Source organism: Coenobita brevimanus, chromosome 9, assembly GCF_032717465.1.
Source record: "Coenobita brevimanus isolate Jiangsu-jjx chromosome 9, ASM3271746v2, whole genome shotgun sequence".
Classification (NCBI taxonomy): Eukaryota; Metazoa; Arthropoda; class Malacostraca; order Decapoda; family Coenobitidae; genus Coenobita; species Coenobita brevimanus.
This window is the reverse complement of record NC_136962.1, coordinates 2,738,443-2,864,478: the sequence shown is the minus strand read 5'-3', so window position 1 is coordinate 2,864,478 and position 126,036 is coordinate 2,738,443. Positions and strand designations below refer to the sequence as shown.

Sequence of the window (126,036 nt, the reverse complement as noted above, 5' to 3'; positions counted from 1 at the left end):
TCCCGTATATAGTTATTGAAGTTTTCCACTCTGCCAAGTATCGGGTCTCTATACACTGTGGGTAACTTTAGTCTGCCATATATTTCTTGGGCCTCCACTATGTCACTTATCACTGTGCACTTCTATCTTGACTGTTCACGGCACTAGCGTTATTAGAGTCACTGTGTACCCGTATTTTCCTGGGAATCACCTGTTGCGTGTCCGGGGGCGTGAGAGAAGGGGCCCTACAGGAAGCCCTTCTGTAGGGGGCAATGCACTGCCCTTGGGGGCGTCACTGCCCCAGTCGTAGTCTGTCATTGGGGTGCAAGGAGGCCCTCACAATGTCTGGGGGCCTCGACCTGAGAGGCGGCCCTGCGCACTGGGGCCTCGTCCAGTGGTGTACAGGGAGGCCCTCTGGTCTGTGGGCCTTGACCTGAGAGGTGGCCCTTAGGACTAGGGCCAAACAGCTGCAAGGAGGCGGGCCTGGCGTCTCTGGCTCAGAGGAGAGGGAAGGCCCAGGTTGCCTGGGCCTGGGGGCTACTGGCCAGATCTGGGAGTCCAGGGACTGTGGCCACCTGCAGGAGAAAACGCCATCAAGGGGTGAACTGTGGCGCCTCCTCTTGGGTGTCCATCAGGGACAGGGACCTCCCAGAGGTAGGTGGTGGGGCTTGGACTGGGCCACGCCATCACTCCCGATAGCACCTCCGAGGAACCGCTCCTGGTGGGAAACAAAGGACCGTCCCACGCAGCCAAGAGGAAAGGGGGTCGACCGCGCAAGGGACCTCCTGCTTCGGGAAGGCCTTCGGAGTCTGAATGAGGGACGTACGGTGGCCACTTCCTCCCCGTCACGTATGGTGGCCGTGATGCCGATTCCACTACTCCTCTCTCACCCAGTCGGAGGCGCGTTCAATAACTAACGCCCCAGAGTGCCATCCCCAGAGGTGGCTGTGAACTGAGGGGCAATAGAGGTGGCCACTCCCTCACCCTTCACGTACAATTGGCCATGATGGCAGTGTCACAGGGGGAAAATAACTGAAGGGCGAACAGTGACCGCTCTTTCCCCAGTACGTACAGGTAGCAGTACCACGGTGTTGCCCTGGGACTGACTCTGAGATCAGTCCCACCCCGAACCTGGTGAAGGCACCCGCCTGCCGGGTCGTTGCCTCTTTCCGCTCACTAGGTGTTGAGACAGTTGCGGGGAAGAGGGACTCTGGTTTTGGGGGTGTCCTGATGACCCTCTTGTCCTGGGTCACTAACCCCGCCGTGGTGTCCTCCTGGGGTGGTGATGTGGTGGTGGCTTGGTGGTGGGGTGGGGGGTGGCAGGGTGAGTGGTCCACAGCGGTGGCAGGTGACCCCTGAGAAGATTCTCCTTAGTAAAATATCCAAACGTCCCTTGCTACCAGGGAAATAATGAAGAGAAAGTGTTAATAATACCCTCCCTCTTGTATTACCATAAACGTGGCGAGACTCTTAGTGCCTTCCACCCTCCCTTAATAAATCTCCTCTCAGCAGTCAGTGCGTATGTATAAGCCCTGGACTAGTAATACTAATCAATTATCAAAATCCCCCTTGCTACCAGAAAATACACCAAGTCAAAATCTGTAACATCAATTTCCCACCTAATATTACTACTATAACTATAATCAGACCCTCTGCGCATCTCCCCTCGCTCCCCCCCCTGTGCGAGACCCACTTCTACTCTCCCACGTGCACCGCAACCCTGAATTCCAAGTAAACCTGTACACTAAATCTAGAGTGTTAGTATCAGTGTCTGTTAAGCTAGTATCCTGTGAGATACTGGATTATCTAGTTAAGGTTTGTCATCCACCATATAAGTCGTGCTGTACTATCTGCTGTTTTTGTCCTGTGTCTGACTACTTAGTAATATACGTGTAAAGGTTATTGCCTGGAGTTTTTTGTGTCCTAGCTCTCTTTATTGTCCCTAAGCTCCGGTCTCAGGGGAGAGGACCCCGCTAGACGTTAGGTGTTCTAGGACCGAGGAGTCGGGCCTTTTTCACCCTGGCATTACACTCTGACCTCTCGTGTTACTTTCATGGCCACTAATTGCCTCTAAAATACCTGCTGCCGCCGGACCACCCACCCTGCCACCCCCCACCCCACCTACCAAGCCACTACCCCACACCACCACCCCTGGAGGACACTACCACAGCCAGGGGCTATTGACCCGGAACAAGAGGGTCACCGGGGCACCCCCTGTCCTGAGTCCCTCTTCCCCGCATCTGTCCCAACACCAGGTAAGCAGGAAGAGACAACGACCCTGCGAGCGGGACAGCCTTCACCTGGTTCAGGGTGGGACTGATCCAGAGTCAGTCCCAAGCAACACCAGCCCAGTACAGCCACTGTACGGCCTGGGGAAGGAGCAGCCACTGTACACCCTTCAGCTGTGCTCCCCCGTGTGACTCCACCATCACGGCCACTGTACGTGAGGGGGAAGGAGCGGCCACTGTACACCCTTCGGTCACAGCCACCTCTGGGGACAGCCTCGGGGTGTTAGTTATTGAACGCGCCACGACTGGCAGAGACAGGAGTAGTGGAGCCGCGATCCACGGCCACTGTGCGTGATGGGGAGGGAGCAGCCACTGTACGCCCCTCATCCACTACCTCCTCCTTCTATGGGAATAACACCGTGCTCACAGCCACTGTACGTGACAGGGAAGGAGCGGCCACTGTACGCCCCTTCAGTTACTTCCCAAAGTGCAGACAGGCCCATGGCTACGGCCACTGTATGTGCCAGGGAGGGCGTGGCCACTGTGCACCCCTCACCTGCCTCTTCCTCCTTCAGGAGCAGCACCGCCAGCACAGCCACTGCATTGCGGGGGAAGGAGCGGCCACTGTATGCCCTTCAGCTGCGGGCCCTAGAGGTCACAGAACTGCCAACACGGTGCTGTACATATGGGGAAGGAGCAGCCACTGTATACCTTTCATTCGTGACTCCGACGGTCCTCCAGAAGCAGGAGGTCCCTTGCACGGCCGACCCTTTACCTCTCAGCTGCGTGGGACGCCCTTTGTTGTCTCCTTCCAGGAGTGGTTCCCCGGAGGTGCTGCCGGAGTGGGGGCGTGGCCCGATCCCAGTCCTACCACCTACCACTTGGAGGTCCCTGTCCCTGACGGACGTCCTGACGGAGAAGGTGCCGCAGGTCACCCCTGATGGCGCCCCACCCTGCAGGCGGCCACAGCCCCCAGATCCCCAGGCCTGACCAGCAGGCTTCAGGCCAGGGCAACTCGGGCTCCCCTCTCCCCGGAGTCCAGGCGACAGGCCCGCCTCCTGCAGCTGTTCAGCCCCTGAGTCTTGAGGGCCACCTCCCAGGTCGAGGCCCCACCCCAGACCGGAGGGCCTCCCTGCACCCCACCGACGAGGCTCCAGTACGGGAGCCTTCTCCCAGGTCGAGGGCCCCCCAGACCGGAGGGCCTCCCTATACACCCCCGACGACGAAGGCCTGGGCGGTGACGCCCCTATGGGCAGTGCGTACCCCCTACAGGAAGGCTCCCCAATAAGACCTCCTCTCACGCTTGAGCGCCTCATCAAGGTTAAACCCAGGAAACAAGGGTATATGATGATGCCGACGCCTCTTGTGACGCGAACCATGAGACAGGAGTGTGTGGTAACAAGTAACAAAGTGAGGGCCAGAACAATATAGAAAGTGACTAAGTTATAAGTGACACGCTGAGAAACGATACCCCGGCAGTGTGGAAAATACTAATAAATACAGATAGAGTAACGCCAGAAACAGTGAGTCAAGACCAGTGGTGTGCGAGAAAACCAAATACCTGCGAACACGTGTTACCGCGACTAAGCGACTTTCCCGAGTGTCGCGGCTCACACCCTGAACACTTATAGTAATATTCACTCCCCTGACCCTTGGCCAATGCTTTCCATCCCTAGTGCAGCAGAGCTTAGTATATAAAATACCAATTCTGCCTATAAACAGAATACGGGTATCGTTATTATTCATTATTTATTATTCATGTGTAAGTGAAGAATACTACATCCTGAGTGTAACCGTGTACATTTATATTGAAGGCAAACTCTGTGTCTCTGTCCAAAACATATCCAGTGTCTCTCTGTTCTATATTGTAACGGTGTATGAATTAAGACAATAGATGTGTTAAGGTGTACTGCCTGGTTTTTATGTCCTGTTCCTTTGTGGGTGCTTTACTTCCGGTCCGGAAAGAGGACCCCGCTCAGTCGCAGGCATTTTTAGGACGAGAGGTCAGACTAAAAACACCCAGGATAACAGCCTCTTTGATTAATTCCTGGACCCTTTTCTTTTATTCAGTGTACCTAGCGTGTAACCTTTATCCTCAATTTCTTTAGCATTCCTCTTTTCCCTGTTTAATGCCTTCCTTTTCTTGATTTCTTCTCTCATTGTCTTATTTATCCAGGGTGATTCCTTTTCTTTTTTCCCATTTATCTTTCTCCTATATGTTCTTGTTAGAATACTCTCAGCCTTCTCTTTCATTGATTTCTCCATATTTTCTATACTACTCCTGCACCTTCTCTCCAACTCCTCTACATACACGCTCATAGCTTCCTCGCATCTGTTAAAAGTACATCACATGACAAGCAAATGTAGGCCAGATACAAACTCGCCACTCACGCTGCGGTATATTTCATTTAACACGGTAGGTCATCATGAAATTTAACTTCACCGTTGGACTTTTCTACTGGACAGAGCTTGCTGGTTACCAAGGTGTATGGAGATACTTATTGTATAAATGGATTGCGATTTAGGTGTGATAAGCCGAATAAACTTAGTGTCGAATGTAAATAAGGTCACATGGTGATAGAGACTTAAAGGGCTTGGCAACAAAACACGTCAACATTGAGCCAGTTGCCGGGTATTAAAAATAACTCATTTATTATATTTATTTAATGGCGCAGTAATATATGCTTCTTCAACCATACAGCCACTTTTTCACCAATAAACTTATTCTCTTGCGTAGATTAAATAAAATTGAAACTTCCTGCGTAATTCAGAAGGGAGTAATGAATAGACTTCTAGAGCCTTGCGTGCGTAAACATAGTGGTTGCCAGTCTAGCGAAATTGACTTCTATCTAGCGTAAGTATTGATGTTATGATATGCTAACTTCAGGTCTACATATTATCAATATTTAGCAGCATTACACAAAGACTGTCAGGAGCTAGATATATTCAGAGTTCGCCAAGACAGAACAAAAAATAATAAGTATTACATTCAGTGATGCACCACATCATTATCGGAGCTTAATGTATCTAGCGACAGCCTAAACCCGATTATGCTGTAAATATATTTATCAATAACTATCGATAATCCAGATATATAACCATTATTATCAAATTATTTCTCATATGATGAGTATATAAGGGTAGTCTAGAGCTTCATTTAGCTGTTCTGGCATTATATCAATACTGACACCGATATTTTCAAGCCTTAATCAGTGTCTGGTGTTACAGAACATTTTTTCAATGTTTACCAATGACTAACAAAGTGTAGCAGGATATTCTAGTTTTTTCTAGGTTCTTTATATCTGTCGTTAACCTAGGGCCTTGTGATCTAGCAACCCTTGTAGGCATAATATTACTTTAAATATTTGTACTTAAAGACATTTTTAGATATAGTACCAAAATGTTGCAATTACTTTCTACTAAATTCTTGAGTTTTTTCGTTGCCAGCACCTCTGTAGTACAAACCTGGCATAAATTTAGCGCTTTCGATAGCCACCTTTGGTAATAATGCAAATTCTTCACTAAACATGGCCACCACCGATCCGCATCAGCTGGGATACCATTTTTCAAGTGGTGATTTAGCCCTTTTATTGGAGTCTGTGAAAGAAGAGAGATTCAGGGCGCTTATTTGTGACTTTGGCCGGGAAATTGGTGATCCTGACAATAGAAAACAGTTCGAAGGAGAGGTGAAAGAGGTGGAAAACGAGAGGTGTTGAGATGGATTTCCTAGGTCCCGAGCCCCGGTTTTGCCCGGAGTGTAGAGAAATAGGGACAAAATGACGTGATTTTTGTGACTATTTGATCCAGCCAGGTGATCCAGAGGTTGAAGTTTTATTTAAAGCCCATGAGAGGGGTAAAAAGTCTAGTAGGCGTCATGGACAGTAAGAATTTGTGCATGACGGTGATAAGGGGTAAATATCTCAAAGTTAATCCCTTCCAAGATCCTATCATGAAATATTGCGTGATGATGTGTTCAGAAAGGGGTAAAGGTCGTACAGGAGATAAAAAGTGCATGGTGGAAGGAAAACAAGGTATTATTGTAGTGTCAGACAGTTTTGCATCTTGGTTCGCTTTTACGTTAGTTTGGAAAGTATTAGGTATATTTGTCAGGTTAGATGAGATTGAGGGATGGAGAAGTATAGGAGGGAGGGGGCTGTGAGCTGGAAGCAGGGCAGTGAAATGGCGGGGGACAGAGCAAATCGGAGGTGATTTATTTGTGGCCACTCCTTACGGGATTAAGGTGTCTGGCAATAGATAGATCAGTTAAGTTTGTTCTGGTAGTCTGTGGTAGTGTAGAAGATTAGGTGACTTATTTTAGGTACTTAAAATATCAGAATAACATGGACTGTCCAAAACTGCAAATTTACCAAAAAATGATAGACTGGATGGTATTTACAAGCTGCCAATGTGCGGTTCAGAGATATTACCACCATAAATGCATAGTATGATACCCAACTCTAAGGTAAGCATTCCACTGCAGCAGGTTAGGTTAGGTTAGGGTCCAGAAAATGTACTGCACAACCTGGGAGGTGTACTGGCAACTTGTAAAAATTTACCGTAAAAATATTAGAATTACACGGACTGTCTGAAACTGCGAGTTTACCAAAAAAAGATAGTGGTTACACAGTATGGTAAATTGTCACAAACTCTCTTCAAACCCCCTGTCATGCAAAACTAAGCCAGGTTGATGGAAGAATGTGAAGGGTGTGATTGATGAGTTAGGCACTGGAGGGAATTTGCAAATTATTACAAGTTGCCAATAGCCTACACCCCCAGGTTGTGCAGTATATTTTTCTGGACCTACCCTACCCTACCTTACGCCACCCTACCCTACCCCAACCTAACCTACCATACCCTATCCTACTCCTACCCTGCTGCAATGGAATGCTTACCCTAGAGTTAGGTATCATACATTGCGTTTATTGTGGTAATAACCCTGAACCACATATTGGCAACATGTAAAATAATACCAGGAATTCTGCATGATGGAGGCCTTGAGAGAGAACAAATGGGGGTTAATATAGGTCAGAAATATGGACAAAATACATGGAGAGCTCTCATTAACGATCTATGAAAATCTTATGATGTGTTATCTTTAGTCTGTCTGTCTATTGCCAGATGCCTTAATCCCGTAAGGTGTGGCCACAAACAAATTGCCTCCATGTTGCCCTATCTCCCACCATTTCACTCCCCTGCTCCTATCTCACACCCCCATCTCTCATATACCTCTCCATTCCATCTCATCCTTGGCCTCCACCTCACTCACACTCTCCTTGTCAGTCTCTCGCTCTCCATCCTCGCTACATGGCAAGTTATCTTTTGTATTGTATAATTTTGAATAGTTTTTAAAGATTCCAATGTGCTTGCAGGTAAAAAAATACACTTTAAGGAGTAGAAGCACCTTTGCCAAATTAGTTTTCCTTCCTTCTGATAGTCTGTTATGTTTTTCTGATAATTTCTGGGGTGGTAAAGTAACTATTTATCTATTGCCAGATGCCTTAATCCCAGAAGGGGTGGCCACAAACAAATCGCCTCCATGTCGCCCCATCCCCAGCCATTTCATTGCGCTGCTCCCAGCTCACACCCCCATCTGTCATATACCTCTCCATTCCATCCCTCCATCTCATCGTTGTTAAATCTGTTTCCACGTTGTTTTTAGCTGCTCTGCTTTTTCAACTCTTGATTGTCAGTGTAATGGCAGAAAGGACTGTCCTAACCTAACTGTTAAACTAATCCTAACGTAACTTACCTTAACTGTACCTGGGCTAATAATTTAATCTAACCTAGTTTAACCTAACCCAGCCTGACCTGATCTAGCATCTAGGAGGCTGGGAAGTGAAATCTATCTTTGAGTACGTTAAGATTCTTTCTTCTTCTGAGTACGTTAAGATTCTTCTCTTCTGAGTACGTTAAGATTCTTCTCATATGCTGGAAACAAATAATCGTAGGTGTGGCTTAAGGACGTGATTATAATAATGGGGAACATTTTTGAGAGAGGGGATGTGAGCTGGGAGCAGGGCAGTGAAATGGCAGGGGACAGGGTGACATGGAGGTGATTTGTGTGTGGTCACCCCTTATGGGATTAAGGCATCTGGCAATAGACAGTTTATTTACCACCCTAGAAATGATCAGAAAAATATAACAGACTATCAGAAGGAAGAAGAACTACTTTGGTAAGGTGCATCTACTGCTTCAAGTGTATGTTTTACCTTCAAGCACATTGGAACCTTTAAAAACTATTCAGAATTATACAATAGAAAAGATAATTGGCCATGTGGAAGAGGATGGAGAGCAAGAGACTGATGAGGAGAGTGTACCGGTATGTAAGTGAGGTGGAGGCCAAGGATGAGATGGAGCTGATGGAGTGGAGAGGTTCCGTATATGAGATTGGAGGGTGTGAGCTGGGAGCAGGGCAGTGAAATGGCAGGGGACAGGGTGACATGGAGGGAATTTGTTTGTGGCCACCCCTTACAGGATTCAGGCGTTTGGCAATAGATAGGTAGATAGATAGACACATTTTTGAGCAGGAAGAGGTAATTTGCCACCCTGAAAATAGTCAGAAAAATACCAATATAGAAAACAAATTAGAGGAATATAAATTGAATTAGTGAGGTCTTCCTGCCACTTAAAGTAAAGCTGTACATTTACCTTCTTGCATTCATAATTTTATAATTCTGGTGCTAGATGAATGTGACTATCATCCACTCACTTGATGTAATGCTGCCTACTTCCTCCTTCACCATTGTCATTCTGTTTCTGCGTCTGTCCTCCTCTTTTCCTGTTTCTCAGCAACATCCACTCACTTGATGTAGTGCTGCCTACTTCTTCCTTCACCTTTATCATTCTGTATCTGTCCTCTTCTCATCCTGTTTCTCATCATCATCCACTCACTTGATGTAGCACTACCTACTTCTTCCTTCACCTATATCATTCTGTTTCTCTTTTGTCTGTTCTTCATTCATCCTGTTTCTCATCATCATCCACTCACTTGATGTAGTGCGGCCTACTTCTTCCTTCACCTTTATCATTCTTTTTCTGTGTCTGTCCTCCTCTCTTCCTATTTCTCACCATCATCCACTCACTTGATGTAGTGCGGCCTACTTCTTCCTTCACCTTTATCATTCTTTTTCTGTGTCTGTCCTCCTGTCTTCCTATTTCTCACCATCATCCACTCACTTGATGTAGTGCGGCCTACTTCTTCCTTCACCTTTATCATTCTTTTTCTGTGTCTGTCCTCCTCTCTTCCTATTTCTCACCATCATCCACTCACTTGATGTAGTGCGGCCTACTTCTTCCTTCACCTTTATCATTCTTTTGCTGTGTCTGTCCTTCTCTCTTCCTATTTCTCACCTTCATCCCCTCACTTGATGTGGTGTTGCCTACGGTACTTCTTCCTTCACCTTTATCATTCTTTTTCTGTGTCTGTCCTCCTGTCTTCCTATTTCTCACCATCATCCACTCACTTGATGTAGTGCTGCCTTCTTCTTCCTTCACATTTATCATTCTTTTTCTGTGTCTGTCCTCCTCTCTTCCTATTTCTCTTTTTATTACTATTCTTTCCTTTTCAGGTGGCTTTACATTGAGTGACAAGCTGAATGGTTTCCTGTAAGCCAGGCAACCATTTACAGCATTGGGTGGTAACCATATAATCAGTCCATCCATACATGTTCCCTATGTGTCAGCAAGTGGGTTGGTGGAGGGTTAGTGCCCCTTTCTATAAAACAATTAAATACAAATGGTCACCCCTTACCCAATAATGGTGTCTGGCCATAGATACTTTAGATAGACATAAAACAGCTAACTCAAAGACAAACGGCTGCCCCTTATTGGATTATGACATCTGGCTTTAGATAGATAGATAGACATAAACAACTAACTCAAAGACTAACGGCCACCTTTTACGGGATTGTGTCGTCAGGCTGTAGATAGATAGAACCCTGTCATGCACAAAACAGTCACTCATAGTGCTAAGGAGAGTCTGAAAGATATATTTAATTTACAGGAAAGTGAATGGAGGAGGTTAAAGATAAAAAGTATATATATTTGAATGCCCATTGACTCGCTGTGATAAAATGTGTCTGTGAGATGCAAGTTTTTGAAGCAAGTCAGGCAAAACTTTTTGATACAATTTAGAAAGAGAAAGTGAGGAGAAAATTTTTGAAGCAAGAAACATTTTGAAGTGAGTGAGAAAGAGAGTTTTTGGAGTGAGAAAGAAACATTTTGAAGTGAATGAGGAAGAGAAAGTCTTGGAGTGAGAAAGAAACATTTTGAAGTGAGCAGGAAGGATAAACTTTTTGAAGTGTATGAGAAAGAGAATGTCTTGGAGTGAGAAAGAAACATTTTGATGTGAGCAAGAAAGATAAATTTTTTGAAGTGAATGAGAAAGAGAAATGTTTTGAAGCTAAAAAGAGAAACAATTAGAAGTGACAGACAAACATTTTGAACAAGAAAGTTTTTGAAGTAAATGAGAATAAAAAGCATTTCAAAGCAAGTGACAAAACTTTTCAAGTCAAGTGAGAAAAAGAAGCCATTTGAAGTACCAGTGCTGATAGCTAAGTAAAGAGGAGTGGCTTTTTTAAACAAGTGACAAAATGAGTTTCCAACAACTTGATGAAAGGACTAGTGGTAAAGACAGAAGTAATGTAAGTAAAAATGTATATAAAGATAAAAGTATTGTAAATAACGAGAAAATGGCTACTGTAAATAAAGAGAAGATTGTAAGTAAAAAGAACAGTGAACATTTAAGTAAAGTTGATAGTAAAGAGATAAAGGGTGTCCATAAAGGAAAGGGTTGTGTAAGTAAAGACAAAAGTGAGGATATAAGGGAAAATAATGACAGAGTAAGTGACAAAGAAATTGGAACACCAGTGACTGAAAATGGAATGCCAGTCAGAGAAAATGGAGCACTGATCAGCGAAAATGGAATGCCGGTCAGAGAAAACGGAATGCCAGTCAAACCAGCATACAAAATGAAACATGTTAATAAATTGGACCTTCAGGATTATGCGCTCCAATTATCTTCCCAATACAGGAGGGCATGGCAGCCACAGGAGCTCAAAGTCGAGGTGGAGCTGCCTGGGGTGACTCGCGCATCTCAGGTTGATGCAAATATATGGCAACAGTCAGTCATAGTATCAACACTCTCAGGCCCAGAGTATAAATTGGAGTTACCACTACCTTACCCGGTGAACGAGGAAACGAGCGTGGCCAAATTTGATGTCAGTACGGGGAAACTGACACTGACCTTAACTGTTATTGCCACGGTTGATCACGACAACTGCCCTGCTGTTGACGACCACTCTCCGTCCTCCGATTCTGGGATCGAGTGTGATTATCGGACCACCAGTGATGGGGATAACTCCTCCGAGGCTTCTGTTTCATCACAGGAGGACGTGCTGCCACTACGAGAAGGGGCCACGGAGATACAGGACTGTGTTTTTGAGCCAGATGATGTTGATACCCGTCCCAACCCCCCATCAAGCAGAATAAGAAGAGTTTGAAGGCACCCATAGAATCCCAGGAGAAAACGTTACTGCTACAAGAAGGTGCAGAAGAGGAAGATGATTGTGTATTTGAGACAGATGCTGAGATTCCACCTCGGCAAAGAGAAGCAGAGTCGATGGAGGAAGAGGGAGAGAATGTGTGTGACGCAGAATTGGAGAAGGCTACACTGCCACCACAAGATGATGCCACTCTCATCCCAAGCTACACTATGAGGCAAAGTAAAAAGAGCTTGATTTTGAGCATCCACTGTGGCAATGTCCTACCGAGCAGTGTCAAAATCACCCAGCCTAGCGACCAGTTGGCCAGTATTGTTTTGTCCAGCATGGGAAGTGGCCAGACACTTCTAAAATATTGTCTGGACGTACTGACAAACCCCAACCAAATCGCACAGCAAGGGGTTTCCTACGTGCTTGAGGAGCGGCAAGTTCTGGTGACCATAAAGAAGGTTTTGGCCAGCCCGTGGGATAGTGTCCAAGTTGGCCATAATGGTTGTATGGCCACTGTGGACCTGACAACAGAAAATTCCATGGAGGGAGAAGAGAAATTGGAGGTGAGGTTTTATTTATTTATTTGTTTGCAACTGTCATCCACTCACTTGATGTAGTGCTGCTTACTTCTTCATCTTTATCATTCCCTTTCTGTGTCTGTCCTCTCTTCATATTTCTCACCATCGTCCTCCTCTCTTCCAATTTCACACCATCATTCACTCACTTGATGTAATGCTGCCTACTTTATCCTTCATCGTTATCATTCTTTTTCTGTCTGTCCTCTTCTCTTCCCTATTTCTCACCATCATCCACCCACTTGATGTAGTGCTGCCTACTTCTTCCTTCACCTTTTTAAATTCTTTTTCTGTGTCTGTCCTCCTCTCTTCCTATATCTCACTGTCATCCACTCACTTGATGTATTGCTGTGTACTTCTTCCTCCATCTTTATAATTCTGTGTCTGTCTTCCTATCTTCCTATTTCTCACCATCGTCCACTCACTTGATGTAGTGCTGCTTACTTCTTCCTCCTCTTTTATCATTCAGTGTCTGTCCTCTTCTGTTCCTATTACTCCCATCTTTCCTGTCGCTTTTTGTTACTCTTCTTTCTTTTTTAGGTGGCTTTACATTGAGTGATAAGGCTAATGGTTTCCTTTAAGCTAGGAAACCATGTACAAAGCTGGGTGGTACCGTACCCATATAACCAACCCATATATACGTGTTCCCCTACATGTCAACAAGTGGGTTGGTGGAGGGTTATTGACCCTCCCTGTAAAACAACTACAGTATGTAGCCTAATTCAAAGACAAATAGCCACCCCTTATGAGATTAAGCTATGACGTCTAGCTAGTGATAGATAGATAGACATGAAACAACTATTGGGTAGCTATCTCAGAGACAAACGGCCACCCCTTACTGGATTGTGGTGTTTAGCTATAGATAGTCTTGATAGACAGATAAATAGAATTGTTTATATATTATTGTTATTACTGTATACCGGTACCTGGTATTTTGTATTACAGTACTATATTATTTATTATTATTATTAGCTATATTATTTTGGTGATGAAATTGGTGGTAGGTGGGGGTGCCCATCATCCACTTAATCAGTTTAGTGATGCCTTACGATCTCTACACTGAGTGACAAGCCAAATGGTTTCCTGTACTCAGGAAACCATTTGCTACGCTGGGTGGTAACCATATAACCAGGGTTTCTGGCAGGGTTAAGTGTCCCCCAGATTCCCCTTTCCAAATCACTTAATCATGGCAGTCGTTTCAGAGAGCCTTGGAGGGCCCAGTACCTGCCCAGGGCCCCAGCCAAATGGGCATATTTGCATGGCCATGTGGAATGTGAGAGGTGTGAATGAGGAGGGCAAGAGGGTTGAAGTGGTGAATGTGTTCAAGAGTGCGAAATATGCCGTGATGGCGTTGTGTGAAATGAAGATGAAAGGGTGTGAAGTGGAGGAGTGGGAGGGTGTGAAATGTGTAAGATCGGGCATGAATGGGCGAGGAAGATACAAGTAAGGAATTGCTTTGTTGATGAATGAGGTGTGGCAGAATGGAATGAGAGACTACAAATGTGTCAGCACGAGGTCTGTTTATGTCAAGTTCAAGTTTGAGAAAGTGAAAGTGGCAGTGATTGTAGCATAGGCCTATGCACTGTGTGATGACAGGAGTGAGGGAGAGAAAGAAAGATTTCTGGATGAGGTGGATGAAGCAGTGGGAGAAAAGCCCAGGAGCTGTAAAGTGATCGTAATAGGCAGTATGAATGGAAATGTAGGCACTGGTCCTGAGGATAACATAATGGGTTGTTATGGAGTACAAGGACAAAACGATGATGGGAAGTGACTGAAGGATATGTGTCAGGAAAGAAGGTTGCACATTTGTAACTCATATTTTCAAACACAAAGATAGCTACCGGTACACATAAATATATGGTACATGGTACCGTACCGGGTATAGAGGGAATGGGGATCATGTTGAAAGAAGCCTGATTGATTACGTGCTCGTAGAGAGGTCGATGATGGGAATGGTTGCTGATACAAGGGCCGTGAGAGGACGATGTGGAGGTCTGTCAGATGTATGCAAGATCATGCTGGGAGGAGTGAGGTGGACCAGGAGAGAGAGGAGCAGTCAGGGAAAAAGCCTGAAAGTCGAGAAGCTGAGGATAAAAAAAATGGCAGATAAATACAGGACCAAAGTAGAGAAGGAATCAGAATCAGTGAATTGGAATTAAATGGATCTGGACAGCCTGTGGAATGCATATAGGGATTGCTTAATTAGGATTGCTAAAATGGTGTGTGGTGTGGCAAGAGTGACAACAAAGAAGAAAGGTACGGCATAGTGGGATGAGGAGGTTAAGAAAGCAGTGGAGGAAAAGAGGAAGGAGTGGCTAGAGTGGTTACAGGATAGAGGTTCAATTGAAATAAGAACTGAATACTGTATATTGAGAGCATGAAGCACATCAAGAGACTAGTGAAAAGGAAAAAGAAGGAGGTAAATGAGAATCTGTGAAGAAAAGTGTGAGATATTCTGTGATGGCATTGTGTGAAACGAAGATAAAAGGTTGCGAAGTGGAGGAGTGGGAGTGTGTGAAATGCTTAAGGTTGGGCATGAATGGGCGAGGAAGATGCAAGGTGTCCTCCATCAGCTTCCAAAAATGCTGGACAAACATATCGACAGCATCAACACCAGTGCTTGGTGTCTCCCCAATGATGGCCTTGTTAATACCTTGGTGCCTCCTGAACCCCACACCCAGCCATCACTACACTTGAAATCTTTTGACTCCAAGGTGTGTAGCAAATCTTTGTGCTGTGTGTTGGATGTCCACTGCCACTCTCAAGGACACCTGCATGTACCACTCATATGCAGCTTCGTTGAGTTTCTCATTAGGTAGCTTCATGCTCCTGAATACATCCTTACCCTTCCTCCTACTTTCCATTTTTTTCATTACCTCTTTGTTTTGTCATTAGCCTTCAAGATGCCTTGAAGGATCAACTTCCTAAGGCCGTATTTGTGCGTGAGGTCACCCCAGCTTGTGACTTTCTTATGAGCCTTTATTGCCTCCATCCTTTCCACGCTGGTAATAATCTTCCACTTTGCTTTCTCAGAAGAGGAGGTGCTGGGAAACTATGAGTAGCCATTTTTCACAGTCACTATGGGAAGACACCACACTGTAGAGATGCAACACATGTGGTAAAAGACACAGCAAAACTGAAGCCAACCACGTGCAGTGTGGTGTGTCCCCAGCCTCTGGTCCTGCCCAGGTGTACCAGAAGTAACCCAAAATAGCCCAACTCACCACTGCTTCCCTCTCACATGCCACCAACCCAGTCAGAGTGGATGGGAAGAAGTGCTGCCAACATTGGTAACTGATTTCTGAGTCACCCCGCACATGGGGATGGATCCGATAGGCCTGCGTGATACACCGTTTCGTTTTGTTTCGTTTTTAAAGGCCCCAAAATGCTTGCATGTGTTGGCCTTGGTCACCTAATGGCGGCTCTCCACGCTGCACGATCCATTGCAGCCTCCCTGTTCAGTCCCTTAACCCTGAGGTCACAATGACCTCGTCCCATGTCTTTCTCGGTCTACCCCTCATAACCCCACCCCCAGTATTAACACTTCTCACCTTCCTCACCAAATTATCATCCCCCATCCTCCCCACATGTCCAAACCATCTTAATCTACCTCTCCTCATCACAACACCAATACACTCCAGTCCCATCCTACCTCTCAACTCTTCCATCGTAAACCCAGCCCCTCGAGGCCTTGGATGCAGGGACGCACCGCACATCCACCTAATCATTGTCATTTCTGTATGTCTGAGCCGGCGAATATCTTCCTCCTTCACTGCCCAGGTCTCACTACCATACAGCATTACATTCCTAACACATGCTGCATACAAAGACCCCTTAGCACGTAGGGAGAGTCTTCTAAATGTCAGAAGCGGCAAGAGCTTCCTGAACTTCTTCCATCCACTTCTCACCCTAGCCACAGAGCTAGCTCCAGCCCTACCTCCAGCACACAACATGTCTCTCAAATAACAAAACTCTTCCACACACTCGAGAGATTCACCAGCAAGTTCAATCCTTTCACGTCTGACAATCTCCACCTGCTCACCCCGACACACCGTACACATAAAATCAGCATTATCTCGCAGTCTACCTCTGATACCACTACATCTCTTATGCACCCATTTATCACACACACCGCACAAGATGGAATTACTTCCCACGCCCTTGTGGCAAACTGCACTTGGCCACTCTCCCTCGTCTTTGACAGTACCGCCACCAACCCTAGATATCATCACTTTTGTTTTATCTGCATTTACCCTTAAACCCTTTTGCCCCATACCATCTCTCCACTTCCTAAACCTTTCCTCCGCCTCCCTTTCATTCTCTGCAATCAACACCAAATCATCAGCATACAACAACTCCCACGGGAGTCCGTTTCTAAAGTCACGTGAAAGGGCTTCAAGTACCATGATAAACAACATAGAACTCAAAACTGACCCCTGATGCACAGCAACATTCACGGAAAACTCATCACTCAAATCTCCATTCACTCTCACCTGGGTGTGAGCACCCACATACATGGCCATAACCACCCTAACCAGCCACTCCTCCAAGCAAGCTTTCTCATTGCCCACTTCACCACCTCTCTAGGGACTCTGTCAAAGGCCTTTTCCAAATCAACAAAAACAAAATAAAGATCCCTTCTCCTACCAATATATTTTTCCTGAAGCTGTCAAACAATGAATATGGCATCAGTGGTCCCCCTACCTGGCATAAACCCAAACTGCATCTCATCAATATTCACTCTTTCTCTAATCATACCTTCTAAAACTCTCTCCATTACCTTCATTATCTGATCTAAAAGCTTTATACCTCTATAATTTCCTCTTTCCAGGGCATCACCCTTCCCTTTATACACATTTACAATTACACTCCTCAGCCAATCATCTGGGACAACACACTCATAAATAATCCTATTTATCAGGTCAGTGACAAACCTCACCCCTATATCTCCTGAGGCCTTCAACATTTTGGCAGTCAATCCAGACACACCTGCTGCCTTCCCCACCCTCATCCTGCCTATTGCCTCACTCACAGTAGCAGTATCAATCAAAGCCCAAGGGCCAGACACTGGATCTGCTGGCTCCAAACCTTCCCTGTCCCAGTCAAACTCCTCATTCAACAACCTGTGATAATGCTCTCTCCATGCATCTTTAATATCCTCACTGTTCACCACTACCCTTCCTTCATCATTCTTCACACGCTGCTCACCTATGATATCCCGATTATCCCTCTTCACCTGACCTGCCACCCTAAATATATTTTTCCATTCCCTATGATTTAGGTTATCAAATAATTGTCTCTGTGACTCAGACTTTGCCCTGTATACCTCTCTCCTAGCCTTACGCTTGGCAGCCAAATATTCCTCTTTGCTACCACCCTTCTTCCATTCCCGGAAAAGCCTTCTTTTCTCCTTAATTGCAGCTTCTACACCCTCATCCCACCACCAAGTTACTTTATGTCTTGGTGGTCCTCTTGTCCAGCCGCATGTTACATCAGTAACTCAAGAAATTGTTCTTGAGGGCTCTGTACTGTTCATTAACGCCTCTGTCTACAGCTCCCTGTTCAGCCACCACTCTCCTCAACTTGCTATAGAAGGCATCCCTTACTACTTGGTTTTTCAGCTTCCATATTTTCCTCCTAGGTACATTAGTCCTCTTTTTCAACACTTGTTCTTTAAGCACTATATCACAAATCAATAGTTCGTGCTGCTGCACACACTCCTCACTTGCTATAACTTTAACATCCCTCACTAACCTCCTATCGGCCCTCCTAACCAGAAAATAATCTATCTGACTGCTATTTCCCCCAGACTCATACGTAATTAACCTACTGTCTCTTTTCCTAAAATATGTGTTGCACACAATCATGTCCGTTGCCTCCCCAAACTCGAGTATCCTTTCCCCTTCTGCATTCCTTAGACTATACGCATATCCCCCATGCACTCCTTCATAACCTTGTGCTGCTTCACCTACATGACTGTTTAAGTCCCCTCCCAAAATCACTATCTCATCATCCCGCATACCACCCACTACATGTATTAAATCATCCCAAAATCTATCTTTCTCTGATTCAGCTAATCCTGCCTGTGGAGCATATGCCGATATAATCGCAGCTGTCTTTCTTCCCAACAGAATTTTCGCTACCAATATCCTATCACTTACTCTCAAAACATTCATAACACATTCCACCCATTTCTCCGCAACCATCACACAAACACCTCCATATCCGTCTGTCCCCCCCTGCCAAAACAACTTATAGCAACAGTCCTTCCCAACAATCTTTCTGGCTGATACACCCCTGTACCGGACTTCCTGCAAACACGCCACATCCACCCACCTCCTACTGAATGCCTCAACGACTTCCCCTGCTCTTCCCCTCAAACTTCCCACATTCCATGAACCCACCTTCATCCCTCTGGGTGATTTACTGTCCTCAGGCTTGCTTTGAAACTTATTTTGTTTTGTCATCTTCAGTATTAATAAAGGGGGACAGACACAGCACAGGTCCCACTCACTGCACAGTCCCAGGTCCAGGCAATGGATCTGGGACCCCTAGCCCACCAGCTTACCAGTGGCTGTGGTAGTGGCCTCGGGGCACCCTGCCAGGACAGCTGCAGGGACACACTCCAAGCGCGTCTTGGCACTGCAACTATCCCGCCATTATACACCCACTGATAGGGCAGCCTCCTGGGTCGCTACTCCCAGGTTCGGACCCCTCTCTATTGGGTGGAAGCGGCAGCCTGGGAACCGCAATGCCCTGTACCCTCTAGCACAGGCCCGAGCCCCATCTCGCCCTGGACCCACGATCTGTGCTGGCGGAACCCCCACCACGCCTTCCCCCAGAAGTCCGCACTAGGTAGCGGGGGCAAAGTTTTCTGGCCGCATGCCCTTGCTGGCCCCAACCCCTGTAACGTAGTGGGATACGTTGTGTGAAATGTAAAGTGCATGTGGTGTAGTGCATAGATAGTTAGAGGAAATGTTTGGGAGAGTATGCTGGTCTACTCTCCATGTTCCTGTCACACTGAAAAGGTCAGCAAAGGGGGATGGTTAGATAGCTAGTGAAACAGGAGCTCCAGCTCTCCCTATCACCAGCATTCCCATTCCCCTCGGAAGTACTACCCTGTTCGCCCCATGCTACGGCCTCCTCCTACGTTTTTTTTTTTTTTTTTTTTTTTTTAATGAAAGAAAGAAGCAACCAGAGGCCAGGAGTTTGCAAGATTGTTCCCTCCAAGAAAAGCAAAAAAACAAGATAACAGAGACCCAAATTCAAGATCCGTTCATTTTGAGATGGCTGGACACACTTCATTTGAAAGACTGGAGATAATAGGCAGTAGGAAATACAGACAGAGTGAGGCAGTTCCGGAGTTGACCTGTCGCATGCATGAAGGACTGGGAGTAATGGTAAACTTTTGCATTAGAGAGTTGGACAAGAGGGATGAGAGTTTGTTTCTAGACAGGTGCTATGTGCCCATTGTAGAGGTGGAGGGATGCAAGCAGACAGTTCAGAGAGGCAGTAACCATTGAAGCAGCGATAGAAAAGAGATAAAGAGGCAACAGTGCAGTGAAGAGACAGAGGTTGAAGGGAGCCAGTAAGAGAAGGAGAGTTCATTTTAAAAAGTGTCCATTGGGCCCAGAGCCACCAGTAAGATCTGTGTTATTTTTCCCACAACATTTAACGGATGGTGTCTGGTATGTCTCACGGTTTGTCCAGGGCCTTTGGTAGTGTCCCCTATAGAGGTATGCTTAGGTGAGGGTCTTCTGCATTATTATTATTATGTGGCTTGTCACTCACTGTAGAGCCACCCATAGGCAGAAGGAAGAGGAAAGAGTGAAGGAAAGAAAGACAAAAGAGGAAGGAAGTAAGAGAAGAAAGAGCAGACACACAAAGCAGCACTACATCAAGTGAGTGGATGGTGAGTGCCCCCACTTACCACCCTGGACACCAGGAAGCCATTTACTATGCTGGGTGGTAACTATATAACCACATTATAGCACATGGTGGTTTAGTGGGTAATTAAGGCACTCCAATTGGATTGAGCTGGTGCAGATTTATATCCAAGGGGTGGTTGGGGTTTATTGCTCATGTAATGCCACTCAGGGATGAGTGAGGCTGGTCACTCTCATCTTCAATGTCAGCACCAACTTGCCTAGCCCTGGCCTCCTACGCTTCTCATGGGGCAGTGTACGATTAGATGATGAATGAATGAATGAATGAATTGCCTCAACCAATTATTAGATGGGAAAAGAGGTATGGATGATGATGATGGTTATTATTATTATTATTATTGTTGTTATATTTTTACTGGTTTAATTATTATAGTACATCACTCCATTCTTATGTGAGAAGAGGGGTGTGGACAAATATTGTTATATTGTTATTCATTTTCATTTTTGAAGGCTCCAACATGCTTGCATGCATCGGCCTTGGTCACCTAATGGTGGCTGTCCGTGCTGCTCGATCTCTGGCAACCTCCCTGTTTAGTCCCTTAACCCTGAGGTCACACTTAATGACCTTGTCCCAGGTCTTTTTCAGTCTGTCTTTCACTACCTTACCCCCAACATTAACACCTCTCACTTTTTATTTACCCAGTTGTGATATACAGGAAATGAGCTACGCTCGTGGGGTCCTGTCTCTTTTTCTCGTTAAGTCAAATTTTGCTTTGAACTCGTTTAAGTTTTTAGACTGGACGATCTCTTTGTCCAGGCTGTTCCACAGGTCTGTGCATCTATATGGAAAGCTATATTTCTTGATATACTTTAAACAACTTGGCTTTTTCAGTTTCATTCTGTGTTCTCTTGTTACTCTCCCATCCCATACAAACAGATCATTTTTATCAATTTTATCTAGTCCCATCATGGCCCTCAACACTGCAATCATGTCGCCCCTCTCTCTCCTTTCTTCTAGGGAAGGCAGGACCAGCTTTTCTGGCCTCTTTCCGTAAGACAGATCTGCCAGGCTGGGGACCATCTTGGTTGCTGTTCTTTGTATTCTCTCGATCTTATTCATATCTTTCTTCTTGTGTGGCGACCACACTATTGGTGCATATACCAACCTGGGGCGGATCATGGCCACTATCAAGTTTTTCATCATTTCCTCATCCATGTACTGTACAGTAATCCCTGTACTTTCTGGACGCCCACTATCCGGACTCCCCACTTACCGGACATTTTGGGCCCGGGCCTTTGGAACCCCAAAATGGCCTAAAAATGTAAAAAGGAAAAAAAAAAATTCAATCGTACTTTGAAATTGGCGCGCAGTGCTGACCAGCTGTGTTTACGCTCGTTGCTTGCCTCCCCCATCCCTCCCGGCTTCCGCAGTTACCACCTAACTGCCATCCTGGCTAGATGCTCTTTCAATGGATGCCGCACGTGCTCGTTTTTGTGAATAAACAGTGAATAAATTGCAGTACCTCACCATTAGACCACATGGGAATTTACAGTGTTTTGCAGTGTTATGAAATTAGAATTCAGAATGGAAAGATTAAGTACAGAGTGTAAACTGGTGGTTGAAACTGGCGTGGTGCAATCAAGAACAGTATGTGCAGTGTTAAACAATTGTAACTCATAGTGCAAAGGATTAAGTGCAGCACAACAACGGAATACTGTATGTGCTTCAGGAGCATTTTCACCACTGCCAGACCCTTAGAGGAGGTGTGTTAACCTTGGTAACGAACGGCCATGGACGTGTTGTAAGTACCCAATACTCTGCTAAATATTTTCCATACTCATTTCTCATTCCTCATTCTCTGGTTCCTTTTCATTTATTTCATACTTGCTGTCCCTTATATGTGTGATTAGGGTCTTAACCCGTTAACTGCGCATGGCGGTTTTTTGGAGGTGTCCGTGGTGCACTGACATAGGGGTAAAAATGAAATTTCCCAGAGGCCAAATTTTGTCTCAGGAATTGAGAGAACACATGCCAAAGTATATAATAACGAAATATTAGCTCAATATTTACATTGGTAAAGCCATGGGTGAACATCGAAGTGTCTGATTCCCTATTGGAATTATGGTTTTCGTTTTCTTTTTCGGTTTCAGTTTCAGTTTTGAAGGCTCATGCATGTTTGCATGTGTCGGCCTTAGTCACCATGGCACTGTATTCAAAATTCACCCGCGCAGTCATGGATGTATTCAGCAGTCACACACGGAACAGCCCAGGCTGTATAGAGCAGTTAACGGGTTAAACTAGGTGCTATTCATGTCTGGTAGAGAGTTATGCAGGTGGTTTTCTGAGTTAGGCTGGGTTAGGGTCCATAAGTACCAGTGCAGGATGCAGGGGCCCAGTATCCGGATGGACCCACTTTCCGGACATGCCTTTGGCTCTATTACATCGGATAGTGGAGGGATTACTGTACTGTAATGGAATGCCACTCGTATGTTAGTCAAGAGATTGTATGTCTCTCTAACTATCTTGTTAATGTGTTTTTCCGGTGACAAACTATCCTGGACCAGCACTCCCAAATCTTTCTCTTCTCTCACTTTTTTGATTGGTTCATTACCCATCATGTAATGCAGTGATGGCCTCTTGGTACTCTTATTCATTTCCAATATTTTACATTTTTTTTGCGTTAAATTTCATTTCCCACATCTGGCTACAATCTTAGATCCTATTCAGGTCATCCTGCAGCATTTTACAGTCTTCCTCGACTTCTACTCTCCTCAAGATCTTTCCATCATCAACAGACAGACTTGCATAGCTGTTCATTCCATCTACCATATCATTTACGTAAATCAGGAACATTACTGGCGTTAGCACCGAGCCCTGTGGGACCCCACTTGTTACCTCCCTCCATCTGGACATCTTGTCCTTTATTACTGTCCTCCTTTGTTTGTCTCTCAAGAAGTCTCTCATCCACTCCAGGACGTTTCCCTTCAGTCCTCCCATGTGCTCCAATTTCCACATTAGTCGCTTATGGTTTACCTTGGCGAAAGCCTTCTCCAAATCTAGAAACACACAATCCACCCAGCTGTCTCTCTCCTGTAACACATCAATCACTCCTGAGTAAAAGCTCAACAAGTTGGAAACACATGACCTTCCACTTCTGAATCCAAACTGGCTCTCAGCCAGTATGTTCATCACCGCCAGATATTTTATCCATCTGTCTTTCAGGATTCTCTCGCATAATTTTGCAGCTACACTGGTCAGGGACTATCTGTCTATCTATCTATTGCCAGACGCCTCAATCCCGTCTGGGGTGGCCACAAACAAATCGCCTCCACGTCACCCTGTTCCCCGCCATCTCACTGCCCTGCTTCCACCTCACACCCCCCTCTCTCATATACCTCTCCACCCCATCCCCCCATCTCATCCTCGGCCTCCCCCTCCCTCTTCCCCCCTCCACCTCACTCATATACACTCTCTTCGTCAGTCTTCCACCCTCCATCCTTTCCACATTGCCAAACCACCTCAGTGTGTTCCTCATAATGCTTCCTATCACATCCACATCCACACCATAACGCTCCTTTATATCCTTATTCATCAGCCTGTCTCTCCTTGTGACTCCACAGGCTCCTCTTAAATAACTCATTTCCACTGCTCTCACTCTTGACTTGTGTCCTTCCAACAACGTCCAAGCTTCACTTCCATACATTAGAGTTGGTATCACAATACTGTCATGTAGTAACTTTTTCACTTCCATGCTCACTTCCCTGTTTCTTATCACTGCTTTCAAGTAACCAGCAACCTTTCTTCCCTGCTGTACCCTTTCAAGCACTTCACCCTCCAAACCTCCATCCTTACTCATCACACTACCCAAGTACTTAAACGTACTCACATTTTCCAATTCCTCACCATCCAACCGCATTGTACATTCACTGACTTCACCTCTCTCAAAGACCATCACTTTACTCTTCCCTACATTCACCTTTAGATTCCGTTTCTTACACACTCTCCCAAACTCATCCATCAAGCCTTGCAGTTCCCCTTTGTCTTCACTCAACAACACAGTATCATCTGCAAACAACAGTACAGGAAGTTTCCAAACACTATCCTCTCTCACCAGGGCCACTCCAACATCCACCACCCTACCTTGTACCTCTTTTATTACCCCATCCATGTACAGATTGAACAACCATGGAGACATGACACATCCCTGTTTCAGCCCAACCTTCAAAGAGAAAAATTCACTTAGTTCACCATCCACACACACTGCAGCCTTAGCACCATCGTACATACTCTTCACAGCATTCAACAACTTCCCATCTACTCCATATGTTCTTAACCCTTTCCCGCACGGTAAGTTTCAGTAAGTTTTCTTGTGCAGGAATTTTCACTACGAAGCCACCCGGCCGGGGAGCGCGCGCGCGGCAAATTTGAGCGAATGAAACACATTCTTGCCTTATTTTCGCCACTCAAAAATCCATGTATTCCCATGAAACCTATCTCCAGGTATGCATGGATGTTTGTTCTATCTGATAAACATGACCAAAACACAGGAAAACACCAGCAAAAAAAGTTATTAGCCCTGGAAGCATGGTCGAGTAAACTTTTTTCACTTCCCAACATCGCCGTTTGAAGGTTTTCCATCATACAGGAAAATGATCTAATAAGTTTTTATAGAGAATTTCATCAGCTTTCTAACGAAACCAATCCGGTTGAGATACGATGTATACTTTTCGAGAAAATGGCCAAAAACTGAGAGCCATTTTTGGAAAAATTTCACTGACCTCTGAGAGCAAAGTTTTCCCAGGCACCTTATGTTTTTATTACATAGTAATATGCCCCAATTATCCAGCTTTCCCACTTTGATGGGAAAACCCCATACGCCTCATAGTTCTCGAGTAAATCGAAAAAAAGTACTAAGCACTCCGTGCGTGATTGACTTTCGTGATGCGCGCAAGGCATACGCAATGTTCCCGTCTACGTAACAACGAATTCTTATCAGAAATATTACATATTTATGTATTGTACATATGTAGAATTTCCTGCTCTTCATCATGGTTCAAACATGAAATCGATACGTCCAATAGTTTCCGAGTAATTGGCAGAGAAACAGAGAGTATTACTACGAGCATTTTTCAATGGTAACAGCCGGGAAGAGACACTCATTTCCACCGCCTTTTCTCGCACAAAACGTAACATAATGCTAACATTTTGGTATTGATCATACGTAGAATTTAGTGGTATAGATCATGGTTGTTACAGAAAATCGATGTCTAATAGTTTTCGAGTAATTGGCCGACAAAGTGAGGTTAGTACTCCGAGCGCTTGTCACTGATAACAAACGCGAGGAAAAAGAAAAAACCCTCACCTTTTACCCCCCAAAACGCTACCAAAGGCTTACATTCGGGTATTGATTATACGTAGAATTTAGTGGTATTGATGATGGTTGTAACAGAAAATTGATAAGTCTAATAGTTTTCGAGTAATTGGCCGACAAAGTGGGGTTATTACTCAGAGCGAATGTCACTGATAACAAATGCGAGGAAAAACATTTCCCTCGCCTTTTACCCCTCAAAACGCTACCAAAGGCTTACATTCTGGTATTGATTATACGTAGAATTTAGTGGTATTGATGGTGGTTGTAACAGAAAATTGATAAGTCTAATAGTTTTCGAGTAATTGGTCGACAAAGTGAGGTTATTACTCCGAGCGAATGTCACTGATAACAAACGCAAGGGGAAAAAACATTTCCCTCGCCTTTTACCCCCCAAAACACTACCAAAGGCTTACATTCTGGTATTGATTACACGTAGAATTTAGTGGTATTGATGACGGTTGTAACAGAAAATCGATGTCTAATAGTTTTCGAGTAACTGGCCGACAAAATGATGTTATTACTCCGAGCGCTTGTCACACAACAACCGCTAGGAACAAAAACATTTCTCTCGCCTTTTACCCCCCAAAACGCTACCAAAGGCTTACATTCTGGTGTTGATCTTACGTAGAATTTAGTGGTATTGATGATGGTTGTAACAGGAAATCGGTAAGTCTAATAGTTTTCGAGTAATTGGCCGACAAAGTGAGGTTACTCTTCCGATCGCTACCAACTTTTACACACACTGTTTTTTCCTTGCACACCTGCCTGAAGACTATGCTACTAACTTTTTTTTCCCCCTATCTATACAGACTGTTACATCTTCCATGGATGTTTTTCTATTGTTATAACCTACTACACATAAACATAACTCTTCTATAGTTACTGCTGTGGAGATTTACTTTCTTTCATATGTGTAATCTGTAGGAGAAAATGGTTATTTGTCTGAAAGTGTGAGAGGTAATGGTAATAGATTATTACATATATCAACAAAACTTTGCAAAACTCACTTCCTCCAGGGGTGTTGATCCAGTTAGACCAGGAATTTGAAGATGAGGAGTTATGTAGTGTGTGTGTGTGAGTCAGCTTCTCCCTGAGAGTATGAGGCAACGCTATTTTTAGCACACACCACACTCGTTCACGGAAACTCGCAGCTTGTTTGACATATTTCATACAATTCCATACGCATTTACACTATCAGAATCACAATAATTCCAGCCCTAAAACACCGGTAATTCTCCCTTCCCAACTTCAGGTTTGCCCCTTCACAACACTCTGTTTCATGCCACACGTAACGCTTGCTGGCTCCATAATTTCACCAAGCCATCCACAGTATGTTTCACACAATATATATTTATGCCTTGGCTTCATTTATATACGTATTTCCACTCACGCCATACGGCCTACGGGGGGGTGGAGTGGCGAAACCCCGCTACACTGACCATGCGTCTGGCTCCAAGGCCCAACGATTGCTAACGGCCAGAATTGCTTTTCAATACATATATGTATGTTCCATCGACAATATCACGTCACTATATGTTCACATACAATGTATTATCTCACTGAGTCAATAGGGCCTTTGCCTTGGGTGAGAGGGGGAGAATTATGGACGATTTAAAGGGAACCACGAGCTGTCAAACACCACTGCCTGACTGCTCAACAAACACTGAGGTTGGAGGGAGCGGGCTGAGGTAGATAAGGCAAAGCAGCGTTGCCAATGACTTACCTCTAGAGAGCTTGGGCGACCCTATGACGCGCCCAAAAATCACACAAATCGGCCTATAAGTTTTTTTCTGACGAATATTTTTGTGCCTAAACCACGCGATTCGCGTGACTGTGCAAGACCTAGTGCAAGGCGACGTCACGCGAATCGCATGACTGTGTCTGGGAGGGTTAATACTTTCCACAATCCTTGTCTATCCACCCTGTCATATGCTTTCTCCAAATCCATGAAAACCGCATACAACTTCTTTCCCGTCTCTAGAAACTTTTCCACTAAAGATCTAAGAATGAATATCTGATCTACACAACCTCTTCCCTTCCTAAAGCCTCCCTGTTCTTCTCCAACTAATTCCTCTGTTCTTTCCCTAACTCTGTCTATAAGCATCCTACCATACACTTTTCCTATTATACTAAGAAGACAAATGCCCCTATGATTACCACACACTTCTTTTTCCCCTTTTCCTTTGTACAAGGGAATAATTATACCTGACTTCCAATCCTCTGGGACTGTACCTTCCTCCCAGGCCAATCTGCACATCTTCCACACCCATTCTACTACTATCTCTCCCCCATGCTTCAGCATTTCACCACACACTCCATCAATTCCTGGGGTTCTTCCCTGCTTCCTCCCTTATAAATTGGTACCACATTGGCCCTCTTCCATTCCCCAGGCACTTTCCCTTCTTCCAGAGAACACACAATTAAATCGTAAATCTTATCCACCAACTCCGTTCTTTCTTTACCCCTGCACAATTATTGACTCTATACAGGGGTTTTATCCACCCCTGTGTGGAGTACAACTCTCATGTGTGGGGAGGCTCCCCACATACAGCTTTTCTCAATAGGGTGGAGTCAGAGGCTTTTCGTTTCATTAACTCTCCTCCTCTTACTGACTCCCTTCAACCTCTGTCTCTTTGCCGCACTGTTGCATCTTTATCTCTTATTATCACTACTTCAGTTGTCACTGCTCCTCTGAACTGTCTGCTTGCATTCCTCCACTTCTACGACGGGCGCATAGCACCCGTCTAGCAGTTAGGCCTAACTCTCATCCCTTTTCTGTGCAACTCTCTAATGCAAGAGTTAACCATTACTCCCAGTCCTTCATTTATACAACAGGTCAGCTCTGGAACTGTCTCCCTCTGTCTGTATTTCCTACTTCCAATGATCTCCATGGTTTCAAACGTAGTGTGCCCAGGCATCTCGAAATGATCGGATCTTGAATTTGGCTTTCTCTTGTATTTTGTTTTTCTCTTGGAAGAAAATTTTGCAGGCCTGCAGCCTTTGGTTCCTTCTTCCTCACATAAAAAAAAAAAAAAAAAAAAGTTGTTCTCTGCATTCTTTCAGTACCCAGGCAGAGATTCCATCTGGTCCTGGGGCTTTCCTTACATCTTGAGTTTCCAGTAATTTATACACTTCCTGCACCTCCACTTTTATATCTTTCATCACTGGAACATTTCTAATCACTCCCTCCCCTTCCACAAGCTCCTTTTCTTTAGTGAAAACTGACTGGAAACGTTTGTTCATTATTTCAGCTTGCATTGCTGCATCCTTAAAGACCTCTCCATCTACTTTCAGCTTGGTGATTCCTTCCTTTTGTTTCAGTTTGCCATTGACAAATCTATAAAACAGTTTGGGTTCATCCTTGCATTTGTCAATTATACCTTTTTCAAAATTCCTTTCTTCTTCCCTATGTATTCTTGTGTATTCGTTTCCTGTTCTTTTATATTCTTCCTTTGTTCTGTCATTACCTCTCTTTCTCCAATTGTTCCACGCCTTATCTCTCTCTTTTTTGGCTATCATACACCTTCTATTAAACCACTCCTTTTTCCTGTTTTCTTTCCCTCTTACTCTTGGTACAAATTTTTCCACTCCCAAATTATAGAGGTCTAGAAAGATATCCCACTTCCTCTGTATCTCCCTTGTTTCTCTGAATTTTCTCCAATCCGCATTTTCAAAAAAGTTTCTCAAGCCTGTAAAATTTGCTTTGCCAAAGTTGTATCTTCCCTGTCTATGAAGCTCGTCTCTTGGCTCGACGTTTCCTATTAACATCTGGAACTCAATGACCACGTGATCACTTTTTCCCAAAGGACAGAGATATTCCAATGATTCTATTACATCGGGTTCTTTGGTGAACAGTAAATCTAACCTTGCTGGTGTGTCCTCACCTCGAAACCGTGTCTCTTCTTTGACCCATTGCGTCATCACATTATTCATTATTATATTTAATAACATAGTGCCCCACGAATCCTCGCCGCCTCCCGAGTACCATTCCTCCCAGTTCACCTCTTTACAATTAAAGTCACCCACCAAAATTATATTATTGCTTTTCTCAATTATTTTTTGCAAGTAGCTAGCCATATCTGACAACATCTCATGGTATTCGTCATCCTTCCATGCTCTCGTTTTTGGGGGAACATACACTACCGCCATATCTCCTTAACATTCTCTCCAGTTTCTAATTTCATATATATCACTTCAGCCCTGCCTTCTCCCATTTCCACAGTATCTACATTTATGTTGTTCTTCACTGCTATCATCACTCCTCCTCCCTTTTTTTCTTTCCTGTCTTTTCTCCACAGTTTGTATTTACCATCTCCCAAATGAACATCAATATCTTCTCTTAATTTGGTCTCTACAAGACACATGACATCAGGTTCATGTTCTCTCAAGAAATCATTAATTTCGATCCTTGTCGATATGAAACCATCAACATTAGTATATATCACCTTCAAATTATTTTTGACATTGTTAGTACCCTCTTCTCTCCTACTCTCTGTCCGTACGACTTCTTCAACTTCTGATCTTTCACAACCATCCCCCCTAGTTTCCTTCACTTCTATTTCCTTAAATACCATTTCCTTACTTTCATATCCAATACTCTCCAAAAAAAAGTATTACGTTCTTCCTCTGTCCTCTTATCATTTTTTTCCTTTACTTCTTCCTTTAATGATTTTAAAACTTCTCTTTCTTCTTCATTCAGATCTTTTCTTATTATAATATTTTCCATCCCCGCCTTTTTGCTTAATTTCCAGGTCACTTTAAGTATCTCATTTATTACACTTTCTGATGTAAACTTGACTCTCATTGATCTTGTTTCCCCTTTCTTATAAGACCCTATCCTCCTTACTTCCTCAGTTTCTTTTACCCACTTGTCTCCTTCGGGGTCAATCTTGCCTAATATTCCTCTCACCATGTTCGTGTCTCTCTCGAGTCTTGCGAACCTAACCTTTTCTTCCTCTTCCCTGTTTCCAAATACTACCACACATCTGTTCCTTTCTACAGTTTCTCTCACTATTTTCTCTTTTTTCTTCAGTATTTTCACTACATTTTCTTCCATTTCTTTCTTGTTCATTTCCCTTTCTTCCTGGATGATCTCTCTTAAGCTGACCACTTCTTTCTGTTCTTCTTCTACGTGTGCCCACTTTGCCTTATGTTCTTCTAGTACATTACTCACCTTCTCCGTTTTATTAGTACTCTCTTCAAGTTTCCTCCTCAATTCAACATTTTCCCTCTTCAAATTCCTAATCTCTTCATTGGCTGTTTCGTTGGACTGGATTAGACTCTGTATGGTGGTTTCCGTATTTCCTGATACATCCTTTATCACTAGATTCTCTACTTTTTTTTCGAGTTCACTAATCCTCATAATTAATGTTTTCACCAGGTCCATGACATTAGTATTAGCATCAAAACCTTGAAATTCCATTCCCTCATTGTTTACATTCTCGGCCATGTTTAATGTAAAGTACCTAAACAGCTGTTACCGAATAAGCCACAAACATTCATGTATACTATTGCCAACAAATCTTTACATTTCTGGTAGTCTACTAACTTTCATTATTTTAAATTTAAAGAAAGACCCTAGGAGACAGGACAGACAAAATTCCTGAAACTACTCAAGGTTAGGAGCGATGCCTGGGACGACCGCTCTCTCCGGCTGTGTGTGTGTGTGTATGTGTGTTCCTTCCAAAAAAAATGATACAAAATAACAAAGGGCCTAAGTTGTGGCAGGTGGGGGTGCCCGTCATCCACCCACTTAGTGCAGTGGTACTCTGTTTTTTAGGGTAGCTGTACATCGAGTGGCAAGGCAAATGATTTCGTGTAAACCAGGAAATCATTTACAAAGCTGGATGGTAACCTTATAACCAACTAACACTTGTTCCCTACGTGACAGCAGGTGGGTTGGCGGAGGGTTAGTACCCCTCCCGGGAAAACAACTAACTAAAAATATGAGCAAAAGCCTCGGATCAGGATAGACCAAAAGATGACGATTAAGGACCGAACAAAGGACACGATACGGATGGTGACGTGGAATGTAAGGGGTGCAAATGATGAGGTGAAAGAGAGAGAGATTGTTCAGGTGCTTGAGGGTGCGAAAGTGGATGTATGTGGAGTAACTGAAAATAAATGGAGAGGTGAGAGTATGAGAGAATGGGAGTATGGATGGGGAATATTTGCAGGAGTAGGTGAGAATGGGAGGGCAAAAGAAGGAGTGTGTATTGTTGTGAGCAACAGATGGAAGGAGAATATAAGAGAGTATGGATCAGTTGGCTCAAGGATTGTGTGGGTAAGATTGAAAGTTGGAATACAAATGTGGGCGATTGTGTGCGTGTTTGCGCCAACACAAGATCGTGCAAGCAGAGTGAAAGAAGAGTTCTGGACAAATGTGGAAGTGTGCATGGAAGAGTTTGAAAGGAATGAGAGAGTGTTTTTGATTGATGATATGAATGGTAAAGTAGGGAACGTGAAGGTGGATGGAGTAGTTGGTGAGTGGGGTGTGCCTGCTGAGATAGATGAGAATGGCAGTGCATTAGTGGACATTTGTGCTGGAAGGGGGTTGGTGATAGCCAATACCCTCTTCAGTAACAAAATGATCCACAGGTATACATGGTGATTGATGAGAAGGGTGGATGGTGAACTGAATGAAAGGAAGGCAATGATTGATTATGTGTGTGTGGATGAAAGGATGCGAAGGTGTGTAATGGATGCAAGAGCATATAGAGGTTGGGGGAGTGGACTTTCTGACCACCACCAAGTGGTGGTCAAAACTATGGTCCAAGTAAAATGGAGAAATAGAAGAAGGAAAGGACGGGAGGAAGGAGTAGGTGCAAGGAGAGTGGAAAGGTTACAAGAGGATGAGAAAAAGGCAGAATATAAGGGAGAAGTGGAGGAGTGATTGGGTAAATATGGATTGGAGCAGATGGGGGACGTGGAAGGTGTGTGCAAGATATTTACGGAAGAAATCTGTGCAGCATGTGAGGTGGTGTGTGGGGTGAAGAGAAGGCGGAAGGGGGTGCAAGGAACAGCATGGTGGAATGAAGAGGTGAGACAGGCTGTGGCACAAAAGAAGAAAGCATATAATGAATGGATGAGAAATAGGGGTGTGTAAGAATTTGAGAGATGGAAGAGAGAGTTACATGTTGAGAAGAAGAGACAGGTGAAAAGAGAGAGTAAGAGGAGGGTGGATGAGGAATTTGGAAGGAATTTGAGGGTAACGTGGAAGGACTGTAAGAAAATATTCTGGAAAGAGGTAGAGTTAGACAAAGTGGCAGTGATGTTATTGGAGAGTGAAAGATAGAAACGGTAGATTACTAGTGGAGAAGGGAGAAAAAGTGAGCAGATGGAGAGAACACTGTAATGAAGCGTTGAACACAGAGAATGAAAGTAATGCGAGTATAAGTGGCTAGGGAAGGGCTGGGAGAAGGAGGGATGTGAGAAGACAGGAAGGAATCAGTTGGATGGAAGTTGTAGAAGCAATGAAGAAAGTCAAAATGGGGAAAGCCCCAGGAATTGGTGGAGTGTGTGAAGAAATGCTGAACCATGGGGGAGAGATAGTAGTAGAATGGATGTGGAAGGTGTGCAGGTTGACCTGGGAGGAAGGTAGAGTCCCGGAGGATTGGAAGTCAGGTGTAATTATTCCCTTGTACAAATGAAAATGGGAAAAAGAAGTACGTGGTAATCATAGGGGCATTTGTCTTCTTAGTGTAATAGGAAAAGTATATGATAGGATACTTATTCACAGAGGGAAATAATAGAGGAATTGGTTGGAGAAGAACAGGGAGGTTTTAGGAAGGGAAGAGGTTGTGTAGATCAGATATTCATTCTTAGATCTTTAGTGGAAAAGTTTCTAGAGAAGGGAAAGAAGTTGTATGCGGATTTCATGGATTTGGAGGAAGCATACGACAGGGTGGATAGACGAGGATTGTGGAAGGTATTAAGAATATATGGAGTAGATGGCAAGTTGTTGAGTGTGGTGAAAAGTATGTGGGAGGAGACTAAGGCTGCACTGTGTGTAGATAGTGAGTGAACTGGGTGAATTTTTCTATTTGAAGATTGGGCTGAAGCAGGGATGTGTCATGTCTCCATGGTTGTTCAATCTGTACATGGATGGGGTTATAAAAGAGATACAAGGTAGGGCAGTGGATGTTGGAGTGGCCCTAATGAGAGAGGGCGGTGTTTGGAAACTCCCTGTACTGTTGTTTGCAGATGATACTGTGTTGTTAAGTGAAGATGAAGGGGAGCTGCAAGGCTTGGTGGATGGGTTTGGGAGAGTGTGTAAGAAACGGAATCTAAAGGTGAATGTAGGGAAGAGTAAAGTGATGGTCTTTGAGAGAAGGGAGGTCACTGAATGTACAGTGAGGTTGGATGATGAGGAAATGGAAAATGTGAGTATGTTTAAGTACTTGGGTAGTGTGATGAGTAAAGATGGAAGTTTGGAAGGTGAAGTGCTTGATAGGGTACAACAAGGAAGAAAGGTTGCTGGTTCCTTGAAATCAGTGGTAAGAAACAGGGAAGTGAGCAAGGAAGTGAAAAAGTTACTACATGACAGTATTGCGATACCAACTCTAACATAAGGAAGTGAAGCTTGGACATTGTTGGAGGGACATGAGTCAAGAGTGAGAGCAGTGGAAATGAGTTATTTGAGAGGAGCATGTGGAGTCACATGGAGAGACAGACTGACAAATGAGGATGTGAAGGAGCATTGTGGTGTGGATGTGGATGTGATATAAATAATAAAAAAATAATTTGGTTTTACGCCAGGTATCCCCGAAGGGCTAAGGCGTTGCCTCTGGGTAGAGGACTTTTGGATTGGAGCATGTAGCATTTTATGACCGGATGCCCTTCCTGATGTCTACCAATGACCCTTGGGTGGATTCGATCCTCCGACCCTTTGGCCAGAGTGAAGCGCTCTAACCCACTGAGCCACGGCTGCAGTGGTTTGAGAGTGCGAGACTGACGAGGAGAGTGTATGTGAGTGAGGTGGAGGGGGAGAGAGGGAGGGGAAGGCCAAGGATGAGATGGAGGGATGGAGTGGAGAGGTATATGAGGGAGGGGAGTGTGAGCTGGGAGCAGGGCAGTGAAATGGCGGGGGACATGGCGACGTGGAGATGATTTGTTTGTGGCCACCCTGTATGGGATTAAGTTGTCTGGCAATAGATAGACAGATTGCCTATGTCAAAATCTTTTCCTGTTAGTATTTCCTCCTACTGTAACCTCCAGTCTGAACGCAGCGTGTCCAGGCATCTCAAAATGAACGGATCTTGAATTTCTCTCTCTCTCTCTCTCTCTCTCTCTCTCTCTCTCTCTCTCTCTCTCTCAGTATTTATTGCATGTTTTTTTTTTTTCACCCATCTGATTTATTTCTGACACACACACACACACACGCAGCCGGAGAGAGAGGTCGTCCCAGGCATCGCTCCTAACCTTGAGTAGTTTCAGGAATTTTGTCTGTCCTGTCTCCTAGGGTCTTTCTTTAAATTTAAAATAATGAAAGTTGGTAGACTACCAAAAATGTAAAGATTTGTTGGCAATAGTATACATGAATGTTTGTGGCTTATTCGGTAACAGCTGTTTAGGTACTTTACATTAAACATGGCCGAGAATGTAAACAATGAGGGAATGGAATTTCAAGGTTTTGATGCTAATACTAATGTCATGGACCTGGTGAAAACATTAATTATGAGGATTAGTGAACTCGAAAAAAAAGTAGAGAATCTAGTGATAAAGGATGTATCAGGAAATACGGAAACCACCATACAGAGTCTAATCCAGTCCAACGAAACAGCCAATGAAGAGATTAAGAATTTGAAGAGGGAGAATGTTGAACTGAGGAGGAAACTTGAAGAGAGTACTAATAAAACGGAGAAGGTGAGTAATGTACTAGAAGAACATAAGGCAAAGTGGGCACACGTAGAAGAAGAACAGAAAGAAGTGGTCAGCTTAAGAGAGATCATCCAGGAAGAAAGGGAAATGAACAAGAAAGAAATGGAAGAAAATGTAGTGAAAATACTGAAGAAAAAAGAGAAAATAGTGAGAGAAACTGTAGAAAGGAACAGATGTGTGGTAGTATTTGGAAACAGGGAAGAGGAAGAAAAGGTTAGGTTCGCAAGACTCGAGAAAGACACGAACATGGTGAGAGGAATATTAGGCAAGATTGACCCCGAAGGAGACAAGTGGGTAAAAGAAATTGAGGAAGTAAGGAGGATAGGGTCTTATAAGAAAGGGGAAACAAGATCAATGAGAGTCAAGTTTACATCAGAAAGTGTAATAAATGAGATACTTAAAGTGACCTGGAAATTAAGCAAAAAGGCGGGGATGGAAAATATTATAATAAGAAAAGATCTGAATGAAGAAGAAAGAGAAGTTTTAAAATCATTAAAGGAAGAAGTAAAGGAAAAAAATGATAAGAGGACAGAGGAAGAACGTAATACTTTTTTTTGGAGAGTATTGGATATGAAAGTAAGGAAATGGTATTTAAGGAAATAGAAGTGAAGGAAACTAGGGGGGATGGTTGTGAAAGATCAGAAGTTGAAGAAGTGGTACGGACAGAGAGTAGGAGAGAAGAGGGTATTAATAATGTCAAAAATAATTTGAAGGTGATATATACTAATGTTGATGGTTTCATATCGACAAGGATCGAAATTAATGATTTCTTGAGAGAACATGAACCTGATGTCATGTGTCTTGTAGAGATCAAATTAAGAGAAGATATTGATGTTCATTTGGGAGATGGTAAATACAAACTGTGGAGAAAAGACAGGAAAGAAAAAAAGGGAGGAGGAGTGATGATAGCAGTGAAGAACAACATAAATGTAGATACTGTGGAAATGGGAGAAGGCAGGGCTGAAGTGATATATATGAAATTAGAAACTGGAGAGAATGTTAAGAGAGATATGGCGGTAGTGTATGTTCCCCCAAAGACGAGAGCATGGAAGGATGATGAATACCATGAGATGTTGTCAGATATGGCTAGCTACTTGCAAAAAATAATTGAGAAAAGCAATAATATAATTTTGGTGGGTGACTTTAATTGTAAAGAGGTGAACTGGGAGGAATGGTACTCGGGAGGCGGCGAGGATTCGTGGGGTACTATGTTATTAAATATAATAATGAATAATGTGATGACACAGTGGGTCAAAGAAGAGACACGGTTTCGAGGTGAGGACACACCAGCAAGGTTAGATTTACTGTTCACCAAAGAACCCGATGTAATAGAATCATTGGAATATCTCTGTCCTTTGGGAAAAAGTGATCACGTGGTCATTGAGTTCCAGATGTTAATAGGAAACGTCGAGCCAAGAGACGAGCTTCATTGACAGGGAAGATACAACTTTGGCAAAGCAAATTTTACAGGATTGAGAAACTTTTGAAAATGCGGATTGGAGAAAATTCAGAGAAACAAGAGAGATACAGAGGAAGTGGGATATCTTTCTAGACCTCTATAATTTGGGAGTGGAAAAATTTGTACCAAGAGTAAGAGGGAAAGAAAACAGGAAAAAGGAGTGGTTTAATAGAAGGTGTATGATAGCCAAAAAAGAGAGAGATAAGGCGTGGAACAATTGGAGAAAGAGAGGTAACGACAGAACAAAGGAAGAATATAAAAGAACAAGAAACGAATACACAAGAATACGTAGGGAAGAAGAAAGGAATTTTGAAAAAGGTATAATTGACAAATGCAAGGATGAACCCAAACTGTTTTATAGATTTGTTAATGGCAAACTGAAACAAAAGGAAGGAATCACCAAGCTGAAAGTAGATGGAGAGGTCTTTAAGGATGCGGCAATGCAAGCAGAAATAATGAACAAACGTTTCCAGTCAGTTTTCACTAAAGAAAAGGAGCTTGTGGAAGGGGAGGGAGTGGTTAGAAATGTTCCGGTGATGAAAGATATAAAAGTGGAGGTGCAGGAAGTGTATAAATTACTGGAAACTCAAGATGTAAGGAAAGCCCCGGACCTGATGGAATTTCTAATTGGGTACTGAAGGAATGCAGAGAACAACTGGCGGATAAAATTCACAGCTTAATTGTATGCTCACTGGAAGAGGGGAAAGTGCCAAAAGAATGGAAGAGGGCAAATGTGGTACCAATTTACAAGGGAGGAAACAGGGAAGAACCCCTGAATTATAGACCAGTGTCTCTAACCAGCATGGTCGCAAAATTGTGTGAGAGAATCCTGAAAGACAGATGGATAAAATATCTGGAAGAGATGAATATTTTGGCTGAATGTCAGTTTGGATTCAGAAGTGGAAGGTCATGTGTTTCAAACTTGTTGAGCTTTTACTCAAGAGCGATTGATGTGGTACAGGAGAGAGATGGTTGGGTGGATTGTGTGTACTTAGACTTAGAGAAGGCCTTTGACAAGGTACCTCATAAGAGACTAATGTGGAAACTAGAATATATAGGAGGACTAAAGGGGAAACTTCTGGAATGGATGAGAGACTTTTTGAGAGACAGACAAATGAGGACAGTAATAAAGGAAAAGATGTCTGGATGGAGGGAAGTAACAAGTGGAGTCCCTCAAGGCTCAGTGTTGGCGCCAGTAATGTTCCTGATTTACGTAAATGATATGGTAGATGGAGTGAACAGTTATGCGAGTCTGTTTGCTGGTGATGTAAAGATCTTGAGGAAGATAGAGGTTGAGGAGGATTGTAAAATACTGCAGGAGGATTTGGATAGGATACACAATTGGAGCCGGACGTGGGAAATGAAATTTAATGTAAAGAAATGTAAAATATTGGAAATGGGTAAAAGTACCAGGAGACCATCACTGAATTATTTTTTGGGTAATGAATTAATCACAAAAAGGAGAGAAGAGAAAGATTTGGGAGTGCTGGTCCAAGATAGTTTGTCACCAGAAAAGCACATTAACAAGATAGTTGGAGAGACTTATAAGCTCTTGACTAACATAAGAGTAGCATTTCATTATATGGATGAGGAAATGATGAAAAAATTGATAGTGGCCATGATCCGCCCCAGGTTAGAATATGCAGCGGTAGTGTGGTGCCCACACAAAAAGAAAGATATAAACAAGATTGAGAGAATACAAAGAACAGCAACCAAGATGGTCCCCAGTCTGATAGACCTGTCATACAGAGAGAGGCTGGAAAAACTGGATTTGCCTTCGTTAGAGGAAAGGAGAAAGAGGGGAGACATGATTGCGGTGTTCAGGACCATGGTGGGAGTAGATAAAATTGACAAAGAAGATCTGTTTGTATGGGATAAGAGAGCAACAAGAGGACATGGAATGAAATTGAAAAAGTCAAGCTGCTTGAAGGATATCAAGAAATATAGCTTTCCTTACAGAAGTATAGACTTATGGAATTGCCTGGACAAAGAGATCGTTCAGTCTAAAAACTTAAACGAGTTTAAAGTTAAATTCGACTTACTGAGAAACAGCGACGGAAACCCACGAGCATAGTACATTCCGTGTATATCACAATTAGGTATATTCTTAAATATTTGAAATGACTTAGACAAAGAGGTGGTGCATGAGAAAAACATTCATGTGTGTAAAGGTAGACTTGATAAATGTGGATATGGAGACAGGACAACACGAGCATTGCTCAATTCCTGTATACTACAAATAGGTAAATACAAATAGGTAAATACACACACACACACACACACACACACACACACACACACACACACTTCCCTCTTTATCTATGTGTGTAATAAACATTCATTTAAACCACACTTTCTTCTCAGGAATGTGTTGCAAAGCCAGAAAACAAAGACGAGGAAAAAGAAGACAAGGAGAAAGAAACAGAGGAGGAAGAAGATGAAGAAAAGACTGAAGAAGAGGAGAGGAAGAAAGAAAATGAGGAGGAGGGAAGGAAGGAAGAGACCAAGGCAAGAAAACTAGACTTGCCCAGACCGACGCGCATGAATCGTACCGTGAGCATGTGTGAGAGTGGGACCAACTTCAGGCTGAAAGGACCAACATGTTCCTGGCCCCGGGGCATCCTGAAACACCGAGCCAGGTGAGAGAGAGAGAGAGAGAGAGAGAGAGGGAGGGGTACATTATCGTAATCAGCAGTGAGGGAAAAAGGGAAGGAAGGAGGATTGTGAGGTGCATTGTCCTAATCCACAGTGCGAAAGAGAGAGAGAGAGAGAAACTTAGAGAGGGAGGGAGGGAGGATTGTGGGGTACATTATCCTAATCCATAGTGAGAGAGGGAGAGAGAGAGAGAGAGAGAGAGAGAGGGTGGGGGATTGTGTGGTAAATTATCTTATCAACAATGAGAGGGAGGGAGAAAGGGAGAAAGAAAGAGGAGGTAGGGAGGGGGAGAGAGAGGGGGGGAATGTGGGGTACATTGTCTTAACCCTTTGAGTTTCCGATGTCGCAATTTTGCATCATCATAAATCCAGCTGTTGAGATTCTGATGACTCGAATTTGAGTCATACAAAACATTTTTTTTCTTTTTCTTTTTTTTCATGTTTTCCATCTCCTATGTTGGTTTGTTCTTCATACACTATTCTGTTTATCCTTTTCCAATTGTACAGTGATGAATACATCAGATGTGCATAATAAATAGGTTTTTACCATGAACAATCTTGGTATTAACAGCATGGATACTTGCCAGCATGACAGCAAGGGCATTCGCTTTTGTCTGTGATAACTAACATAAATTGCCATAACCTATATATCAATAGAATGGGAACTTACTGTACATTGACATGGTGCCATCATGTTTCATGTAACTCTATTACTTTTTTTTCACAAATTTTTTTCTACGTTAGGGTGTGCGATTTTTCCATTTCAGCTGACTTCTACTCGTCCTGTTGGCCTTTTAGCTATCATATTTACCTTTTTCAGCCATATGCAGTTGGACAAGAGGCCTATTAAGACATAAAGTAACTTGATGGTGGGATGAAGGTGTAGAAGCTGCAGTTAAGGAGAAAAGAAGGCTTTTCCGAGAGTGGAAGAAGGGTGGTGGTAACAAGGAGGAATACTTGGCTGCTAAGTGTGGGGCTAGGAAAGAGGTATACAGGGCAAAGTCTGAGTCACAGAGACTTTTACTTGATAACCTAAATCATGGAGAAAGGAAAAATATGATATTTAAGGTGGTAAATCAAATGAAGAGGGATAATCAGGATATTATAGGTGAGCAGTGTGTGAAGAATGATGAAGGAAGGGTAGTGGTGAACAGTGAGGATATTAAAGACGCATGGAGAGGGCATTATAGCCAGTTGTTGAATGAGGAGTTTGACTGGGACAGGGAAGGTTTGGAGCCAGCAGATCCAGTGTCTGGCCCTTGGCCTGATTGATGCTACTACTGTGAGTGAGGCAATAGGCAGGATGAAGGTGGGGAAGGCAGCAGGTGTGTTTGGGCTGACTGCCGAAATGTTCAAGACCTTAGGAGATATAGGGGTGAGGTTAGTCACTGACCTGATAAATATAATTACAGTAGGCTCGCACAGTGCACGAGAGATTGGGCGGTCCATGACCTCGCATACTGGAAATACATAATCTTATGGGAATAATTACATATGGGCGGTACCCCCTCATACCTGGACATTTTTGGCCCTTAGAGACATAATAAAGGTCGTATGTTTCAGACAATGTACTAAAGCTATAGCTACAGTAACAAAAATATGGGTAGTCACCTTAACAACATTAGACAACAGGCCTGATGACCTTAAATAACAGGGGTTCCAAGGCGCGGCAACACTTACAGCACCGCACTCCCAACCACACCTCCCACGCACCAACACTTCCCTCCACAGACCCCTCTTGAGCACCTTCCCCAGGAGCGTCAAAGTCACTCACTTCGGCCATAAACCCTTCAAAGGCCAATGCTGACACTTCTGACATTGCATCTTCATCCTCAACAGTATAATGCCCGGGAATTTCTGCGTATCAACATGACGACACGTGACGCGCTGTGTGAGGAGTGGTCGCGCACTAGTAGAAAATGGCATTTTTGAGCCACTCCTTGCCTCTGCCTCGTGTTCTGTTCGGTAAACTCGCGCATTCAAGGGATTTTGGTTATGATTTTTGGTCACTCGCGCACAGTGCGAATCGCGCACTGTGATGACGCGCACTGTGCGAACCTATCTATCTATCTATAAACCTAGGCTGCTTCCCCCAAGGAAAGGGAGGTAGCCGAGACAGGACGACACACTCCTCATTTACTCATCCATTCAAACACATTCATTCGCATCTTAGCCCCAAAGGAGAGAACGGACAGATCCTCACCGCACCACACCACACAAGGGTCAACTGCGCAATGCAGTCAGTGACATCTGCAGCAGGGCCCGACAGCAGAGCTGGTTTACCCCTGCCACATCATAACAGACTCATCCCCTTACCCGCACCTGACATGAAATAGCTGATCAGACCAAATGCAGGAGAATATCCCCTCAGGACTGCATCATCACTTATTCATTCACAATTTCTCTCCATTTATTTCTGTCACGCACAGCCACTCTTCCTTACTCAACAGACATCCCTCTCGCATCCAGTGCTTTCTTCACACTGTCCATCCATCCTATTCGTGGTCTTCCTCTCAGCCTTACACCTCTCACATCAGATCTAGTTATCTTTTTCACCAGTCGCTCATTATCCATTCTCTCCATATGCCCAAACCATCGCAACACCCTCTGCTCAACTCTACCAGCCATCTCCCGAACAACTCCAGTTCTCCTTCGCACTTCATCATTCCGCACTCAATCCATACGCGTCACTCCACACATACCATACTCCTCAGATACCTCATCTCCATTACATTCAAACTTTTCCTCTCTGCTACACCCATATTCCATGTTTCAGCCCCATATAATGCAGTCGGTACCACAGCACCCTCATACAGCCTTCTCTTTACATCCATTCTAAGCGAACGACATCTAAACACTTTTTTCATTCCTCCCAGCACCTTTCCTACTTCATTTATTCTAAACTTCACTTCTGCATCTATTCTTCCATCCACAGCAACATGTGACCCTAGATATTTAAAACACTCTACCTCCTCAAGCAACTCACCGTTCAAAACTATATTCATCCCCCTACCATCTACCAACCTCATACATTTCATCACTTTACTCTTATTCTCATTTACTTTCAATTTCCTCCTTTCACACACCCTTCCAGACTCCTCTACCAACTGTCTCAATCTCTCCTCTGAATCAGCCACCAGTGCAGTATCATCTGCAAACAGCAGCTGCTTCAGGTTCCACTCTCCACCATCAACATTCACCAGACTCAGACCTCCACCTAAAACTCTTGCATTCACCACCCTTACAACACCATCCATGTAAATATTAAACAACCAAGGCGACATCACACATCCCTGTTGCAGCCCTACTCTTACAGGAAACCAATCACTCACAGCATTTCCCACTCTTACACACGCTCTACTATTTACATAAAAACTTTTCACCCCTTTTAGTAACTTACCATCAAGTCCATACAATCTTAAACAGTCCACAAAGCCCCCCCTATCAATTCTATCATACACTTTCTCTAAATCCATAAATGCCCAAAACACATTCTTGCCTTTCGCTAAATACTTTTCACACACTTGTCTCACTGCAAACACCTGATCCACGCATCCCCTCCCTCTCCTAAAGCCACACTGCTCATCACCAATCACTCCCTCTGTACCATCTCTAACTCTCGTAATTAACACTCTACCATACACCTTACCTACAACGCTCAACAGACTTATACCCCTGAAGCTAGTACATTCATACTTATCACCCTTGCCTGTATACAACGGGACCACACAAGCACTTGCCCAGTCAACTGGCACCATACCTTTCACAAAGCACACATTCTACAATCTTACTAACCAGTCAACAATAGTCACTCCACCACCCTTCAGGCATTCCACAGCACACCCATCCATACCTGCAGCTTTCCCTGTTTTCATCTCCTTTACTGCCTTCTCCACTTCCTCCTTTGTGATCATTCAACTCTCCCAACACATTTATTCTTTGCACCCTTCCATCCGCCACAATCTCAGCCACCCTTTCCTCCTCTACATATAACAATCTTTCAAAATACTCTGCCCATCTCTTCCTTACTGCATCCATCTCAATTAACATCCTTCCATCCTCTGCTTTTACTCGTTCTTCCTTCCCAGACTCTCCCTTTCACACCCTTTTCACCTCCTCCCAAAACATTTTTTTATTCTGTTGAAAATTCTCTGTCAGCCGCCTACCCCACCACTCATCTGCTGCCACTTTAGCATCATGCACAGCCCTACTCGCCCTATTCCTCTTTTCCTTATACCTCTCATGTGACATCTCATCCTTCCTCTGCAGCCACATCTTTCACTGCGTTCCACTCATCTTTCAATTTCTCCTGATACTCTATCTTTTTCTCTCTTTTATCCAACTCACTCACTTTCAAAACCTCCCTGCCACACCTAACCCTCCTAGCTCTCACCCATCTCTTACCTACTCTTAACTTTCCCTCCACTAGGTAGTGGTCAGACATACCTCCACCCTCCCCTCTCAGAACTCTCACATCCAACAATCTTCCTATTACATTCCTAGACACAACCACATAGTCCATCAAAGCTCTATCAACAACCCTTCCACCCTCCTGTCTCACCCATGTATACTTATAAATATCTTTCTTCTCAAACAGCGTATTTCCAATCACCATCTCTCGCTTAACACACATCGCTGTCATTCGCTCCCCATTTTCATTTCTTCCAGGCACACCATGCATACCAACTACACCTTCAACTGCTACATTTCCCACTCTAGCATTCACACCTTCAACTGCTACATTTCCCACTCTAGCATTCAGATCTCCCATCATTACCACATTCACACTCGCTCCAAAACTCTGCAGACACTCATCAACATCATTCCAGAAAGACTCCCTCTCTTCTTCATCCCTTTCACTACCAGGCCCATATGCACTCACAAACACCCACAACACGTTCAAATTTCGCTTTCACCCACATCAGTCTCGATGACACCTCCTTCCATTCAATCACACACTGCTGTACTTCCGGACTCTCTAACAAGGCCACATCTTCTCTTGCCCTTCCTCTATCAACACCTGACAATCTTCCATTCACACTTCCAAACATAGACTCACCCTTCCCTTTCATCTTCGTTTCCCTCAAAGCTAACACATCCAACTTTCTTCTCACAAACATTCTCCCAATCTCCTCCCTTTTAGCCTCAATCGTACTACATCCACGCACATTCATAGACCCAATCTTCAGGGTACGGGGATAACTCAATCCCCCATCCCTTTCTCTGGCCTGTCTCTTTTTAGGAACTAAAAAACAGAGGAGGGGGTCCCTAGTTCCCTCACCCTGTCCCTTTTAGTCGCCTTTTACGACATGCAGGGAATACGGTGGCAGTATTCTTCCTAACACAACCTGGCCGCAGAGTAGTAGTACCACACCATAGTGCAGCCAGATTGTGTCCCCCCCGCCACAGGGGAATTGTGCGAACCTACTGTATTTATAAGTGTGTTGTCCCAGATGATTGGCTGAAGAGTGTAACTGTAAATGTGTATAAAGGGAACGGTGATGTCCTGTAAAGAGGAAATTATAGAGGTATAAAGCTTTTAGATCAGATAATGAAGGTAATGGTTAGAGAAAGAGTGAATAATGATAAGATGCAGGTATGATTAGAGAAAGAGTGAATAATATAAGATGCAGTTTGGGTTTATGCCAGGTAGGGGGACCACTGATGCCATATTCATTGTTCGACAGCTTCAGGAAAAATATATTGGTAAGAAAAGGGATCTGTATTTTGTTTTTGTTGATTTGGAAAAGGTCTTTGACAGAGTCCCTAGAGAGGTGGTGAAGTGGGCAGTGAGAAAGCTTGGCTTGGAAAAGTGGCTGGTTAGGGTGGTTATGGCTATGTATGTGGGTGCTTACCCAGGAAAGAGTGAATGATGATTTGAGTGATGAGTTTTCTGTGAATGTTGGTGTGCATCAAGGATCAGTTTTGAGTCCCATGTTGTTTATCATGGTACTTGAAGCCCTCTCACGTGGCTTCAGAAACGGACTCCCGTGGGAGATGTTGTATGCTGATGATTTGGTGTTGATTGCAGAGATTGAAAGGGAGGCAGAGGATAGATTTAGGAAGTGGAGAGATGGTATGGGGCACAAGGGCTTAAGAGTAAAGGGCACAAGGGCTTCAAGGTAAATGCAGATAAAACAAAAGTGATGATATCTAGGGTTGGTGGCAGTACTGTCAGAGACGAGAGAGAGTGGCCATGTGCAGTTTGCCACAAGGGCGTGGGAAGTAATTCCATCTTGTGCGGTGTTTGTGATAAATGGGTGCATAAGAGATGTAGTAGTATCAGAGGTAGACTGCAAGATAATGCTGATTTTATGTGTACAGCGTGTCGGGGAGAGCAGATGGAGATTGTCAGGCGTGAAAGGATTGAACTTGCTGGTGAATCTCTTGAGTGTGTGGAAGAGTTTTGTTATTTGGGAGACATGTTGTGTGCTGGAGATGTGGCTGGAGCTAGCTCTGTGGCTAGGGTGAGAAGTGGATGGAAGAAGTTCAGGGAGCTCTTGCCTCTTCTGACATTTAGAGGACTCTCCCTACGTGCTAAGGGATCTTTGTATGCAGCATGTGTTAGGAGTGTCATGCTGTATGGTAGTGAGACCTGGGCAGTAAAGGAGGAGGATATTTGCGGGCTCAGACGTACAGAAATGACAATGATTAGGTGGATGTGTAGTGCGTCCCTGCGTGCAAGGTCTGGGGGGGCTGGGTTTACGATGGAAGAGTTGAGAGGTAGGATGGGACTGCAGTGTATTGGTGTTGTGATCAGAAGAGGTAGATTGAGATGGTTTGGGCATTTGGAGAGGATGGGGGATGATAATTGGGTGAGGAAGGTGAGAAATGTTAATATTGGGGGTTGGGCTATGAGGGGTAGACCGAGAAAGATGTGGGACGAGGTCATTAAGTGTGATCTCAGGGTTAAGGGACTGAACAGGGAGGCTGCAATAGATCGTGCATCATGGAGAGACGCCATTCGGTAACCAAGGCCAACGCATGCAAACATGTTGGAGCCTTTAAAAACGAAATGAAATGAACCATACTACGATAAAGAGCAGGTATTCAGCTTTAAAATGGTACCACATTCATTAGTCTGTTTATCTATCTATTGCCAGACGCCTCAATCCCATTTGGGATGGCCACAAACAAATCGCCTCCACGTCGCCCTGTCCCCTGCCATTTCACTGCCCTGCTCCCAACTCATACCCCCCTCTCTCATATACAGTAGAACCTCTTTGGTCCGGACCCCTTTAATCCGGATTTCTGTTAATTCGGACAAATTTTAAAAATAATAAGCTCCAAAAATATGTTGAAAGTAATTCTAAAATAATTTTTAGTATCGGCGCGGAAAGCGATTGCCATTCGTTTAGTCTCGGATCACGCTAGGTCACAACATGGGCGCCTGTTTAAACACACGCTAGCATTCGTTCCATCAACTAGTTCACCAACCATTTATATTTTTACGCTGTATTTCAAAAGTTAATCCTCCTTACCATGCCCCTTAATGCAAGTGTAGCTTCTGCAATGAATAAAAGTGTTAAAAGGAGGAGTTTACTTACACAAAAATGGGTCAGAATATTCTGCAGTGTTTAGTGATTACTGTAGGTTATTTTTTGTACTTAAATGTGCTTTACTTGTACATCAAACATTAGCTTCTTGCCCATATGGGCGTTATCAATATTCCAAAGATGATAATGTATTTTTTGCCTACATAAGTTTTGTTTTTATTCCAAATATTACAGTTAATTAATTAATTTATTTTTTTGCCTACATGGGCCTTAGTCACTTACTACAATTTAAAATGTAGGCTAGTTTCTTGTCATGGCCCTACCTGTAAATTGTGCAATACAAAACTATCGTACATGATTAGTTTGGTTATTTTAGTATCCTTTCATCTTTTGCAGTTACGTAGGGTTGACATATGCCACATATGTTAATAATTAACAATCATACCATATGTAGATAGTTTTTGGTATGAACTGGAGATTACCCTGATGGTCTGGACAATCTGCTAATTCGGACAACCCTTCCCCCCATATAGTCCGAATGAGAGAGGTTCTACTGTACCTCTCCACCCCATCCCTCCATCTCATCCTCGGCCTCCCCCTCCCTCTTCCCCCCTCCACCTCACTCACATACACTCTCTTCGTCAGTCTTTCACCCTCCATCCTCTCCACATGGCCAAACCACCTCAGTGTGTTCCTCATAATGCTTCCTATCACATCCACATCCACACCACAACGCTTCTTTATATCCTCATTCGTCAGCCTGTCTCTCCATGTGACTCCACAGGCTCCTGTTAAATAACTCATTTCCACTGCTCTCACTCTTGACTTGTGTCCTTCCAACAACGTCCAAGCTTCACTTCCATACATCATTTGGTATCACAATACTGTCATGTAGTAACTTTTTCACTTCCATGCTCACTTCCCTGTTTCTTATCACTGCTTTCAGAGAACCAGCAACCTTTCTTCCCTGCTTCCATGCTCACTTCCCTGTTTCTTATCACTGCTTTCAAAGAACCAGCAACCTTTCTTCCCTGCTGTACCCTTTCAAGCACTTCACCCTCCAAACCTCCATCCTTACTCATCACACTACCCAAGTACTTAAACATACTCACATTTTCCAATTCCTCACCATCCAACCTCGCTGTACGTTCACTGACGTCGCCTTTCTCAAAGACCATCACTTTATTCTTCCCTACATTCACCTTTAGATTCCGTTTCTTACACACTCTCCCAAACTCATCCACCAAACCTTGCAGCTCCCCTTCGTCTTCATTCAACAACACAGTATCATCTGCAAACAACAGTACAGGGAGTTGCCAAACGCTATCCTCTTTCACCAGGGCCACTCCAACATCAACTACCCTACCTTGTACCTCTTTTATTACCCCATCCATGTACAGATTGAACAACCATGGAGACATGACACATCCCTGTTTCAACCCAACCCCCAAAGAGAAAAATTCACTTAGTTCACCATCCACACGCACTGCAGCCTTAGCACCATCATACATAGTCTTCACAGCATTCAACAACTTCCCATCTACTCCATATATTCTTAATACTTTCCACAATCCTTGTCTAACCACCCTGTCATATGCTTTCTCCAAATCCATGAAAGCCGCATACAACTTCTTTCCCTTCTCTAGAAACTTTTCCACTAAAGATCGAAGAATGAATATCTGATCTACACAACCTCTTCCCTTCCACAAGCCTCCCTGTTCTTCTCCAACTAATTCCTCTGTTCTTTCTCTAACTCTGTCAATAAGTATCCTACCATACACTTTTCCTATTATACTAAGAAGACAAATGCCCCTATGATTACCACACACTTCTTTTTCCCCTTTTCCTTTGTACAAGGGAATAATTATACCTGACTTCCGATCCTTCTGGACTGTACCTTCCTCCCAGGCCAATCTGCACATCTTCCACATCCATTCTACTACTATCTCTCCCCCATACTTCAGAGTTTCACTACACACTCCGTCGATTCCTGGGGCTTTCCCCAATTTAACTTTCTTTATTGCTTCCACAACTTCTATCCTATTGATTTCTTCCTGTCTTCTCACCTCCCTCCTTCTCCCAGCCATTCCCCAGCCACTCATACTCACATTACATTCATTAGTCTACCATAAAAAGTTAGTGTGCAGTAGCCGATCAAGTACAAATATCGCTGCATGACGGCGCGCTCTGTGTGCGCCCAGGTGAATCTGGCACAATCAGCAGAGGGCTGAAAATCTCAAAAGGTTAATCAGCAATGAGAGAGAGAGAGAGAATGGTAGGGTACATTACCTTTGTCAATAGTGAGAGAGAAAGGGGGAGAGAGAGAGAGAGAGATGGACAATTGTGATGTACATATGAGAGGGAGAGAAAAAATGTTAATGTGGCTCCATTCCTTCACATTATATCCACCTTAAAGAATTAATTTAGTCATCCTTAGGCCTAGAACTACAGTGTATAGATGGAGGACGACAATTGGGTGTGGAAGATGTGCGCATGTTGAGGGTGGGGTTACGAAAGGCAGACCAAAAAATACCTGGTATGGAGTCATAGAATATGGTCTCAGGGGTAAGGCACTGAATAGGGAGGCTGCCAGAGATCAGGCAGTGTGGAGAACTGCCATTAGGCGACCAAGGCCAATGTATGCAAGTAAGTTGGAGCCTTTATAAATCATCTGTCTATCTATAGCTCAATGCCCTGATCATACAGTACAATAACCTACACACTTTAACTTAGCCTTCTTTTTCATCCTTTTGCTGCTTATTGCACATAGCTTAGTGACAGAAAGAGAGAATGCTGTGTCTCTACATCCGTCTCATAGCACCACCTAATGACTACTCTCCTTTGGGGGAAGGCGTGGCTGAATCACTAGAGAGCTGGCCTGCAGCCCTTAGGTTCGAATCCCAGCTGGGGCAGGGAACAGTGTAAGGATTTGAATTTCTTAGCACTTTACTGATCTACTAGAAGACCCACCAACGTGTCGTAAAAACACACCCGCTAATACCAATATGAGGCAGCCCTGGCATAATGGACGGTGAGTGTTAGCACTGAAGTGGTGACATGTGGAGGTGTATCGCATGTAGGAGGACTACTGGGCTTTGGGAATGGGCTATGAAGTCTATGCCCAGAGTCAGACACATTAAAAAAAAAAAAAAAAAAAAAAATGCCATCTCTTCATCATGTATGCTGCAGAGTAACAGTAGATTAAGGTGACCAGATTTGTTGGAGCTAAAAGGGCGACACTGTCACGTGTGTATGCGTATGTGTATATATATATATATATATTGTTACGGAACAGAGAAAGATAACGTACACTTTAAGTGAGAATACTAAGAGTCACTACTGTCCCGTAAAGTTCCAGGTTCAAAACAAAAGAGTTAGGTAAAATTACAAGTTAAAGTTTAATGCTCAAACTAACAACAAAACATTCAGGACTCATAAGGATAATGTAATGGCAAAAACAGTAAGGATAATGTAATGGCAAAAACAGGTTAAATATATGGTTAACTGCAATAGCCTCTATTAACACGAAGTTAGCAATAGTAAATTTAACTAAGTCAGCCCTGATAAAATGAGATACCAGATAATACTCAGTGAATGCCAGATAAATTATTACAGATACAAACTATTATCAAAAATGACTGATATAAAACTCTACATTAATCACAAAGACCTCACTAAGCCTAAGAATTAACCTTATGCTACACAGTACAAGAAAAAATGCAACAACAGTTATACTCAAATTACACACAGCTGCTAGATGTTTGGAGATTTCTTGAGCACTCACAATAATAATAACTGTACAGGGGAGGACAGAGATGTGAACAAAATGAGGAGCAGATCTAAGTGGCAATGATGCAGAGACTGAGCTCATTATATAGGGGCCGGCAGAGCTTGATACAACTTGTAAGAAGGACGCGCAAATGAAGCCATGGGGACAAATAGCTGAAAATCCAGCTCTGAATAACAGAGAGAACGACTTACTCTACTATAACGGTAGAAGGGGGGGACTGAGGCAGAACATGCTCGTGATCAAACATGCAGCATGCTGTGTGTTAAAATTACACAAAGGATGATGAAATCATAGGCTATGTAACACCTCCCCACAAAGAAAAAAGAAATTTACAAAGGAAATTTCTTATTACTCTAAAACAATCTGTATATGGCATTACAGAACATGCAAAAGTCTTTCCTAATGTTACAAAACATGAGATCTCCCTAGCACGTTCAGTCATAGGTACTTGCCAGTATCCCTTTAACAAATCAAACTTACTTATGTACCTAGCCTTTCCGATCTTGTCTATGCAATCTTCCACACGAGGGAGAGGGTAAGTGTCTGTTTTGGTTATCTGATTAACACGTCTGTAGTCGATGCAAAGCCTCTGTGACCCACCTGGCTTAGGGACTAGAGTGACAGGAGAACTCCACTCGCTCTGACAGGGCTCAATCATCTTGTGGTCCAACAGGTAGCCAAGCTCCTTCTGGATGAGAGGAACTTTCACTGGGTTCACACGGTAAGGAGGCAATTTAATTGGCTTTGCGTCTCCAACATCGACATCATGCATCAACACAGTGGTTCTTCCTGGAGTAGCACGGAACACTTGCGGGTACTCCTGCAGTAATGCCGAAAACTCCTGCCTTTCCTTGGGAGGTAGATGAGAAAGCTTAGTCTGGAGATCATTCATGATATCAGGATTCTTCCCCAAACTATCACTCAGGCCCATACTGCATGGGAGAGCTTCACTTGCAGACTCGGGTGGAACAGCTACAGTGCAGACTGGATTATTTTCGTCCCGCCTGTGATATAACTTTAGCATGTTGATGTGACATAGTTGCTTGCTCTTTCTACGATCTGGTGTGGCGATGACATAGTTGACATCACTGAGTTTCTTCTCCACGAAATAAGGGCCACTAAACTTGGCTTGAAGAGGTTGCCCATGAACTGGTAGCAGAATCAAAACCTGATCTCCTGGCTGAAAGTGGCGTAACCTGGACTTCTTATCATACCAAGTCTTCATCTTCTCCTGAGCAGCTCCTAAATTCTCTCTCGCCAGCTGTAAAGCAGTGGACAGCCGTTCTTTGAACTTCATCACATACTCCAGCAGGTTGACGTCATCTTCCTCCGACAGCCAGCATTCCTTGAGTAACTTAAGGGGTCCTCTTACTTCATGGCCAAACAGTAGTTCAAAAGGTGAGAAGCCCAGTGATTCATTTGGAGATTCTCTTGCGGCAAACACAACGAATGGAAGACCTTTATCCCAGTCTTTCTGATGTTCCAAACAGTATTTCTTGAGCATCGATTTGAGTGTTTGATGATATCTCTCCAACGCTCCTTGGGTCTGGGGATGGTAAGCTGAAGACGTGATCTGGGTGATGCCCAACTCTTTCAGAGACTGCTTGAAAACGTTTGACATGAAATTACTTCCCGGTCTGACTGTACCTCCTTGGGCAGACCAAACTTTGTGAAGAACCCTAGCATTTCCTTAACCACGTTCTTTGCTGAGATGTTTCTAAGTGGAATGGCTTCAGGATAACGAGTAGCCATATCAATCATGGTCAACACATAAGAAAATCCTGAAGAAGTCTTAGGAAGAGGGCCCACAATATCCACCAACACACGGGTGAAAGGCGCCTCAAAAGGAGGAATGGGAACTAGAGGTGCAACCTTTTCGGTCTGATTACACTTCCCCACAACTTGACAGGTGTGACAAGACTTACAATACCAGGAAACATCCCTGAAGATACCTGGCCTGTAGAAGTGTTTCAAAATGCGTGCCACAGTCTTCCTCACTCCAAGGTGTCCTGCCAAACTGGAATCATGAGCCACTCTAATGATATCCTGCCTACAAACACAAGGGATGACAACTTGATGTACAACCTCCCATTCACAGTCGGCTGATGCTGTTGGGGGTCTCCACTTCCTCGTAAGTACTCCTGACTTTACATAATAACAAGTAGAAGCACCAGCTGACTCTTCTTCACTGTAAGCAGAGTTAGCTAGACCTTTCAACTCAGGGTCAGCAACCTGCAACTCAACCAACTCTTGACGAGACAAATTATCAACACTACGGGGTACTGCCTCATCTGGTGAGTGGTCCAAATTAGCAAGAAAAGTGTCAGCTAGGATAACATCATCATCATCATTATCCTCTAAATCACCAGTAACTTTAGACTTAGCCCTAGTGACAGCACATGCAGGGAACACATCAGGGACATCACAATCCTGGGACACAGCCACTGGCTCACTAGACAACTGAGGAGCTGGACACACTTGACTTCCACCAATATCATTTCCAAGTAAGAAAGTTACACCTGACATTGGGAGTGTCTCGACCAACCCAACCATAACGGAACCATTAACAAAACCAGACTCTAAATTCACTCTGCACAGAGGGACAGAGAAGTAATTATTCCCTACACCTTGTAAGATTACAGTTTCATCAGAGGAATTAACATTAGAGCCTAGAACACTGGTCAGCATAAGGGATTGGCAAGCACCTGTATCACGATATATTTTAACTGATTTCCTGTCATTACTGTCCAGAGGACTGACAAAACCATCAGACAGGAAATTAGCACATGAACTCTTGAGAGTGTCACCCACGTTACTGCTCAAAAGAGGAGCTCCATCATGAGAATTTAAGTTACCCCTCAAAGCAGGTTCAGTTAACTCAGTTAGAGAATTCTGGGAACTCTCAAGGGTGGACACTAGACCAATTGACTGAATATTTAAAGACTCCTTTTTGTTCACATCACGCTGTCTCCTGAAACATTTCTCCGTAGTATGACCAAGCTTACTACAATAAGTACATTTACTTTTCTGAAATCTAGAGGTGAAGCTGGTATTTACTTCCTGAGAAACATCATCTTTATTCTCTTTCCTGTTACCTGTACTCTGAGTAGAGGCAACGTACTTACTCTCAGCTTTCCCTTTTTCTCTAGAATATCTCTTGTGAGTGAGAACATACTCATCAGCTAAAACTGCAGCATCAGACAAATTATCTATTCTTCTCTCATCAAGATATAGGCTTACATCTTTATAAATACACCTCTTGAAGTCCTCCAGCAAAATCATCTGCTTAAATTTACCAAAATCAGAATCCACATTCTTAGAATTTAACCACTGCTCTAACAGATCTTCTTTGATTTTTGCATACTCAACATGGGATTGCTTATCTTGCTTATAAGTTGTCCTAAATTTTACTCTATAGGCTTCAGGAACAAGCTCATAGGCCTTAAGAATCAAGCTCTTAACTACATCATAATTATCAGATTGATCCTGAGGCAAAGATGCATAAGTTACTTGAGCTTTACCGGTGAGAACAGTTTGAAGGAGTACTGGCCAATACTCCTTGGGCCAACTAAAACCTGTAGCTACCCTCTCAAACAACTGAAAATACTTTGTTAAATCAGATTCATTAAAAGGAGGGACAAGTTTAACATTTTTAGCCACATCAAAATCATCAGAGCTAGATGATACAGTTCCACCTTGTTTCATGCGATACTCATGGTCTGCCTGAATCCTGGCAAGTTCAATTTGTGCCTGAGCCTGTACCTGTGCCTCTTGAATACGAGCATTTGCCTCATTAACACGAGCCTCCACCTCCTTAGCCTTAGCCTCCTGCAGGGCTAGCTGTAACTTAGCTAATTCAATCTGCGTTTGCTCATTTGGAGGAGTTACATTAAACAAGCTTTCATTAATCATGTCAACAATTTGATCTTTAGAATGATGAGAGCGAACAGCAATTCCCAATTGTTGAGCAACAAGCTTAAGTTCATTCTTTGTTCTGTTTTCTACATCACACACTGTTTGCACATTTGACAAAAAATCTTTGGCTTCATCAAGTGTAGTAATAGTAGACATAATTAATAAGTAACAGTCACAAAATATCAAGCAATATCCTTATGATAATATCCTGAATATCCTGATAAGAGGTCGCCAAATTTATGTTACGGAACAGAGAAAGATAACGTACACTTTAAGTGAGAATACTAAGAGTCACTACTGTCCCGTAAAGTTCCAGGTTCAAAACAAAAGAGTTAGGTAAAATTACAAGTTAAAGTTTAATGCTCAAACTAACAACAAAACATTCAGGACTCATAAGGATAATGTAATGGCAAAAACAGGTTAAATATATGGTTAACTGCAATAGCCTCTATTAACACGAATTTAGCAAGAGTAAATTTATCTAAGTCAGCCCTGATAAAATGAGATACCAGATAATACTCAGTGAATGCCAGATAAATTATTACAGATACAAACTATTATCAAAAATGACTGATATAAAACCCTACATTAATCACAAAGACCTCACTAAGCCTAAGAATTAACCTTATGCTACACAGTACAAGAAAAAATGCAACAACAGTTATACTCAAATTACACACAGCTGCTAGATGTTTGGAGATTTCTTGAGCACTCACAATAATAATAACTGTACAGGGGAGGACAGAGATGTGAACAAAATGAGGAGCAGATCTAAGTGGCAATGATGCAGAGACTGAGCTCATTATATAGGGGCCAGGAGAGCTTGATACAACTTGTAAGAAGGACGCGCAAATGAAGCCATGGGGACAAAGAGCTGAAAATCCCGCACTGAACAACAGAAAGGACGACTTACTCTACTATAACGGTAGAAGGGGGAGACTGAGGCAGAACACGCTCGTGATCAAACATGCAGCATACTGTGCGTTAAAATTACACAAAGGATGATGAAATCATAGGCTATGTAACAATATATATATATATATATATATATATATATATATATATATATAATATATACTGTATATATATATATATATATATATATATACAATGGGCTTGCATAGTGCGCGAGAGATTGGGCGGTGCACGAGCTCGTGCACTGGGAATTCGCGTACTAGGAATACATAATCTTATGGGAATAATTACACATGGGCGGTACCCCCTCATACCTGGACATTTTTGGCCCTTAGAGACATAATAAAGGTCGTATGTTTCAGACAATGTACTAAAGCTATAGCTACAGTAACAACAATATGGGTAGTCACCTTAACAACATTAGACAACAGGCCTGATGACCTTAAATAACAGGGGTTCCGAGGCGCGGCAACACTTACAGCACCGCACTCCCCACTGCACCTCCCACGCACCAACACTTCCCTCCACAGACCCCTCTTGAGCACCTTCCCCAGGAGCATCCAAGTCACTCACTTCGGCCATAAACCCTTCAAAGGCCAATGCTGACACCTCTGACAATGCATCTTCATCCTCAACAGTAGAATGCCCGGGAATTTCTGCGCATCAACATGACGACACGTGACGCACTCTGTGAGGGGTGGTCGCGCACTAGTAGAAAATGGCATTTTTGAGCCACTCCTTGCCTCTGCCTCGCGTTCTGTGGGGTAAACTCGCATATTAAAGGGTTTTTGGTTATGATTTTTGGTCACTCGTGCACAAGGCGAATCGCGCACTGCTGTGACGCGCACTGTGCGAGCCCACTGTATATATATATATACAGTAATCACTCCAGTATCCGACGTAATAGAGCCATAGGTAGGTCCGGATATTGGTTCTGTCCGGATATTGGGCCCCAGCTTATGGACTTGAACTTATGGACCCAAACTCAGAGAAACACCTATGCAACTCCCTCTGGACATGCGTAGCACCTATTTAAGACCCAAATCACACCAATAAGGCACATAAATGACTGAAATAAATGCAAAAGAAACATAAAATGAGGGTTTAGAAGTAGGTTCATACAATAATAAACATTCTGGTGACTGGCTCCTGGACTGGTACTTATGGACCCTAACCTAGCCTAACTCTGAAAAACACCTTCCTACTGCACATGCATAGCTCCTAACACCCTATTCACACCAATAAAGGACATTAAAGAGTGAAATGAGGTAAGTATAGTATGGAAAAAAGTACAGTATGAAACATTCTGCCTACTTACAGCAAGTCCATGGCCACCTCGATGAATAACCGCCTCCTCTCGGACTCTGACAGTAAGAAGGATTTCCTGAGGCACTTGCAGTACACTGTTCATGAAGTCTTGCACTGAACTTAGTCAATCGCACACAGAAGTCCGTTCTCTTCACAGTGTGCACTCTTGTCTAACTAATGCTCCATTGTAACTTACTAAGTGTTGCACTTTAACTTTTCCCATTCTTATAATTTTCCAAAGCCAAAACAAACAAGTCTATTTACGTTAAATTTTTTTTTCAATTGAGTCTTTTCTCTCACAACTGTAAATCCTTAACACAACACACTTTTTTTCACTGCACAACACTCTAAATTCCCGTGTAGTCTAGTGGAGAAGTTCTTGCTGTTTATTCACTGTCAGAGTCCGAGAGTATCACTGGCAGGTGACCTAGGGGTGCATCGCTGGGTCGTGGTGATGGCGTACCCACTGCAGACGACTCTGAAGACAGCCGCAAACTCACGTCGAGCGGTGACTCCACCGTGGCTGAATTGCTGGGCTGTGGCTCGGAGCATGAGGGCCTGTCTTGGGGAGGCAACGGAGTGGAGCCAGGGCTGGGCACAGCGGGGGTCACGGGCCTGAAAAAACTGTCAATGGTTCATTGACGCAATGACAGACGATTCTGACGATTGATGATGCGCTGCCTGAAAGCACGCACTTCCTCCACGAGTCCCAAGGGCCCCATCTCCCTGTCGCAGTCCGGGTGTTCCAGGTAGTCTAGGACGAACTCTAGATGTTCCCGGAGTGCGCTCAGCTTGGGGATGGCTGGAGTAGTGTCCTGCTGAGGAGTCTGCATCATCGTCGCCTTCCTCGTCGGAATCTTCAAGTTCGGTACTGACACCTGCAACTGAAGACGCGATCTCGATATCAGACAACGTCTGATACCCAGGATCGCCTTCGTCGTCATCCAACCACTCACAAACATCGTCCACATCAACATCGTCGCCATGCGTACGTAGCCGTGCATGGAAGTCATCCACGTCAAATCCTAGAAAATCGTACTCCACATCCATTCCGAGAAGCAGACGAGACCAGCCATTTTCCTGAGTCTTCACAGGGACTTCCTTCCATGCACTAGCCCAGTTGTACAGCGCAGACTTGATGTTGTAGCGACGAAGGTTTTCCAAAGTCCGCTTGCCTCGTGTGTCCCATCCCTCCCTGCACTCGTCCTCGTCCTCGAGAACAACCATCACCTCGTCCAGGAACTTCTGATGGTATAGGTGCTTTGTTGCCACGATCACTCCTTGGTCCATTGGTTGGATGAGAGCAGTCGTATTAGGTGGCAGAAACATGCACCTAATACGGCCATTTTCAGCAACCAAGTCCTTGTCGCACGGGTGGGCAGGTGCATTGTCGAGGAGAAGGACGGCCTTTACCTGGTCGTGTGGGATTCCCAGTGTCTTCGTCTGGTAATGGATGACCTCCTTGACGAAGTGGCGGTGGAACCAGTCTTTGAAGATCACAGCTGTGAACCATGCCTTCAAAGAATGGTACCAGACGACAGGAAGGACATCCATCACCCCACGAAGGCACCGAGGCTGCTTTGTGCGGCCAACAACAACGGGCTTAAGCCGGTGCATGCCGTTAGCATTGGCACAACACAAAGCAGATATCCGTTCCTTGGAGAGCTTGCGGCCAGGTACATGCTTCTCCGTCTCCTCGGCTAGAGTGTTCATTGGCAGCGAGCGATAGAATAGGCCAGTTTCGTCTGCGTTGTAGACCTGACCGAGAGTGAGGCCCTCCCTGTCGATCAAGCCCTTCACCTTGTGCCGAAACTCGTCAACTCCATCCTCGTTAGCGTCCAATGCTTCGCCATGTGCGTTACGGTTGGTAAGGCCATGCCGTAACTTGAACGCAAAGAGCCAACCCTCGGATGCCTTGAAGTCTAGGGCGTCGTGAAGCCTAGCGAACTTCTCAGCAGCAGCCTTCAGCTCCGTTCCACGTACCATCACACCAGCAGCACGTTGTTGTCGATACCAAATCAACGTGGATCGGTCGATTTCTGCAAACTTGGGGGTAAACATAACCTTCCTTTCCACGTTGCGTTTGCTTCTCAATGAGTAGTCAGCCGTGTACTGCATGAGTTTGTCTCGGGATCTCTTAATATCGAACAACGTAGACCGGGCCAGGTTAAACTCGTGGAGAATGCGGGAAGAAGACCACCCCGCATCTACTTTCTCCAATATCTCCTGCTTCTTCTCCAGAGTCAACACCACTCTCTTCCTTTTCTCAGGTGGCGGGGCCATCATCACACACACTAAGAGGAGGCCCGAGAGCAGCAGGAGTCCCTGCAGCAGGTAAGGCACCACCACAAAAGCGATCACATGGGCAGCCATAACGACGAGCGTGCACTCGCGGCGAGAGACAGGCGGAAAGTGGGGAGGATGCAGCGGCGCTCTATCGGACGTCGGAGGAATGACGCGCCACAACAATGCTCTCCCGTGCCGCGCGCGGCAAGTTCAAATTACGGGCGGGATTTTTTTTTTTTTTTTTTTTTTTTTTTTTTTTTGGGGGGAGGGGGGGGAGGTTTCCTTCGGACCATTTTGGGAATATTGGATCCCGGGACGATTATGTCCGGGTAGTGGGGATGTTCGGATATTGGGTGTCCGGATATTAGAGTGATTACTGTATATATATATATATATATATATATATTTATATATACAGTATATATATATATATATATATACAGTATATATATATATATATATATATATATATATATATATATGTAGATAGATAGATGTATACAGGTAACTCGCACGGAACACGTGGGTTTCGTTCCTACCGTGCCGTGTTAGGTGCGAAATCGCGTATATTTATACTACTCTGTATTTTGCTCCCTAGACCCCCCAGATGTGTTGTTTTGCTGTTATCTGTCACTGGTAATCACTAGAAAGCACTTTAAGTGGTTAGAAGGTTTATTTAATGTTATAACTCACAAATACAGTACTCCAGAGCAAAACTTCAACACACAAATACTGTACGTAAACACAAGGAAACATTCCGACGCCGATCATAGGTAATCTTATAAATCAGGTTAACTGGTACCAGTGCTTTAACTTACAAGTACATACCAGAACAGTACATATTTAACTTAGAAATGCAGTACTGTGATATCGAATGATTTCAGTACATAATCTGTTAAGAATGGCTGAAAAAAAAATGTTATGAATACATTTTCACCTTTTTGATATATATTTATGGTAGTTTCCAGTTATTTTTTACGTTATCGTTGTGCCCATGCTTGGAAAAGGGAGCGAAAGAGTTGAATTTTCAGTCCTAAATGAGAAAACTGCACGTCCTCCAAAGCTAGACTCTGCCACGGGAGAATAAAGTGGAGGGTCAGTCCGATTAGCAATAAGGAAGTTGTGTCACAACTTCCAGCTCCCACACCACGAGAATGGCCAAAAATAGAATCGTAATGCAGTTTCAGAACTAACAATAAGTCTAATTATTACGAATACAGATACAAAGCAGAAATAAATACGTTTACAGACAGGGAAAACGTATTTCTTCCGTCATAACATGTTCATCTTTCTCTATCATTTTACGTTCATCTTTATCATTTTACCTTGTTATTTTCGCAATATATATTGCTGTCTCGTAAACAGGGTGGTTGTTTGTGTTTTGCAAGGGAGGAAAAAGGTTGTATTTTCTGTCTGGGTGGAGATAATGGGTGTAACTATGTGTGGTTAGGCATGGCCACGAGCGAAAAAATCATACATCCACTCATCACGATAGCCGGTGGTGAACTGACAGTCTGACAGATGATACATGAGAGGGTGAAGTCAAGGTCATGTCCCAGATTTTCGTTCACATCCCGAAAGTTGTCACAGTTTTCTACAAGTTGCAAACCATTACAGCAAACCTGAGCAAATAGGTAAAGATCTATCTATCTATCTATATACCTAGGCTGCTTCCCCCAAGGAAAGGGAGGTAGCCGAGACAGGATGACTCACTCTCCATTTACTCATCCATTCAAACACATTCATTCGCATCTTAGCCCCAAAGGGGAGAACGGACAGATCCTCACCGCACCACACCGCACAAGGGTCAACTGGGCAATGCAATCAGTGACATCCGCAGCAGGGCCCGACAGCAGAACTGGTTTACCCCTGCCACATCATAACAGACCCATCCCCTTACCCGCACCTGACCTTGCTAGCTGATCAGACCAACTGCGGGAGAATATCCCCTCAGGGCTGCGTCATCACTTATTCATTCACAATTTCTCTCCATTTATTTCTGTCACGCACAGCCACTCTTCCTTGCTCAACAGACATCCCTCTCGCATCCAGCGCTCTCTTCACACTGTCCATCCATCCTATTCGTGGTCTTCCTCTCAGCCTTACACCTCTCACATCAGATCTAGTTATCTTTTTCACCAATCGCTCATTATCCATTCTCTCCATATGCCCAAACCATTGCAACACCGTCTGCTCAACTCTGCCAGCCATCTCCCGAACAACTCTAGTTCTCCTTCGCACTTCATCATTTCGCACCCGATCCATACGCGTCACTCCACACATACTCCTCAGACATCTCATCTCCATTACATTCAAACTTTTCCTCTCTGCTACACCCATATTCCATGTTTCAGCCCCATATAATGCAGTTGGTACCACAACACCCTCATACAGCCTTCTCTTTACATCCATTCTAAGCGAACGACATTTAAACACTTTTTTCATTCCTCCCAGCACCTTTCCTACTTCATTTATTCTAAACTTCACTTCTGCATCTATTCTTCCATCCACAGTCACATGTTGCTGTGGATAGGTAAAGATACCAAGACAAAAATGTATTTTTCTCTTATTATAAGTCTTTAACGAACAAACAAAAAAAAAAGGCAATATTCCGACGCCGATCATGGGTAATCATATAAATCAGGTTAACTGGTTACAAGGCTTTATTTAATGCTTTAATTGCTTACAAGTACATACCAGAACAGTAAATATTTAACTTACAAATACAGTACACAAGAAAAGCAGTACAGTAAGAGTTTAACGAACAAACAAAAAAGGCAATATTCCGACGCCGATCATGGGTAATCATATAATTCGGGTTATCTGGTTACAAGGCTTTATTTAATGATTTAACTTTATTTAAGTGCTTACAAGTACAGTACATACAAGAACAGTAAATATTTAACTTACAAATACTGAACAGCACTGTGGAAAAAACGAACAAATAAAAAAGGCAATATTCTGACGCCTATCAGGTAAACTGGTTATAAGACTTTATTTCTTGCTTTAACGTTATTTAATAGTACTTTAAGTTGCACATAAACTTACCAGAACAGTACAGTACTGTAAATATTTAACTTACAAATACTGTGCTACTGTACTCGGGAATGTCTCACTCACTGAATAATTTCCCGCCTAGATCGTCACGTAATCAAAACAAACCGCGCGCTGCGGTGACGTTCGAGGATTTGATCTTTCAAAGGCCTCTCCTGCGTTAATTTGTAGTTTTCATAATGGTTTTTTAATCTTACGTTGTCTTATATGTATCCCAGCCCTTACCGTGTATAATTGCGAGCGCATTCCGTGAGATCGTGTTCCGTGCGAGTTACCTGTACTGTAAAACGGGTGCGTAAGCATAACACGGACGGAGCTCCGAGAAGTGGGCGAAATCCGCGGAGTTCTCCTCTAGCACGATCACATCTGGTCCAACACGGTCATACTAGATGTTCCCGTGACGCTGACACCCAGTCAAAACTTCCGATCAAGTAGCTTCCCCCGCCCGCTATTGTGACGAGATCGTGATGTCACCTAATTAAAAACGCTTCTGCTCTCACGTGATGTTTTGTTTAAATTTCTCCCTCCACAGCGCCACTCAGTTGCATAATTCGCATTGGGTGGTGTTTTTTCCTCATTGCATTTTCTGCCCTTGCTACTGCATTTTACCCTGCCCACGATGCCTAGGAAGCCGTCTGAGAACCCCAAGAAACGGCGGCACCTCCGTCAGGCCACCAAGCTAGAATTCATCGAGAGGCAGAAGAAAGGGGTGAGGAATTTTGAAGGATTTATGAGAGAGGTTGAGGACGAGCAGCAGCCATTACCCGCTAGTGACGTCAGCAGCCATCCTCCAGGGGCCCAGTAGGACTACCTACAGCCTCGGATACCACCTTCCATTCCCAGCAAGCCCACCAACACTATCCTAAAAGGTTAGTTATCATTCATAGTACAGTACTATTTATTATAATTAAAGTAGTACTAATATATGTATAGGTATATGGTAGGTATATAGGGTGACCTTTCCTAGGGTTGCTGACATAATTCATTTTTCCTCATAAGCTCTGTTGTTTGTCCAACACATTTTTGGTCCAACACGGGACCCATGCATGTCAGTATTACCGTGTTGGACACGAGGGTACTGTATATATATATACACAGGTATATATGTATATGTATGAATATGCGTGAAAAGGTACAGCAGGGAAGGAAGGTTGTTGGTTCACTGAAAGCAGTAATGAGAAATAGGGAGGTGAGTATGGAAGTTAAGAAGTCACTGCATGATAGTATTGTGATCCCTACCGTGATGTATGGAAGCGAGGCATGGACCTTGCAAGAGGGGAACAAGTCAAGAGTGAGAGCAGTGGAAATGAGTTACTTGAGAGGAGCATGTGAAGTGACATGGAGGGACAGGTTGACGAATGAAGAAGTGAAGGAACGTTGTGGGGTGGATGTGGATGTGGTTGAGAAGATTAGGAGAAATACACTGAGGTGGTTTGGACATGTGGAGAGAATGGAGAACAAAAGACTGACTAAGAGGGTGTATGTAGGTGAAGTGGAGGGAGGGAGAGGGAGGGGTAGACTGAGGATGAGGTGGAGGAATGGAGTTGAGAGGTATATGAGGGAAGGGGGGCTGAGTTGGGGGAGGGTAGTCAAATGGTGGGTGACAAAGTGACTTGGAGGCTTTTTGTCTGCGGCCACCCTTTGCTGGATTAGGGTGTCGGGCTATAGATAGATAGATAGATAGATGTATAGATAGATAGATATATATATTGACTTATGTGAGTGACAGCAACCGCTGCTGTATGACACCTCACTCTGAGGCTGCTAATCAGACACTGACGTCTCATACGAACCCCGAACGTACCGTATAGTACAGTGAATGGGCCTGACCAAAGTTACCAGTTCGTGAGTATTACAGATTTTATATTAATAATTCGGTTTTTCATTTGGTTACGATTATGCATTATTTTACTAATTCATTATAATTTCATAAAAGATGGTCATGTTTTATCTAATGCAATGGGAATTTTCTGAAAGCAGGACACTTAAGATAATTTGCTCAAAAAATGGGACATTCTAGTCACAATTAAAAAAGTGGGACAGATGCCAAAAAGCGGGACTCTGGTCAGCTTAAAATAGATTAACGGTAGAGTATGATGCTAGTCCCAAAGTCCAATGGAAGGATATAGAGCTGTAGTACTGTCTTGTTCTGCCTTTAAACTAAATGAAACAAGGGGGAAAAAGGATGAAAATCTGTGCCAAGTTAAGGTGAAAAGAGTATAGCATCATATTCTAGTGTTAGTCTATTGTTACACCTCAGTTTTGAAAATGGAGATATGGCAGTTGTAGGCAAAGTTACACCGTGATAACACAGGAGCATTTTTGAGATTAACTAGAGCATGAATTAAAGAAATTTGAAATGGGGAAAGCCCTAGAAATTGATGGAGTGTGTGGTGAAATGCTGAAGCATGGGGGAGAGACAGTAGTAAAATGGATGTGGAGGATGTGCAGATTTAGTCTGGGAGGAAGGTAGAGTCCCGGAGGATTGGAAGTCAGGTATAATTATTCCCCTGTACAAAGGAAAAGGGGGAAAAAGAAATGTGTGGTAATCATAGGGGCATTTGTCCTGTTAGTGTAATGGGAAAAGCATATGGTAGGATACTTATTGACAGAGTTAGGGAAAAAACGGAGGAATCATCTTTAATGTCAGGACCAACTTGCCTATCCCCGGGCTCCTGCGCTCCTAATGGGGCAATGTTGGATTGGATGATGAATGAAAAAAAAAAAAAATATATCAGTTGGAGAAGAACAGGGAGGCTTTAGGAAGGGAAGAGGTTGTGTAGATCAGATATTCATTCTTAGATCTTTAGTGGAAAGGTTTCTAGAGAAGGGAAAGAAGTTGTATGCAGCCTTCATGGATTTGGAGAAAGCATATGACAGAGTGGATAGACAAGGATTGTGGAAAGTATTAAGAATATATGGAGTAGATGGGAAGTTGCTGAATGCCCTAAAGAGTATGTATGATGGTGCTAAGGCTGCAGTGCATGTGGGTAGTGAACTGAATGAATTTTTCTATTTGAAGGTTGGATTGAAACAAGGATGTGTCATGTCTCCATGGTTGTTCAGTCTGTATATGGATGGGGTTATAAAAGAGATAAAAGGTAGGGCAGTGGATGTTGGAGTGGCCCTAGTGAAAGAGGGCAGTGTTTGGAAACTCCCTGTACTATTGTTTGCAGATGATACTTTGTGAAGTGAAGATGAAGGGGAACTGCAAGGCTTGGTGGATGAGTTTGGGTGAGTGTGTAAGAAACAGATTCTAAAGGTGAATGTAGGGAAGAGTAAAGTGATGGTCTTTGAGAGAAGTGAAGTCAGTGAATGTACAGTGAGGCTGGATGATGAGGAAATGGAAAATGTGAGTACGTTTAAGTACTTGGGTAGTGTGACGAGTAAGGATGGAAGCTTGGAGGGTGAAGTGCTTGAAAGGGTACAGCAAGAAAGGAAGATTGCTAGTTCCTTGAAGGCAGTGATAAGAAACAGGGAAGTGAGCCTGGAAGTGAAAAAGTTGTTACATGACAGTATTGTGATACCAACTCGAACATACAGAAGTGAAGCTTGGACATTGTTGGAGGGACACGAGTCAAGAGTGAGAGCCTTGGAAGTGAGTTATTTGAGAGGAGCCTGTGGAGTCACATGGAGAGACAGACTGACAAATGAGGATGTGAAGGAGTGTTGTGGTGTGGATGTGGATGTGATAAGAAACATTAGGAGAAACACACTGAGGTGGTTTGGCCATGTGGAGAGGATGGAGAGTGAGAGACTGACGAGGAGAGTGTATGTGAGTGAGGTGGAAGGGGAGAGAGGGAGGGGAATGCCAAGAATGAGATGGAGGGATGGAGTGGAGAGGTATATGAGGAATGGGGGTGTGAATTGGGAGCAGGGCATTGAAATGGCGGGGGACAGGGTGACGTGGAGGCGATTTGTTTGTGACCACCTCATATGGGATTAAGGCGTCAGGCAATAGATAGATAGATAGAGTGATGTGCTACACTAATTTCCGTTTAAGTATCGGTATTACAGTATTGGCAGAAAATCAGCTGATACTGATTCTGATACCGACACTCTTACAGCAGGCCGATGCAACCAATAGTGATACCAATAGTGATACATCGGTGTACCTCTAATTTCTTCTACACCTTATCCTTGAATTGCCCTCATCTCTTTAGCTGTTTTGTATCGGTTGTTGTACTGTATCATTTATAAAGGCTCCAACATGTGTCTGTGTCTGCCTTGGTCACCTTATGACAGCTCTCCACACTGCTTGATCTCTGGCAGCCTCCTTATTCAGTGTCTTATCCTTCCTTATTCAGTGTCTTATCCCTGAGGTCACATTCTTTGACCTCATCCCAGGTCTTTTTCAGTCTGCCTCTTGCAACCCTACCCTTAACATTCACACCTCTCACCCTCCACACCCAGTTGTCATCCTCCATCCTTTCCACATGCCCAAGCAGAGGATATAATCAGTACAAAAAACAGGTCACGTCCTTCGTAGTACAGACAACAGTTGGACAACCATGGTAACTCAGTGGCAGCCCAGAGATGGAGTGAGAGGAAGAGGCAGACAGAACGCAAGATTCGGAGATTACCGGGATTGGATGGAATAGGTTAATGGAAAAGAATGAGAGAAGCCTTTATCCTGCAGTGGATTGACCCAGGCTGATGATGATCATGATGATGATGACAGTGAAGATGATGACGATGACAACGATGATGATGATGACGATGAAGACGATGACGACATTGATGATGACGATGAGTTATGACAGTGATGAATGGCGATGTTGATGACGATGAAGATGACAGTGACAGTGATGATGATGACAGCGACTGTGATGACGATAATGATGATGATGACGATGATGATGATGACATTTCAGGTTGTGTCCCATTTCCATCAGATAAAACCAGATCCAAACTAGTAACCAAGGAGACTTCTTCCTTCCTCATAGCTAATACACATTAAGTTGCACGACTGGCTTACTTCCATCAGGGTGAAAACATACTATCCCAGCAGGTCCTTAAATCAGTCATAGGAGCCACAGTGTGTTAGTTAATGGGCCAGATACTCATCCACCTACCATACAAGCTCATGGAATCCTGACTTTACCCCACAGGCGTACACATTAATTACAGTCACCACTCGTTATACGCTGATTTGGTATACGATAATTTGCTACATCTATAACAGAAATGTTCCACCCCAAAATCCGATTTGCGATGAATATCCTGCTATAACGATATTGCCCTCGGAAAATTTCGTATGAAGCGCCAGGCACCTGCAAGGCAACAGTCGCTTGTCTCAGGCAAGATGGCGGCCACAGCGTGCAGAGCATTGTTTTGGTTCAGTTGTGGTCATGACACCCCTTCAAAGCCCTGTCTTTTCCACTTGTTCACATGTGCCCCCCGGCTGTCGTCACCTCTCAGCCAAGCATCGTGCTACAGTTGGCCTATACATTGTGTAGCACCAGACCAGTGTTATGCAAATGTGATTGTTGTTGTTGCAACAATTTACTGTACGTGAGTAACGCCGCCTGTGTTGGTGTGATAGTGTTTGTTTTGGTCTTGGAGATGACTTGGACCAACACCGGAAGTGTTTAAGGTGGGTTGTCATTTATGTTTCAGTCTTGGGCAGGTGACTTTAGGAAGTTGAGTTGACGTAATTCCCCTTTTATAATGTTTCAATCTCCCAATTTACGATATTATTGGTATACGTTAAGGTATGATCTGACGTAACTCCATCGAATAACAAGTAGTGACTGTATATCCTTTCCATAGCACTTCTTCATGACTAGCATTATATTCTAGTTTTAATCAATGGGCCACACACGCATCCACCTACCATACAAGCCCATGGAATCCTGACTTTACCCTACAAGCATACATGTCCACATTAATAATATCCTTTCTATAGCACTTCTTCATGACTAGCATCATATTCCAGTTTTAATGTATTTCATACTCAGATTTCAAAATGGAAAGATGGCAATTTTTGGAGAAGTTGAAGTGAAAGAGTATATATTTTTTCCTTGGCAATTTCTTCCATAGATCCTTGAGTACAGCACTTCTTCATGACTAGCATCATATTCTAGTTTTAATTAGTTGTTGAAAGCATTCAAGATGGAAAGATGGCAATTTTAGAACAAGCTGAAGTGAAGGTCGAGGATGAGGTGGAGGGATGGAGTGGAGAGGTATATGAGAGAGGGAGGTGTGAGTTAGGGGGAGGGCAGTGAAATGGCGGGGGACAGGGTGACATGAAGATGATTTGTTTGTGGCCACCCTTTCTGGGATGAAGGTGTCTGGCAATAGATAGATAGAAGGGGGTGTGAGTTGGGGGGAGGGCAGTGAAGTGGCAGGGGACAGGGTGACATGGAGGTGATTTGTTTGTGGCCACTCCTTCCGGGATTAAGGCGTTTGGTAGTAGATAGAATAGATAAAAAGTGAAAACAGTATAACTTCCCTCTTTTTTACTTCCATAGGTCGTTGAGTGAGTCGCATGTCGGAGCGGATCTCCTGGCGCTGTCTGGATGCTCGACCAGTTCCTCGATCAACCTCGAGGAGAAGGAGGCCGAGGAGGAGGCAGAGGAAAGCACGGAGGAAGTGTTGTCATCTAGCCTGGGGGAGAAGAAGAGTGTACGATTTAACGAGGTGGTTTCTCGTCAACTCTTCCGCTCTAACTCGTCCATTTTGGCTCAGCGAGCGAAGAACCAGAAGAAGGCGCTGAAGAGACGGAAGAATTACAAGGCCAAGCGTTCTTCCAGCACTGAGATGAGGGACGAAGAAACAAGAGACGGTGATGAAACAAGCGGTAGTTTTGACGGCCTAACAACCTCGACGGATGACGACACTGACGCCACAACTAACGACGCCACAGACGAAGATGAACACAATCTGGGAGGCCACACAATCACTCCCCAAAGCAAGGAGAGGCACCCCAATTGTAACTCCAAGCCCGGCCACCAAATCTTCTGTGAAAATACCGTAACCAATTCCAAGGGCATTGAAAATAACAACAACATCAGAGGCAAGAAGAGTGACAGTAGCATATCGACTGGGAAGGAGAAAGAGTGCATTGGTGATAAGACTGAGTGCGTTGATAAGAGTGAGTGCACTGAGGATAAGACCGAGTGCACTGAAGGTAAGATTGAGTGCGCTGACAACAAAATCGAGTGCGTTCCGGGTGAGAGTGATCGGGGAATTGAGGAAGACTTGGAAGACAGTGGTTTTATCGTCAAAGTGAGTAAGAAGAAGAGGAAGAATAACAAGAAAAACAAGATCAAATTTGAGCCTTCCAACAGCTTGATTTTCCAGTTGGATGTGGATAAATAAAAGTGGTTTGGTCATATGGAGAGGATGGAAAGCAAGAGACTAACAAGGAGAGTGTTTGTGAGTGAGGTGGAGGGGGTAGAGGGAGGGGGAGACCAAGGATGGGATGGAGGGTTGGAGTGGAGAGGTATATGAGAGAGGGTGGTGGTGGAGGAGACTAAGGATGAGGTGGAGGGATGGAGTGGAGAAGTATATGAGAGGGAGGTGGAGGGGGAGGTCAAGGATGTGATGGAGGGATGAAGTGGAGAGGTATGTGAGAGAGGGAGGTGGAGGGGGATATCAAGGATGAGATGAGGGAGTGGAGAGGTATATTAGAGGAGGGGAGGGAGGATGAATTGGGGGCAGGGCAGTGAAATGGCAGGGGACATGGCAACATGGAAGTGATTTGTTTGTGGCCACCCCTTACAGGATGAAGGCGTCTGGCAATAGATAGGTAGATAGCCTAGCCTCAGCCCCCTACAAGTTAGAGGGGGGGGAAAAGGGAAATTTAGAAGAATTTAGATGTACTGTACTACAATTTAGTCTCGTAAAATTTGAACCTGGTGGACTGAAGACTGGTGATTGCATCCTTTATGTGTTAACTTTTCTTTTTGTTGGTTTGTGATGTTCTCAAAGAGGATTGTAATATATCTACTTTACATACTCCATTCACAGCAAGTTGGTGTATAAATGAAGGTGTAGTCTTATTGTTTGCAGTAGACCCTGAGTATACAGTAATGTGGTACTTCAGTTGTTCTAATATTCCCATACTCTGCAGAAATAACATACAAAGCGATATTACCCAGCCATATCCAAAAATAAATCAGTAAGGAAGGGGTGTTAGGGAGCTTACTTAACGGACAAGAATACTAGATAATGTCAGCTGTGGATGATTGATATTCACATCATTATTTGGTGTTATGGTTGCCACCCAGCGTTGTAAATGATTTCCTGGGTTACCTGAAACGATTAGACTTGTCACTCGGCGTAGAGTCACCCGAAGTGGAAAAAAGAGTAATAAAAAGTGGCAGGAAAGATGGGAGAAATAGGGAGACACAGAAAAAGAGTGCTGAAGGTGAAGGAAGTAATAGGTAGCACTACATCAAGTGAGTGGATGATGGTGAGAAACAGAAAGAGAGGAGGACAGACACAGAAAAAGAATGATAAAGGTAAAGGAAGAAGCAGGCAGCACTACATCAAGTGAGTGGATGATGGTGAGAAATAGGAAGAGAGGAGGACAGATACAGAAAAAGAATGATAAAGAAGGAAGAAGAAGTAGGCAGCACTACATCAAATGAGTGGATGATGGTGAGAAATAGGAGGAGAGACAGAAAAAGAATGAAAAAGGTGAAGGAAGAAGTAGGCAGCACTACATCAAGTGAGTGGATGATGGTGAGAAACAGGAAGAGAGGAGGACAGACACAGAAAAAGAATGATAAAGAAGGAAGAAGAAATAGGCAGCACTACATCAAGTGAGTGGATGATGGGAGAAACAGGAAGAGAGGAGGACAGACACAGAAAAAGAATGATAAAGGTTAAGGAATAAGTAGGCAGCACTACATCAAATGAGTGGATGATAAACATGCACCACCACAGATAATGATAAGATTAAATGCACGAATGGATATTAGGAACATTATTATTGAAATTCTTTGCCAATTTACAGTGAAAGGAGTATTGTCATTTCTTGTAATGGGACTGTGATTTTGTAAATACAATACTGTTAGGCATTTTGGTGTATTATTATTATTATTATTATTATTATTATTATTATTATTATTATTATTATTATCATCATTATTACCGGTGTTACTTGTGCTGTAGAGTAAGCTACTGTTTCTCAAGGAAGAAGGAACCAAAGGCTGAAGCCCACAAAATTGTTCCCTCCGAGAAGAAAAAAATGCTATGATTATTATTATTATTATTATTATTACTACTACTACTACTACTACTACTACTACTACTACTACATTATTATCATTTTTTTTTATCATCATTATTATTATTCCTACTGTCATTATTATCATTATTATTATTATTATTATTATTATTATTATTATTATTATTATAATCGTCATCATTATTATTATTATTACTATTACTATTATTATTATTACTATTACTATTATTATTATTATTATTTTCATCATCATCATTATTATTCCTACTGTCATTATTATTATTATTATTATTATTAAGTAAATATTAAGTACAATCCATTTTAGTCACTTGTACTTATCTGACACATCATCCCCTCAGATCTAGTAATAAGCAGTGAGTCTCCTTGGTTACTAGTCAGATTAATTTTCCTATTTTTGGCCCATGAATATATTTGTGAGAATTTATAGGAGTGACAGTGAATTTGACAAGTTCAGTGGTGTAGGTTTGATGATGTGGAGGTAGATAGATAGATAGATGGCAGATAGATAAACATTGATGGATAGGCAGGTAGGTAGATAGATAGATAGATAGGTAGGTAGGTAGGTAGATAGATAGACAGTTGGCTGATAGATAAACATTGACAGATAGATAAACTGAGTGATAGATAGATAGCCAGATAGGTAAACGGATTGCCAGATAGATAAACTGATTGATAGATAGAGAGACACGGCAGATAGCCTAGATAAACATTGACAGATAGGTAGGTAGGTAGGTAGATAGATAGGTAGACAGCCAGATAAACTGATAGATAGGTAGATAGATAAAAAGATAGATGGATGCCTTCATGTGGTAGTGCTAATTTGACTGGGCAGCTCTCAGGTGAAGAATGCTCCCTAACACCTTTTTGTAAGGGATTTATTTTGTTTACTGTGCCTTCCTTCCCTTCTGGCTGTCATATATCTAATTCAGAATCATTGATCTCTCTCGTGTGTGTTGATGTGACAAGTTGTGAAAGAGGGGAGTAAGGTGTAATAAACAAAATAAATCACTTAGTAAAAGGTGTTAGGGAGCTTCCATAACCTAGGCAAAATAAACAAAATAAATCACTTAGGAAAAGGTGTTAGGGAGCTTCCATAACCTAGGCGAAGTAAACAAAATAAATCACTTAGGAAAAGGTGTTAGGGAGCTTCCTTAACCTAGGAATAATAAACAAAGTAAATCACTTAGGAAAAGGTGTTAGGGAACTTCCTTAGCCAAGGTGAAATAAAATAAATCACTTAGTAAAATGTGTTAGGGAGCTTCCATAACCTAGGCAAAATAAACAAAATAAATCACTTAGGAAAAGGTGTTAGGGAGCTTCCTTAACCTAGGCAAAATAAGCAAAATAAATCACTTAGTAAAAGGTGTTAGGGAGCTTCCTTAACCAAGGTGTAATAAACAAAATAAATCACTTAAGAAAAGGTGTTAGGGAGCTTCTTTAGAGAGAATAACGGCCCAAATCCTAGGTGTAATAAACAAAATCACTAGTTCACTATAGTCTCCTTGGTTACTAGTCAAAATTGTCCTCCAGTGACGACACCTGAGCAAAAAAAATGGGTTATAGATTTGTCAGATAAGAACAGATGGACTACAGAAAAAAAATACACCACTATAGAATGTAACACTATAGGAGGGATAGAAATGTACACTGATAAAAGTATAAAAGTAATTGTTAAAAATAGTATAAGAAAAAGTACAATGCCAGCACCGTAACGTTAAATATTAAGTCAGCAGTAAAGATTTATAGAGCCAGTGTGTGTATTATTTTACCTGTTTATAATAAGTTGATCAATAATATACTATGGCTTTACCCTGAGAGGTACATGAGGGTGTGGGGGTGAGTTGGGGAAAGGGCAGTCAAATGGTGGGTGACAGAGCGACTTGGAGGCGTTTTGTCTGTAGCTACCCTTTTGCGGGATTAGGGTGTCAGGCTGTAGATAGATTGGTAGATAGATCACAGTGTTAATATAGTAAACTCTTATTTATTTGGCCCTACACAATGTCCACTACAGCTGTCTTTGCTGTATAACAGCAATATCTGGTTAAATTATGCAACATCTGGTTATGTTGTGCAATATCCAGTTAAATTATGCAATATCCAGTTAAATTATGTAATATCTGGTTAAATTATAGCAATATCTGGTTAAATTATAGCAATATCTGGTTAAATTATAGCAATATCCAGTAAAATTATGCAATATCTGGCACCAAAACAGAACATAAATGGTGGTCCAGTGCAATATCCTGTGTTGAGGTGACTGGACTGGCTTGCAAGCAGTAGCCAACCAGCACCAGGGGAAATCACAACACTCGGGAGCCAATGAAAACAACCGCTATGCACCAGTCAATAAGAATCTGCAACCAGTGCTTCAAGAATACCACTGCACTCGCATTCTTGCCCGTGGATGTCATAGAGTCAAGACGTGCCTGTGCCCTCTGCTCCTCTGTCCACGCTATTACAAAACCCTGGTGCATTGACTAACTCTGCGGCATCCTACGTTCAAGGTAGTGTACTGTACTGTATTGCAAAGCTAATGGTCTGTCAGTGATCATGTCCTAGTGCTCTGTTGTTATTGTAAAAGTATTCTGTGTACTTGCTGTGAACGAGTGTGAGTGCTGACCCCCCATTGCTATTTCTCTTACCCCTCAGTGCTGTTTCTCCTTCTGAAGTACCTCACCTATGGCCTGAAAGTGCTCATAACAACAGTAATTGTGTGTGATGGCTGAGTGAGTGGCTTTTGTGGTGGTGCCGTGGCTGCTGCAAGTCCTGCTGGCCCTGTGTTTTGTCCTGGTCCTTTCCTCCATGGCTCCTCACCACCATGGAGGAGATGGAGATAATTGATAAGGTGGAGCCAGGCTGGACCATCACAAGGCTAATGGAGCACTATGGTACGACATGCCCCGGACCACGTTGCAGGATTTGCGGAAGAACAAACAATTCACGAAGGTGTTCTTCCTGGGTCAACATGGTGTGATTGTGCAGCGGCACGAACGCAGTGTGATGGCCAAGGCACGCATTGGTGAACTCCACCAGGCCTGCCTGAAGTGGTTTTGACAACAGTTTGGCAGTGGCATGATTGTGCATCCCGTCTAGGTGAGGGCTGCAGCCACCAAGTTTACTGAGCAACTGGGGATTGTGGATTTCAAGGCATCTGAAGGTTGGCTGACTTAGTTCAAACGTCAGTGTGGGCTGTCTAACAAGATTACTTATGGTGCAGCATTGGATACAGACACTGAAGGAATTGATGAGTTTCACACCAAGCTTAAAAACCTGATTGGCGAAGAAGGGTTACGTCTCAATCAGGTTTATAATGCTGATGAAACTTGTCTGTTCTTCAGGTCAGTGCCGACTAATACCTTGGCTGACGAGATGTCATTACCTGCTTGTAAAGTGAGCAAACAGTGCATCTCATTTTGTGTTGTGCCGGTGCAATAGGCTCTAATCATCTGAAACCTGTTGTAGTAGGGCACGCCAAAAAGAAATGTCTCCAGGGGTTAATGGATCATCTCCCAGTGATTTATTCCCACTCACTGAAGGCTTGGTTTACAGCCAAGATCTTCAAATATTGGTTGTACAGTCATATTTTGAAGGAGATTATCCGTCATCAAACAGTCTTGGCCTTGCCCACCACCCAGTGCAGGCTCTGCTGCTCCTGGATAACACTCCTGCTCATCCTTCTGAGACAGAGTTGGTTGGAGATGGAGGTGGTACTAGGATCCTATTCTTGTCCCCCTAATTCAACCTCAGTCTTACAACCCATGGACCAGAGTATTATTGCAGCAACAAAATGGCTGTACTGGAAGAGGTTTACAGATGACGTGAGGGTTGTGCTGGAGGATGAGGAGGCAGCCCAAGGCGTGGACAGTAAGGAGGGCGAGAGCACCTTGGCCAACCTCAAGTGGTATTCACTTAAGTCTGCAATGTACAACTGGGCACAGGCTTGGAGGGAACTCTCTGCACTCACACCTAAGCATGGTTGGAACAAGCTCCTCAAGTGTGAAGAGGGCATTGCTGACTTTACTGGCTATGGAGCTCAGCACTTTGTGTGATGTATGGAAGCAGCAGCAGAACAGGTGACTGAGAACACAAACAACGACTGGCTGGAAGTGAACGAGGGAGACCCTGGGCACCAGACTATGTCCAACAGGGAAAATTGTGGAGTGTGTGACTGCAGGGGCCACAGAGCATGAAGTGGAGGAGGACGATTATGACGAAGTGGCAGAAATCCCGAGGCTCCAGCGGGTTTTAATGCAGTGGACGTCCTTCTTGGCTACTGCAAGCATCCTAGTCGGCGGCCTATCTTTGTCAGTACCACGCCATGTACTTGCAACAAGGCCTTGAGCATGTGATAAAGCTGCAATTGAGAAGGACACCCAGGCAGGCCTCCATCATGTCCTTTTTCCATCTGGTGACCCCTGCGCTCCATCGCCACAGCCCTCAACCTCTTTGCATTCCACTCTGTTGCCCCAGCCTTCTACCTCCTCGTACTGGCCTCTGTCACCCCAGCCATCTACTTCCTCATATTGGCGTTGTTTACCCCAGCCAGGCACCACCACAGCCACTTCTTCACCCCAGCCAGGCACCACCATCAGCCCCACCGCCTGTCGTGTCTCCATCCGAGGTCTCCCCATCAGTCAGAGGCCTCACTGGAGCTCCACCTGACCCCCTTTGCCATTCCATCACCGCTACCTACTCCAGCAGCTTTGGCAGAGATCAAGCCTGAGGTGATGGAGCTGGGGTAATCTCTGGGGTAGACATTCACCACTAGAACACATGGGATTATGTGTATTGTACAGTACCACATTCACAGTGTACAAATCTATCCTTCATCGATGCCAGAGCTTAGAGAGTACACAATACTACAGTACTATATTACTGTACTGTATCATTACTGTATTGTTTTTTATATGCTTTGTTTTCACCTTTTACTCATGATAAAGGGTCAAGACGGATGAAACCACAATATCTGGTTGAAAGCCGAATGTTGAGCCGGATATGCAAAATGCAGCACTTTTTAACGTTACTTGGCATAGGACTTGGCTGAATTACAACGGATTATTGAGAGTTTACTGTATCTTGTCACAACTCAGTATTCAGGATGGGGAGATGGCGGGTTTAGGCCAAGTTAGAGTAAAAAAAAATATAAAGTGCAATATGTACTATAAAAAGTAAGTGATGTATGTACTGTGAATAGTGAGTGGAGTGTGTGCTGGAAAAAATAAGTGGAGTAGGTACTGGAAAAAATAAGTGGAGTAGGTACTGGAAAACATAAGTGGAGTAGGTACTGGAAAAAATAAGTGGAGGAGGTACTGTTGAAAGTAAGACAAGTGGCAATGGTTGTACATACTAGTAGTGTGGCTGTAATGATGGTGTCAGGCTAGGGGTGGTGCCACTTTGTGTCTTGTTTCAACAGGGTTACTGCGGTGGATGAGTATAATGCTTGTGAGAATGAAGCATTCCTTGGCCTTCATCTCGCTCACTGCCCTGTATGCTTCAGTGAGATAAATGATCTTAGAGAAGGAGTTCATATATGCTTCAACTAGTGACCTTGAAGAGAAGGAGCTGTTATATGCTTCCACTGAGATGAGTGATACTGAAGAGCAGTTGTTCAATGCTAAACTTGACTCAGTTGTACGGCAGTGCCCCTCGTGGGATACACTCCTGGTCTTCGCTGACTTCAGTGTGGTTACTGGAAGGTTTTGGGAAATGTGTAGGTCCCCATGGCACTGGAGCCAGGACTTCCAATAGTTTTTACCTTCTGGATATCACAAATTTCCGTAAGATGAGAATTACAGGATGCAGGTTCCACTGGCCGGATCTTCAGCACTGGACTTGGTATTGCAGTGCTGGAGTGGTTGCACAGGAGATTGGCTACATCCTTCTTAGTACTTGCTGGAGGATCCTTCACAACTGCTGGGTTTTCAGGAGTGCAGTGTTCTTTGTTGCTGATCACTGACTTGTTGTTGCCACTTTAGGGCTACAAATCAAAACTAAGCTCAAGATGCTATTGTGCCAAAAGCAGTTCCGTTTTGAGCAACTCAGGGATGAGGAACATGCTTATGAGTATGAACCAGGAGTCTCGAATTGGTTTGAAGTACATAGTAATGTCAAGGCGTAAGTTTTGCTGAGAAGAGTCAAGGAGCGAGATGTCAGGGAAATTGGTGGGGAGGTGGAAGGCCATTTTCATGCAAATGAAAAAGCTCCGCTCCAGGCCCGCCTCTCAGGTTAACTGTGGACAGCAGATGGATGGCTTGTGTCAGGGTGAGTACTTAGTGCAAATGTATATGACTGAACCTGCCAGAGGAGACATTGTGTTGGCTGGTGTACAGGCAGTGATGCTTTGCCACCACTTGATGATACGTACGTGCCTCCTCTAGAGGAAATCAAGAAGGCAATGGATGGATTGGAAGGTGGTGGAGCAGCTGGTGTTTGTGGCATCCCATTGGAACATCACAGCTGGGGGTGAAGCCATGATCAGGGCATTACATGCAGTCATGGAAGGTATGTGGCAGACTGGTGTTATTCCCACTGACTAGACAAGGGATTTGACCACCCCTGTCTGGAGAGGGACCAGCGTGACTAGTAACTACCATGGTATTACAGTGCTCAATGTACTAGGCAGGGTTGTACTACCATGGAATTACAGTGCTCAGTGTACCAGGCAGGGTTGTACTACCATGGAATTACAGTGCTCAGTGTACCAGGCAGGGTTGTACTACCATGGTATTACAGTGCTCAGTGTACCAGGCAGGGTTGTACTACCATGGTATTACAGTGCTCAGTGTACCAGGCAGGGTTGTACTACCATGGTATTACAGTGCTCAGTGTACCAGGCAGGGTTGTACTACCATGGTATTACAGTGCTCAGTGTACCAGGCAGGGTTCTTGCACACATTCTCCTGATGCATATCCGGAACCATCTGCTAAAGTTTCATAGACTCAACAATCCAGATTCACACCAAGAATTATTTTTTTTTATGTAAGAAAGAAGGAACCAAAGGCCAGGAACCGGCAAATCTTTCCTTCCAAGAAAAAGCAAAATACAAAAGAGAGCAAAATTCAAGATTCATTCATTTCGATACAGCTGACTGCATCCTGGCTATCAAGTTCTTGTGCAACACTGCCTTCAGTATCAACAAGGTCTGCTGCAGCCTGTGTGGATCTTAAGAAGGAGTTTGACTTAGTAAACTGGGAAGTACAGGTATACCCCGGTTTAACGATGCAATTGGTTAAGTAAAAATCCATTGTTAGGCGGGGTATCACATCTAAGGGCATCGTATATCGAGATATACCGGTACTGTGGGAACTCCTGTGACCTCATGTGATACCCCTACAACTGGCTGCTGCCTGTATTTAAACACAGTGATGTCAAGTGTGGTGGAGGGACATGCAACTTCTTCCCAGTAAGTACTTAACCTGGCCTGGAATTTCGCCATTATGTACCTTATTTCACGTAACTCAGCAGAAAAAGACAGTACTACAGCTCTACATCCTTTCCTTACACTTCTTCGTGACTAGCATCGTATTTAATTGTTCATCTCTAATCATAATTCAGTATTCAAGATGGAGAGATGGAAAATTTAGGCCAAGTTAGAATAAAAGGAGTATTGTGTCAGTGTGTAGGCGAAAACTTTTTTTTTTTTTTTGCCTATCAACCATTGGGGCCGAAGCCCCTGGTTATTAAGGCAAATATAAATATGTATATACATAGGCATATATATACGTATACAAACACACACACATATATATATATATATATATATATATATATATATATATATATACTGTATATATATCATCATCATCATCAGCCGTTTGAGTATCCACTGCAGGACCGGCCTATCCCGACCGAAGTGGGGACGATACAGCCAGTGTATCTCTACCAAGTGGCTTAGGCTGTCTGGTAGAGATTGTATGTAGGATGAGAAGTGCCTGTAAGTGTAATTGTAGTGTTGGAGTGCCTTTGGATGTGTGCATAGTCTGTGAACCAAGTGTAATCGGCCCGTCTTAAGCCGATTAGGTGCAAGCATACTTTACAGTAAGCAACACTGGTTCAACCACAGCACCCCTTGTGTCCACCAATGTAGTACGTGGCCGGGTGAACTCTGCCAAAGTTTATTACCCTGGGGGGGCGTGAACCCTGGTCCACCCATGTACAAAACGCACACTCTACCGCTATACCACAGAGGCTCCATATATATATATATATATTGTTACGGAACAGAGAAAGATAATGTACACTTTAAGTGAGAATACTAAGAGTCACTACTGTCCCGTAAAGTTCCAGGTTCAAAACAAAAGAGTTAGGTAAAATTACAAGTTAAAGTTTAATGCTTAAACTAACAACAAAACATTCAGGACTCATAAGGATAATGTAATGGCAAATAAACAGGTTAAATATATGGTCAACTGCAATAGCCTCTATTAACACGAAATTAGCAAGAGTAAATTTATCTAAGTCAGCCCTGATAAAATGAGATACCAGATAATACTCAGTGAATGCCAGATAAATTATTACAGATACAAACTATTATAAAAAATAACTGACACAACCCAACATTAATCAAAACCTCACTAGGCCTAAGAATTAACCTTATGCTACACAGTACAAGAAAAACTGCAAGAACAGTGATACTCAAATTACACACAGCTGCTAGATGTTTGGAGATTTCTTGAGCACTCACAATAATAATATCTGTACAGGGGAGGACAGAGATGTGAACAAAATGAGGAGCAGATCTAAGTGGCAATGATGCAGAGACTGAGCTCATTATATAGGGGCCGGCAGAGCTTGATACAACTTGTAAGAAGGACGGGCAAATGAAGCCATGGGGACAAACAGTTGACAATCCCGCACTGAATAACAGAAAGGACGACTTACTCTACTATAACGGTAGAAGGGGGGGACTGAGGCAGAACACGCTCATGATCAAACATGCAGCAACTGTGCGTTAAAATTACACAAAGGATGATGAAATCATAGGCTATGTAACACCTCCCCACAAAGAAAAAAATTTACAAAGGAAATTTCTTATTACTCTAAAACAATCTGTATATGGCATTACAGAACATGCAAAAGTCTTTCCTAATGTTACAAAACATGAGATCTCCCTAGCACGTTCAGTCATAGGTACTTGCCAGTATCCCTTTAACAAATCAAACTTACTTATGTACCTAGCCTTTCCGATCTTGTCTATGCAATCTTCCACGCGAGGGAGAGGGTAAGTGTCTGTTTTGGTTATCTGATTAACACGTCTGTAGTCGATGCAAAGCCGCTGTGACCCACCTGGCTTAGGGACTAGAGTGACAGGAGAACTCCACTCGCTCTGACAGGGCTCAATCATCATGTGGTCCAACAGGTAGCCAAGCTCCTTCTCGATGAGAGGAACTTTCACTGGGTTCACACGGTAAGGAGGCAGTTTAATTGGCTTTGCGTCTCCAACATCGACATCATGCATCAACACAGTGGTTCTTCCTGGAGTAGCACGGAACACTTGCGGGTACTCGTGCAGTAATCCCGAAAACTCCTGCCTTTCCTTGGGAGGTAGATGAGAAAGCTTAGTCTGGAGATCATTCATAATATCAGGATTCTTCCCCAAACTATCACTCAGGCTCATACTGCATGGGAGGGCTTCACTTGCAGACTCGGGTGGAACAGCTACAGTGCAGACTGGATTATTTTCGTCCCGCCTGTGATATAATTTTAGCATGTTGATGTGACATAGTTGCTTGTTCTTTCTACGATCTGGTGTGGAGATGACATAGTTGACATCACTGAGTTTCTTCTCCACGAAATAAGGGCCACTAAACTTGGCTTGAAGAGGTTGCCCATGAACTGGTAGCAGAATCAAAACCTGATCTCGTGGCTGAAAGTGGCGTAACCTGGACTTCTTATCATACCAAGTCTTCATCTTCTCCTGAGCAGCTCCTAAATTCTCTCTCGCCAGCTGTAAAGCAGTGGACAGCCGTTCTTTGAACTTCATCACATACTCCAGCAGGTTGACGTCATCTTCCTCCGACAGCCAGCATTCCTTGAGTAACTTAAGGGGTCCTCTTACTTCATGGCCAAACAGTAGTTCAAAAGGTGAGAAGCCCAGTGATTCATTTGGAGATTCTCTTGCAGCAAACACAACGAATGGAAGACCTTTATCCCAGTCTTTCTGATGTTCCAAACAGTATTTCTTGAGCATCGATTTGAGTGTTTGATGATATCTCTCCAACGCTCCTTGGGTCTGGGGATGGTAAGCTGAAGACGTGATCTGGGTGATGCCCAACTCTTTCAGAGACTGCTTGAAAACATTTGACATGAAATTACTTCCCCGGTCTCACTGTACCTCCTTGGGCAGACCAAACTTTGTGAAGAACCCTAGCATTTCCTTAACCACGTTCTTTGCTGAGATGTTTCTAAGCGGAATGGCTTCAGGATAACGAGTAGCCATATCAATCATGGTCAACACATAAGAAAATCCTGAAGAAGTCTTAGGAAGAGAGCCCACAATATCCACCAACACACGGGTGAAAGGCGCCTCAAAAGGAGGAATGGGAACTAGAGGTGCAACGTTTTCGGTCTGATTACACTTCCCCACAATTTGACAGGTGTGACAAGACTTACAATACCAAGAAACATCCCTGAAGATACCTGGCCAGTAGAAGTGTTTCAAAATGCGTGCCACAGTCTTCCTCACTCCAAGGTGTCCTGCCAAACTGGAATCATGAGCCACTCTAATGATATCCTGCCTACAAACACGAGGGATGACAACTTGATGTACAACCTCCCATTCACAGTCGGCTGATACTGTTGGGGGTCTCCACTTCCTCATAAGTACTCCTGACTTTACATAATAACAAGTAGAAGCACCGGCTGACTCTTCTTCACTGTAAGCAGAGTTAGCTAGACCTTTCAACTCAGGGTCAGCAACCTGCAACTCAACCATCTCTTGACGAGACAAATTATCAACACTACGGGGTACTGCCTCATCTGGTGAGTGGTCCAAATTAGCAAGAAAAGTGTCAGCTAGGATAACATCATCATCATCATTATCCTCTAAATCACCAGTAACTTTAGACTTAGCCCTAGTGACAGCACATGCAGGGAACACATCAGGGACATCACAATCCTGGGCCGCAGCCACTGGCTCACTAGACAACTGAGGAGCTGGACACACTTGACTTCCACCAATATCATTTCCAAGTAAGAAAGTTACACCTGACATTGGGAGTGTCTCAACCAACCCAACCATAACGGAACCATTAACAAAACCAGACTCTAAATTCACTCTGCACAGAGGGACAGAGAAGTAATTATTCCCTACACCTTGTAAGATTACAGTTTCATCAGAGGAATTAACATTAGAGCCTAGAACACTGGTCAGCATAAGGGATTGGCAAGCACCTGTATCACGATATATTTTAACTGATTTCCTGTCATTACTGTCCAGAGGACTGACAAAACCATCAGACAGGAAATTAGCACATGAACTCTTGAGAGTGTCACCCACGTTACTGCTCAAAAGAGGAGCTTCATCATGAGAATTTAATTTACCCCTCAAAGCAGGTTCAGTTAACTCAGTTAAAGAATTCTGGGAACTCTCAAGGGTGGACACTAGACCAATTGACTGAATATTTAAAGACTCCTTTTTGTTCACATCACGCTGTCTCCTGAAACATTTCTCCGTAGTATGACCAAGCTTACTACAATAAGTACATTTACTTTTCTGAAATCTAGAGGTGAAGCTGGTATTTACTTCCTGAGAAACATCATCTTTATTCTCTTTCCTGTTACCTGTACTCTGAGTAGAGGCAACGTACTTACTCTCAGCTTTCCCTTTTTCTTTAGAATATCTCTTGTGAGTGAGAACATATTCATCAGCTAAAACTGCAGCATCAGACAAATTATCTATTCTTTTCTCATCAAGATATAGGCTTACATCTTTATTAACACACCTTTTGAAGTCCTCCAGCAAAATCATCTGCTTAAATTTGTCAAAATCAGAATCCACATTCTTAGAATTTAACCACTGCTCTAACAGATCTTCTTTGATTTTTGCATATTCAACATGGGATTGCTTATCTTGCCTGTAAGTTGTCCTAAATTTTACTCTATAGGCTTCAGGAACAAGCTCATAGGCCTTAAGAATCAAGCTCTTAACTACATCATAATTATCAGACTGATCCTGAGGCAAAGATGCATAAGTTACTTGAGCTTTACCGGTGAGAACAGTTTGAAGGAGTACTGGCCAATACTCCTTAGGCCAATTAAAACCTGTAGCTACCCTCTCAAACAACTGAAAATACTTTGTTAAATCAGATTCATTAAAAGGAGGGACAAGTTTAACATTTTTAGCCACATCAAAATCATCAGAGCTAGATGATCCAGTTCCACCTTGTTTCATGCGATACTCATGGTCTGCCTGAATCCTGGCAATTTCAACTTGTGCCTCAGCCTCCCTAGAACGTGCTTGAAATTCAGCCTCCTTAACACGAAACTCCGCCTCCTTAGCCTTAGCCTCCTGCAGGGCTAGCTGTAACTTAGCTAATTCAATCTGCGTTTGCTCATTTGGAGGAGTTACATTAAACAAGCTTTCATTAATCATGTCAACAATTTGATCTTTAGAATGATGAGAGCGAACAGCAATTCCCAATTGTTGAGCAACAAGCTTAAGTTCATTCTTTGTTCTGTTTTCTACATCCAACACTGTTTGCACATTTGACAAAAAACTTTGGCTTCATCAAGTGTAGTAATAGTAGACATCATGAATAAATCACAGTCACAAAATATCAAGCAATATCCTTATGATAATATCCTGATAAGAGGTCGCCAAATTTATGTTACGGAACAGAGAAAGATAACGTACACTTTAAGTGAGAATACTAAGAGTCACTACTGTCCCGTAAAGTTCCAGGTTCAAAACAAAAGAGTTAGGTAAAATTACAAGTTAAAGTTTAATGCTTAAACTAACAACAAAACATTCAGGACTCATAAGGATAATGTAATGGCAAATAAACAGGTTAAATATATGGTCAACTGCAATAGCCTCTATTAACACGAAATTAGCAAGAGTAAATTTATCTAAGTCAGCCCTGATAAAATGAGATACCAGATAATACTCAGTGAATGCCAGATAAATTATTACAGATACAAACTATTATAAAAAATAACTGACACAACCCAACATTAATCAAAACCTCACTAGGCCTAAGAATTAACCTTATGCTACACAGTACAAGAAAAAATGCAAGAACAGTGATACTCAAATTACACACAGCTGCTAGATGTTTGGAGATTTCTTGAGCACTCACAATAATAATATCTGTACAGGGGAGGACAGAGATGTGAACAAAATGAGGAGCAGATCTAAGTGGCAATGATGCAGAGACTGAGCTCATTATATAGGGGCCAGCAGAGCTTGATACAACTTGTAAGAAGGACGCGCAAATGAAGCCATGGGGACAAACGGTCGACAATCCCGCACTGAATAACAGAAAGGACGACTTACTCTACTATAACGGTAGAAGGGGGGGACTGAGGCAGAACACGCTCGTGATCAAACATGCAGCAACTGTGCGTTAAAATTACACAAAGGATGATGAAATCATAGGCTATATATATATATATATATATATATATATATATATATATATATATATATATACATTCATACACACACATCCATGCATATATATTATTATGCAGCGTATTCTGACTTCTCGGGTTCAGGTACGGTGCGACCTTGGGTTCTTTGTTCTCAACTGGGTCAGTCAGAGGCAAGGAAGGAAAGTCCATACACAATTGGTCAAAGGCACACTTATATATTAACAATAGACAACTACATACACACCCGTGATCAAAACTATGGGACATATAATAACCAGATATTCTCAGAAGGCTGGTCCTTACAATAAATATCTCCACCTAGTTCAGCGAGTTTGACCTTTACACAGTATTCTACCTTTCCTTACGTATGATAATTTCCACACAGTGTCGTACATATGGTTCACACAATACAGCAGGTGCTCTTGGTCTCAGATATATAACAGAGACAGTCAAGTATACCTCAGTATACCCAAACGCGTGACATAGACGACAGTATATACTCAAGTCCTTATATACAGTGTATATATATATTCGTGTAACATAAACGGCCTTCTATGCTAGTTATATGCATCCGCGTGACATAGACGATAGCCAAGCTAGCCTTATGCTACCCGTGCATTACAAAGGACAAGAGAATATAGCATTCACGATCTATCCGCGCGTGGGGGCAGAGGGGGGCAAGGGGGAGGGGGGGAGTGGCGATATAGACTTCCTTATGAGACAGGAAGTTGGGAGTACACCTCATATATCACTTTCTGTAGAGGCCGTGGGTGATGTGGGGCTCTCTGGACTAAGGCCAAAGAGGGCCAGGAGGCGCGCCGCATGGCGCTGGCCCTTAGTCATTGTCAGGGTACTGGGGGCAGACCTGGGGAGGCCTGGGCCTAGGGTCAGCTGTGGGGAGGGTGGTGCCCTGGCTGAGCTGCCGTCTCGTCCGGCAGAGGCGGCCGTCAGGGAGGGTCTACGGCCGCCGTCACTGAGGGAGCCTCAGTTACTGCAACAGGCGCTGGGGGGGGCGCCCGATGACTCCAGAGGCTGCGGTCTCGCCGTCAGGAGGAGGCTGGCAGGGGCGAGCTGTGGCCACCCATCCTGGAGGAGTCCGACAACACCTGGGGCCGCAGGGAGAGGACACCGGGCCTCAAGGACATCACACCTGCTCTGGTCTGTGGTGGGGTCCCTGGTAAGGAGCAGAAACCGCCCTCTCATGTACAGGGGTGGGGAGAGTGGCACCTTACTCTGCAACTGGAGTGGTGGACGGGTCAAGAGGTACCTTCCTCTATAGGAGCCTGGGGACGGGGGGAGGGAGAGTGGCAGAGGGCCGACTCTCCTACCTGGTGGGGTGGGGAGGCCCCACCAGAACTCCGGTCCGGCCTAGACAGGGGAGGCCCAAGGGACTTTCCCTCTGTCAGGCAGTCCCGTTGGGCACTGCCTGGGCTCCTACAAGGGACAGGAGGGCAAGAGTCGGGGAGGCTCCTCTGGGCACTACAGACCCTGGTGGTGGGGAGAAGGCGCCCAATAGATACACCCGGCTATTGCCACAGCTCCGACGGAGGCTGCACTGCGGCTGTAGGGTCTGGGACTCCAGTCCCGGAGACAGCACTGGGGGACAGCGATGTTTCATCCCGCATGGTACCTCTGGCAGAGTACCCCAGGGCCCTCCTTCCTCCTTGGGGCTGCTGGTGAGGGTCGTCTGATGGATGTGCCGGCTCCCGAAGGTGGTTGGCAGAGGGTGGCAAACTGACGGTCCTTCCACCCACAGTATACCCGACGGGTGATACTGTGCTGCTGCTACTATGGGGGAATAGCAACCCTTGAGGCTCCTCCCGAGTAGTCCTCTGTTAACAAGGAGGCTGATCCAGGGGACTCGGCATCCGAGGGTTTGCTTGGGATCTTGGCACTGCAAGTCCCACCCCGATTCTGGCGAGTGTTTCCTCTGCTGGAGTGTAGTGTACTTTTACTGTACACTGCCCGGTGGTCTGGCTGCGGAGAAGAGGGGCGTAGGGTCACGGTGGAGATATGCTGTTTATGCCCGGAAGGCTCGGCAGGTGAAAAGAGCCTCTCCGTCATCTTGTGGGGTGGGGGTCACCTCACTGTATCTTTCTCCTAGGGTGATGGTGTCAGGCTCGCTCCGCCGAGCCTGTATTTACACACGTATACACACGTATATATATATATATATATATATATATATATATATATATATATATATATATATATAATTTTTTTGTTGTATTTTTATATTTTTTATTTTTTTTAAACCTTACATTATGTAATAGGAAAAAAAATGCCTAATTAACCTAAAGTCCCTGAAACTAATAACCTAACTGTTATGCTAGATGTTTTTAGGGCGGCTTCCCGTCCTAGAAACGCCCTTGGAAGGCGTTCGCAAGACTATGATAAATAACTCCTAGGAACGCCCCACAGTAGTGAAATGTTTTGGAGCTTGGGAACGGATTCTTGTGAAAGGGGAAGGCCAGTATGATAAATACTGCCCCTGGCTTGTTGCTGGATTCTTTTCTAGACCAGGGCTAGACTACAAATACAGGAGGAACAGGGCATAAACACTCAGGTTAACAACCTACACGTATATTCACAAATCTTATTCACAAGAGCAACAGACTATCTCACAATATTTAGGACACATCAATTCTTCGGCTAATGATTGGGTAAGTGTATCTCACAGGATACGTGATAGACACCATCGGCAATACATGGTGGTAACAATTCACTGTATCAATCCCAGTGCCGTATGATTAGAGATTCCACTTTACAGTCTCTCACGCTAGTGGCTCGTGGTTCAGTGGGAGTTCTTATATTCGCTACTGTCACTAGCGCCGGGAGTGCATTTGGTGTCGATATTATCACTGGGGGAGGTGGGTGGGCGAACTAAGGCTGACACGGTCACAAGGGAAGGTGGGGGGGCGGTGTTGAGTATGAGTGGTCACTGCTTCTGATACGGGAACCTTGTTACTATTATGGCACTGCACGTTAATTCACTCTTTAGGCACTGTCACCCTCGGAGTTCACTATTGGCACTGGCTTTTACGTTTGTTCACTGCACCACGTACTACTGGAGACAAGAATTCTTACACACTTCCGATTGGCCTCAGCCAGATTTCATCCGGTAACACTGACTCCCCCTCTTCCCCCCCTCTCTCCCCCCCCCTCTCTCTCTCTCTCTCTCTCTCTCTCTCTCCTATTCCCTCTCGCCCCTGCTCCCTCCCTCCCTCTCTTTCCCCATTCCTCCTCTCCTTTTATTCCCCCTCCCTCTCTCGTTCTCCCTCCCTCGCTGCCCTTATTCTCTATCCATTCACCTGTGTGTGTGTGTGTGTGTGTGTGTGTGTGTGTGTGTGTGTGTGTGTGTGTGTGTGTGTGTGTGTGTGTGTGTGTGTGTGTGTGTGTGTGTGTGTGTGTGTGTGTGTGTGTGTGTGTGTGTGTGTGTGTGTGTGTGTGTGTGTGTGTGTGTGTTCTGCAGAGCAAAATATGTGTATCTGCAATAAACGTATCGTGCATATACTGTATAACACCTAATATCCTACGTATAGATTTTATAACTCTGTTTCACATTTGTGATTGATGAAAAAATTAATAGATGATGTTTGGAAACATTTTGGAACTAGTGTGAAAAAGGAAAAACTTGCTATAAACTTAAGTATAACGTTTACAGCAAATCTAGTATGCTACGGAGCAACAGAAGGCATTTAGAAAGATTATACAAGGAAAGTCTGTAAAATATTTGGGACAGCATTGCAATTATACAGTTTAAGGGGTGACAAACATGTGAAGTATCCACAACCTCTAATTCAAAACCACCACCTGAAGCCCAAAGAGTAATACGGGGCCCAGGGGTATTATAGTTAATGAGTGAGGGCAGCGCTGAACGGGACAGTGTAAAACCTCCAGCAACACATTGAGACCGAACGGAAACTAATGGGAAGAAATGACAAAAATGTTTAGTTTTAGACCTGTCCCCTGTCTCTGACAGAGGGAAGGAAGTTAAAGGACGTTATCCTTAACTGCGAGGTGGAACGATCCAGTACAAACTATTCTCTGCACACTGCACAATCTGTGCAATAATTTATAAGTTTCGAACAAACAAATTTCGCTACTGGGTTACCAATATGTTGAAAGATCTTCGGTTTTTACTAATAGGCTGTTACCAGAGCAACTATATAGCAAATATTATAATGTTTTCGGGAAATAACATTCCATTAATAAAGGAAAATAAAATACCCGCCGCCGCCGGACCCCCCACCCCGCCACCCCCCACCCCACCACCAAGCCACTACCACACCTCCACCCCAGGAGGACACCACGGTGGGGCTATTGACCCGGAACAAGAGGGTCACCGGGACACTCCTGTCCTGAGTCCCTCTTCCCCGCAACTGTCCCAACACCAGGTAAGCAGGAAGAGGCAATGACCCTGCGAGTGGGACAGCCTTCACCAGGTTCGGTCCCAGAGTCAGTCCCAAGCAACACCGCGGTACGGCCACTGTACGCCCTTCAGTTGTCTACCCCCTGTGACTCCGCCATCACGGCCACTGTACGTGACGGGGAGGGAGTGGCCACCGTACGCCCCTCATCCACTATCTCCTCCTACTACGGGAGTAACACCGCGTTCACGGCCACCGTACGTGATGGGGAAGGAGCGGCCACTGTACCCCTTTCAGTTACTTCCCGGCAGGCAGGCCCACGGCTACAGCCACTGTGCATGCCAGGGTAAGTAGACCCTCGGCTACGGCCTCAGCACGCACCGGAGAGGGTGCTGCCCCCGTGCACCCCTCTCCTGCCTTTTCCTCCTTTGGGAGCAGCACCGCCAGCACTGTCTTGGTACGTGCGGGGGAAGGAGCGGCCACTGTACGCCCTTCAGCTACGAGCCCTAGGAGTCACGAAACCGCGTTCATGGCCACCGTACGTGACGGGGAGCGAGCGGCCACCATACGCCCCTCATTCGTGATTCCAAAGGCCCTCCCGGAGCAGGAGGTCCCTCGCGCGGCCGACCCCTTTCCTCTTGGCTGCGTGGGACGCCCTTTGTCTCCCTACAGGAGCGGTTCCCCAGAGGTGCTGCCGGAGTGGTGGCGTGGCCCAGTCCAAGCCCTACCACCTACACCTGGGAGGTCCCTGTCCCTGACGGACACCCGACGGAGGAGGCGCCGCAGTTCACCCCTGACGGCGCTCTCTCCTGTAGGCGGCCACAGCCCCTGGACTTCCAGGCCTGACCAGCAGCCCCTGGACTTCCAGGCCTGACCAGCAGCCCCCAGGCCCAGACAACCCAGGCTCCCTCTCCTCGGAGCCAGAGGCGCCAGGCCCACCTCCTGCAGTTGTTTGGCCCTAGTCCCAAGGACCACCTCTCAGGTCGAGGCCCCCAGACCAGAGGGCCTCCCTGCACCCCACCAACGAGGCTCCAGTGCGAGGGCCTCCCCTCAGGTCGAGGCCCCCAGCCAGGAGGGCCTCCCTGCACCCCATCGACGACTACAACCCGGGCAGTGACGCCCCTGCGGGCAGTGAGTTGCCCCCTGCAGGAGGGCTCCCCGTAGGGCCCCTCTCTCACGCCCCGGACACACAGCAGGTGATGCCCAGGAAAATATAGGTATACAGTGACTTAATAACTCTAGTGTCGTGAACAGTCGAGATAGAAATGCACAGTGATTAGTGACAGAGTGAAGGCCCAAATAAGATAATTGACTAAAGTTACCAATAGTGTACGGAGACCCGATACTTGGCAGAAAAGAAAATAACAACAACTATATACAGGAGGACGTATAGAAATCGTGGGCCAAGATCAGTGGTGTGCAAGAATCATCAAAGACCTGTGAACTAGTGTTACCGCGACTAAGTGACTTTCCTGAGTGTCGCGACCCGCACCATACCCACTTATGGTAATATTCATTCCCCTAACCCTTGGACCCGTCCTCTCCTGGTGTCTCGAACTTAATAATAAAATCCCAATTCTGCCTATAAACAGTATACGGGTATCGCAATATAGAACCCAATATTCATGTATAAGTGAAGAGTGACGTATCTTGAGTGTAACTGTAACCATTTGTAAAGGCTAACTCTGTGTCCTTGTCCAAAACATATCGTGTCTCTCTGTTCTATATTGTAACGGTGTATGAATTAAGACAATAGATGTGTTAAGGTGTACTGCCTGGTTTTTATGTCCTGTTCCTTTGTGGGTGCTTTACTTCCGGTCCGGAAAGAGGACCCCGCTCAGTCGCTGGTGTTCTTAGGACGAGAGGTTGGACTAAAAACACCCAGCATAACAGAAAACATCTTCGTTTCCTTCTTGATCTCCACAACCTGCCCACAGGGGTGTGTGTATGTAATATTGCAAAATAAACCCTGAAGAGTACTGAAAAAAAAAAAAAAAGAACAATTGGCAACGAAACGACTCAGAAATGCAGGGAAAACGAAAGCTTTCTGTATGAATGGAAAAAAAAAGGTATAAAGAATCCTAAGCACTGCCACTTCTCTATTTGACAGTCATAGCATATGATAACACACACACACACGCACACACACAGAGCGGTGTGAATGGATAGAGAATTAGGGCAGCGAGGAAGGGAGAACGAGAGAGGAAGGGGGAGTAAATGGTAGGAGGAATGGGGAAAGAGAGGGAGGGAGGGAGGGAGCAGGGGCAAGAGGGAGGCAGGGAGGGAGTAGGAGAGAGAGAGAGAGGGGGGGGGAAGAGGGGGAGTCAGTGTTACCAGATGAAATCTGGCTGAGGCAAATCGGAGGTGTGTAAGAATTCTTGACCCCAGTAGTACACTGAGTCACTTATTTGTGGATAGAGGTAGGTGTTGTCCCCTTCTGCGTGCTATGGCTGGGCGTGATGAAGGGCCCAGCGTGTTGGGGGCTGAGAGCAGGGGTCTGGCCGGCAGGGTAGGGGCCAAACAGCCTCTCCAAGTGTCTCCGTATTCTCCTGGTAGGAGATCGCTTAGGCCAAGGGCTGGGGGGGCCTCGCCCCGGGGTGCTGGGGGCGTTGTCAGGAACCTGGAGGCTGTGGTCCCCTTCTTGGTGCTCTGCCATCAGGAAGGGGCTGCGGCGTCATCCCGGGGAGGGGTCCGTCAGGGGCAGGTCCTCTTCAGGGGCCGGCGGCAGGGAGAACAGCCCCGGGGACAGTACTGGGCCTTGCCACCAGGCCGCTAGTGGGGGATTCTCTGGCTGGGGACTGGCACTACTGCAGGTGGGTGCAGGAGGGTGACGTGCTGGCGTAGAGCGGCTGGAGGCCGCCTCTCGTCTGCAGGCGTGGCAGGAGGCTGTTGCTGGTGTCTTGTCCTCAGTACCGTCACCGTTTCTGCGGGTAGCCCAGGTGGAGCGGCTGGAGGCCATCTCTAGTGTGAAGCAGCTGGAGGCCATCTCTAGTGTGGAACAGCTGGAGGCCATCTCTAGTGTGGAGCAGCTGGAGGCCATCTCAAAAGTGGAGTGGCGGCTGGAGGCCGTCTCTGGGATGCTGTATAGAGCGTAAGGTTCAGCTCCACCCCAATCCTGATGCTGGCTGGGCTGAAGTGAGAAGAAGAAGTGAGTTTTATGCCAGGTACCCCTTTTTTGGATAAGGGCTAAGGCGTTGCCCCTGGGTAGAGGACTTTGGTTTGGAGCGTGTAGCATTTTATGACTGGATGCCCTTCCTGATGTCTACCAATGACCCTTGGGTGGATTCGATCCTCCGACCCTTCGGTCAGAGCGGAGCGCTCTAACCCACTGAGCCACGGCTGCTGGGCTGGCGAGAAGGTAATGCGCCAGGGCTGTGGTGTTCGTGCCAGCCCGTTTCTGGGGAGTAGGGGCGCACGCCTACTAGGGACTTGTGCCCATATGGCATGGACACCCCGTTCACTCCATCTAACACTCTGTTGTCACCTGGGGGTGTCGTGTCGTTGCAGGGTGTTGTTATTTCACCAACAGACAAATCGCTAACCTATACTACTGTAAATCCTAAAAAGACAAATATCTAAATCTACAGTAATGATAGAAATAAAAATACCTAGACCAAGAGAACACCATCGACTGCAGATATGTAATGCCTTTCTACATTACATACCTGCACTCATCACCTGCTGACTGTCAGTCGAGGCAGAAAATAATATAGGGGACATCAGTATATGAGAGTGACCCTGAGAAGTCAGGAACTATTCCATATACGTCAGCTGTCGACCCTAATTAAGATAACTTATATATACAAGATGATGGAATGCATTTACATATGTACAGATAGTGTAGCACCTCTCCCAACACAACACCATCGACTGAAAATGCCCAATACCTTCCTATTTTGGAGGGGGCACGGTGGCTCAGTGGTAGAGCATCAAACTCGTAATCGGATTGCGAGTTCAAGCCTCACCCGGGACTGCCATGCCGGGAGTGGTAGCTCGCACCTGTAACCTTGCGGGGCTATATGGCCATAATTGCTTAGCTCGGGGATTAAATCCTCTTCCTATATTGGACACTCACTCATCAACTGGTGACTGTCAAGCGAGGAACGTGATTTAATGTAGGGAACATCAATATCAGAAGTACAGCAGTCACAAGTAGGGCTATTTCCAATACGTCAACTGTTACCCCTGATTAATAATACAGCATATACATATATACATTCGATAAAAACCATGACCGTATGGTAAAAAAAATCACATCACTCTGATCAGTCCTGTCTCTCTCAAGAAAGCCATCAATTTATCAATCATAACAATGTCCCCATCACCCAGGATGGTGGAAAGGGTGAAGGGGACGTCTGCTGCGCCGCAGTAATTTATAAATGAAGAACGTTCACGAATAAATAGCCGACAGCGCAGGACGATATTGCTGATAGATAACACCGCATTACAGATGTCACAGTGCGGTGGGAATCGTCTTTCCATGTAAGGTTTCATGTGCATAAGCATGGTGGCATTAAGCCGTAATCGCGCCAACACTTTTTTTTCCAGGCGTCTGGGACAGTTGGCGGTGTCCCAGTCACCCAGGTGCGGCTTACAAGTTGGAATATTTAGTCTGGTCCACTGACCTTGCCACAGAAGATTTATTGATTTCTTTCCGAGAGAGAGACTCGACCGTAGATCACGAGGAACGTCCCAAGTCTCCTCGAGCTCCACAGCCGACTTTGCAAGTAAGTCAGCCTGCTCATTGCCGTAGATACGACAATGACCAGGCACCCAGATCAGCGTGAATGACTTGTTGCATGAATGCAACTTATTAACGATGCGGCCCTGGATCTCGTGAGAGTCAGTAGTGCAAGATGCAATTGCCTGAAGGGCTGATTTTGAATCCGAAAATATGACAAATGAGTCATGCCTAGAATTGAGAGCATAGTCTATGGCTTTGTCAATAGCCAAAAGTTCTGAGGTAAACACAGATGTGTGAGTCGGTAACCGATACCTGAGGGCACATTCAGTCGACCACACACTTGCACCCACACATTTTGGAGCCGTCGGTGTACAAGTGGTGGGACCCCAAGTGACGAACGATGATGTTACGAAACAAGTGGTGGACCTCCGCCTCCGACGCCTTGGCCTTTGGTGCTGGGAGCCATGTGATATGTCAACGGTAAAGCCGGGTGGCTCCCAAGGAGCTATATTTTTTTACACCAACTTATCAGTCACTGGGGTCCACACCAAGCTCCTGAGTCAGTAAGTGGAGGCGAACGGCAAGTGGCCGAAGCGCCCCCTGCAGAAGATGGTGGTATTGACACAGGGAGGTACAGGTCACATTGCCGATATTACTTTTCCTAGTTATCCTTATGCCATAGGACCAAGCCAGGTGGTCACGGCGAATACGGAGGGGAGGCACATTCACCTCCACTTCCATACGAGCTACACGGGTACACCGGACGGCTCCAAGACACATTCGCAAACATTTATTCTGCAACACATCCAATCCTTTCAGCGTGGCATCGGATGCCGAGCCATACACCTGTGCGAAAACAATTTTTTTTTTTTTCCGGCCTATCGACCATTGGGGCCAAAACCCCTGGTCATTAAGGCCATATATGTATATATGTATACACATATCGAAAACAACAGAAAACGGGGAGTAATTTGAACGCTAGCAATTACTGAATATATTTATTGTGTGAAAAAATCTTGTGGAAATAAGATAATGCTGAGTCAAAATATTAAAATGTAATGAATGAATATGATGTAATCTTACTTCTGACAATTTCTCCCAAACTGCCAATTTAATTTAGCAAGAATTACTTGTCAAAAATGACTTTGAGATGGTTTGGCCTCGTGGAGGGGATGGAGAATGTGAGACTGACTAGGAGAGGGTATGTGTGCGTGGAGGAATGGGAGAGAAGGAGGGGGAAACCGAGCAGAAGGAACAGGGATGGAGTGGATAGGGTAGAGAATGAGAGACTGACTAGAAGAGTGTGAGTGATGTGGAGGGTAAGAGAAGGAGGGAGAGGACGAAATGGATGGACTGAGTGGAGGGCATGGAGAATAAGAGACTGAGTAGGAGAGTGTAAGTGAGGGAGACGAGGAAGGGGAGATAAAGGATGAGATTGAGGAACGGCGTAGAAAGACCTAATGAGGCAGGGGGGGGGTGAGTTGAGGGAGGACAGTCAATTGGCAGAAGACAGAGCGACGTGGCGGCGATCTGTCAGTGACCACCTCTTACGGGATTAAGGCGTCTGGCAATGGATAGATAGATAGATAGATAGACACAGGTAGATAGATAGATACAATATATTTATATACATGACATACAATGACTATTAATCACATTGTTAACACACAGCTGAATTATTTACATACATTGACACAGACAGAGAGCCACTGGAACAAATATTACAGAAATATCAGATTTTGGTCACATCACTTTTGTCTAATAGCGCCAATTATCAAGACTATATTATTTTTGGTTAGTCTTATCTATATTGCTCACGTAATGACACTCAGGGATGAGAGAGGCTGGTTACTCATCTTGTCAGGACCAACTTGCCTAACCCCGGGCTCCTACGCTCCTCGTGGGGCGACATAGGATTGGATGATCATAGGACAGGACTGGATGGATCACTCCTTCTTGCTTTATTAGCGTTAGTTGGGTTGCCTGCCATCCACTCACTTGGTGTAGTAATGCCTTCAAATGACATTACACTGGGTGACAAGCCAAATGGAGGTCTCCGTATACTATGCTGGGTGGTAACCATATCAACAATACGACGTCTGGTGGTCCAGTTGGTTTCTGCTACTACTACTAGTAGTAGTAGTAGTAGTCGTCGTACCTGTAGTAGTGATACTCTACTTCCCGCTTACTCACATAGCCTCTTCTAGTCAGTCTCTCTTTCTCCATCCTCTCCACATCGCCAAACCACCTCAGGCAATTTGAACAAGTAATTGTGGTTTATTACACTGACATGTTTGAGGACGTTGTCACCAGTAACATAACATCCGTGACATTCATTAGATTTAACAACTGGATGTCTGGCTGACCGTGTGATGAGTGTTTTGCACAAAGTAAATCTGTTACGTAAATGTGTTAAGTGCTCCTATGCTCTTTTATTATTATTATTATTATTATTATTATTATTATTATTATTTACTCTCCTGGCATTATAGTTATTATTCCCTCCCTTCTCTGTTAGTTTGGCACAGTGGGTGTCTGTCTGTACCTTTGTCCGTCTGTCTGTCTGTACATTTGTCTGTCTGTCTGTCTGTACCTTTGTCTGTCTGTCTGTCTGTACCTTTGTCCGTCTGTCTGTCTGTACATTTGTCTGTCTGTCTGTCTGTACCTTTGTCTGTCTGTCTGTCTGTACATTTGTCTGTCTGTCTGTCTGTACCTTTGTCCGTCTGTCTGTCTGTACATTTGTCTGTCTGTCTGTCTGTACCTTTGTCTGTCTGTCTGTCTTTGCCTCTGTGCTGTTCTGCCGCGGCTGTTCTGCTGTACTGGTTTACTTTCCCTTGTTTGCTGTTCTCTTTCTGTGCCACATTCCACCCCTCCTGCCCCTCCCCCCTCCCTGCCTGCCTGCCTCTCCCTCCCTCCCTCCCTGCCCCTCCCTCCCTCCCTCCCTGCCTGCCTCTCCCTCCCTCCCTCCCTGCCTGCCCCTCCCTCCCTCCCTCCCTGCCTGCCCCTCCCTCCCTCCCTCCCTCTCTGCTTGCTGTGCGGGTGAGGGAGTTGCACGTTTCTGTCTTCTGTCTGCTCCTCCTGTCTGCTTCTGTTTGCTTCTCCTGTCTGCTTCTGTCTGCTCCTCCTGTCTGCTTCCGTCTACTCCTCCTGTCTGCTTCCGTCTACTCCTCCTGTCTGCTTCTGTCTGCTTCTCCTGTCTTTTTTTTTTTTTTTTTTTAATGTGTCCGACTCTGGGCATAGGCTTCACAGCCTGCTTTCAAGGCCCAGCAGTCCTCCTACATACCATACACCTCTACATGTCACCACTTCGGCGCTAACACCCACCGTCCATATTGAATACATGCTAGGGCTGTCTCATACAGGACTGGTGTATTGGTATTAGTGGGGGTATTTTTATGGCACTAACACCCACCGTCCATATTGAATACATGCTAGGACTGTCTCATACAGGACTGGTGTATTGGTATTAGCGGGGGTATTTTTACGACATGTCGGCGGGTCTTCTGGTAGATCAGTAAAGTCTGCGTTTATGAAATTCAAATCCTTAAACTGTTCCCTGCCCCAGCGGGGATTTGAACCTGGGTCCGGTAGAACTGCAGGCCACCTCTCTACCGATTGAGCCACCGCCTCCCTTCTGTCTGCTTCTGTCTGCTTCTCTTGTCTGCTCCTCCTGTCTCCTTGTCCTGTCTGCTTCTGTCTGCTCCTCCTGTCTGCTTCTTCTGTCTGCTTCTTCTGTCTGCTCCTCCTGTCTGCTTCTTCTGTCTGCTTCTCCTGTCTGCTTCTTCTGTCTGCTTCTCCTGTCTGCTTCTTCTGTCTGCTCCTCCTGTCTGCTTCTTCTGTCTGCTCCTCCTGTCTGCTTCTTCTGTCTGCTTCTCCTGTCTGCTTCCCCTGTCTGCTTCTGTCTGCTTCCCCTGTCTACTTCTGTCTGCTTCTCCTGTCACTCGCTCTGCTGCCTCGTCTGCTCCTGCTCTGCCTTCACATATATTGACATCCTTGCTACTGCTCCAGCTCTCGGTCCGCCTCTGCTGCTTCTTACTCTTACCAAACCCTCACTTCCTCACCTACTTCCTGCTCGTCTATCTATCGTCTTCCAGTCTCTATATCTATCTATTGCCGGACGCCTTAATCCCATAAGGGGTCGCCACAAACAAATCGCCTTCATAGCCCTGTCCCCCGCCATTTCACTGCCCTGCCCCCAGCTCACACCCATCTCTTGTAACTGATGATAATAACCATAATAATAATAATAATAATAATAATAATAATTATCTATCTATCTATTGCCAGACGCCTCAATCCCGTTTGGGGTGGCCACAAACAAATCGCCTCCACGTCGCCCTGTCCCCCGCCATTTCACTGCCCTGTTCCCAACTCACACCCCCCTCTCTCATATACCTCTCCACCCCATCCCTCCATCTCATCCTCGGCCTCCCCCTCCCTCTTCCCCCCTCCACCTCACTCACATAATAATGATAATAATAATAATAATTCATTCATTCATCATCCAATCCTACATTGCTCCATGAGGAGCGTAGGAGCCCGGGAATTGGCAGTTGGTCCTGACATTTAAGATGAAAGTGACCAGCCTCACTCATCCCTGAGTGGCATTACATGAGCAATAAACCCCAACCACCCCTTGGATATAAACCATCACCGGCTCAATCCGACTGGAGCGCAATAATTACCCACTAAACCACCAGGCGCCAAAATTTAGTTATATGGTTACCACCCAGCGTAGTAAATGGTTTCCTGGTGTACAGGAAACCATTTGGCTTGTCACTCAGTGTAGAGTCACCCACAGGCAGAAGGAAGAGGAAAGAATGAAGGAAAGACAGAAGAGGATGGAAGGAACGAAGGATGGAGGAGAGGAAAGGGCAGACACCTGAGAGCAGCACTACATCAAGTGAGTGGACGGTGAGCGCCCCCACCTACCACATAATAATAATAATAATAATAATAATAATAATAATAATAATAAATAATAACAGCAATAATAATAATATTAATAATAATAATAATAATAATAAAAACAACAACAACAACAACAATGACGATGTTGACAACCAAACAAAATAAATCGCAAAGAGTTGGTCCGAAATGTGTTGGGAAGCGCAAAAATGAACGAAGAATGTGGAACTGAACGAAGAATGTGGAACTGAACGAAGAATGTGGAACTGAACGAAGAATGTGGAACTGAACGATGAATGTGGAACGAAGAATGTGGAACTGAACGATGAATGTGGAACTGAACGATGAATGTGGAACTGAACGAAGAATGTGGAACGAAGAATGTGGAACTGAACGAAGAATGTGGAACGAAGAATGTGGAACTGAACGAAGAATGTGGAACGAAGAATGTGGAACTGAACGATGAATGTGGAACTGAACGAAGAATGTGGAACTGAACGATGAATGTGGAACTGAACGAAGAATGTGGAACTGAACGAAGAATGTGGAACGAAGAATGTGGAACTGAACGATGAATGTGGAACTGAACGATGAATGTGGAAGTGAACGCTAACTTAAGAGAACACATGCATGAAGGATGCTATGTTTCTGATTAACAAACATTCTCGCTCCATTTCGTCCCCTAATATTGCGAAAATCATAAATTCTCGTCTAACGGCCTTGTGCACCATGGCCCGCCAGGCGTCTGATATGGTTACCACCCAGCGTTTGTATGGTGTCCGGGATTACACTGAACCATTTGACTTGTCACTCAGTGGACTGTCATCGGACGGCAGCATTACACCAGGTGAGTGGATGGCAGGCGTCCTAAACTTGCACTAATACAGCAGGAAATAATGGCAGCCAAAAATAATTATACGAGAATGATGTAAAATCCTCGATGTTACAGAATTAAAGAAACTGAGCTGAATGTAGAAGTTATATGAATAATAATTTACTACATCACGTGAGTGGATGGCATGCGCTCCAACTTAGACTAATGACTTTCTATCTATCTATCTATTGCCAGACGCCATAATCCGGTAAGGGGTGGCCATTTGACTTTGAGTTATTTGTTTTACGGGGAGGGGCACTAACACTCCACCAACCCACTTGTTGACACGTAGGCAGCACTTATGGTTTGGTTATATGGTTACCACCCAGCGTTGTAAATGGTTTCTTGGCTTACAGGAAACCATTTGGCTTGTCACTCAATGTAAAGCCACCTGTAAAGGAAAGAAAAGCAATAAGAAGTGACAGGAAAGATGGGAGAGATTACTACATCAGATATGTGGATGACAGATGCTCCAACTAACACTATCAATGTAAGAACAGTAGCCAAAAATATTACGGCGTTAAAAATTGGTGATAAACAGAGTAGCACTACAGACAATTTTTTAACCCAGTTGTGTATGTAACATTTGCTGTACTTCATTTCTTTCTGTGTCAATGTATGTAAACATTTGAGCTACAAGTGAATAATTTGAAGATTAATAATTGTATGATATGTATTATTATATTTGGACTTTAATTCTTATAGTATTATTGTATCTTTCTATCTACCTGAGTCTATCTATTGCCAGACGCCCGTAAGGGGTGGTTGTTATGCTAGGTGTTTAAGGGTCAGCTTCCCGTCCCTTGCACGCCTAGTGTGTAGCTGGGTTCCCTTTCTAGACTGGAGCTTAGACAAATAAGAGTGAGGCAGGACACAAAAACTCAAGGCAACAACCTTACATGTGTATTGACAAATTTTAGATGTGGAACAGGTAGATGTCACAAAACAAGGATCTGGCCAATTACAAGACATATACAGAGATCATGGGCAGTAGTATCGTGCAGGATACTATTTGGACAATAATTCAGGACAGAAGGTGAATAGCACAATGAACAGCACTTAAGGTCTTTCGGGCAAGGGAATCGGTCACTGTCACTGTGAAGGAAATTTACACTGTGCTTAGGATGGGCAACTTGCTCACAGGTCTTGCAGTAAAGAGGAATTACACTGTTAGGGCCGAGACCAATGTTCGCTGAAGTCACTGTAACTCTTGTTGGGTTTTCTTTATTTCTTTACCATTTTACTATCTGCCCAAACTATCACAGCACTAATAGATCTCGGACTTAGTTTCCCTCTGATAATATAAGGCACTGCCTGATATTCAAGTCACTGTTACACTGTCACTGCACTTTCACTGTCACTCACTGTCGGTAGGGTGGCGGTGTGATTAGGGGGCGGCAGGATAGCTCACAGCCTGGCTCCTGCTGGGGGCTGAGTCCCGTCGGTGGCCTCTGTGTCCAACAGCCACGGGATTACTTGTAGGGGCGTCCTCTCTCGTCCAGGGCTGTGGGCGGTGAAGGGCCCCGCACTGTCGGGGCTGGGAACTGGAGTGTGGCCCTCAGGGTTGGGCCCAAAGAGCCTCCTGAAGTGCTCACTTAGGCGTCTGATGGAGGACAAGGGTCGTCTACGTCAGGGTAGGGAGAGGCCTCACCCGGGGGTCCTGGGGGCAGCCTTGGGGGCCTGGCGGCTGCAGTCTCCTGCTGTCAGAGATGCTGTCAGAGATGGGCTGCAGCATTGGCCTTCATCAGAGTCCGTCAGGTAGGGTCCCTTTGGAGCCGCCTGGGTGGAGAACAACCCTGGGGATAGTACAGGGCCTCTCCGCAGGTCCTCAGGGTCGAGGCTTTCCTCCTGCGGGTTGCTTCTCTGGTGGTGGACAATAGGGTCGTCTGCGCCCCCGCCTGTTGGCAGGTCTGATGGCAGAGGACCTTCTCATAGTGGAGTCACAGGGGGCAAGGGGCTTTGGTGCTCCTCCCCGGTGCGGCTACTGGCCATCGCTGGGTTCCTGTGGGCAACAAAACAAGGGCGGCTACCGGCTGTCCCTTCGTTGTAGGCGTGGATACCGGCCATCGCCCGGGCCCGACTCCCTGGTGGGGGAGCAGGCAAAGTGCAGCTACCAGCTGTCACTTGCCTGTCAACACAGCTACTGGGCGTCGCCTTATCCCCGTATAGAGAACGACGTGCCAACGAGGAGTGGCTACCGGCCGTCTCCTGCTGATGGGCGCAGCTACCGGCTGTCGCCTGTGTCCTGTTCCCTGAGGCAACTACAGGAGGAGAGGGGACGTACACTTCTCTCCCCAGCACAGCTACTGGCTATCGCTGGTTCCTGCAGGGGCTTAGAGCAGCACCTGATGGAGGAGTGGCTACCGGCCGTCTCCTCCATTATTGCCCGGTTAAAGACCATGACCTTTTAAGGGTGCGGCTACCAGCCGTCATCTGAGCCCAGCTACAGGCTGTGGCTCTTAAGGGGGAGCGGCTACTGGCCATCTCCTGAAGGGCAAAGTGGCTACAGGCTTTCTCTTGTAAGCCTTCCGAGCAGCTGCCAGCCATCTCCTGAAGGTCCGAGTGGCTATGGGCCATCTCACAAAGGGCGCGGCTGCCGGCCGTCACAGGGGTGCTGCTTGGAGCTGTAGAAGCTCCACCCTGATCCTGTCGAGAGTCAGCTCTCCCGCAAGGTAGTCTCTGTTTCCTGCTATGGTGGCGGTGGGCCAGTTCCAGGTCATAGGGGCGCACGGCCCGGGCGGACTTATGTCCCTGTCGCCCGGGGTCAGGTCACGCTCTGTCTGCCCTTCCGTAGGTTCCTCTTGGGGGTGTTGTGATGCCCTCAGCAACTATACTTGGCATTTTACGCACAATTACAGAGACAGTCTGTAGCCACTTTAATAAGGTGACAGCCTGTAGCTGTGCCCTAAAAGAGACGGCCTGTGGTCACTAAGTGCTGCTATCCCCCCCTGCAGAACCCGTGACGGCCTGCAGCCACACGTGGAGAGAGAAAGGTACATCCCCTCTCCTTCTGCAGTTTCCTCAGAGGGCACAACACCGGTGACAGCCTGTAGCCGCACCAGTAGACAGGAGACAGCCTGTAGCCACTCCTCACCTACACGTCGCCCTTCATACAGGACTTCGGCGATGGGCTGTAGTCACACCCGTAGGCAAGTGATGGCCTGTAGCCGCACTTCGTCTGCGGTCCCATCAGGAAGTCGGGCCCCGGTGATGGCCTGTAGCCGCACCGACAGGAAAAGGGACAACCTGTAGCTGCCTTCCTCCTGTTGCCCAAGGGACCTTGGCGATGGCCTGTAGCTGTGCCAGCGAGGGATACAAAAGCCCCTTGCCCCCTGTGACTTCACAACGTGAGGATGACCTGCCCTCAGCCCTACTTACTGGTGGCGGCATAGGTTGCACCACCTCCCACCATGATCGAGACAGCCCCCAGGAGGAGAACTTCCAACTCGAGGACTGTAGGAGAGGCCCTGTGTTGTCCCCGGGGCTGTATTCCTTACAGCCTGTGCCAGAGGAGGAGCCATACCTGATGGTCTCCTGCCAAGAGTGACACCGCTGTCTAACCCTGATGGCGGAGCAGCAGGGAGGAGACCGCAGCCGACGGACCCTTGATGGTGCCCCAACACCCCGGGATGAGACCTCTTCCCTCCTCGATGAAGGTGACGTCCTTCCCCCACCAGGCGCCTATAGGAGTGCTTTGGCCCCAGCCCTGAGGGCCAGACCCCAGTCCCCAGCCCCGACAGTGAGGGGCCCTCCACCATGCCAAATTGCAGTCCCTGCCGGGAGGCGACTCCCCTGCGAGTTGTCCTGTGGCCGCTCAGTGAAGAGACACCTGACGAAGGGAATCCACCAACACCAGGCCACCACCTGTGAGTCCCTAGGCCTCCCCTTCCCCTTTGTACACCAACCAGTGATTATGATACATAGTTCCGCCCCCTAAGTGAAAGTGAGAGACGAGACTAAGAGACTGTGCACACTGACTTAAGTGAAAATGAGAGGTAAAGTCCAGTGCCAGAATAAGAACTCTTGTGACAGTGTACATCTATTTGATAATAGTGGGAAACTTTAAGTCAGTGCCAGAACAAAGACTCTTGTGTCAGGGCATAAACACTAAATGAAAGTGAGAAGGTAACGTTCAATCCCAGAATAAGAACTCTCATGACAGTGTACATCTATTTGATAATAGCAGGAAACCAAGTCAGTTCTAGAACTACTCTGTGTCCCCTGAAAATCCATATCCTACTCTCTCACAGTGAAACAAGGCACCAATACAAGGACTGTGCAACTGTGTATTACCCTCTGATCCAAACTGAGCTTAGTGTCCATCCTGTATTCTACACGATACACGCAACCCATTTCCCAGCCTCACGACTTGCCAAAAGTCGGGTCACAGTTGCGTTGCAGTCGGGAGTGTCATACAGCAGTCATGAAGCAGTCTTAGCTCAATCGGATGAGTCATTATGTGGTCATTGCATGTCATGATGCTGTCACCGACAAAATAAATGTTATGACTGCGTGTCCCTCATCAACTGACTAGACACAGGAGAGGTCCATGATGATGCGCTGGGTGTCATTGGTGGTCTACGTGTGATTCCCCGCCCCATGGGTCGGTCGTGGGGGTGTCATGGGGGGGTCAGGGTACATTCCCCAAACGCATCACGCAGTCGTCTTGCGTTCGTGGGAGGTCGTGTCACGGTCGTGACTGACAAAAATTCGTTAAATTTCAAATTTGAAGACTCATAGCTCCGTCGCCTTGCAGTTGCCTCATGATCTTGTCACGTTCTTGAGGACGTCATGACCAGTCGTGAGGCAGTCCTGATGCTGTCATTAGGCAGTCATGAGCAGAGCAAATTCGGAGCCAGTCGGGAGGCGTGGGAGCCAACTAGAACACGACCTTGAGTTGCGCCATGGTCGGCCCTTCAGTTGTGTATGTGTGACGGGCTTTACTAGATCGCGAAATGAGAGTTGTTGTCAATCACCATCATAGCAACCCCAGGAGGGTACTAAGCAGTGTCCCCCAGGACTCGGTCCTTGGACCCCTCTTGTTTCTGTTGTATGTCAATTTTCTTAATAATGATGTGAACTCATCCACGAAAATATATGCAGATGATCTCAAACTGTATGTAAACATCAAGCTAGATACAAACCAGAATATTGTCGATAATGTGACTACCTGCCAAGCAGACATTAAGTCTCACTAGGGTTTCAAAATCTTGGCCCCATGAATACTGACAAATGTGTACACCTGAGAGTTACCCGTAAAAATATTCCATGGGAAGAACTTGGCCTCTCTGGGATGTACTACCTGAATGATCTACCTGTCCCTCAGAGGAACTCTGTATCTGACCTGGGAGTACCGATTGATTCCTCACTTAAATTTCACCAACATATTTCAGACTTGGTTCATAAAGCTGGGGCTCTGTCAAACAGGATTTTGAAGTCCACAGTAAATCGCGAGGCCTCATTCATGATCCCCCTGTATATCTCCCACATCCATCCATTGCCGGCGTATTCCTCGTCGTTGTGGAATCTGGGGTACATAGGCGACCTTAGGCTGCTGGAATCAGTTCAGTGACATTGGACAAAGTCTATACAGGGGCTTGAAAGCCTTGACTATACGAGTACACTGAGGGCTTTGAGCTTATTCTCTGTTCAGGGGAGACTGCCTCGACATGACATCATCAAATACTGGCAAATATTTCATGGCAACTCCTCATACACCCCAGATGATCTGTTTGCCCGTCTTCTTTACGCTACTACTCAGGACCACCAGTTTAAGATTGCCCACTGCAGATGTCATCTTGACGTGCATAAGAGATTCTTTAGTGTCAGAAGCGTATCTCTCTGGAATTCCCTGCCCGACTCTGTGTTTCCACTCAGGACCTAGCTTCTTTTAAAGCAGCTCTGACGTCCCATCTCGGTGACTCCATGTTCCAATTCCATTAACTGTCTATCTGTCTATGTATTGCCCGACGGCTTAATCCCGTAAGGGGTGGCCACAAACAAATCGCCTCCATGTCGCTCTGTCTCCCACCATTTCACTGCCCTGCTCCTAGATCACACACCCCTCTCTCATATACTTCTCCACTCCATCCATCCATCTCATCCTTGGCCTCCCCCTCCCTCCCATTAACTATTGTGACGTTATTTCTCTCTTGTCCTCATACTATCTGCCCTTGCCCCTCCAGCTTCACTCTTCTGCAAGTACTGTAGTTACTTCCTAGCTGCATATGGTGCCCCGGCCAGCTTATATCTCTACTTTGCTCTTACATGTACTTATTTCCTATTTTCTATAGACTGGCGCATCAGCAGTGTGTGGCTTCCGAGGTCCCTTCCTTTGGCCAGGCTCAGGGTCCAGGAAGCCCACCAGGTGAGATAAGATAACCAGGTAGGAGAAAGAGAGAGAGAGAGAGAGAGACAGACAGACAGACAGACAGACAGAGAAATTCGATAGTTATTTAAACTGAGAGAAGATAGCAAGCAGGTGATTTAAATGTGCACCGTTATCCATTTCTACGTTCAATTTTGTATTTCCGGCAATTTTTAGTGTTTCCCATTTTGACATTAATTTCTGTTGTACGTGACACCTACGCCCGTATGCCCATTGGTTGAGGATGCTCCCTAACACCTTTTCCTAAACAATTTATTTTAGTTATTGCACCGTATTGCCGTCTCATGTTATAAATCTTTCCAGCATCACCATACTCTGCATAAAGCTCCCTAACACCTTTTCCTAAGTGATTTATTTTGTTTATTACACCTTACTGTCCTCTTCTGTGTTACATAAATCCTTCCAATATCACCATACTCTGCATAAAGCTCCCTAACACCTTTTCCTAAGTGATTTATTTTGTTTATTACACCTTACTGTCCTCTTCTGTTACATAAATTCTTCCAATGTCACCATACTCTGCATAAAGCTCCTTTACACCTTTTCCTAAGTGATTTATTTTGTTTATTGCAACTTACTGTACTCTTCTGTGTTATATAAATCCTTCCAGTATCACCATACTCTTCATAAAGCTCTCTCACACCTTTTCGTAAGTGATTTATTTTGTTTATTACACCTTACTGTCAGCTGTGGTACATAAATCCTTCCAATATCACCATACTATGCAAAAATAACATACAAAAAGATAGTAACCAGCCATATCCAAAAATAAATCACCAAGGAACAGGTGTTAGGGAGTTTCCTTAACCACCAAGAATGCCAAATTGTTATAGACTGTCATGGTTTGGGTGACTCGTCCATGTCTTTCTCTTGCTGTATATACAGGGTGTTGCTGGAGTTATGTCAAAAACTTTGGGAAATGACAGATGAGGGAATTCTAAGCAAAAAATGTTATATGAACATGTGTCCAAATCTCAACCATTACGGAGCTACAATTACTGATGACCTTATGGGCGAAAATGGTCTCCTTCATAATTCGCCCATAAGGTCATCAGTAACTGTAGCTCCGTAACGGTTGGGATTTGGACACATGTTCATATAACATTTTTTCCTTAGAATTCCCTCCTCTATCATTTCCCAAAGTTTTTGACTTAACTCCCGGGACACCCTGTATATGGTATTTCTTTACCAAACGGGCACACTGATTCCACCTGTATTATAAGAAACCCACTATCTCAGGGTAAGTAATTTTCGTACATAAGCAACACACATAGTTACCTGTTCCATTGTGACCACAAGAAGTGACTGGAAAAAGACAAAATATACTTATTTGGGAGTATTTAAGGAAGTGGCCAGGTAGCCCAGGGCAATGATTGCCAATGATCTCTGCTGCTGGCCACATGGTTTACCAAACATTGCTCCAACTGGATGTGTTCATGTATTGTGTGCCAAAGCAGCTAACCAAACCTAACCTAACCAAACCAGACCTAATCCAACTTAACCTCACTTGCATTTGACAGCCAGCTTCTAATTTTAAAATGTGTGCATTCGGAAGTGAGGACATTCAAGTGTGATCAGTGTGGGAGGATGTTTAAAACCAATGGTCATCTTAGACAACACGTGGATATTCATGCTAGTGTCAGGAAGTATGAATGCAGGGAATGTGGTCAGCAGGTAAGTAATAAAGATCAGCTTAAGCAACCAAGGACTGTGTGACGAATGTGGTAAACTGTTTGGTCGTAAGAGTAATCTCAACTGCCACCTTTTAACTCATTTAGGGGTGAAGAAATCTGCGTGTGGTGAATGTGGTAAACGGTTCATGGACAGAGGCACACTCAGTACTGTCTATCTATTGCCAGACACCTTAATCCCGTAAGGGGTGGCCACAAACAAATCGCCTCCATGTCGCCCTGTCCCCTGCCATTTCACTGCCCTGCTCCCAGCTCACACCCCCCTCTCTCATATACCTCTCCATCCCTCCATCTCATCCTTGGCCTCCCCCTCCCTCTCCCCCCCTCTGCCTCACTCACATACACTCTCCTCGTCAGTCTCTCACTCTCCATCACCCAATACACATTCCCTTATTCATACAGGAGTGAAAAATGTTAAAAATGTTGTATGTGTTGAATGTGGGAAGCTGGTCAGAAGGAATGCAGAACTCACTCAGTATTTGTGTGTTCATGCAGGTGTGGAGAACTGCAGGTGTGGCTAGTGTGGCGCCCTGTTCACAACAAAGTAGGGTTTAACCAGGCACATGGCCAAGCACAGACAAGGCAACGACCATTTGTGTTTCAGTTGCTATGGTTGTGCATCTAAATAATGTTAGAGATTGTGTTTAGCCCGTACCACACTAGCGATGTACAGTCGTCAGCACAAATTCGCTGCAAGCCCGCTCGTGTGATGTGGTTGTTTTGTCTGGCAACAGTGTATAGGAACTAGTTGCCATACAGGCTTTTATACGCTTTAAAGACGTGTTTGTAAGAATAAGTGCTATAAATCGCCCAGAATGCAATGGTCTTTATATCTGATTAGCATAAAATTGAGCAAAAGACGACAGAAGAATGTTGTAGAGTGATGAAACTTCTGCTCTCTCCCTCTTACCCACCCCATGTCCCTCCCCACCCTACGTCTCAACTCCCCCACCCCCCACCATGCTCGTTCATTTCCACTCCCATCTCTCCGCACCCTGTCTACCTTAACCACGGCGCAGATCTATGTAATGAACTGCACTCTTCTCCATTTCTTGTCTATTCCTGTAACCTTTTAGCTCCTTACATTCGAGAGTATCTTGCCATGCCTCAGTCTTTTTCACCCACTCTTTACTCCACACGTGATGCAGTAGGTCGAAACATGATGGGTTCTGATCCTGCTTCATGAATCAGTGAACAGTATGAGGAGGATGGGAACATTTTCCTTGAAACGAGAGAGAGAGAGAGAGAGAGACAGACAGACAGACAGACAGACAGACAGACAGAGACTGAGACAGAGACAGAGACAGAGGAAGTAGGAGGAATGGGCACAAATATTTGTTTAATTTCGCCACCAACTGCCAGGCTCACTAAACACACACACACACACACACAGAGTAAGGAATAATACATCACGAGAACGAGACCTCAAACGTTTCTGTATCTAGCGGCTGTTGGTAGTGACAAGGGGTGGAGAAAAGAATGACAACTGGAATAAAAAAAGTGGGAATCAGACGGGAAGGGTGAGAATGGGATTAGAACAGGAAGGAATATTGGTAATTAGCCTTGGATACATTTTAATAAAGCATTTCGAGCAATTGAGAACAGGACAATATTGGATTAGTAAACAGTCAAGAGAGACTTGTGATGCACCAGTCGGGTTAGTGCCGTGGATAAATGAATGAAGGTAGAGAGAGTGAGGAGAGGAGAAAGTGGAGAAGCATGAACGTGAGTGGGGAGTAGGAGGGGGAAGGAGGGGTGGGGGAACATCAGGAGGAGAAAGGGGGCGAGAGAGAAAGGGAGTTTAGACACGGTTATGAGGAATGTCAGAGTATTACGCTCGTACGTCGTTTCATAACATTCTGTCAGCTTTTGCACTTTTTTTTTATACTTATTAAATACGGTATACATAATATTGTACTCTAGCCAGCCTCTAGTACTATTTTTAAAAAACACGTCGTTAAAGTGTATAAAAGGCTACGTGGCAACTAGTCCCCTTACACTGTTGCCAGACAAAAGGACTCACATCACACGAGTAGACTTGCAGCGAATTTATGCTGACGACTGTACACCCGAGGAAAGTTCCGCCTTATACGCGTGCCTGCCAGTTCGGACCTTTATGCGTGAGACAACGACTAGTGAAGCAGTAACCAGACACTCAAATGTTTGTGTGGGAGGGGAGAGGTTAAGGGAGGAGAAAGGCTGGGGGAGCTGATAGTTGCTGCCCCTCCCTCTTCCATCCCCATCCTTCTTACACAGTTACCAGATAGATGAACGTTAGCTACTGCTTCGCCACAGCTTGTCTCACATTTACTATTTCGAAGTGGTGAGCGAGTGTATAACGCGGAATTTTCCTCGGGTGTACATCTACATCCCCCTCTAAAACACCAGTGACGCAGATATAGATCCTACAGCATTAAGAAGTCATTGCAAGCAGCCAAAGTAAAATGGAAGGTAATAACGTATCTCGCTAACTTCAGACATTTCTCCGCTATGCTTACAGCACTGATTTAGCAGCACAGGAGGCAGGCGACAGTTTTCACAGGCTCACTTCGCTCTGCTCTCTCAGTAACCTTGATTACAGGGGACGAGTGGCACCAACCTGACTCGATTCAGCCAACTTTCTGGCTTTGGTGATTACTTTTATATGTGCCAGGGATCTTCTATCTATCTCTTGCCAGTCGCCTTAATCCTGTAAGGGATGGCCACAAACAAATCGCCTCCATGTTGCCATGTCCCCGGCCATTTCATCTTTTATGGGTGTATTAAGCCCATTTAGCCAGGGGGAAATGAAAATCCAAAATTGGCTAGCATAGAGGGGTATTTTTTTTTTTTTTAAAGCCCAGTATGGTACGGGTTAAGGAGCTTTAATGTTTCAGTTGCTATGGTGATGTATGCAATTATTGTTATAAATTGTGTTTAAGGAGCAATATTGTTATAACTGGTACTGTAATGAATCTAAATAATGTTACATAATTATAAACTGTTTAAAGAGCAGTTTCAAATGGTGCAGTGGTGTGTTTAAGGTTTACTGGGTAATTAAGGCGCTCCATTCGGGTTGAGCCGGTGCAGGTTTATGTCCAAGGGATGGTTGGGGTTTATTGCTCATGTAATGCCACTCAAGGATGAGTGAGGCTGGTCACTCTCATCTTAAATGTCAGGACCAACTTGCCTAGCCCCGGGCTCCTACGCTCCTTATGGGGCAACATAGGATGGGACGATGGATGGATGGGTACTGTTTTACTGCACCTCTGAACTGTCTGCTTGCATCCCTCCACCATTATGGCGGGTGTGTAGCACACGTCAAACAACAAAGTCTCAACCCTTTTCTGGCAAACTCTTTAATGCAAGAGTTAACCGTTACTCCCAGTCCTTCATGTACGGTATGCAACAGGTCAACTCTGGAACTGTCTCCCACTGTCTGTAAGTCCCACTGTCTATTATCTCCAGTCTTTCAAACGCAGTGTGTCCAGGCATCTCAAAATGAACGGACCTTGCATTTGGCTCTCATTATCTTGTTGTTTTTCTTCTTGAGGGGAATAATCTTGCGGGTTCCTGGTCTTTGGTTCCTTCTTTCTTGCATAAAAAAATTGGTATGGTGATGTACCCAAATACAGTAATGTTATGAATTGCGTTTTAAATGAAATCCCACATTTGGAAGTGAAGGAGTATTGTGGTTTGGATGTGGATGTGATAGGAAGTGTTAGGAGAAACACACTGAGGTGGTTTGGCCATGTGAAGAGGATGGAGTGCAAGAGACTGACGAGGAGAGTGTATGTGAGTGAGGTAGAGGGGGAGAGAGGAAGGGGGAGGCCAAAGATGAGATAGAGGAATGGAATTGACAGGTATATGAGAGAGGGGGAGTGTGAGCTGGGAGTAGGGAGTGAAATGGCGGGGGACAGGGCGACATGGAGGCGATTTGTTTATGGCCACCTCTTACGGGATTATGGCGTCTGGCAATAGATAGATAGTTTGTTCACTGTAGGAATGGCAGAGTGTAGTAGCTGTTACGTATGCCAAACCACCCATGACCTCAGATGACATCATCCACTCAGTAAAGAAAATATTTGATAAACCGCCGTTGGCTGTGGCACCAGTACGTGTAAACCCCATCCCAGTACCTCACAAGAGCTGTCCAGTGTCGCATGCATGGAGTGACTTGTGGTGGAAGTTACAGTTTTGCTCAGAACTCATGTGCCCTGAAATACCAGCCGTGGCCACCCAGGTCTCCACCACATCTTCAGGAGGAGACTACGGAGGGGTAGACAGAGCACGTGGCATGTCCAGTCAATATGGACATAAGTTCACCCAGGCCGCACACCCCTATTCCCCGAAGTGCACTTGACGAGAGCACCCAAGTTCGAGTGCACTACCTTTCAGGAGAGCTAGCCCTTGCCAGGATTGGGGTGGAGCTGATCCTACAGCTCCAGGCAGCACCCCAGTGATGGCCCAAAGCCGCACAAACCAAGAGACGGCCCATAGCTGCTCCGACCAAAGGGCCACGGCCTAGAGCCCGGCCACAATGATGGCCAAAAGCAACACACAAAAAAAAGGCCATGGCTGCCAATAAGGAGACGGCCCATAGCCGCTCCATCATGTGCTACCTACGCTCCCTGCAGAACCAGCGACGGTCCATAGCCATGCCGGGGAGAGTCAGGTACGCCCCCTCTCCTTCTGCAGTTGCCTCAGAGGGCACAACACAGGCGACGGCCCATAGCCACTCCTTGTCTGCACATCGCCCTCCATACGGGACTTCGGTGATGGGCCACTGCCGCGCCGACAGGCAAGCAATGGCCGATAGCCACGCTTTGTCTGCATTCCCGTAAGGGAGTTGGGCCCTAGTGATGGTCCAAAGCTGCACTGACAGTGAAGGGATGGCCCATAGCCGCCCTCCGTCTGTTGCCCAAGGGAACCCAGTGACGGCCCATAGCCGTGACAGGGAGGGACACCAATGTCCCTCGCCCCCTGTGACTCCACGACGTGAGGGTGACCTGCAGACAACCCTGCCTACTGGCAGGAGTGCAGGCCGCCCCTCTGTTCACCCAGACTGAGGCAACCTCCAGGGGGAGGACTTCTGCCCCGAGGACTGGTGGAGAGGCCTGGTGTTATCTCCAGGCCTCTTCTCCATCCAGTTGGCCCCCGAGGAGGACCTCCACCTGATGGACTCTGGCCGGGAGCTGCGTCGCAGCCCCAACCTGACGGCGACACCACGGGAAGGAGACCGCAGTCAACGGGCCTCTGAGGGTACCCCCAGGACCCTGTGGTGAGACCTCACCCCTCCCCAACGAAGGCGGCACCCTTCCTCCACCAAGAGCCTGAGGGAGCACTTCCAGGATCTGTTTGGCCCAAGCCCCAAGGGCCAGATCCCAGTCCCCAGCCCAGACAGTGAGGGGCCCTTTACCACGCCCAGCCCAAACCCTCGACGAGAGACGACGCCCCTGCGAGTGGTCCTGTGGCCGCGGGACGAAGAGACTCCTGAAGGGACTCTGCCTTCCCCAGGCCGACAACTGTGAGACCCCCAGGCCTCCCCTTTCCCCTTTGCCCGATCAGTGACATTCCCTAACAGTGACAGTGATACATGGCTCTTACAGACTGACAACGAGAGGCCAGGATTGTGCAGTATAAGTCAAAAGTGGGATTCAGTGATGTAATGAAAAACACCTGAAACAGTGCATAAGTGCATATCTATTCTGTGTAAGGCGAGAGGCAAACACTCAGTGTCACTATTATAACTCTGTGTCAGTGTCCATCCGCCCTGTGTAAATCAAGAAACAGAGAACAATGGCATGACTCAGATAACTATCGTGAAACTGGAACCAGAGTCCGTGTCAGTGAAAATTCCCCTGAACTTGTAAAACCTATGTTCTGCCTCCCCGTTGGAAAAGAGCCTCTTGTGCAGGGACTGTAAAGTTGTGTATTGCCGCCAGACCCAGACTAAGGCTTCTGTCTACCTAGTACGAGTATCCTGTGTAATACTCCAAACCCACCTACCAGCCTATGTATTAATTTTTATTAGCATATTGTGTACACGTCTTCCTCTTCCATAGTAGGAATTTGTCAATACACGTGTAAGGTTGTTGCCCTGTGTTTTTATGCCCTGTTCCTCTCATACTGTGTCTAAGCTCCGGTCTAGAAGGGAACCCAGCTACACTCTAGCCGTTCTTGGGACGGGAAGCAGACCCTTAGACCCCTAGCATAACACGCCCAGTGCCCTTTTAGCTGCTGTGGTGAAAGTATCCACATGTTATCTCAAGTATTGTGCCATTTATCAACAACATTTTATGAAATACATGTGTCAGGAAGATTGCTGGATGTCTTACCAGCTCATATGTTACTATAGGTCAATAATATTGATATACTGTAAATATATATATATATATATATATATATATATATATATATATATATATATATATATATAAATATATATTATATATTATATATATATATATATATATATATATATATATATATATATATATATATATATATGTATATAGGTATGTAGGCGTTTTGTCTGCGGCCACCCTTTGCGGGATTAGGGCGTCGGGCTATAGATAGTTAGATAGATAGGTATGTTACAGGCAGATTGTGAAATCAGTCATTTCGTGAATTAAAGTTAGTTTAGGTTTATTTATGTTAGGTTGATCGAGGATACGGTTAGGTATGGGTAGGGTAAGGTTAGGTTAGGGTTAGGTTAGGTTAGGTTAGGTTAGGGTAAGGTTAGGTTAGGTTAGGTTAGGTTAGGTTAGGTTTGGTTAGGTTAGGTTAATTTAGGCTAAATAGAGAAGGGAACAGTGACTTCCAGCTTAAATCACTCCGTGCATCCGACACCGGGCCAAGAAATGTTTGGCGCCACCACACCTAATGACCATCAAGGGTTTACTGTCACCTAAATGATATCAGATACACTGGTGAAGAACTGTGAGGGAGGGAAAGACAAAAGAAATATCCAAGGCGATATGATGGCGCTATGTTTCAAGGGATTTGCAAAACTGGGTTATTGTTCAAGCGAGTGAAGCGAGCGAGAACACCAAATTTAGTCACAGTTTGGACCCCCGATACATGTACCCGAGCGAAAGATTTATCGCATCGCCAATAAATGGGAATATGGGTCGGGAGGAAAACTCTGTAGTATATCACCGAAATTTTTAGTTACAAGAAAGACACTTTTTGGAAATCGCATAAAAATCCTCAATTATTTTCATTTCCTAGACAACCCGTCATTCCCAATACTTTTTACATGTTTAAATTCAAACGCAGTGTGTCCAGGCATCTCGAAATGAACGAATCTCGAACTTGGCTCTCTTTTGTGTTGTTGTTTTTTTTCTTAGAACGGTTTGTGGGATCCTGGCCTTTGGTTCCTTTTTCCTTGCATTAAAAAAAATAAAGGTAACCGGAGTCTTTCTGTCTGAGCACACCTATCAAACACAGGCAAGCAACGACCCCTGCAGGTCTGTCCTGAGCTCTGATGTTCCCCTGCAGCAGATATGTAAGAGTGTGTAAGGTTGGTTCCTGGATGGATGCCCCATTTGCATCTCTCCACCCAGGTTACAGGGACACCATAATTGGCTCTCCACATCACCCTGTTATTTGGTTATATGGTTACCACCCAGCATATTCCAGTACATTCATAGGCTCAAACATACAAAAATGACAATGTTTAGATGGATGTGTAATGCGTCCTTGAATGTGAGGCTTAACAGGGCTAGGACTGCGATTGAAGAGTTGGGAGGAAGGATGGGACTGGAGTGTATTGGTGTTGTGATGAAGAGGGGTAGACTGAGATGGTTTGGGAGGAAGGATGGGACTGGAGTGTATTGGTGTTGTGATGAGGAGGGGTAGACTGAGATGGTTTGGGAGGAAGGATGGGACTGGAGTGTATTGGTGTTGTGATGAGGAGGGGTAGATTGAGATGGTTTGGGCATGTGGAGAGGATGGAGGATGACAACTGGGTGTGGAGGGTGAGAGGTGTGAACGTTGAGGATAGAGTTGTGAGAGGCAGACCTAGGATGAGGTCATAGAGTGCGACCTCAGGGATAAGGGACTGAATAGGGATGCTGCCAGAGATCGAGCAGCGTGAAGAACCATCATTAGGCGACCAAGGCCAATGCATACAAACAGTGCAACATGACTGTAAATGGATTTCTTGTGTACAGGAAACCATTTGGCTTGTCACTCACCTGACGTGGAAAAAAGAGTAATAAAGTGAGGGGAAAGCTGGGAGAAATAGGAATAGAGGAGGACAGACACAGAAAAAGAATGATAAAGGTGAAGGAAGAAGTAGGCAGCACTACATCAAATGAGTGGATGATGGTGAGAAATAGGAAGAGAGGAGGACAGACACAGAAAAAGAATGATAAAGGTGAAGGAAGAAGTAGGCAGCACTACATCAAATGAGTGGATGATGGTGAGAAATAGGAAGAGAGGAGGACAGACACAGAAAAAGAATGATAAAGGTGAAGGAAGAAGTAGGCAGCACTACATCAAATGAGTGGATGATGGTGAGAAATAGGAAGAGAGGAGGACAGACACAGAAAAAGAATGATAAAGGTGAAGGAAGAAGTAGGCAGCACTACATCAAGTGAGTGGATGATGGTGAGAAATAGGAAGACAGGAGGATAGACACAGAAAAAGAATGATAATGGTGAAGTAAGAAGTAGGCAGCACTACATCAGGTGAGTGGAGGGTGGAGATTAGACTCAAGCTAGCATAAGGATTTGGTGGGCATGATGAATATTGACAAGAATAAAAAATGAGTAAGAGAGAGAGAGAGAGAGAGGAAGGGAGGGGGAGAGAGGAGGGAGGGGGAGAGAGAGGAAGGGAGGGGGAGAGAGAGGGAGGGAGGGGGAGAGAGAGGGAGGGAGGGGTAGAGAGAGGAAGGGTGGGGGAGAGAGAGGAAGGGAGGGGGACAGAGAGGGAGGGAGGGGGAGAGAGAGGAAGGAAGGGGAGAGAGAGGGAGGGGGAGAGAGAGGAAGGGAGGAGGGAAAGAGAGGGAGGGAGGGAGAGAGAGGAAGGGAGGGGGGGAGAGAGGGAGGGAGGGGGAGAGAGAGGGAGGGTGGGGGAGAGAGGAAGGGAGGGGGAGAGAGAGGAAGGGAGGGGGAGAGAGAGGAATTGAGGGGGAGAGAGAGGGAGGGAGGGGGAGAGAGAGGAAGGGAGGGGGAGAGAGAGGAAGGGAGGGGGAGAGAGAGGGAGGGAGGGGGCGAGAGAGGAAGGGAGGGGGAGAGAGAGGGAGGGAGGGGGAGAGAGAGAGAGGGAGGGGGAGAGAGAGGGAGGGAGGGGGAGAGAGAGGGAGGGAAGGGAGAGAGAGAGGGAGGGAGGGGGAGAGAGAGGGGGGGGGGGAGAGAGAGGGAGGGAAGGGGAGAGAGAGGGAGGGAGGGGGAGAGAGAGGGAGGGAGGGGGAGAGAGAGGGAGGGAGGGGGAGAGAGAGAGGGAGGGAGGGGGAGAGAGAGAGGGAGGGGGTCGACAGGGAGGGGGCGAGAGGGAGGGAGGGCGGAGAGAGAGGAAGGGAGGGGGAGAGAGAGGGAGGGGGAGAGAGAGGAAGGGAGGGGGAAAGAGAGGGAGGGAGGGGGAGAGAGAGGAAGGGAGGGGGGGAGAGAGGGAGGGAGGGGGAGAGAGAGGGAGGGAGGGGGAGAGAGCAAGGGAGCGGGAGAGAGAGGTAGTGAGGTGGAGAGAGAGGAAGGGAGGGGGAGAGAGAGGGAGGGAGGGGGCGAGAGAGGAAGGGTGGGGGAGAGAGAGGGAGGGAGGGGGAGAGAGAGAGAGGGAGGGGGAGAGAGAGGGAGGGAGGGGGAGAGAGAGGGAGGGAGGGGGAGAGAGAGGGAGGGAGGGGGAGAGAGAGAGAGGGAGGGGGAGAGAGAGGGAGGGAGGGGGAGAGAGAGGGAGGGAGGGGGAGAGAGAGGGAGGGAGGGAGGGGGAGAGAGAGGGAGGGAGGGGGGAGAGAGAGGAAACTGAAGAAAGAAGTTGCAAAAAAGATGATACTGAGAAAAGAGAAGTTGGATGAGAAAAAAAAGAGATATTCAAAAACAGGATTGGTTGAAAGAGAGTAAATCCTAATCCATTGGCTCTCTTATTTATCCTTCTCTCTCTCTCTCTCTCTCTCTCTCTCTCTCTCTCTCTCTCTCTCTCTCTCTCTCTCTCTCTCTCTCTCTCTCTCTCTCTCTCTCTCTCTCTCTCTCTCTCTCTCTCTCTCTCTCTCTCTCTCGTTACTAACCAACCCCAACTCTCAAACTTTTAGGTCCTTAGGCTGCCATTCCTCCGACCACAACACATCCTCCTCCTCCTCCTCCTCTTCTTCTTCTTCTTCTTCACGTCCTCCTCCTCCTCCTCGTCCTCCTCCTCTTCTTCTTCTTCTTCACGTCCTCCTCCTCCTCCTCGTCCTCCTCCTCTTCTTCTTCTTCTTCACGTCCTCGTCCTCCTCCTCCTCCTCGTCCTCCTCCTCTTCTTCTTCTTCTTCTTTTTCTACACGTCCTCCTCCTCCTCGTCCTCTTCTTCTTCTTCTTCTTCTTCTTCTACACTTCCTCCTCCTCCTCTTCTTATTTTTTCTTTTTCTTCACCTCCTCCTCCTCCTCCAAACTGAGTTGCTTGCTGGTTTATTGCAAGTGAATAGCCGGTAGCCGCTCTGAAGGAGCCCCTAAGATGGCCGGTAGCGGCTCCCCCACCCGGGCCACGGCCATTGCCAGGCCCCAGCTACAGCCGAAAGCCACGCCCCTAAAAGGCCACGGCCAGTAGCCGGACCCTACGGCAGGAGACGGCCAGCAGCCGCTCTTCTGTCAGGTGCTGCCACACCCCCACTGGGACCTGTGGAGAGGCCCTGTGTTATCCCCAGGGTTGTACTCTGCCCAGCCAGCTCCAGAGGGACCCTACCTGGTGGACAACGACGATGACTGACACCACAGCTCGCTCCTGATGGCGTCCCTGACGGCAGGAGGCCGCAGCCACCGGGCCCCCGAGGCCTCCCCCAGGACCCCCGGGTGAGGCCTCTCCCCACCCTGATGCAGAGGACCCGCGTCCTCTATCAGATGCCTAAGTGCGAGCTTCAGGAAGCTGTTCAGCCCCAGCCCTGAGGGCAGCACTCCAACTCCCAGCCCTGACAGTGCAGGGCCCTTTGCCATCCCCAGACCCGGACGAGAGAGGATGTCTCTACGAGTGATCCCGTGGCCGCTGGATACAGAGGCCACAGGCGGGACTCAGCCCCCATCAGGAGTCGGGCTGTGAGCCCTCCCACCGCCCCCCACTAACCACACCGCCGACCCACCGACCGTGAGTGGCAGTGAAGAGTGCAATGACAGTGTGACAGTGACTGGAATATCGAGCAGTGTATTATCCAAGGGAACATAAGTACAAGGCCTAGTAATGTGTGATAACTGTGATTTGGGCAAACAGTGATATAGGAGGGTGAGAAGAGAGATCTAATAGTAGTGCAGTGATTTCAGCGGACAACAGACTCGGCCTTCATAGTGTAATTCCTCTGCACTGCAAGACCAGTGAAATACTTGCCCAGCCTAAATACAGATTATATTCCCCTCCAAGTGACAGTGATCTATTCCCCTGCCCGAAATACTACAAACACTATTTATTGTGCCATTCACCTGCTATCGTGAACTATTGTCTAAACAGTATCCTGTGTGATACTACAATACTAGTACATGACTTATAATTACCCAGATTCCTGTTGCTGTGACATCTACCTTTTCCACATCTAGAACTTGTCAATACACGTGTAAGGTTGTTGCCTCGAGTTTTTGTGTCCTGCCTCACTCTTATTTGTCTAAGCTCCGGTCTAGAAAGAGAACCCAGCTGCACACTAGGCGTTAGAGGGACGGGACGCTGACCCTTAAACACCTAGCATTACACTAGCAAAGTATCATGAAATGACCAAACGATTTAAAACTAAGTCCACTAATGTGATAATATCTGGTATACTCCCAAGGATCAAGGCAGAGAATAGTTTTATGATAAGGCCTTCAGCACAAATAACCGTCTTAAATCTCTCTGCACTCAAGAGGGAGTCGACTTTGTCAATCTGTGGGACCAGTTTTATGAGCAACATACTCTATTCCAGAAAGATGGTCTCCATTTGAACTCGGTAGGAGCGGCACGGCTGGGTAGACTTTTACATGATGAAGTTGTCCTCTTCAAATAAAAAAACGTGGAACGTCCAGGAGCAGTAACCTCAACGTAAATACCCGCAAAGTCAGTTCATCAACTGTCTGGAATGGAATTAGAGTCTGCTGTGTTAACACACGTAGTCTATGCAACAAGTTTGAGAATTTTGAATCTCTTATTTACCTAGAAAATTATGACATTGTTGGCATCACAGAGTCCTGACTTAACACATCTGACTGTGACTTTTTAGTGGATTACTCATTAACAGGGTATGGTATTTTCAGCTGTGAGCGACTACACCGAGCTGGTGGCGGTGTTTTACTATATGTGAAAACTGGTCTCCACCCTCTTATGCTATCCAAACCCAGTAATACCAACATAGACGCCAGTTATGTTCAGCTGAGTATAAATTCGTACAAAATAAATATATGTCTCGTCTATCGTCCTCCAGCACAGTCAGCTGAGACAGATGAAAAACTTTATGATCAAATTGCGGAAATTTGTTGTAAAGTGTATAGCGTGATTTTTGGAGACTTTCATCTACTGGTAACAAAGTGGGGGGAACCGCTAACTGCACACTCAGGAAAAGGGCTTTATATGAATCTTCAAGAAAGCGCCCTTTCTCAACACATAGAATACCCAACGAGAGGAAACAATATCCTAGACATCATAACTACAAATGATAACCTAGTCAACAATGTTGAAATCGGACCTGAGTTTAGTTCCAGTGATCATCGAATTATACAGTTTAATATTACCGGTACTACTGAAAAAGTTAAAGAAACAGGGAGCAAAGAAAAGGTCCCGGACTATCGCAGAGCAGATTTCACCATGCTTAGAGCGCTACGACTTATCTTGCTCTCGTGTTCCTGAACTCGATTCTTCTGAATTCTCCACACTCTGGCTTCGGCTTTCCTGTCATTCTCTGACTAAATATATCTGTGCTGTTTACTTATCCCCTAATTCTACTATCAAAAATTCTTTGACTATCTTACTTCTACGATGGAACATATTCTGTCCATCTCTCCTTTCTCTGAAATCTCCATTCTAGGAGATTTCAATGTTCACCACCACCTTTGGCTCTCCACTCCTTTCACTGATCCACCTGGTGAACAAGCCTACATCTTTTCTATCCTTAACGACCTAGAGCAGCTTGTACAGCACCCTACCCATATCCAAGACTGCCTTGGAGAGAGCTCCAACATACTTGACCTCTTCTTTACAACTAATCCTTCTGCTTACACTGTTAATCTTTTCTCTCCGTTGGGCTCCTCTGATCACAACCTTATTACCTTAACCTGTCCTATAACTCCGGTATGGCCTGTGGACCCTCCAGGGAAACGTCGTCTGTGGCATTTTGGAGCCACAGATTGGGAGGCCCCCAGGCAGTACTTCTTTGATTTTTACCTGGAATGATTATTGCTTCCACGGCCGGAAGCCATCTGAGTGTGCCTTGCGCATTACGGAGGTTATTCTCTCGGGCATGGAAGCATACATTCCTTTCTCATATCCTTTGGCTAATGCAAGAAAGCCTTGGTTTAATCACGCTTGTTCTAATGCTGTCTCCAACTAGGAGAGGGCCTACAAAAGGTACCGGAGCCAACCCACCCCTGAATCACATCATCTTTACGTTTCTGCCCGGAATCGTGCTAAGTCTGTTCTTCGCTCTACTAAAAATAATTTCATCCATACTAAATGCTCTCAACTCTCCAACTCGAATTCTTCCCGCTCCTTCTGGCACCTTGCCAAAAATCTTGTTAACAACTTTACCTCATCATCCTTCTCTCCTCTTTTCTACTCTGATGGTTCTGTAGCTATTTCTTCTACTGATAAAGCAGATCTCTTCGCACAGACTTTCACCTCCAATTCCACCTTAGACGATTCCGGTGCTGTTCCTCCATCACTTCCTGCCTCTGACTTCCTTATGGCTGACATTAAAATTTCTTCAGCTGATGTATTTTCTGCCATCACTGGCCTCAGTACTAATAAGGCATATGGGCCTGATGGAGTCCCTCCTGTTGTTCTCAAGAACTGTGCTTCTGTGCTTACACCCTGCCTAGGCAAACTCTTTCGCCTTTGTCTGTCAACTTGTACCTTTCCTTCTTGCTGGAAGTTTGCTCTCATTCAGCCAGTCCCAAAGAAGGGTGACCATTCCCAACCCTCTAACTATCGTCCAATTGCTTTAACATCCTGTATCTCAAAAGTTTTTGAGTCTATTCTTAATAGAAAAATTTTAAAGCATCTTTCCTGTTACAACCTTCTTTCTGATCGTCAGTATGGGTTCCGTCAGGGACGCTCCACTGGCGATCTTCTCACCTACCTTTCAGACTCCTGGTCATCCTCCTTTCGGGACTTTGGCGAAAGCTTTGCCATTGCACTTGACATCTCAAAGGCTTTCGATCGAGTCTGGCATAAATCTTTAATTTCCAAATTGCCCTCTTACGGTTTCTATCCTTCTATCTGTGCCTTCATCACTAGCTTCCTTTCTGGTCGTTCTGTAGCTGCTGTTGTAGACGGCCATTGTTCTTCTCCTAGATCAATCAACAGTGGTGTTCCTCAGGGCTCTGTTCTATCACCAACTCTCTTCCTTTTATTCATCAATGATCTTCTAAGCTGTACATCTAACCCTATTCACTCATACGCTGATGACTCCACCCTTCACCTTTCCATTCAGTTCCCACAACGCCCATCTCAGCAGTTACTTCAGCAAACAAGGGATGAGGCTGTGACACATCTAATGTCTGACTTGGCTAGTATTTCTGACTGGGGTAAAAATAATCTTGTTTTTAATGCATCTAAGACTCAGTTCTTACACCTATCAACCCGTCAAAATCTTCCACAGGTATACCCACTAATGTTTAATAATCAGCTTAATCCTGCATCATCCTTGAACATGCTTGGGGTTTCTTTTACTCGGGACTTATCTTGGAAAGATCATATTACATCTCATGTAAAATCTGCTTCCAAGAGATTGGGTGTGTTAAGCCGACTCCGTTCCTTCTTTACCCCTGCACAATTGTTGACTCTATGCAGGGGTTTTATCCGCCCCTGTGTGGAGTACAACTCTCATGTGTGGGGAGGCTCCCCACATACAGCTCTTCTCAATAGGGTGGAGTCAAAGGCTCTTCATCTCATTAACTCTCCTCCTCTTACCGACTCCCTTCAACCTCTGTCTTTTTGCCGCACTGTCGTTACTTCAATGGTCACTGCTCCTCTGAACTGTCTGCTTGCATTCCTCCACCTCTATGACGGGCGCATAGCACCCGTCTAGCAGCAAACTCTCATCCTTTTTCTGTCCAACTCTCTAATGCAAGAGTTAACCGCTACTCCCAGTCCTTCATTTATGCAACAGGTCAGCTCTGGAACTGTCTCCCTCTGTCTGTATTTCTTGCTGCCTATGATCTCCAGTCTTCCAAACGCAGTGTGTCCAGGCATCTCGAAATGAATGGATCTTGAATTTGGCTCTCTCTTGTATTTTGTTTTTCTCTTGGAGGGAACTGTTTATGCGGGCCCATGGCCTTTAGTTCCTTCTTCCTCGCATTAAAAACAAAAAAAATGCAACTACATATTGGAATGAAATGTCTGAAGCCAATAACATAAACCAAGCATGGGAAATATTCACCAAAAAATTTAAGCAAACGGTCAAGTCATGTGTGCCACTACGTAACAGGCGTCCAGCTGGTAACAGTAAACCAAAGTGGTGGTCCAGTGAAATTAAAAGTAAGTTAATAGCCAAAAAACAGGCATACCATAAATATAAAACTACATGAAATAATGACGATAAGTTACAGTACGAAAATCTACGCCACATATTGAAATGACTTATTAAACAAAGCTAAAGAGCACTGGAGATCCACATTGCTAATACTTGCAAATCAAATGCTAAAGAATTTTACAGTTACATTAGAAATAAAAAGGTTATGACTACATCAATAGGTCCTCTAGAAACGAGCAGTGGCAAACACACAGAAAATGAGGTCGAAATGGCGAATATTCTTAACGATTACTTTGCGTCTGTTTACAGTAGAAAACACCACCAGAAACCTACCGTTACCCACAAACCAAGCAAATAGCACAGTCCTTATTAACTATGCTATCCATAATAACGATATCCTCTCAGTTATAAATAGTACAAACATAAACAAAACCCCTGGCCCTGATAAAATATCATCGAGAATTCTCAAAGAAGCAAAAAATGAGTTACTGCTGCCACTCTCTGTCTTATTCAATAATTCGTTAAGTACTGGGGAAGTTCCATGCGAATGGAAACTAGCAAATGTAGCACCAATTTTCAAAAAAGGAAATAAATCGCACCTAGGAAATTACAGACCAAACAGCTTAACATCAATAGTGTGCAAGTTAATGGAAAAAATCATAAGAGATAAAATAATTAATTATTTAGAAACACATAATATAATTAAAGACTCGCAGCATGGATTCAGACATCTTCGTTCATGCTTAACTAACTTACTGGACTTCTTCCATGATGTGTACAAATCATACGATGACTCAAGAGCAGTAGATATAATTTTCCTCGACTTTGAGAAAGCATTTGACACTGTCCCTCACAAGCGTCTCATGAGCAAAATAGAAGCACATGGAATAAAAGGGAATACGCAGAAATGGTTACAAGACTGGCTTTCAGACCGAAAACAGCGAGTTGTGATAAACGAAAAGGAATCCAAATGGCGTAATGTGATCAGCGGCGTTCCCCAAGGCTCAGTACTTGGACCGATACTTGTTATTGTCTACATAAATGATATTGATGAGGATCTAAATCGTGAAGTATCCAGATTTGAAGATGATACTTAAATAACCAGTAGAGTAACTTCAAAATTACAGTGGCAGCAGTTACAAAATGACCATAATACTTTAGCAAGCTAGGGAGAAAAATCGCAAATGAAATTCAAGACAGAAAAATGTAAAGTACTTCATATTGGAAGTAACAACGTCCATGCGAATTACAAAATGAACAATATCCAGTTATCAAGTACAGACAATGAAAAGGATCTTGGTGTGATAATATCAAATGACCTAAAACCGAGTAAGCAGTGTACCAAGGCGGTTAAAACTGCAAACAAGCTGGTGGGTTTTATTGGAAGAACTTCTGAGTTTAAATCGGAGAAAGTCATACTTGCCTTGTACAGCTCACTAGTGCGCCCCCATCTTGAGTATTGTGTGCAATTCTGGTCTCCGTACTACAGAAAGGACATAGAAAAATGAGAGAAAATACAGCGAAGAGTCACAAAAATGATACCACGACTTAGAAACAAACCATATGAGGAACGCCTTGAAGAACTTAAATTATTTAGCCTAACGAAGTGCAGGTTAAGAGGGGACCTTATTGAAGTTTTCAAAATCATGAAGGGATATGACAACTTAGACATGAATAAATATTTTGATATAGACCGGTCGAGTCAAACCAGAAGTAATGGCTGCAAAATTATGGGAAAGCGTTTCCAATCCCACGAAGCAAAATACTTCTTCTTTAACAGAGTTGTAAATATCTGGAACAGATTACCCTCAGATACCCTGAACAGTTAAGATATTCAAAAACAAAATAGACAAGTATTTGCACGAGAATCCTCAGCTGACTCTTTTTCTGTCCGAATAACTTGCTTTTATAGCTACGTGTAAGTTCATTCCCCTTTTGTCTACAAGACACCCCGTAAACAACATACCCATACATAGTGTTGCGTCATGTCATTATATATTTATCAATTTATTCAATGTAAATAAAGCAATATAAGCACAGATTAGGATCTGCACAGATAGCCCTGAGTTAACGGTCATTACTCTTACTTTTGACCTGTGATGGGCTGTGGATCACTGAGGGTCCCTGTTAGCCAAGTGACCACCATCGGGATTTTTTTAATGTGGCAGGGGTCTGCTTCAGGAGGAACTTGTGTACTTGTCCC

At 45.0% G+C, this 126,036-nt stretch overlaps 1 pseudogene; it reads left to right on the top strand.

The window, feature by feature from the left end:
• Positions 1-5,734: 5,734 nt before the first annotated feature.
• Positions 5,735-69,731, top strand: LOC145409841 (uncharacterized; annotated as a pseudogene).
• Positions 69,732-126,036: the final 56,305 nt, after the last annotated feature.